At 45.4% G+C, this 144,179-nt stretch overlaps 2 protein-coding genes across 2 annotated transcripts; both read right to left on the bottom strand.

Moving 5' to 3' along the window:
• Nucleotides 1-82,385: 82,385 nt before the first annotated feature.
• LOC120989598 (lamina-associated polypeptide 2, isoforms alpha/zeta-like) lies at nt 82,386-85,014 on the bottom strand. The gene is made up of 2 exons (XM_040417803.1): nt 84,591-85,014; nt 82,386-84,513 (listed from the first exon to the last, which is right to left on the bottom strand). Exons 1-2 carry the CDS (start codon nt 84,645-84,647, stop codon nt 83,230-83,232), a joined length of 1,341 nt encoding a protein of 446 aa, XP_040273737.1. The 5' UTR covers nt 84,648-85,014; the 3' UTR covers nt 82,386-83,229.
• An 8,508-nt stretch (nt 85,015-93,522) lies between these two features.
• LSM4 (LSM4 homolog, U6 small nuclear RNA and mRNA degradation associated) lies at nt 93,523-141,196 on the bottom strand. The gene is made up of 5 exons (XM_040417801.1): nt 141,081-141,196; nt 132,224-132,265; nt 126,444-126,542; nt 109,103-109,286; nt 93,523-94,065 (listed from the first exon to the last, which is right to left on the bottom strand). The coding sequence occupies exons 1-5, from the start codon at nt 141,081-141,083 to the stop codon at nt 93,977-93,979; spliced, it is 417 nt and encodes a 138-aa protein (XP_040273735.1). The 5' UTR covers nt 141,084-141,196; the 3' UTR covers nt 93,523-93,976.
• Nucleotides 141,197-144,179: the final 2,983 nt, after the last annotated feature.

Here is a 144,179-nt window from a genome sequence, read left to right as displayed (position 1 = left end):
CCACTCCTCAAACGCCCATTTAATGGCCAGCAATTCCCGATTCCCTATATCATAGTTTCTCTCAGTGGGGGAAAATTTTCTGGAAAAGAAAGCACAAGGCCTCAGGTTAGTAAGGCTAGCGGGACCTTGTGAGAGGACCGCTCCTGCCCCGTACTCTGAGGCATCCACCTCCACAATAAAAGGTTTCTCCTGATCTGGCTGGATCAGAATGGGAGCGCTACTGAACACCTTCTTTAGGGTTTCAAATGAAGTTAAGGCCTCAGTAGACCAATCCTCCAAATCCGCCCCTTTCTTAGTGAGGTTGGTCAACGGTTTAGCAATTACCGAAATATTCTTTAGGAATTTACGGTAGTAATTGGCAAACCCTAGGAAACGTTGTAAGGCCTTTAAGGATGAAGGTCTTACCCATTCCTTAATCGCTAGTACCTTACTAGGATCCATGAAGGCGTGAGGAGTCAGAACATTACCTAGAAATAGTGTATCCTGTACCCCAAAGACACATTTCTCATGTTTAGCGGATAACTGATTCTCCCTCAAAACCTCCAACACTTGTCTAACATGAAACACATGAGATTTGAAATCAGGGGAAAATATCAAAATATTGTCAAAGTAGACAATGACAAATTTACCCAAGAACTCCCTGAGAATATTGTTCATGAAGTTTTGGAACACAGCTGGGGCATTGCTGAGTCCAAAAGGCATAACCAGATATTCAAAGTGCCCAGCCGGAGTATTGAACGCTGTCTTCCATTCGTCTCCCTCCTTGATTAGGATTATGTTATATGCCCTTTCAAGTCATATATACAAAACCAGGTCGCCCCTAGTACCTGGTTAAACAAGAATCAATGGGAGGGAGTATCTATCCTGGATAGTAATCTTATTTAATTTCCGGTAATCGATACAAGGTCTGAGACCACCATCCTTCTTCTTTACAAAGAAAAGCCCTGCCCCCATCGGAGAGACAGTGGGTCTAATGTGCCCCTTAATGAGACTTTCTTTAAAATAATCCTCCATGGCTTTGCGTTCGGGCTTAAAAAGATTATAAATACGCCCCTTAGGAAACCTGGCACCCTCTACTAACTCTGTGGCACAATCATAAGGTCTATGGGGTGGTAAAGCCTCCGGGGGCGATGATGAGAACACATCAGTATATTCCTTAATGACTGCAGGTAATGTATCAAATTCTACTCAGACCCTAACCTGCACCACAGACAAGCACGAGTCGCACTTAGGTCCCCATCTCACCAACTCCCCTCTGGTCCAATCTATAGTGGGGTTGTGTAATTGGATCCAAGGCATCCCCAGTACCACCTTGACAGGTAAGTTCTCCAGGACTAACAGGGAGCATTTCTCAGAGTGACACACCCCCACAGTTAGAGAAATCTCTGAGGTACACGACCACCCACCAGGGAAGTGGCGTCGATAGCCATGATGTAGATAGGCGTAGGTAGAACAAAAATTGGAATACCCAGTCTTATTGCATATTCACAATCAATAAAGCTGGCCGCTGAGCCAGAGTCAATAAAGGCCTTAACCGACCACTTATTTTTACCCAGAGATATCGTTATAGGGTGTACCTAGTCCTGTACCTGGAGATCCTGACCATTGGATTAACCAGTGTCCTAAGAAGATCCTCTCCGTCAAATCTCCCAAGGCAAGGCAACCGCCTTGCCTTGGGAGATTTGACGGAGAGGATCTTCTTAGGACACTGGTTAATCCAATGGTCAGGATTTTGGCAGTAAAAACACACTCCACGTCTGCGGCGCAGATCCCCTCAGGTCATGCCGACCTGCATGGGTTCTTCAGAAGGGACCTCTGCTCCGTTCCTAGGACAGACCTCAGGCTGGGCCACCACCTGAGAAGAGAACTGTCGTTCCTGTTGTCTCTCTCTAACCCGTCAGTTGAGTTGAACAACTAGGGTCATCATCTCCTCTACAGTCTCTGGAAGCTGATAACTCACTAAAAGGTCTTTCAGGTTATCCGACAGACCTGACCTGAACTGACTCTTAAGGCTGGTTCATTCCACCCTGAGGGAACACACCACCTTCTAAATTGGGTGCAATACACCTCTGCGGGTTGAATGCCCTGAACCAGTGCCTTAAGAGCGGTCTCGGCTACCAGGGCCCTGTCCGGTTCATCATACAGGGTACCCAGGGCCTGAAAATAAACCTCTAATGATGCTAAACAACTGGCGTCAGCTGGTAAAGAAAACACCCACTCCTAGGGATCCACGCGTTGACTCTCAGAGCCCGAGGACAAGGGGCGCAAACGGAAATAAAGTCTCCAGAGAAGAGCTCTGGAAGCTTAATCTGAGGCTCCATATGCGGACTGGAGGCCTGAGAGATGGAAGAGCCTTGTCCTAACTCAAAAGAACTGAGTTTTTCCCCTAGCTCCTGCACCATCTGCATCAGGTTAGAAACGTGATCTGTCAGGGTCACCAGAGGATTCAGGATACAGTGGTTAAGTAGGGCCTGTTATTCTGTAACGGTCAAGTACACACACACACAGGGGGGAGGATAGTGACCACTGCGCTCCACCCTCACCCCTGGCCCTGCCTACTTGCCTCGCAAGTCCTAATGACAGGGGACAACTGGATGGCAATCCCTAGCTTGGAAAAAATGCTGGGATGACAGACCAGACAAACAACAGAACGTGAACAGACCGAGTCAATACCAGGGGAGCAACGAAGTACAAATGGAGCAAGCAGAGAATAGTCAGGAGAAGCCGGGGTCATAAATACCAGGAGAGTCGAAAAACACCAAAAGGAGTCAGCAGAGGATCGTCAGGAGGAAGCAGGGGTCAGAATTCCAGGAGAGCAGCAAAGTACACAAGGAGCAGGCAGAGGATCGTCAGGAAATAGCAGAAGGTAAGTACGCCAGGTAATGCAAATTCACAGCAGGAACCTAAATAACAGGCAACCTGTGGCCAGCAGGCTGCCTGTTTAAATACTGAGTAACAGGAATCATGTGACATGGCCAGCATCACATAACTCGCCCTGCTGCAAAAGCTGAGCACCGAGTGTTGGCCGCGCTGAGGAGACGTGTGCGGCCGGGTCCGTCCCGCCCCCCCATCACCTAGGAGACGAGGACACTGCATGCATCCTCGCTCCTGTATAGAGGTGTGGCGCCATCTACGCTGCGGAGCGCATCGCCGGCGCCCCATGACAGAAAGGTATTTGAGAATATAGTGGTAGGTTGTGGTGGCTCACTAGCAAGTAGTTAAGGTATGGTGCTACAAGCTCATATAGAGGGAATCACCCTACCCTCTTTTAAAAGGCAAATGTAGTAATAGAAAAATGAGCGAGCACTCATACCAAATTGACATATGCAGAAAATATTTATTAAATCCCCATAAAATACAAGTTATAAAATTTATAAGAACAATGTAGCAATAATATACATTACAATCACATATATTATGGTAGATATAATCGATAAAAATATATTCGATAAAAACATACGATAATTTGAATGGTAGAAAATTCAATGTTAAAATATTCGATAGAATATTCGATACCACTCAATAGTGTCGATAAATTGAATAATATATATCACACCCAAAACTTCAAGTATATGCTGTTGTTTGGGAAAGAGGGAGTATTTTCTTCTAGAGCTCTATCCCAATTTGAGAAACTGAATGTCACTGAAAATGTTGTAGGTGTATTCACTGGGAGCGCAATATGTTCATAAAGTGTCCACAGGAATCCTGATAATGTGAAAAGTCTCTTATAGCATATCCTTTTGAGGTCGATATAAGCTTTAGATCGAAGAAAACTTTAAATCGATATTTGGCTTACCGTCTAGCGTCTGCTATCTCCCTATTGCTTCAATGGAGCTTTAAATGTTTGCCGGCTTATTCAGTCGCTCCATACAGCAAGCTGGTTTAAATTTCGCGGGAGTTCCAAAGATCGCGGGAGTTGCCACTCTGTTCCGCAATTTCCTTCGGTGCAGCTTTCGACGATAAGAATAGTTGATCCTTTACTGTAGAAATTTTCTTCTGTATGGCCATACAGTATTATCGGAGGCTTTTCAATGCAGGTACATCACTTGTTTCACCATACGCGTTTCGGGTAGATTCACTCTCCCTTCCTCAGTGGTCGAGTGTCTGCCTGCTCTGCCTCCATTTTTATCCATGCCTTAATTGCTTCCCAAATCTCGGACACCTGTTATTCATACTACTCCCAGTTGGCCAGGGAATCCTCCCACATAATCAGGGAATAATTCAATACAGCCTTTATTTTTTATTTTTTTCCTCTACTTGCGGTTTCCATGCGTTTTTCCATGCGTTTTTTGGGGACACATTTTTTGGCCCAGATGTCCCAATTGGTGTGATATATCATTGTGTGAAATATAAACTTGATATCTGATTGCTAACACTTATAAAATGACTTTTTATAATAAAATATTATTAAACAAATTTTCAAGATTAAAATATCAATATAAGAATGTAAAAGCATAAATAGTAAATGTGAGGAATCTTGAAAGTTTCATAACAATCCTAGAGTTTGATACAATTATTCGGATTTGATAGAGAAAGAAGGGTTGGTATCTCGGAGCCAAGGACACGTCGCAGCGCCGATAAACGGCCTAGCATGCGACGTGCCGTCGGCCACGAGACACCCAACCTACATAAATCCCAAAATTTCCAATTCCGAATTAAGGCCTTTCGGTTGTAGAGATCCAAATTCATAAATGCGTCTGGATTCTATCCTAGACATTTGTCTGATAAAATCCTCGCCTCTCCAGTGTTTCTCCACCTTCTCCAGTGCAGTAAACACCAGGCTCGATGGATCCTGATTATGCATCTCTTTATAATGTTTAGATAGGGAATGTTTATCATAACTAGAGTTGAGCGAACACCTGGATGTTCGGGTTCGAGAAGTTCGGCCGAACTTCCCGGAAATGTTCGGGTTCGGGATCCGAACCCGAACCGAACTTCTTCCCGAACCCGAACCCCATTGAAGTCAATGGGGACCCGAACTTTTGGGCACTAAAAAGGCTGTAAAACAGCCCAGGAAAGAGCTAGAGGGCTGCAAAAGGCAGCAACATGTAGGTAAATCCCCTGCAAACAAATGTGGATAGGGAAATGAATTAAAATTAAAAAAATAAAAATGACCCAATATCAATTGGACAGAGGTCCCATAGCAGAGAATCTGGCTTCACGTCAGCAGAGAATCAGTCTCTTCATGCCATAGCAAAGAATCTGGCTTCATGTCAGCAGAGAATCAGTCTCTTCATGCCATAGCAGAGAATCTGGCTTCATGTCACCCACCACTGGAAGAGGCCACTGTCACATATTTAGGCCCCGGCACCCAGACAAAGGAGAGCGGTCCCGTAACAGAGAATCTGGCCTTATGTCAGCGCAGAATCTGTCTTCATGTCATAGCAGAGAATCAGGCTTCACGTCACCCACCACTGGAACAGGCCACTGTCACACATTTAGGCCCAGGCACCCAGGCAGAGGAGAGAGAGGTCCCGTAACAGAGAATCTGGCCTTATGTCAGCGCAGAATCTGTCTTCATGTCATAGCAGAGAATCAGGCTTCACGTCACCCACCACTGGAACAGGCCACTGTCACACATTTAGGCCCAGGCACCCAGGCAGAGGAGAGAGGTCCCGTAACAGAGAATCTGGCCTTATGTCAGCACAGAATCTGTCTTCATGTCATAGCAGAGAATCAGGCTTCACGTCACCCACCACTGGAACAGGCCACTGTCACAAATTTAGGCCCAGGCACCCAGGCAGAGGAGAGAGGTCCCGTAACAGAGAATCTGGCCTTATGTCAGCACAGAATCTGTCTTCATGTCATAGCAGAGAATCAGGCTTCACGTCACCCACCACTGGAACAGGCCACTGTCACACATTTAGGCCCAGGCACCCAGGCAGAGGAGAGAGGTCCCGTAACAGAGAATCTGGCCTTATGTCAGCGCAGAATCTGTCTTCATGTCATAGCAGAGAATCAGGCTTCACGTCACCCACCACTGGAACAGGCCACTGTCACACATTTAGGCCCAGGCACCCAGGCAGAGGAGAGAGGTCCCGTAACAGAGAATCTAGCCTTATGTCAGCGCAGAATCTGTCTTCATGTCATAGCAGAGAATCAGGCTTCACGTCACCCACCACTGGAACAGGCCACTGTCACACATTTAGGCCCAGGCACCCAGGCAGAGGAGAGAGGTCCCGTAACAGAGAATCTGGCCTTATGTCAGCACAGAATCTGTCTTCATGTCATAGCAGAGAATCAGGCTTCACGTCACCCACCACTGGAACAGGCCACTGTCACACATTTAGGCCCAGGCACCCAGGCAGAGGAGAGAGGTCCCGTAACAGAGAATCTGGCCTTATGTCAGCACAGAATCTGTCTTCATGTCATAGCAGAGAATCAGGCTTCACGTCACCCACCACTGGAACAGGCCACTGTCACACATTTAGGCCCCGGCACCCAGACAGAGGAGAGGTTCATTCAACTTTGGGTTGCCCCGCAATATAATGGTAAAATGAAATTAAAAATAGTATTGAATGAGGAAGTGCCCTGGAGTAGAATAATATATTGTTAAGGGGAGGTAGTTAATATCTAATCTGCACAAGGGATGGACAGGTCCTGTGGGATCCATGCCTGGTTCATTTTTATGAACGTCAGCTTGTCCACATTGGCTGTAGACAGGCGGCAGCGTTTGTCTGTAATGACGCCCCCTGCCGTGCTGAATACACGTTCAGACAAAACGCTGGCCGCCGGGCAGGCCAGCACCTCCAAGGCATAAAAGGCTAGCTCTGGCCACGTGGACAATTTGGAGACCCAGAAGTTGAATGGGGCCGAACCATCAGTCAGTACGTGGAGGGGTGTGCACAGGTACTGTTCCACCATGTTAGTGAAATGTTGCCTCCTGCTAACACGTTCCGTATCAGGTGGTGGTGCACTTAGCTGTGGCGTGTTGACAAAACTTTTCCACATCTCTGCCATGCTAACCCTGTCCTCAGAGGAGCTGGCCGTGACACAGCTGCGTTGGCGACCTCTTGCTCCTCCTCTGCCTTCGCCTTGGGCTTCCACTGGTTCCCCTGTGACATTTGGGAATGCTCTCAGTAGCGCGTCTACCAACGTGCGCTTGTACTCGCGCATCTTCCTATCACGCTCCAGTGTAGGAAGTAAGGTGGGCACATTGTCTTTGTACCGGGGATCCAGCAGGGTGGCAACCCAGCAGTCCGCACACGTTAAAATGTGAGCAACTCTGCTGTCGTTGCGCAGGCACTGCAGCATGTAGTCGCTCATGTGTGCCAGGCTGCCCAGAGGTAAGGACAAGCTGTCCTCTGTGGGAGGCCTATCGTCATCATCCTGAGTTTCCCCCCAGCCACGCACCAGTGATGGGCCCGAGCTGCTTTGGGTGCCACCCCGCTGTGAACATGCTTCATCCTCATCCTCCTCCTCATCCTCGTCCTCCTCGTTCTCCATTAGTGGGCCCTGTCTGGCCACATTTGTACCTGGCCTCTGGTGTTGCAAAAATCCTCCCTCTGAGTCACTTCGAAGAGACTGGCCTGAAAGTGCTCAAAATGACCCCTCTTCCTCCTGGGCCACCTCCTCTTCCATCATCGCCCTAAGTGTTTTCTCAAGGAGACATAGAAGTGGTATTGTAACGCTGATAACAACGTCATCGTCACTGGCCATGTTGGTGGAGTACTCGAAACAACGCAACAGGGCACACAGGTCTCGCATGGAGGCCCAGTCATTGGTGGTGAAGTGTGTCTGATCCGCAGTGCGACTGACCCGTGCGTGCTGCAGCTGAAACTCCACTATGGCCTGCTGCTGCTCGCACAGTCTGTCCAGCATATGCAAGGTGGAGTTCCACCTGGTGGGTACATCGCATATGAGGCGGTGAGCGGGAAGGCCGAAGTTACGCTGTAGCGCAGACAGGCGAGCAGCGGCAGGGTGTGAACGCCGGAAGCGCGAACAGACGGCCCGCACTTTATTTATTAGACTTCTATCTGCACGGTAGCGTGTGTCTTAGGTTTTTCTGAATGACACTATCAGCACCTTCAATGTAAGATATCCTTTTTAGGATAGATTTCAAGTAGGCCTCATATACCAGAAACTAGTTATTTTGAGAATGGCAAATTTGGGAATAGTTTTTCAACCCAGAACAAAAAGTCTGCTTTTACGGTCACTACAAATAACTTGACCAGCTAAAACACTACAGATTTGGTTGAATAGAAATGTCAGGTCTATTTTTTAGGCGCTGGGTGACAGGCTCAACTTGCCCCTGATGTAGTATATGGCCAAAAAATAACCACACTGTTGATGGTTAAATGCACTTGGGTGACACAGGCTCAGCCTGCACCAGATGTAGTATATGGCCAAAATATAACCAGACTGTTGATGGTTAAATGCACTTCGGTGACACAGGCTCAGCCTGCAGCTGATGTAGTATATGGCCAAAAAATAACCAGACTGTTGATGGTTAAATGCACTTCGGTGACACAGGCTCAGCCTGCAGCTGATGTAGGATATGGCACAAAATAACCACACTATTGATGGTTAAATACACTTGGTGATAGCTTGTGCTGGCGCACCACAAGTAACATAATGGCCGCCGATCACCCCAGAAAAAAAGTGATCTAAAAACGCTCTGGGCAGCCTCAAAAAAGTGAGCAAGTCAATATTAGCACTTCAATGATCCACAGCTGCAGATCGATCACAGAATGAAGTCTTTTGGAGGAGTTAATCTGCCTAATCTCGCCCTAACGTCGCAGCTGCAACCTCTCCCTATGCTTGAATCAGCAGAGTGACGTGCAGCGCAACGTGACCCAAGCTTTATAAAGGCAAGAAATCCCACTTATTAAACCTGACAGGGCACACCTGTGAAGTGAAAACCATTTCAGGGGACTAACTCTTGAAGCTCATCAAGAGAATGCCAAGAGTGTGCAAAGCGGTAATCAAAGCAAAAGGTGGCTACTTTGAAGAACCTAGAATATGACAAATTTTCAGTTGTTTCACACTTGTTTGTTATGTATATAATTCCACATGTGTTAATTCATAGTTTTGATGTCTTCAGTGTGAATCTACAATTTTCATAGTCATGAAAATAAAGAAAACTCTTTGAATGAGAAGGTGTGTCTAAACTTTTGGTCTGTACTGTATATATAAATAAAAAATAGAGCAGCACTCCGGTATAGTGAAAAAAGAAAACTGTTTATTCACCCAGTGGTGATGCGAAGTTTCGGCTCCAACATGAAGCTTTTCTCAAGCTCCCTTAAGAAAAGCTTCATGTTGGAGCCGAAACGTTGCGTCACCACTGGGTGAATAAACAGTTTTCTTTTTTTCACTATACCGGAGTGCTGCTCTATTTTTTTATTTTTTATTATCCTGGGACGCTTTTCCTATTGGAGCTTGCACATATATATATATATACACACACACAGTCAGGTCCATAAATATTGGGACATAGACTAAATTCTAAAAATTTTGGCTCTATACACCACCACAATGGATTTGAAATGAAACAAACAAGATGTGCTTTAACTGCAGACTGTCAGCTTTAATTTGAGGGTATTTACATCCAAATCAGGTGAATGGTGTAGGAATTACAACAGTTTGCATATGTGCCTCCCAATTGTTAACCACCTCCGGACCGCTGTACGCACAGACGCGTCCTGGAGGTGGTTGATTCATTCCTTCTGGACGCGCCGGCGCGTCCTCTCGCGAGACGCGAGATTTCCTGTGAACGCGCGCACACAGGCGCGCGCGCTCACAGGAACGGAAGGTAAGAGAGTTGATCTCCAGCCTGCCAGCGGCGATCGTTCGCTGGCAGGCTGGAGATGTGTTTTTTTTAACCCCTAACAGGTATATTAGACGCTGTTTTGATAACAGCGTCTAATATACCTGCTACCTGGTCCTCTGGTGGTCCCCTTTGTTTGGATCGACCACCAGAGGACACAGGTAGCTCAGTAAAGTAGCACCAAGCACCACTACACTACACCCCCCCCCCCGGTCACTTATTAACCCCTTATTAGCCCCTGATCACCCCTGATCACCCCATATAGACTCCCTGATCACCCCCCTGTCATTGATTACCCCCCTGTCATTGATCAACCCCCTGTAAAGCTCCATTCAGACGTCCGCATGATTTTTACGGATCCACTGATAGATGGATCGGATCCGCAAAACGCATCCGGACGTCTGAATGAAGCCTTACAGGGGCGTGATCAATGACTGTGGTGATCACCCCATATAGACTCCCTGATCACCCCCCTGTCATTGATTACCCCCCTGTAAAGCTCCATTCAGATGTCCGCATGATTTTTACGGATGCACTGATAGATGGATCGGATCCGCAAAACGCATCCGGACGTCTGAATGAAGCCTTACAGGGGCGTGATCAATGACTGTGGTGATCACCCCATATAGACTCCCTGATCCCCCCCCTGACATTGATTACCCCCCTGTCATTGATTACCCCCCTGTAAAGCTCCATTCAGACGTCCTCATGATTTTTACGGATCCACTGATAGATGGATCGGATCCGCAAAACGCATCCGGACGTCTGAATGAAGCCTTACAGGGGCATGATCAATGACTGTGGTGATCACCCCATATAGACTCCCTGATCACCCCCCTGTCATTGATTACCCCCCCTGTCATTGATCACCCCCCTGTCATTGATCACACCCCTGTCATTGATCACCCCCCTGTCATTGATCACCCCTCTGTAAGGCTTCATTCAGACATTTTTTGGGCCCAAGTTAGCGGAATTATTATTTTTTTTTCTTACAAAGTCTCATATTCCACTAACTTGTGTCAAAAAATAAAATCTCACATGAACTCACCATACACCTCACGGAATCCAAATGCGTAAAATTTTTTAGACATTTATATTCCAGACTTCTTCTCACGCTTTAGGGCCCCTAGAATGCCAGGGCAGTATAAATACCCCACATGTGACCCCATTTCGGAAAGAAGACACCCCCAGGTATTCCGTGAGGGGCATATTGAGTCCATGAAAGATTGAAATTTTTGTCCCAAGTTAGCGGAACGGGAGACTTTGTGAGAAAAAAATTAAAAATATCAATTTCCGCTAACTTGTGCCAAAAAAAAAAAATTTCTATGAACTCGCCATGCCCCTCATTGAATACCTTGGGGTGTCTTCTTTCACAAATGGGGTCACATGTGGGGTATTTATACTGCCCTGGCATTCTAGGGGCCCCAAAGCGTGAGAAGAAGTCTGGTATCCAAATGTCTAAAAATGCCCTCCTAAAAGGAATTTGGGCACCTTTGCGCATCTAGGCTGCAAAAAAGTGTCACACATCTGGTATCGCCGTACTCAGGAGAAGTTGGGGAATGTGTTTTGCGGTGTCATTTTACATATACCCATGCTGGGTGAGAGAAATATCTTGGTCAAATGCCAACTTTGTATAAAAAAATGGGAAAAGTTGTCTTTTGTCAAGATATTTCTCTCACCCAGCAAGGGTATATGTAAAATGACACCCCAAAACACATTCCCCAACTTCTCCTGAATACGGCGATACCACATGTGTGACACTTTTTTGCAGCCTAGGTGGGCAAAGGGGCCCATATTCCAAAGAGCACCTTTAGGATTTCACAGGTCATTTACCTACTTACCACACATTAGGGCCCCTGGAAAATGCCAGGGCAGTATAACTACCCCACAAGTGACCCCATTTTGGAAAGAAGACACCCCAAGGTATTCCGTGAGGGACATGGCGAGTTCCTAGAATTTTTTATTTTTTGTCACAAGTTAGTGGAAAATGCTGATTTATTTATTTATTTATTTTTTCATACAAAGTCTCATATTCCACTAACTTGTGACAAAAAATAAAAACTTCCATGAACTCACTATGCCCATCAGCGAATACCTTGGGGTCTCTTCTTTCCAAAATGGGGTCACTTGTGGGGTAGTTATACTGCCCTGGCATTCTAGGGGCCCAAATGTGTGGTAAGGAGTTTGAAATCAAATTCTGTAAAATATGACCTGTGAAATCCGAAAGGTGCTCTTTGGAATATGGGCCCCTTTGCCCACCTAGGCTGCAAAAAAGTGTCACACATCTGGTATCTCTGTATTCAGGAGAAGTTGAGGAATGTGTTTTGGGGTGTCTTTTTACATATACCCATGCTGGGTGAGATAAATATCTTGGTCAAATGCCAACTTTGTATAAAAAAAATGGGAAAAGTTGTCTTTTGCCAAGATATTTCTCTCACCCAGCATGGGTATATGTAAAATTACACCCCAAAACACATTCCCCACCTTCTCCTGAGTACGGAGATACCAGATGTGTAACACTTTTTTGCAGCCTAGGTGGGCAAAGGGGCCCATACTCCAAAGAGCACCTTTCGGATTTCACAGGTCATTTTTTACAGAATTTGATTTCAAACTCCTTACCACACATTTGGGCCCCTAGAATGCCAGGGCAGTATAACCACCCCACAAGTGACCCCATTTTGGAAAGAAGAGACCCCAAGGTATTTCGTGATGGGCATAGTGAGTTCATAGAAGTTTTTATTTTTTGTCACAAGTTAGTGGAATATGAGACTTTGTAAGAAAAAAAAAAAAATCATCATTTTCCGCTAACTTGTGACAAAAAATAAAAAGTTCTATGAACTCACTATGCCCATCAGCGAATACCTTAGGGTGTGTACTTTCCGAAATGGGGTCATTTGTGGGGTGTTTGTACTGTCTGGGCATTGTAGAACCTCAGGAAACATGACAGGTGCTCAGAAAGTCAGAGCTGCTTCAAAAAGCGGAAATTCACATTTTTGTACCATAGTTTGTAAACGCTATAACTTTTACCCAAACCATTTTTTTTTTTTACCCAAACATTTTTTTTTTATCAAAGACATGTAGAACAATAAATTTAGAGCAAAATTTATATATGGATGTCGTTTTTTTTGCAAAATTTTACAACTGAAAGTGAAAAATGTCATTTTTTTGCAAAAAAATCGTTAAATTTCGATTAATAACAAAAAAAGTAAAAATGTCAGCAGCAATGAAATACCACCAAATAAAAGCTCTATTAGTGAGAAGAAAAGGAGGTAAAATTCATTTGGGTGGTAAGTTGCATGACCAAGCAATAAACGGTGAAAGTAGTGTAGGTCAGAAGTGTAAAAAGTGGCCTGGTCTTTCAGGGTGTTTAAGCACTGGGGGCTGAGGTGGTTAAGGGACCAAAAGTAATGGGACAGAATAATGATCATAAATCAAACTTTCACTTTTTAATCCTTTGCAGTCAATTACAGCCTGAAGTCTGGAACGCATAGACATCACCAGACGCTGGGTTTCATCCCTGGTGATGCTCTGCCAGGCCTCTACTGCAACTGCAGGGATAGGCTGCACCTCAATGGGGAAGGGGCACCTGTGTTGGGGGAGAAGATGGCTAGAAGGTTTGAGGAGTGTTTAAACTAGGGACTGGGGGGGGGGGGGGGGGGGGTGATTACATTATAGGATGAGAAGATAGTGCAGATAGAGACCGGGGCAAGTTAATGGGACTGGGGGAAGAATGGAAGGAGGGACTAGAACAGCTCAGAAGGAAAAGTGTACGGTAAAAAATATACATAAACCTCTTAAATGTAAGTACACTCATGCCAGAAGCCTGACTTATAAAACTGGGGAACTGGAATTAGTGATGTGTGAGGAGGACTATGACATGGTGGGAATAACTGAGACATGGCTGGATGATAGCTATGACTGGGCGATTAATGTACAGGGTTACAGTCTGTTTAGAAGGGATCGCCAAAACCGGAGAGGGGGAGGGGTCTGCCTTTATGTAAAGTCCTGTCTAAAGCCCACAGTCCGAGAAGATATAAGTGAGGGACATGAACATGTGGAGTCACTGTGGGTAGAAATACATGGAGGCAAAAACAATAATAAATTACTAATAGGAGATTATTATAAACCACCTTATATACCAGAGTCCACAGAAAATCTACTACTAAACGAGACACACGAGGCGGCAAATCATCATGAGGTGGGAAACTGAAACTTGTATATCTCATAAAGGAAACAGGTTCTTGGCAATAACCAAAGACAATTACCTTTCCCAACTGGTTCAGGACCTGACTAGAGGGATGGCCATACTGGACTTAGTATTAACCAATAGATCTGACATAACAGATGAGCAGGTTAGGGGACACCTGAGAAATAATAACCTTCCAATTATCATTCAAAAGAGTGTTTATTTAGGGAGGAACAAAAATACCAGACTTCAAAAAATCTAAATTTAGCCAACTAAGAGGCCTAACTAACTGGGACAAAGTCCTCAAAAATAAAAATACATCCACAAAATGGGATATTTTTAAAAGCATCCTAAAATCTAATTGTGAGAGGTACATACCTTTATGGGAATAAAAAGTTAAGGAACAAGAAAAAACTATGTGGATAAAAAGAACTGTAAAGAAAGCAATAAATAAAAAGAAAGCATATAAATCACTAAAACAGGAGGGTAGTGAGGAAGCACTGAAAAACTATAAGGGAAAAAAATAGAACATGTAAAAAACAAAATTAAAGCAGCCAAACTAGAGACCGAGAGATTAATTGCCAAAGAGAGCAAAACTAACCCTAAAATGTTCTTCAATTATTTAAATGGTAAAAAGTATAAATCTGAAGGTGTCGTCCCTCTACAGAATAATGAGGGGGGAGTTGCAGAGAGTGATGGGGAGAAAGCAAAGCTATTAAATATTTTTTTCTCCACTGTATTCACTGAAATAAACTGTCAGATGAAATGCAGAATGTAAAAGTAAACTCCCCATTAAAAGTGCCCTGTCTGACCCAGGAAGAATTACAGCGGCATCTTAAAAATATTAAAATAGACAAATCGCCAGGACCAGATGGCATACACTCCATTATCCTAAGAGAATTAGGTAATGTCATAGCCAGACCCTTATTTCTGATATTTAAGGACTCTATACTGACAGGGAGTGTTCCACAGGATTGGAGCATAGCAAATGTGGTGCCGATATTCAAAAAGGGTCCAAAAACAGAGCCCAGAAACTATAGACCGGTAAGTTTAGCATCTGTCGTGGGTAAACTGTTTGAAGGTTTTCTAAGAGATGCTATCTTGGAGTACCTCAATGAAAATAAGCAAATAACGCCATATCAGCATGAGGGATCAGTCATATCAAACTAATTTAATCAGTTTCTATGAGGAGGTAAGTTCTAGACTTGACAGCGGCGAATCAATGGATGTCGTATATCTGGACTTTTTTTTCAAAGCATTTGACACTGTGCCACATAAAAGGTTAGTACTGTATATAAAATGAGAATGCTTGGACTGGGAGAAAATGTCTGTATGTGGGTAAATAACTGGTTCAGTGATAGAAAACAGAGGGTGGTTATTAACGATACACATTTAGATTGGGTCAATGTCACTAGTGGGGTACCTCAGGGGTCAGTATTGGGCCCTATTCTCTTCAATATATTTATTAATAGTGATGAGCAGCAGTGGCAATATTAGAATTTGCAATATTTCATGAATATTTGGGAGAATATTTGTCATAATTCAAGAATTCGCGATCATTTTCTTGATTGCGAAAATCAGCAATGTAATATTCGCGTAATGCGCGCGCAATACAGGCATGGGTCACTGTTGCTACATTTTTCAAACTGCTAGAAGTTGGCACTGCAGAACATTACAATAGCTTTATATGCAGATAGAGTGCTCCAATATATTTGCGATTGCGCAAATCAATGATGCGCATATTTTTGCGCAATACGTGCAACTTCACATTTGAGCAGGTCTGACTACATATTACTGATTGGTGCACTACTTATTGTTGTGAAATTGTGACATTACAGAACAAGGTCTGTAGCATGTATGTACTGTATGGACAGCAGAACCTGGTCTGTAGCATGTATGTACTGTATGGACAGCAGAACCTATCAGCTACACTCTGCACCAGGCCCAGTTGCTCCCGGGGGGCCCAAGGCAGCTGCCTCTTAAGCCCCGCTGGCCAGTGGCGTAGTGCGGGGGGGCCAGAGGGGCGCTAGCAGGGCTGCACCGCCAATTAGGCAAAGTGAGGCAATGGCCCCAGGCGGCGCGGCCCTGGTGATAAGTGGGGGTGGCAGCAGGGAATAGGGAGAGGAGCGCTTCTTTAGTGGAAGTGCTCATTTCCATAGTCATCTGTATCGCCGTCCTCAGGACAGCAATACAGATAGATGTGCTGCGGCGTGGCAGGGGAGGGAGAGCCGACTCCCTTCCCCCTTCCTCTGATAGGCTGCAGGTCTAGTGCCTGCAGCCTATCAGAGGCTGGTGCAGGCGGCGCGATTATGTCATTGTAAAGGGGGAATATTAATCACCAATATTTATGCAAATATCGATAATTAATATTCATAAATAGGAGGAGTCATCTAGTAATAGCTCCGCCCATTTATGCCTTTATATAATAATAACACAATACCTTCGCTATGCTTTACACTAGTCACTATGCTAGCTGCATGCGCCTTACTATCTACCTATCGCCAATAACTACACGTTACATAGATAGTTACAAATATAACAGCATTTATTAACAATACACTACGCAATACACTAACAATACAGCACTAAATATTCAATCCTAAACTACACTACACATTTCCAATTCCACCCATCAACTAACTATACAGTTCACACATACAAGTAATATTACAACCCACCCCACCTGACTATTCACTGTCCCTATAGGGTACGACGCAATCACTGGGGGTCATCAGGGGGGGTGTAACCACAAATACAATGAGGGGCACAGGATCAGGGGTACAAACAAGGATACAATAAGGCAAGGGTTTGGGGGATCACAGGATCAGGGGTACAAACAAGGATACAATAAGGCAAGGGTTTGGGGGATCAGGGTGTCCAGTAACACGGAATCAGGGCCCAGGGTACACATCAGGGGCAAGGGTTTATCAGGGCCCAAGGTGCACATCAGGGACAAATATAGGGGTTACAGGACCAGGGGCGTGTAGGGTTCCAGAGGTAACCAGGGAAGAGATCAGGGGCTATCCTGGCAGGGAAAGGGTTAATCAGGGGTGTTGGTGGGATAGGGGTGGTACAGGGATCAGGGGTCTCAGGGCAGAGTAGGGGAACAGGGCACTGAAGGGGTTAACAGGTGACTGCTGGGGATGTTGGGGCAACATGGGACAGGCAGTGTAGGGGTTACTGCTGGAGGATGTTGGGGCAACAGGGCACTGAAGGGGTTAACAGGTGACTGCTGGGGATGTTGGGGCAACATGGGACAGGCAGTGTAGGGGTTACTGCTGGAGGTCTGCCAGGGTCTCAGCAGGGGTTAATGTGGCATAACAGGGGTTCAGGGCCTCAGGGGTTAAGGAGGAAGCAGGACAGGGGAAATCGATACTTACGGAAAATGCAAATGTGATCGCACACTGCATCCAGCACTCTGCCCTCCATGCTGGATGAGACATTGGTTTATATTTTGGCCAAAGCATAGTAAGCCACTCACCGCGTCAAGGTCGTCTCAATTGAGTGGTCCCTAACTCTTGTTCCTACCTGTTCATGGGCCATGACAGCCACATAAAATCCAGGGAATGCAGGTCAGCATGCAAGCCAAGTACACTTTGCTTGTAACCCCGTCCGGTGCCATTACAGCTTTCATCAGATCCAGGGATGCAAGTACCAACATGCATGCTGAACCCACCATATACTTCTCCTGGAGCCAGATGGCTAATGGTAGGTTCTATATAAGCAGACTCAGTTTTATACTGACTTTAAAACCAGCCTCCAGGACAGATTGACTGGTCAGGTGTGCTTGACTCAAAGGAGATCGCCACGCCTCCAATATATGCTACAAAGAAAAAAAGTGGGGGGTTAAGTCAGCACAACCTGCCTGCAGGTGCAGATCACTATGGCGAAATACATATACAAACGGAAAATGCAAATGTGATCGCACACTGCATCCAGCACTCTGCCCTCCATGCTGGATGAGACATTGGTTTATATTTTGGCCAAAGCATAGTAAGCCACTCACCGCGTCAAGGTCGTCTCAATTGAGTGGTCCCTAACTCTTGTTCCTACCTGTTCATGGGCCATGACAGCCACATAAAATCCAGGGAATGCAGGTCAGCATGCAAGCCAAGTACACTTTGCTTGTAACCCCGTCCGGTGCCATTACAGCTTTCATCGGATCCAGGGATGCAAGTACCAACATGCATGCTGAACCCACCATATACTTCTCCTGGAGCCAGATGGCTAATGGTAGGTTCTATATAAGCAGACTCAGTTTTATGCTGACTTTAAAACCAGCCTCCAGGACAGATTGACTGGTCAGGTGTGCTTGACTCAAAGGAGATCGCCACGCCTCCAATATATGCTACAAAGAAAAAAAGTGGGGGGTTGAGTCAGCACAACCTGCCTGCAGGTGCAGATCACTATGGCGAAATACATATACAAACGGAAAATGCAAATGTGATCGCACACTGCACCCAGCACTCTGCCCTCCATGCTGGATGAGACATTGGTTTATATTTTGGCCAAAGCATAGTAAGCCACTCACCGCGTCAAGGTCGTCTCAATTGAGTGGTCCCTAACTCTTGTTCCTACCTGTTGTTCTGTCCCCACATGAAGGCGAATGAAGGTGTAACTGCTAATGGCTTTGTGACTGGCCTACCTTCGTATCCAAGCAGTGGAGCAGACCGGACCGGCAGATGCTCAGGTTAGATGGATCCAGACGTAGACATGAGGATGCAATCAAACGTGGGTTTATTTGATCCAGACATACAGTGATGCAATACAGGAATGCAGTAGATGCTGTGATGTGGATGTCTTTTCTGAGGCTAACTGCTGAGGCAACTGCTGGTCAAAAACTGATGCCTTCACAAGCCGAGGTGTGTGTCTCCAGTCACAAAGGAATGCAGCACTGAAAAAGGCTACAGGAAGTGACCAGGCCAAGGCTGCTAAAACCACGCCCAGATAAAACTTTATAGACAACGAACGAGGCGTGCAGCATACAAATTCCGGCCAGCAGATGGCAGCAGAGAACAATAGACTTAAACAACATAGGTAAAACAAGAAATAATACAGTGCAGAAATTCAATATGAAAGGAACAGCACACTCCCCGTCTGAAATTCACTTAGGGGATTTCACTATGACGAATGTCCATAAAATATAAACAACCTGTAAAAAGAAAAACATGTTAGAATGCAAAACATAGATTAGTCCTATTTTCCAACTTGGAATGGAGAAGATCTGCGAAACTTGATACAGTCCTGTTCACCCAGCAGGGACGTTCTCGATGGGCAATATTAAAATGAGTTCGTTGATTGGTCTTGAGAACGTTTTAAGCTCGCCTTTCCTGAAGATCTTCAACTCCACCTTCCGGACCTTGCCATCCTTGCTAGGGAAAACCTTTGAAATTAGTCCGATAGGCCAGTCAATCCTTTCGGTTTGTTGCTCTTTCATCAATACAAGGTCTCCTTCCTTCAAGTTTGGTTTGTTGTGTTCTGTGACTTTCAGATAGGCCACTGCTGCGATGGCCTCCGTGGAGGCGTCCGAGAACATGTGGAGTTCTTTCTTTATGCTAGAGGAAAGTGAGGTTTTAATATAGCATCTCGGGATGTGGATCTCATCCAAGGCACACAAAGATCGCTTCCAGGCTTCCCATTTTTGCTCTTTCTCGGAGGGAAGTGGGGTATCCCAATCCTTGACTGTTTCAGAAAACTGTCTCAGTAGAGATTTACCTTGTATGGTGATGGGCGCTACAAATCCCAGCGGATCAAATAGGCTGTTTACCACTGATAGGACGCCTCGTTTTGTGAATGGCTTGTCTGCACAACTTATCTGAAAACCGAAGGAGTCAGCCGAGAGATCCCATCTGAGGCCCAAGCTCCTCTGCACAGGTGGACTGTCCAGTCCCAAGTTAATGTCCTTGAATCCTGGTGCATGATCGCCTGATTCGAAGGCCCTCATAACGGCCAGGCTGTTTGAAGCAATTTTGTGTAGTCTAAGTTTAGCTTGGTACAACATACTTTGAGTCCTTTTGAGCAGATCGATAGCCGCTTCTTCAGTCGGTAGTGATTTGAGTCCCTCGTCTACGTAGAAGTCCTTTTCTACAAAGTCTCTGGCGTCTTTACCGTACTCGGATTCTCCCTCTAATGCAGTTCGCCGAAGGCCGTAAGTTGCGACGGCAGGTGAAGGGCTGTTTCCAAATACGTGTACCCTCATTCGATATTCTGCCATCTCTGTGTTGGTGTCGTTATTCTTGTACCACAGAAACCTGAGGAAATTCCGGTGATCCTCTCTGACTACGAAACAGTGGAACATCTGTTCAATGTCGGCGGTGATGGCAACGAGCTCTTTTCTGAACCTCATCAGCACTCCAACTAGGTTATTCGTCAGATTAGGACCTGTGAGGAGGACATCATTAAGAGATACACCTTGATGTTTGGCACTTGAGTCAAAAACAACCCTAATTTGATTAGGTTTCCAAATGAAGGCAAGTACCAGCACTCGTCGTTCTTCCCTAAGGATGGACCTGGTTCTGCATGGTTGTTGCGGAATATTTTGTCGATAAAGGCAACGATGTGTTCTCTCATCTCAGGCCTACTGTTCATGGTACGCTGAAGAGAGTTAAATCTAGACAGAGCTTGTTCCCTATTGTTCGGGAGTCTCACCCTGGTAGCTCGGAAGGGTAATGGAGAAACCCAGTGATTGGTTTCGTCTTTAAGGAACTCATTGTCCATTATCTTGATAAATTCTCTGTCCTCTACTGACAAAGCTACTTTATCATCGTCCTTGCTTGTGTGAAAGACTAATCTTCCCAAGTCGTCAGGTGGTTGTATGAGGTCTGGAGGCTTCTCTTTCACCTCATAGTGATGAGGGCAAGGCTTAATGCAAGTTGTGCGTCCATCTCCGCGCACGTACGTTTTGAAAGAGCGGATTCTTGGTTGATCCAAGCATACATTTCCTATGACCACCCATCCCAAGTCCAGTCTCTGGGCGTATGGTGCATAGTCGGGACCATTACACTGTTGACGCACCTTGTGTACCCTTAGATTGTCTCTGCCAAGCAGGAGTAGAATCTCTGCGTTGATGTCCATAGGTGGGATAACATTGGCTAGGTGCCTTAGGTGTGGATGGTGAAATGCAGCTTCCGGGGTAGGAATTTCATCCCTATGGTTGGGTATTTGATCGCATTCGATCAGCGTCGGTAGAGGTATTTCCGTGTTTCCACTGACGGAACAAGCGATGAATCCTTGTGCCCTCCTGCCGCTAGTCTCTATGCGACCCGAGCAGGTGTTTAAGATGTAGGGTTCTGACTGTCCCTTTATACCAAAGGCTTCAAAGAATTTAGGTCCTGCTAGGGAGCGGTTGCTTTGGTCGTCAATGATGGCTATCATTTTTACTGCCTTTTCTGGTAGCCCCTCCGGGTAGACCTTGATTAGGCATATGCGGGCACAACATTTCTCACTCTGGCCCTCCCCACATACGTCCAAGCATGAGCAGGAAACAGCAGTGGTTGTGTTAGCGTTGTTCTGGGGCTCCCCGCCATGACTTTGAGCAGGACTGGTGGTGACAGCAGCCGGTGAATCCCTTGTGAGTGGAGTTGGGTGCATAGCTGAGGCATGTCTTTCACTATGACACTCCTCACACTTGATGATGGATTTACAGTCCTTAGCCATGTGCTCCAATGAAGCGCAGCACTTGAAACATACCCCAAGCTCGGTGAGGACTTTCTTGCGCTCCTGTATGGTTTTGGATCTAAATCCTCTGCATTTGTTCAGTGAGTGTGGTTTTTTATGAATGGGACATTCACGATTGAAGGCCTTGTCTCCTGATGAGGTAGTGTACTGTTTACCAGTGGGTACTGCAGATGATGGTAGGTTAGTCTTTCTAACATTCACGCTGCTCTTAAAGTCTCTGTGTTTATGTACAATACTTTCATACCTTGATGATGGTGTCACTGAGGCTGTAGTATTGAACTCCAGGAAGTCGAGGCTGGGGTCATTCCTCATCTGGGACTGTTCATCGATGAATCTACAGAGATGAATAAATGGGGGAAAAGTGACGTCATGCACTCTTTTGTACCTTGAGACTGATGCCGCCCACTTCTCTTGCAGGCTGTATGGTAACTTCACGACAATTGGGTTCACCCCATGGGCTGTATCTAGGTAGCACAGCCCGGACAGACGAGGGTCTCTTTTGGCAAGCTCCAGTTCCATGAGCAAATCACTTAAATCCTGAAGCTTGTGGACATCCTTGAGACTGATCTTTGGGACGTTCTGGAGTCTCCTGAATAGTGCCTTCTCTATTGCTTCTGCACTGCCAAAGGTGCGTTCGAGTCTCTGCCAGGCTGCAGCGAGACCTGCTTTTGCTTGTCCCACATAGACAGTTCTAAGGCTCTTGATGCGATTTGTGGAGCTTGGGCCCAGCCAGTTGATCAAGAGGTCGAGCTCCTGCTCTGCGGTTAGGTTGAGGTTGGCGATGGCGGCTTTGAAGGTTGCCTTCCAGGCTCTGTAGCTCTCCGCACGGTCATCAAATTTTGAGAGACTGGTGTTAATTAGCTCTCTGCTCACCATAAACCTGGCAAACTCAGACATATCTGATTTCTCACTGCTTGTTGCCATGACAACTTGTGATGCCCCTGGGGCGTATAGGCTGCGTGGCGTGAAAGGGTGAGATGCTTCCGGGTAGAATGATGTTGCTGCAGGGTTGAGCTGTGGTCTAGCCTCTGTAGATTCTGATGACTGCTGCTTGAGCTGTGGAGGTAGGCCAGGAAACACCTGGTAGCCATCTTGCTGTAATAACTGCCCTTGAGAGGGCGCGTCTGGGCGACTGTTATTGAATTGCTCGGGTGCTGTGGGTAGAGCTGACTTGGAGGTTTCCGTGTTGTTGGCTTGGACGGTACTGCACACTGGGGGTGTTGCAGATAACTGTTTCAGTGCGTAGTCGCTGGTGCGATCAACTGGATCGTCTATCTCCTCTGGTGGTAAGCAGACTGAATCAAGGCCTTGGCTCAATGCTTGCTCAAGTAGTCTTACTTTTGCTAATGCAATTTCCTCTTCCCTCTCTGATTCGAGGATCTTTATTCGAGCCTCTGCTTCTGCCCTCTTGGCTTCAGCCTCCGCTTCTGCCCTCTTGGCTTCAGCCTCCGCTTCTGCCCTCTTGGCTTCTACCTCCGCTTCTGCCCTCTTGGCTTCTGCCTCCGCTTCTGCCCTCTTGGCCGCCGCCGTCTGTGCTTCTGTTCTCGCAAGGACTTCTTTTTCGGTGAAGGAACGCCTCACTTTGGATAGCTCTGCATTTATGCGGGCCTCTAGTAATCTGTCGCTCAGGTTGGAGCTTCTAGAGCATGATGATCTGTAGGATCGTGAGGAATGTTTGGACGAATGTGATCTGTGTGATCTGGTTTCTTGTAAATGAGAGATGCGGAGTTCCACTTTATCTTTAGCGTCCAGCACCATGGCGTCTCTTTGTCTGTCTATTGATTCTGCCTTGCACAATTCTGACGGGGCTTCTTCTATATTAGAGTCTTTTAGAAAGGTTATATACCTTGTGGACAGTCTCTTGTATTTTTCATGGGCTGCGTTCAGCCGCCCAACGGCAACTTGTAAACTGGTGGCATCGCCTGAGGGGGACTTAAGTCCTGATATGAGGGAGGAAACTCGTTCCCATAGCTCTTCCAGGTTGTCACATAGCTCATCTTTTCTGGTGTGATAATTTTCTGTGATCTTTATAGTTGGTTTGAGAGAGCGCCTTGGTCGAGTGACTTTGTCTGCTGGAAGTGTGGGTTCTACCTCCAGCTCTTCATAATGATCAGTATCAGGTTGCATTTGCTTTGTTTCATCACTGGGGAACTGTACGAGGTCCTTTTCGGCCATTTTTATTTAAGGTGCGCTGTCTCTTTAAGAAAATGAACTTTTGAATTGGGGGCTGAAAATTGCAGTGCGGCTCGGATGAGGCACCCCAATGAGTTTCCCAAGGTGTTTTAAGTGAATAGCGGGGTTTTGGTTTGAGGGAGGCCCCGCGTGCGTGAACAGTCCTTATATCATGCGAGCAAGGGTTAATATAGGATGTAGAAAGTGGCTTGGCGAATAGTGGAGGACTTCCAGGCGAGAGTATATCTACTACGGACACGCCGTGCTTCCCCTTAGGCTTATGGGACGTGCACTGTTGCCGGGTAGATTTGCTGCGAGTGGGCCTGTTGCAGGGGAGGTTCCTGAGCGTGGCACTGGGTTCTGAGGGAACCTGTAGCCGGCATTGGACATTCAGACGGATATTGACTGGGGTATAAGGCTTTAAGGCAGTTTTTGACAGTTCTGTCCCCACATGAAGGCGAATGAAAGTGTAACTGATAATGGCTTTGTGACTGGCCTACCTTCGTATCCAAGCAGTGGAGCAGACCGGACCGGCAGATGCTCAGGTTAGATGGATCCAGACGTAGACATGAGGATGCAATCAAACGTGGGTTTATTTGATCCAGACATACAGTGATGCAATACAGGAATGCAGTAGATGCTGTGATGTGGATGTCTTTTCTGAGGCTAACTGCTGAGGCAACTGCTGGTCAAAAACTGATGCCTTCACAAGCCGAGGTGTGTGTCTCCAGTCACAAAGGAATGCAGCATGGTAATGGCTAAATACTATGCTCCGTAAGGACCTCCTGAAGTCACTGCATCACGTGGCAGTCCTAGATCACGTGGATCGGAAATAGGAGAGCCGCGCTCTTTCACATGTATCATGCTATCATGGCGCTCGCTAGGGTCAGCAGCGCGGGGAGTGAACTAAAAAACTCCTGCAGCGTTGTAGAAGTACGCGGAACCTACTGATTAAGTAACTTATTTGGTACTGAAACTGTTGGGGATGTGCTGTGAGGGATTGTACACCGAGGGGGACAGCTGCATGGATGCTGAGGGAGGGGGTATCTTGTATGGGGGGGGGGGGACAGCTGCATGGATGCTGAGGGAGGGGGTATCTTGTATGGGGGGGGACAGCTGCATGGATGCTGAGGGAGGGGGGATCTTGTATGGGGGGGCAGCTGCGTGGATGCTGAGGGAAGGGGTATCTTGTATGGGGGGGCAGCTGCGTGGATGCTGAGGGAAGGGGTATCTTGTATGGGGGGGACAGCTGCATGGATGCTGAGGGAGGGGGTATCTTGTATGGGGGTTGCTGAGGGAGGGGGTATCTTGTATGGGGGGGACAGCTGCATGGATGCTGAGGGAGGGGGTATCTTGTATGGGGGTTGCTGAGGGAGGGGGTATCTTGTATGGGGGTTGCTGAGGGAGGGGGTATCTTGTATGGGGGGACAGCTGCGTGGATGCTGAGGGAGGGGGTATCTTGTATGGGGGGGACAGCTGCATGGATGCTGAGGGAGGGGGTATCTTGTATGGGGGTTGCTGAGGGAGGGGGTATCTTGTATGGGGGTTGCTGAGGGAGGGGGTATCTTGTATGGGGGTTGCTGAGGGAGGGGGTATCTTGTATGGGGGTTGCTGAGGGAGGGGGTATCTTGTATGGGGGGGACAGCTGCGTGGATGCTGAGGGAGGGGGTATCTTGTATGGGGGGGACAGCTGCGTGGATGCTGAGGGAGGGGGTATCTTGTATGGGGGGGGACAGCTGCATGGATGCTGAGGGAGGGGGTATCTTGTATGGGGGGGACAGCTGCATGGATGCTGAGGGAGGGGGTATCTTGTATGGGGGGGCAGCTGCGTGGATGCTGAGGGAAGGGGTATCTTGTATGGGGGGGGGACAGCTGCATGGATGCTGAGGGAGGGGGTATCTTGTATGGGGGTTGCTGAGGGAGGGGGTATCTTGTATGGGGGTTGCTGAGGGAGGGGGTATCTTGTATGGGGGTTGCTGAAGGAGGGGGTATCTTGTATGGGGGTTGCTGAAGGAGGGGGTATCTTGTATGGGGGTTGCTGAGGGAGGGGGTATCTTTTATGGGGGTTGCTGAAGGAGGGGGTATCTTGTATGGGGGTTGCTGAAGGAGGGGGTATCTTGTATGGGGGTTGCTGAGGGAGGGGGTATCTTTTATCGGGGTTGCTGAGGGAGGGGGTATCTTGTATGGGGGGGGACAGCTGCATGGATGCTGAGGGAGGGGGTATCTTGTATGGGGGTTGCTGAGGGAGGGGGTATCTTGTATGGGGGTTGCTGAGGGAGGGGGTATCTTGTATGGGGGTTGCTGAAGGAGGGGGTATCTTGTATGGGGGTTGCTGAAGGAGGGGGTATCTTGTATGGGGGTTGCTGAGGGAGGGGGTATCTTGTATGGGGGTTGCTGAGGGAGGGGGTATCTTGTATGGGGGGGACAGCTGCGTGGATGCTGAGGGAGGGGGTATCTTGTATGGGGGGGACAGCTGCGTGGATGCTGAGGGAGGGGGTATCTTGTATGGGGGGACAGCTGCGTGGATGCTGAGGGAGGGGGTATCTTGTATGGGGGGACAGCTGCGTGGATGCTGAGGGAGGGGGTATCTTGTATGGGGGGCAGCTGCGTGGATGCTGAGGGAGGGGGTATCTTGTATGGGGGGGACAGCTGCGTGGATGCTGAGGGAGGGGGTATCTTGTATGGGGGGACAGCTGCGTGGATGCTGAGGGAGGGGGTATCTTGTATGGGGGGGGACAGCTGCGTGGATGCTGAGGGAGGGGGTATCTTGTATGGGGGGGCAGCTGCGTGGATGCTGAGGGAGGGGGTATCTTGTATGGGGGGATGCTGAGGGAGGGGGTATCATGTGAAGGGGGACAGCAGTGTGTGGGATTGTATGTTGTTGGTAGTGTGTGTAAAGGCTGTATTACAGAGGCAGATTTTCCCGGCGCTAAGGAAGGAATCGCCTGCTTGCTGAGGAGACCACTGCTATTACATGCAGCGATCGTTATACCATCGCTTGTCTCAATGCTGTACAGTTATTTGCCAGCGGCAGACTGTAATTAGCACGATCTGCCTTTTGCTTGCTCATCGGGTAATTACCGGCGGTATTAGGCCTCATGCACACGACTGTTTTTGTTTTTTTTGCGGTCCGCAAAAACGGGTTCCGTAGTTTTGTGATCCGTGTCCATTTTTTCTTCCGTAGGTCTTCCTTGATTTTTGGAGGATCCACGGACATGAAGGAAAAAGTCGCCTGGCCGTGCGGAGCCAAACGGATCCGTCCAGACTTACAATGCAAGTCAATGGGGACAGATCCGTTTGACGTTGACACAATCTGGTGCATTTGCAAACGGTTCCGTCCCCTATTGACTTTCAATGTAAAGTCAGGGTATATTTTAACTTGAAGCGTCCCCATCACCATGGGAACGCCTCTGTTAGAATATAACATCGGATTTGAGTTAGATTGTGATAACTCAGATCCGACAGTATATTCTAACATAGAGGCGTTCCCATGGTGATGGGGACGCTTCAAGTTAGAATATACTAAGAACTGTGTACATGACTGTCCCCTGCTGCCTGGCAGCACCCGATCTCTTACAGGGGGCTGTGATCCGCACAATTAACCCCTCAGGTGCCACACCTGAGGGGTTAATTGTGCGTATCATAGCCTCATGTAAGAGATCAGATGCTGCCAGGCAGGAGGCAGACCCCCCCCCTCCCTCCTCCTGTATTACATTCATTGGTGCCAGTGCGGCCCCACCTCCCTCCCTCCTCTTGTATTACATTCATTGGTGCCAGTGCGGCCCCACCTCCCTCCCTCCTCCTGTATTACATTCATTGGTGGCCAGTGCGGCCCCCCCTCCCTCCCCTGTATTACATTTATTGGTGGCCAGTGTGGCCCCCCTCCATCATTGGTGGCAGCGGAGAGTTCGGATCGGAGTCCCAGTTTAATCGCTGGGGCTCCGATCGGTTACCATGGCAACCAGGACACTACTGCAGCCCTGGTTGCAGTAGTGTGGGTAAGTGAAAGGTCTGTGCGGCGCATTGCTTATAGCACAGACCTGTCACTTACCAGTAGGAGGAGCGCCCGGCCGGTCACAGACAGCGCAGGTAAGTATAATGCTTCTAAAATTGCTAAGTAACCATGGCAACCAGGACTGCAGTAATGTCCTGGTTCCCATGGTAACCGATCAGAGCCCCAGCGATTAAACTGGGACTCCGATCCGAACTCTACGCTGCCACCAATGATGGGGGGGGGGGGCCCCGCACTGGCCACCAATACATGTAATACAGGGGAGGGAGGGGGACTGCACTGGCCACCAATGAATTAAAATGCGTCCGGCTCTTGAGAGAAGAGCGCAGGCAGCGGTCCGGACACCCACCCTTCCTCCCCATAAGAGAGCGCAGGCAGCCCCCAGCCCTAAGAGGAAGAGTGCAGGAGGCTCTCAGAGGAGAACCCCGACCTGCCCCCAGAAGAAAGGAGAGCGCAAGCAGCACTCAAGGCCGGGAGGAAGAAGGAGAGCGCAGTCGGCGCTCAGAAGATACCCCTGGACTGGAATAAGTAACCCCTGCTATTCCCCTGCCCAGCATTACCTACTGCCACCAAACCCTATTTACTCTTGCATTAACCCCTACTGCCCCCTCCTGCCTGGCAGCACCTGATCTTTTATAGGGGGCTGTGATACACACAATTAACCCCTCAGGTGCGGCACCTGAGGGGTTAATTGTGCGGATCACAGCGCCCTGTAAGAGAGCAGGGGGCAGTCATGTACACAGTTCTTAGTATATTCTAACTTGAAGCGTCCCCATCCCTATGGGAACGCCTCTGTTAGAATATACTGTCGGATCTGAGCTTTCAGATATAACTCAAATCCGATGGTATATTTTAACATAGAGACGTTCCCATGGTGATGGGGACGCTTCAAGTTAAAATATACCATTGGATTGGAGAAAACTCAGATTTGATGGTATAATAGGGACTCCTGACTTTACATTGAAAGTCAATGGGGGACGGATCCGTTTGCAATTGCACCATATTGTGTCAACGTCAAACGGATCCGTCCCCATTGACTTGCATTGTAAGTCAGGACGGATCCGTTTGGCTCCGCACGGCCAGGCGGACACCAAAATTACTTTTTCCTTCATGTCCGTGCATCCTCCAAAAATCAAGGAAGACCCACGGAAGAAAAAACGGACACGGAACCCATTTTTGCAGACCGCAAAAAAAAACTGTCGTGTGCATGAGGCCTAAGGCTGTGGGGAACCTAGAGCACAGGTATTAGAGGGGGGTGTAGAGCAGATGTACCACAGGGAGGAGGATCTGGAACAAAGGCACTCGAGGGAATAGATACTAGAGGGGATCCTGCTGCAGTGGTACTAGGGTGAGCAGTACCTAGTAAAGGCACAACATGTAGGACCACCCTAGAGCAGGGCAACTATAGGTAAGAGGGCCTGAGGTTAGAGGGCTATTTAGCAGAGGGAGGGGGACCTGGAGCAGAGGCACTAAAAGGAGATGGAATTGGAGTAGAAAAGCTAGAGGGAATGGGTCCTGTGGGTGCAGAGGTGCCAGAGGGAGGAGGACATGGAGCAGAGGTACTAGAGAGAAGGGGGCATGGGGTAGAGACACTAGACAAAGGGGAACCGGGAGCAGAGGTGCTAGAGAGAGAGGAGCATGCAACACTCAGTTTAAGGGAAAACCTGAAGCAGAAACACTAGAGGGAAATAGTACAAGGCTAGAGGCACTAGAGAGAACAGGACCTGGAGAAGAAGAAGAACCAAAGGCAGGAGGACTGAGCAGAAGCACCAAAAAAAGAAGGGTATCTGAGTTAAGGTTCTAGGGCAAGGGGTCCTGCTGTAGGTACACTAGACAAAGGTACTAAAAGGACACCGTCCTGGAACAGAAGCACAAAAGGGACTCTGGAGCAGAGGCAAACTACAACTCCCACCATGCCCTTCTGTAGGCTGAAAGCTGTAGGATGTCTGGGAATGATGGTAGTTGTAGTTTTACAACAGCTGAAGGGCCTTAGGTTGAGCATGCCCGATCTACATGATGAATGCTATTTGCTGAATTGAGATGACCCCTTTAACTGGGTTAGAGGTGGGCTAGGTCTGGATTTGGGGAGTACAGTTTAGGCACGTTTATAATGGTGTACTACTGGTTAGGATTCTGTGGGTGCACTGGGGTAACATGGTTTAGCACTGGCACGGTGTGCTGGAGGGACACAGAGGATGGTGGCATGCTTGAGAGTTTTTTTTTTTTTTTTTGTCTTGTCTCTTACGAAAGGTATATGTAAAGCTTGTGGGGTGCTTGTAACAGTGTGGGTGTAGTCCGGGGGACCAGTGGGGTGCTTGTAACAGTGTGGGTGTAGTCTGGGGGACCAGTGGGGTGCTGGTAACAGTGTGGGTGTAGTCTGGGGGTACATGGGGGACCAGTGGGGTGCTGGTAACAGTGTGGGTGTAGTCTGGGGGACCAGTGGGGTGCTGGTAACAGTGTGGGTGTAGTCTGGGGGTACATGGGGGACCAGTGGGGTGCTGGTAACAGTGTGGGTGTAGTCTGGGGGACCAGTGGGGTGCTGGTAACAGTGTGGGTGTAGTATGGGGGACCAGTGGGGTGCTGGTAACAGTGTGGGTGTAGTCTGGGGGGACTAGTGGGGTGCTGGTAACAGTGTGGGTGTAGTCTGGGGGTACATGGGGGACCAGAAGTGTTAGAATATTGCCACTCTGTAGAAGATTACAAATCGCTGACATGGGCAAGATTACATTGGTTATTCTGGTCCTCAGTGCATGGAACGGGCGGCACATATGTCTCAATATGGGAGCATCTCACCAGATAAAAAAAAAAGTCCTGTTTGAAAGAGTGTGACGTGCCCTACAATGCTGTTTAGTTTACTATTTTTAATCCTGCATATTTTTTTTATAGGGATAACCATAATTTGTGGTTAAATAAATAATGTTTTTAGATTAATAAAATATGTAAACATTTCAAATAATTGTCGTTTTTTTTTAACCTCCTCAGGACCGCCGTACGCAGGATTGCGTCTTTGCGGCGGCCCTGCTCTTCTGGGTGGACGCGCCGGTGCGTCCTCTCGCGAGACGCGAGATTTCCTGTGAACGCGCGCACACAGGCGCGCGCGTTCACAGGATCGGAAGGTAAGCGAGTGGATCTCCAGCCTGCCAGCGGCGATCGTTCGCTGGCAGGCTGGAGATGTGATTTTTTTAACCCCTAACAGGTATATTAGACGCTGTTTTGATAACAGCGTCTAATATACCTGCTACCTGGTCCTCTGGTGGTCCCTTTTGCTTGGATCGACCACCAGAGGACACAGGTAGCTCAGTAATAAGTAGCACCAAGCACCACTACACTACACCCCCCCCCGTCACTTATTAACCCCTTATTCACCCCTGATCACCCTATATAGACTCCCTGATCACCCCCCTGTCATTGATTACCCCCCTGTCATTGATCACCCCCCTGTAAAGCTCCATTCAGACGTCCGCATGATTTTTACGGATCCACTGATAGATGGATCGGATCCGCAAAATGCATACGGACAACTGAATGGAGCCTTACAGGGGCGTGATCAATGACTGTGGTGATCACCCCATATAGACTCCCTGATCACCTCCTGTCATTGATCACCCCCCTGTAAGGCTCCATTCAGACATTTTTTTGGCCCAAGTTAGCGGAAATTATTATTTTTTTTCTTACAAAGTCTCATATTCCACTAACTTGTGTCAAAAAATTAAATCTCACATGAACTCACCATACCCCTCACGGAATCCAAATGCGCAAAATTTTTTAGACATTTATATTCCAGACTTCTTCTCACGCTTTAGGGCCCCTAGAATGCCAGGGCAGTATAAATACCCCACATGTGACCCCATTTCGGAAAGAAGACACCCCAAGGTATTCCGTGAGGGGCATATTGAGTCCATGAAAGATTGAAATTTTTGTCCCAAGTTAGCGGAAAGGGAGACTTTGTGAGAAAAAAAAAATCTATTTCTGCTAACTTGTGCCAAAAAAAAAAAAATTTCTATGAACTCGCCATGCCCCTCATTGAATACCTTGGGGTGTCTTCTTTCCAAAATGGCGTCACATGTGGGGTATTTATACTGCCCTGGCATTCTAGGGGTCCTAAAGCGTGAGAAGAAGTCTGGGATCCAAATATCTAAAAATGCCCTCATAAAATGAATGTGGGCCCCTTTGCGCATCTAGGCTGCAAAAAAGTGTCACACATGTGGTATCGCCGTACTCAGGAGAAGTTGGGCAATGTGTTTTGGGGTGTCATTTTACATATACCCATGCTGGGTGAGATAAATATCTTGGTCAAATGCCAACTTTGTATAAAAAAATGGGAAAAGTTGTCTTTTGCCGAGATATTTCTCTCACCCAGCATGGGTATATGTAAAAAGACACCCCAAAACACATTGCCCAACTTCTCCTGAATACGGCGATACCACATGTGTGACACTTTTTTGCAGCCTAGGTGGGCAAAGGGGCCCACATTCCAAAGAGCACCTTTAGGATTTCACAGGTCATTTACCTACTTACCACACATTAGGGCCCCTGGAAAATGCCAGGGCAGTATAACTACCCTGGCATCAAATTCTGTAATAAATGGCCGGTGAAATCCGAAAGGTGCTCTTTGGAATTTGGGCTGGTCATTTTTTACAGAATTTGATTTCAAACTCCTTACCACACATTTCGGCCCCTAGAATGCCAGGGCAGTATAACTACCCCACAAGTGACCCCATTTTGGAAAGAAGACACCCCAAGGTATTCGCTGATGGGCATAGTGAGTTCATGGAAGTTTTTATTTTTTGTCACAAGTTAGTGGAATATGAGACTTTGTAAGGGAAAAAAAAAAAAAAAAAAATCATTTTCCGCTAACTTGTGACAAAAAATAAAAAGTTCTATGAACTCACTATGCCCATCAGCGAATACCTTAGGGTGTCTACTTTCCGAAATGGGGTCATTTGTGGGGTATTTGTACTGTCTGGCCATTGTAGAACCTTAGGAAACATGACAGGTGCTCAGAAAGTCAGAGCTGCTTCAAAAAGCGGAAATTCACATTTTTGTACCATAGTTTGTAAACGCTATAACTTTTACCCAAACCAGCATCTACTGCTACGGCGGGACTCCCTGCATTGTACAATGCTTCAATCATATGTCACAGAAAGGACAATTCTGATGCTCACCTACTCTAACAATGTTCCTAACTGTTTGCACGATCTTTCCTAGTCCACAGTCACTCCTTAATTCCCCTATACGGGGAAGGTACAGTGGGGTCAAAATAACTGACAGATCAGCCAAAATCAAGTAAAAACTAAGTGGAAACCAAATGAGCCAGCACAGACAAAAAGACATGGAAACAGACACAAATCAATAACCAAATTCCACCAAAATCAATACTGGGAGAGACACAGGAGACATTTACACTGTCGCTCCTGCACAGTATGCCAGGCAGGGTCGCTAAATCCTATCCCTGAAAAGGACCTCAGCAGTATGAATCCTCCATACTCCATAATAAAGGGAAAAGGTATTTTTGGGCTATGGGAAATAGTCACTTCAGTGTGAGTCGGCTAAGGGTCCATTCACATGTTCGTAAGTGTTTTACGGATCCGCAGGATGCAGCAATGTGCATTCCGTAATCTGCAGACTGTACATCGGCGACACTATAATAGAAAATGACTAATCTTGTCCGCAAGAATAGGACATGTTCTATTTTTCCCCTTTCATCCTCCATGACGGCATACCATGAGAGATGACCCGCCTCCAACCAGGTAGGGACAGGAAAAATAAATTTGACCCTCCTCCGGCTCCTCACTGTCTTCCTGTCCCTCCAGGTGGTAGACGGGTTATTCCTCACGGCACTTGCTGTGGGTCAACTTTTGTGCCGGCAGGTGGGGTGGCGATTTTACTGTCATTATTAGAGATGAGCGAACTTCTGTTTTAAGTTCGGCGTCTAAAGTTAGGCTTCCGGTTAGCGGAGGATCCCGATATGGATTCCGAATTCCATTGTGGTCCGTGGTAGCGGAATCAATAATGGCCATTATTGATTCCGCTACCACGGACCACAACGGAATTCGGAATCCATATCGGGATCCTCCGCTAACCGGAAGCCTAACTTTAGACGCCGAACTTAAAACAGAAGTTCGCTCATCTCTAGTCATTATGCCTAGGCACATGAGGGATGCAGGAAGCACCCGTTCCCTAGTTGGGCATTGGGGTGCTGGAAGTCTGTAGGTAAGGGACCCTGCTCCTTACCTCCTGCTCTGCGCGCCGGGGTGGAGGTCCATGTGCCAACCAGACACTTAGTTCCTCCTGTCTATTCAGCGCTCCTCATGGCATCCCGAATCTTCGGTGCATGACTATGATGTCACAGGAAGTCGCATGCGTTCCAGTGGTACTTCTGGTTGTATGACTAACGTAGGGGGCGGAGATCAAGGCGGAAGTCGCCCTCTGATCTGAGGTCTGCAGGTAAGGAGAAATAAAAAGGGGGACAAACATGGCAGAGGTCTGACAGTACGTTGGAATTGGGATCAGGCCAGATGGAGTCCGCCATGGGTCCTGCTGCTGTGGGTTACTTTCACTTGGGGGATGCTGTATATCTTGTACTTATGCTAACCTCTTGTGTTTCTGTCAACCCTCTCCTATATGCGTGCAGAGTGATAAGGATGGTGTGCAGAAAACAAAATCCACCCCTAAAATTAGGAAATGTGTAGTGTGTTTGGTAAAATTACCAGAAACATGTACTACAAATATGGCCAAAGATTTGGTTCCATCTATTAGGGAGGAATTAAGGGACGTAATTAGAGAGGAGATGCGCTCAGCTTTATCCAAACAGCCTGGGTCCGTCTACCTCTAAACGTAGGGAACAAAAAATTATGTATTCTAGCTCCTCAGATTCAGAGCAGGATGCAGACCAAGGAAGTTTTGACTCGAGAATTGATTAAAGCAATTAGGGCGACCATTGACCTCTCAGACGATAAAGTCCATAGGTCCGTCCAGGACGAACTGTTTAGTGGACTCGAACATAAGAAAAAACGAGTCTTCCCAGTCCATAAAAATATGTATGATATGATAAAAAGGGAATGGAAGACGCCAGATAGGAAATTATTTATTCCCAAACAATACGGCGTAGATTTCCCTTTAGTGAGGAAGATGAAGCCTTGTTAAAGGGTTTCCATCATCACAAAATTAGTTATGTAGCTGGCTGACATTAGCGATGTGCTAATGTCGGCAGTACATAACTGTGTAACTTTTATCTGCCTACATGCCGCCGTTCGCCCAGAAAACTAACTTTAAAAATATGCAAATGAGCCTCTAGGTGCTATTGGGGCGTTGCTGCAGCACCTAGAGACTCCGTCTCCTCACCGTTCGGCACGCCCATTTTGCTTTGATGGACATCTCTGCTCTGCGCTTTTAAAGTAAAATCCTGCGCCGTCTCATTTAGTAGTAGGCGCAGTGAGTGAAGGATGCTCACCTGCTGCCGGCTGTCTTCACTTCCGGTGAGCTCTGTGACGTATTCAACACAGGCGCAGTGAGGAAGCAGGCGAGCGTCCTTCACTCACTGCACCGAATACTAAACGGGGCGGCGCAGACGTGGGATTTTACTTTCAAAGAGCAGAGATGTCCATCAAAGCAAAATGGGCGTGCCGAACGGTGAGGAGACGGAGTCACTAGGTGCTGCAGCAACGCCCCAATAGCACCTAGAGGCTCATTTGCATTTTTTTTTAATTAGTTTTCTGGGCAAAAGGCAGCATGTAGGCAGATAAGTTACACAGTTATGTACTGCTGACATTAGCACATCGCTAATGTCAGCCAGCTACATAACGAATTTTGTGATGATAGAAACCCTTTAACTTCATGCCCTAAAATAGATGTCACTTTCCAAGTTGGTTAAAGGTTCTAATGCCCTTCCCTTTGAGGACATGGGGTCCTTAAAAGACCCCATGGATAAAAAGGTAGATTCACGCCTAAAGAAGACTTGGGAAGCTGCCACGGGTATTTTCAAACCCAATCTAGCCGCCACCTCTGTGTCTCGGTCCCTTAAAAAGTGGTTACAACAATTAGAATCTCTTCTTAGAGAAGGGACGTCTTATGATACGTTGAAAGACTCTTTTCCCCTCTTACTAAAGGCGGTAGATTTCTTGTCTGATTCTACGGCAGAATCAGTTAGGATGGCGGCAAGAACCACTGGGTTAACAGTAGTGGCCAGAAGGGCTCTATGGTTGAAATCCTGGACGGGGGACATTATCCCAGTCCCTCCTCATCAACAAAAGTTGGGTTACTATTCAACCATGTTTTTGGTTAAAAAAAACTAATGGAACTTTTCGGTTGATAATAAACCTAAAGAGTCTGAACAGATTTATAAAATACGAAAAGTTCAAAATGGAATCCATAAACACCACCATAAACCTGTTAAATAGACTTGAAGGATGCGTATTACCATATTCCGGTATGTGAAAGAGCTCAAAAATGTCTTCGTATTGCAGTCTTTCTGGGAACAAAGTTATATAATTTTCAGTTCCAAGTCCTCCCCTTTGGGATCACCTCAGCTCCGAGGGTGTTCACAAAGGTAATGATAGATGTAGTGGCTCACTTGAGGAGACGAAATGTCTTAATAATCCCCTAATCTTCTAATTGTGGGAGATTCAAGAGAATGTCTAGAGAAGAATCTATTTCAGACTTGCCAGACTCTGTTTCAAACAGGTGGGGTGATAAACTGGGAGAAATCAAACCCCTGCCCTTAACAGAGTTTCATTTTCCTAGGGGTTCGTCTGGAGTCCACCCATCAAAAAAACCTTTCTTCCAACCGAAAAGGTGACAGGAGTAATAGGAAAGGTCTCAAACTTCCAAAATTAGTCAGTTTGTACGATCAGAGAAGCTATGAGACTGTTGGGCACACTAACATCATGTATTCCCGCAGTCAAATGGGCCCAATTCCACACTCGGATCCTCCAGCAGTGGTTATTGGGATGTTGGGACAGAAATCAGGAATCTATATATCAGATAGTTCAAATTCCCTCTTGGGTAAACCATTCCCTACAGTGGTGGATAGATCCAGATCACCTGATGGAAGGAGTTGCCTGGTCTCCCGATCATCTACATATTGTTTCAACTGATGCAAGTCTATGGGGATGGGGAGCTTATTGCTCTCATCACTCCTGTCAAGACCAGATGTCCAGAGATCAGATGGATCTCTCTTCAAACCAGAGGGAATTCTCTGCGGTTTGGAAAGCTCTAAAAGTACTATCCCAATATATAGTGGGGAAGGACATACAAATAGGATCGGACAACACAACGGTAGTAGCCTATCTAAACTATCAAGGAGGAACAAGATGTGTGGGGCTAAGCAAAATAGTGGAAAAATATTCTCCTGGGCAGAGGTTCATCTAAAATCCCTGTCAGCGATACATTTAAAAGTGTCTTTAAACACAAAAGCAGACTTTTTAAGCAGAGTATCACTGAAGTCGACAGAGTGGAGTCTAGAGGAACAGGTTTTCCTACAGATAACCTCCTTAGGGGGGATCCCGCAGGTGGATGTGTTTGCCTCCGCAGTGAACACAAAACTAAAAAAATTATTTTCCCTAAACCCCTTCGGCGGGAACATAGGGATGGATGCCCTGTCCCAAAAATGGGACTTTCATCTGGCATATTCTTTTCCTCTGATAACCAGAGTACTAAAAAAGATACGTCAGGACAGAGCCCATGTGATATTGATAGCGCCATTATGGCCCAAAAAGTCCTGGTTCCCTCTTCTAAAACTCCTGTCAGTACAGAGCCCCTGGATGCTTCCCTGGAAGCAAGATCTATTGTCCCAGGGTCCAGTTCACCAACCCAAAGTGGAAAAATTACATCTGGCTGCCTGTAATCTGAGAGGCTAACTTTAAGAGTTTAAGGCTTATCAGATTCCATAATTAACACCATGGCAGCCAGCAGGAAGGAGATTACCTCCAGGATTTATTCCAGGGTCCGGAAAAGATTCTGCGGCTGGTGTTACCGGTCCAAATATTCATCCCAGGAGTTCTCTATTCAAACTATATTGGGATTTTTACAATCTGGATTTCAGAAAGGGTTGCACCCAAATACTTTAAGGGTCCACATATCAGCTTTATGTTCCGTGTTTGATAAAAAGATTGCAGACCATCCTTGGGTAATCCGATATCTGAGAGGAGCAGATAGATTAAGACCCTTTCTAAGACCCGCTGTTCCCCTTTGGGATCTTAATCTAGTCTTGTCTGTGTTAACTTTAGGCCCCTTTGAGCCTCTTTCAGAAGTCCCGTTAAAATAGATTACACTGAAAACATTATTCCTAGTGGCAATTACCTCAGCGCGTAGGGTAAGTGAAATTCAGGCCCTGAAAATTGTGGACCCTTTCTTTACGGTATTCCCTGACAAAGTAGTGTTCAGGTTAGACAATTACTTCCTACCTAAAGTTGTTACTAATTTCCACAGACAGGAGGAAATTATGGTTCCCTCTTTCTGTTCTAATCCAAAATCGGAAGGGGAAGTTAAATTCCACAAACTGGATGTATGGAGAGCCATCCCGGCTTATCTAGAAGCCACAAAACCCTTCAGGAGATCAGACTACCTATTTGTACAGTTCCTAGGGACTTATAAGGGTCATAAAGCCACAACAAATTCCTTGTCCAGATGGATAAAAATGCCTATATCTGAGTCCTACAATACCCTGGGTGAGACCCCACCAGGAAATCTAAAAGCCCATTCTACAAGATCAGTCTCTACATCCTAGGCGGAAAAAGCAAATGCCTCCACAGAACAAATTTGTAGGGCTGCAACATGGTCAAGTCCTCACACATTTACCAGACATTACAGAGTGGATACTACTCCTTTCCCTAAAGGATTAATCTGTTATATCTCATGGTATGCCGTCATGGAGGATGAAGGGCAAAAACCATATTACTTTCCGGTAATTTCCTTTTCATGAATCCTCTATGATGGCATGGGTTCCCCCCCAAAAAAATATAAAAAAATTAATAAAAAAAAATAATATTTGGTATATATAGGTGTGGAAAAAAAGAAGGAAAAAACTCTCTAGGCCGTCGGTTCAGAAAGACACTGAAGAGGAGCCGGAGGAGGGTCAAATTTATTCTTCCTGTCCCTACCTGGTTGGAGGCGGGTCATCTCTCATGGTATGCCATCATGGAGGATTCATGAAAAGGAAATTACTGGTAAATAATATGTTTTTTTGGCGGAAACGGAAGTGTGGATGCGGACAGCACATAGTGTGCTGTTCGCATCTTTTCCGTCCCCGTTGGAAATTAATGGGTCTGCACTAGTTCCACAAAATTGCGGACCCATTTTGCGGACATGTGAATGGAGCCTAAATCCTATCCTTGAAAAGGACCTCGGCAGTATGAATCCTTTCTAGTACATGATGGAGGGAAAAGGTCCTTTTGGAGTACAGGAAATAGTCACTTCAGTGTGAGTCGGCTAAATCCTATCCCTGAAAAGAACCTCAGCAGTATGAATCCTCCATAATAGAGGTAAAAGGTCCTTTTGGGGTACGGGAAATAGTCACTTCAGTGTGAGTCGGCTAAATCCTATCCTTGCAAAGGACCTCAGAAGTATGAATCCTCCATAATAGAGGGGGAAAGGTCCTTTTGGGGTATGGGAAATAGTCACTTCAATGCGAGTCGGCTAAATCCTAGCCTTGAAAAGGACCTCAGCAGTATGATTCCTCCCTAGTACAAAATAGATGGAAAAGGTCCTTTTGAGAATATAGGAAATTTCTAATTTGTTTTTTAAACAAATAATGTTAAAGGGGTTATCTGATATCGAAAATATCTCCGCTAATGCCCGGGCCCCTTGTATGGATTATACGTGCTCAGGGCACCCGCGTCGCTCCCGATCCCTGCATGGCCGCCGCTGCATCTCCCCGTCACACAAATCTAAATATCTGGCAACGGGGAGAGCAGGCAATAGCAGGCCGCAACTGGAACGAGCCCCCTTGGGTCTGGTCACCGTTGCGGCCTGCTATTGGCTGCTCCCCCGTCACTGGATCTTTTGATCCGAACGACATGGAGAAGCAGCAGTGGCCATACAGAAATCCGCAGCGACACGGGTGCCACTGAGCAGGTAAGTATAATCCATACAAGGAAAGTACAGAGACCACATGACTAGATGTTTCTGCAAAGCGTTTTATCATGAATATCACAAGAACAACATTTCTGAAGATACAAGTGCTCAAAAGTCACATGAGTTTTTTTTTTATTGTTTATTGTAAAGATTTTTCAGGAAAAATAATTAACATAAAAGAGGCTTATTCTACAATAGTCACCTATATAAATTTTTTGTATACTATAACACTGTAGATGTGTTACTGGTCATAGTTAATGACCAGGTCCTAATAGACAAGGGGATTTAGCCAAGTCATTGAGAAACAACTAAATCCTAACAGAGTTCAATAACCAGATCAACAAAGCAGAAGAGGTCCCTACAAATTATGGGAAATAGACAGGCTATCACTGGTGAGGACCAGGTCCTTATGGAGTATAGTACACTGCTCAAAAAAATAAAGGGAACACTTAAACAACACAATGTAACTCCAAGTCAATCACACTTCTGTGAAATCAAACTGTCCACTTAGGAAGCAACACTGTGTGATAATCAATTTCACATGCTGTTGTGCAAATGGGATAGACAACAGGTGGAAATTATAGGCAATTAGCAAGACACCCCCAATAAAGGAGTGGTTCTGCAGACCACTTCTCAGTTCCTATGCTTCCTGGCTGATGTTTTGGTCACTTTTGAATGCTGGCGGTGCTTTCACTCTAGTGGTAGCATGAGACGGAGTCTACAACCCACACAAGTGGCTCAGGTAGTGCAGCTTATCCAGGATGGCACATCAATGCAAGCTGTGTTAAGAAGGTTTGCTGTGTCTGTCAGCGTAGTGTCCAGAGCATGGAGGCGCTACCAGGAGACAGGCCAGTACATCAGGAGACGTGGAGGAGGCCGTAGGAGGGCAACAACCCAGCAGCAGGACCGCTACCTCCGCCTTTGTGCAAGGAGGAACAGCAGGAGCACTGCCAGAGCCCTGCAAAATGACCTCCAGCAGGCCACAAATGTGCATGTGTCTGCTCAAACGGTCAGAAACAGACTCCATGAGGGAGATATGAGGGCCCGACGTCCACAGGTGGGGGTTGATCTTACAGCCCAACACCGTGTAGGACATTTGGCATTTGCCAGAGAACACCAAGATTGGCAAATTCGCCACTGGCGCCCTGTGCTCTTCACAGATGAAAGCAGGTTCACACTGAGCACATGTGACAGACGTGACAGAGTCTGGAGACGCCGTGGAGAACGTTCTGCTGCCTGCAACATCCTCCAGCATGACCGGTTTGGCATTGGGTCAGTAATGGTGTGGGGTGGCATTTCTTTGGAGGGCCGCACAGCCCTCCATGTGCTCGCCAGAGGTAGCCTGACTGCCATTAGGTACAGAGATGAGATCCTCAGACCCCTTGTGAGACCATATGCTGGTGCGGTTGGCCCTGGGTTCCTCCTAATGCAAGACAATGCTAGACCTCATGTGGCTGGAGTGTGTCAGCAGTTCATGCAAGACGAAGGCATTGCTGCTATGGACTGGCCCGCCCGTTCCCCAGACCTGAATCCAATTGAGAACATCTGGGACATCATGTCTTGCTCTATCCACCAACGTCACGTTGCACCACAGACTGTCCAGGAGTTGGCAGATGCTTTAGTCCAGGTCTGGGAGGAGATCCCTCAGGAGACCGTCCGCCACCTCATCAGGAGCATGCACAGGCGTTGTAGGGAGGTCATACAGGCACGTGGAGGCCACACACACTACTGAGCCTTATTTTGACTTGTTTTAAGGACATTACATCAAAGTTGGATCAGCCTGTAGTGTGTTTTTCCACTTTAATTTTGAGTGTGACTCCAAATCCAGACCCCCATGGGTTGAAAAATTTGATTTCCATTTTTCTATTTTGTGTGATTTTGTTGTCAGCACATTCAACTATGTAAAGAACAAAGTATTTCACAAGAATATTTAATTAACTCAGATATAGGATGTGTTATTTTTGTGTTCCCTTTATTTTTTTGAGCAGTGTATTTAGCCAACTCACTGTGAACTGGCTATATACTATTTCAAAGAAAAAATGTGGGGGATTGGGTCAGCACAACCTGTATGTAGGTGCACATCACTATGGCGAAATACATATACAAACGGAAAATGCAAATGTGATCGCACTCTACATCCAGCATTCTGCCCTGCCTCCATGCTGGATTAGACATTGGTGTACATTTTGGCCAAAGTGTAATAAGCCACTCACCACATCAATGTTGCCTCATTTGAGTGGTCCCTAACACTAGTTCCCACCTGTTCATGGGCCATGACAGCCACACAAAGTCCAGGGAATGCAGGTCAGCATGCACGCCAAGCACACTCTGCTTTTAACCCCGTCCGGTGCCATTACAGCTTTCATCAGATCCAGGGATGCAAGTACCGACATGCATGCTGAGCCCACCATATACTTCTCCTGGAGCCAAATGGCCACTGGTAGGTTCTATATAAGCAGACTCAGTTTTATACTGACTTTAAAACCAGCCTCCAGGACAGACTGACTGGTCAGGTGTGCATGACTGCATGGAGATCGCCACGCCTCCAATATATACTACAAAGAAAAAATGACCCAATCACCCACATTTTTTCTTTGTAGTATATATTAGAGGCGTGGCGATCTCCTTTGAGTCATGCACACCTGACCAGTCAATCTGTCCTGGAGGCAGGTTTTAAAGTCAGTATAAAACTGAGTCTGCTTATACAGAACCTACCAGTGGCCATTTGTCTCCAGGAGAAGTATATGGTGGGCTCAGCGTGCATGTTGGTACTTGCATCCCTGGATCCGATGAAAGCTGTAATGGCACCGGACGGGGTTAAAAGCAGAGTGTGCTTGGCGTGCATGCTGACCTGCATTCCCTGGACTTTGTGTGGCTCTCATGGCCCATGAACAGGTGGGAACTAGTGTTAGGGACCACTCAAATGAGGCGACCTTGACGTGGTGAGTGGCTTATTACGCTTTGGCCAAAATGTACACCAATGTCTCATCCAGCATAGAGGCAGGGCAGAATGCTGGATGTAGAGTGCGATCACATTTTCCGTTTATATACTATTTCAGTTCAGGACCTGAACACTAGGGGGCAAAAAGGTCCTTACCCATGATAGGAAATAGCCATCTCATACTGAGTCGGCTATTTACTATCACTGGCAAGGACCAGGTCCTTACAGAGTAGTATATAGCCGGTTCACAGGGAGTTGGCTAAATACTATACTCCTTAAGGGCCTAGTCCTTAACTGTGATAGGAAATAGCCAACAGAGATCACATGGGCAGATGTTTCTGGAAAGCGGTTTACCATGAATATCATAGGACCGGACATTTCTACCAATACAAGTACTCCAAAGTCACATGACAGTTTTTTTGGTTACTTTAAAGATTTTTCAAATATAAAAATAAACATAAAAGAGGCTCATTCTACTATAGTCACCTATATAACTTCATTTTATACTATAACACTGTATCCATGTAGAAGATGTGTTACTGGACATAGTTAATGACCAGGTCCTAATAGACAAGGGGATTTCACCAAGTCATTAAAAATCAACTAAATCCTAACACAGTTCAATAACCAGATCAGGGACCAAGTCCTTACGAAGTATAGTATTTAGCCAACTCACTGTGAATTGGCTAAATACTATTTCAGTTCAGGACCTGACCACTAGGGGGCAAAAAGGTCCTTCCCGGTGATAGTAAATAGCCAGCTCACACTGAGTCGGCTATTTACTATCACTGGTAAGGACCAGGTCCTTACGGAGTATAGTATTTAGTCACAACCAATGCAGCACTGAAAAAGGCTACAGGAAGTGACCAGGCCAAGGCTGCTAAAACCACGCCCAGATAAAACTTTATAGACAACGAACGAGGCGTGCAGCATACAAATTCCGGCCAGCAGATGGCAGCAGAGAACAATAGACTTAAACAACATAGGTAAAACAAGAAATAATACAGTGCAGAAATTCAATATGAAAGGAACAGCACACCTGTTCATGGGCCATGACAGCCACATAAAATCCAGGGAATGCAGGTCAGCATGCAAGCCAAGTACACTTTGCTTGTAACCCCGTCCGGTGCCATTACAGCTTTCATCGGATCCAGGGATGCAAGTACCAACATGCATGCTGAACCCACCATATACTTCTCCTGGAGCCAGATGGCTAATGGTAGGTTCTATATCAGCAGACTCAGTTTTATGCTGACCTTAAAACCAGCCTCCAGGACAGATTGACTGGTCAGGTGTGCTTGACTCAAAGGAGATCGCCACGCCTCCAATATATGCTACAAAGAAAAAAAGTGGGGGGTTGAGTCAGCACAACCTGCCTGCAGGTGCAGATCACTATGGCGAAATACATATACAAACGGAAAATGCAAATGTGATCGCACACTGCATCCAGCACTCTGCCCTCCATGCTGGATGAGACATTGGTTTATATTTTGGCCAAAGCATAGTAAGCCACTCACCGCGTCAAGGTCGTCTCAATTGAGTGGTCCCTAACTCTTGTTCCTACCTGTTCATGGGCCATGACAGCCACATAAAATCCAGGGAATGCAGGTCAGCATGCAAGCCAAGTACACTTTGCTTGTAACCCCGTCTGGTGCCATTACAGCTTTCATCGGATCCAGGGATGCAAGTACCAACATGCATGCTGAACCCACCATATACTTCTCCTGGAGCCAGATGGCTAATGGTAGGTTCTATATAAGCAGACTCAGTTTTATACTGACTTTAAAACCAGCCTCCAGGACAGATTGACTGGTCAGGTGTGCTTGACTCAAAGGAGATCGCCACGCCTCCAATATATGCTACAAAGAAAAAAAGTGGGGGGTTGAGTCAGCACAACCTGCCTGCAGGTGCAGATCACTATGGCGAAATACATATACAAACGGAAAATGCAAATGTGATCGCACACTGCATCCAGCACTCTGCCCTCCATGCAGGATGAGACATTGGTTTATATTTTGGCCAAAGCATAGTAAGCCACTCACCGCGTCAAGGTCGTCTCAATTGAGTGGTCCCTAACTCTTGTTCCTACCTGTTCATGGGCCATGACAGCCACATAAAATCCAGGGAATGCAGGTCAGCATGCAAGCCAAGTACACTTTGCTTGTAACCCCGTCCGGTGCCATTACAGCTTTCATCGGATCCAGGGATGCAAGTACCAACATGCATGCTGAACCCACCATATACTTCTCCTGGAGCCAGATGGCTAATGGTAGGTTCTATATCAGCAGACTCAGTTTTATGCTGACCTTAAAACCAGCCTCCAGGACAGATTGACTGGTCAGGTGTGCATGACTCAAAGGAGATCGCCACGCCTCCAATATATGCTACAAAGAAAAAAAGTGGGGGGTTGAGTCAGCACAACCTGCCTGCAGGTGCAGATCACTATGGCGAAATACATATACAAACAGAAAATGCAAATGTGATCGCACACTGCATCCAGCACTCTGCCCTCCATGCTGGATGAGACATTGGTTTATATTTTGGCCAAAGCATAGTAAGCCACTCACCGCGTCAAGGTCGTCTCAATTGAGTGGTCCCTAACTCTTGTTCCTACCTGTTCATGGGCCATGACAGCCACATAAAATCCAGGGAATGCAGGTCAGCATGCAAGCCAAGTACACTTTGCTTGTAACCCCGTCTGGTGCCATTACAGCTTTCATCGGATCCAGGGATGCAAGTACCAACATGCATGCTGAACCCACCATATACTTCTCCTGGAGCCAGATGGCTAATGGTAGGTTCTATATAAGCAGATTCAGTTTTATACTGACTTTAAAACCAGCCTCTAGGACAGATTGACTGGTCAGGTGTGCTTGACTCAAAGGAGATCGCCACGCCTCCAATATATGCTACAAAGAAAAAAAGTGGGGGGTTGAGTCAGCACAACCTGCCTGCAGGTGCAGATCACTATGGCGAAATACATATACAAACGGAAAATGCAAATGTGATCGCACACTGCATCCAGCACTCTGCCCTCCATGCAGGATGAGACATTGGTTTATATTTTGGCCAAAACATAGTAAGCCACTCACCGCGTCAAGGTCGTCTCAATTGAGTGGTCCCTAACTCTTGTTCCTACCTGTTCATGGGCCATGACAGCCACATAAAATCCAGGGAATGCAGGTCAGCATGCAAGCCAAGTACACTTTGCTTGTAACCCCGTCCGGTGCCATTACAGCTTTCATCGGATCCAGGGATGCAAGTACCAACATGCATGCTGAACCCACCATATACTTCTCCTGGAGCCAGATGGCTAATGGTAGGTTCTATATAAGCAGACTCAGTTTTATACTGACTTTAAAACCAGCCTCCAGGACAGATTGACTGGTCAGGTGTGCTTGACTCAAAGGAGATCGCCACGCCTCCAATATATGCTACAAAGAAAAAAAGTGGGGGGTTGAGTCAGCACAACCTGCCTGCAGGTGCAGATCACTATGGCGAAATACATATACAAACGGAAAATGCAAATGTGATCGCACACTGCATCCAGCACTCTGCCCTCCATGCTGGATGAGACATTGGTTTATATTTTGGCCAAAGCATAGTAAGCCACTCACCGCGTCAAGGTCGTCTCAATTGAGTGGTCCCTAACTCTTGTTCCTACCTGTTCATGGGCCATGACAGCCACATAAAATCCAGGGAATGCAGGTCAGCATGCAAGCCAAGTACACTTTGCTTGTAACCCCGTCCGGTGCCATTACAGCTTTCATCGGATCCAGGGATGCAAGTACCAACATGCATGCTGAACCCACCATATACTTCTCCTGGAGCCAGATGGCTAATGGTAGGTTCTATATAAGCAGACTCAGTTTTATACTGACTTTAAAACCAGCCTCCAGGACAGATTGACTGGTCAGGTGTGCTTGACTCAAAGGAGATCGCCACGCCTCCAATATATGCTACAAAGAAAAAAAGTGGGGGGTTGAGTCAGCACAACCTGCCTGCAGGTGCAGATCACTATGGCGAAATACATATACAAATGGAAAATGCAAATGTGATCGCACACTGCATCCAGCACTCTGCCCTCCATGCTGGATGAGACATTGGTTTATATTTTGGCCAAAGCATAGTAAGCCACTCATCGCGTCAAGGTCGTCTCAATTGAGTGGTCCCTAACTCTTGTTCCTACCTGTTCATGGGCCATGACAGCCACATAAAATTGCTAAAAATGGGTGGTTTTTTTAAACCCAGAAAATTATTGAAGTATTTCAAGCTTGTCTTTCACACTGACAAATGCTGCAAAGGCACCAGATGTAAGGTATTGCCAAATATGGGTGTTTTATTAAACCCAGAAAATTATTGATGTATTTCAAGCTTGTCTTTCACACTGTCAAATGCTGCAAAGACACCAGATGTAGGGTATTGCCAAAAATGGGTGTTTTTTTAAACCCAGAAAATTATTGATGTATTTCAAGCTTGTATTTGAATGTCACAAATGCACATATGCTGTGCTGGTGCACTGAGCTTGCATAAAATTCCCGCCGCCGCCCACCTAACTAACAGATGGATAAAAGTTATTTTTCTGTGTCACTGGTCTCAGGGCAGGGTAAAAAGATTGTGCACTGCATCCACACAACTGAATCTATGTAGATCGCTGAGTTCAATTGCAGTTTCTTTCCTATCCTCTCCCTACACTAGTAACAGCAGAATGACGTGCAGCACTACGTGACTTCAGCTTATATAGAAGCAGGGTCACATGCTGCACTGGCCAATCACAGCCATGCCATTAGTAAGCATGGCTGTGATGGCTTCTAAGGGCACAGAGTTAAACGCTTGTTGATTGGCTGCTCTGCAGCCTTTCAAAAAGCGCCAAGAAATCGCCGAACACCGAACCCGAACTTTTACTGAAATGTTCAGGTTCGGGTCCGGGGTCCAAAAATCCTAAAGTTCGGTACGAACCCGAACTTTACAGTTCGGTTTCGCTCAACCCTAATGAATATATAACATTTATGACTGAAGAGGTATCTAGGGGCGTGCTTTGGGAGGCCCATAAACCAGTCGTCAGAGGCCAACTTATAGCGCTAGGAGACCTTATTAATAAGCTTAGACAAAAAAAATGATAGAATTGCAAGATAAAATAGTATTCTTGGAAAGGTCCCATAAACGCTTACTCTCCCCAGATCTACTGACACAATTACCCAGGCACGTTCGGATCTAAAAACCTTTTGAACGTCAAACTGCTAAATTATTTCTCACTCAATTTAAATACTGTGCACATGGTAATAAGCCTTCTAAACTATTAATATCGCAAATTAGGGAAAGGAAAGCTAATTCCTATATTTCAAAAATTAAAACTCCTTCTGCCCAACCATTATACACCACTGAACACATTGCCCAACAGTTTAGTGATTACTACAGTGATTTATATAACCTTCGCTCTCATGCTATACAAACGGACTTAGAACTCCGTAAAAATGTAATTGACGCCTGGCTTTCTACTCTTTCATTACCGTAAATTTTTAAAGAACAGGCCCTAAATGACTGAATTGGAAAAGGCCCTAAAGGAATCCCCGGCGAACAAAACTCCAGGTCCTGATGGCAGGCCAATTCCGTATTACAATTATTTTACACAAGTTCTTCTCCCTCCACAAGAACGTCTCTCAAGCTATTGCGACGTTCTTGTCCACAGGCATTTCACCCCCGCTCCTCAGCAGGGAACATGGCTGGATCATAGACCGATTGGCTGTTTTAGATGCAGTGGCTGCATAGCTTGCATTATGGTACAGACAGGTAAAACATTCTACAGTTCTAACTTAAAACTTTATCAGCTGCAGGACTCAAGGAGTAATTTATAAAATCACCTGTGAGTGTGGTATTGAATACATAGGGAAGGCCAGACGGGGACTTCGTAGACTACTGGGCGAGCACCTTGGTGACATCGAGAACAGAAGGGACACAGTGGTGTCCAGACATGTCCACGATTGTCACCAGGGTAACCCAAGGTGCCTAAAGGCCATGGGAATTGAAAAAGTTGGACGCCCATTCCATGGCGGGGATTCGGATTGTATTTTACTCCAGCACGAAGCTCGCTGGATTTTTACATTACGCACAGTTTCACTCATGGGCCTGAACGAGCAGCTCAATTTCAGCTGCTTTATTTAGATGGATTCTACCGTTATTTGAACCTCTGTCTCCTATCCTCCCCTTTTCCATCTCCCCATGGTGCCACCTTGTGCCATTCTCTGCTTGGCATACATATATTGATGTAACATGACTTGCAATGTTATGGCACTTCTGGTGGTTTCTATTCCTGCCCCGTATCTCCCTCCATGTGGCTCTATTGGGCCAACATATTCAACTAACCCTAATTATATCTATTTTGTCATAAATGCCTTTCACATAGGGGGCGCGACTGCATATCAGCAGCTGTGCCTATGACAGGAGCCGGGGAGAGCGTCCCAGTCGCCCGGCAACCAAGTCATTCGGATCTCGCGTGAATCGACGGGATCGGACGTGGTGATGTCACTATACTCACCGTCGTCCGCCCAGCGCTTCGCCCTTCAGTCATGCTGAAATATCCGACCGCGCATGCGCGGGCATGACACGCAGTGCGATGTGGAAGGGGCAGGGCACTAGCCAAGCATCGTTATGAGGTTGGCATTTTAAAATGGTGGCGGAACTCACCGCCGCCGTAGACAATATCAAGTCTATGCGCCATTGCTCTTTAAGGAGTAAGGGGACTCTTATCAATTGTCCTCCTCCTGTATTACTGCTATTATGTCCAATTGAAGCCTTATCTTGGCTTTGGACAACTTTTTTGGTATCAGGGTGGCACGGCTGGTATCTATTTCCATGCGCCCCGGTTACCAAATAGCCCGCAGCTCCCTTGCGTTTCCCCTGATGAGCTTTTTACTCATCATAAAGTGAAACATGCATGTAGGGATAAGGCAGGAGAGGGCTCAGTAGCTGTACAAGGAACGTATCTACTGGAGTAGTAGGACCAATGGTTACACTTTTAGGTGCCGCTGAGCACTTTATTTTTGCATCTTGAGTGTTTTTGGCTACCCAGTGTTATTACTAATCAAGGGTCTTCCTATTGAATATAAAGAACAGAAGTTTTCGGCTTTGCAATCAGAGCTCCTGAAGAAGCGTTGTGGCGAAACCCGGGTCGGGCGTCTGTGCAGGCTGATCTGAATGCTTGTTATATTTTTAATTTTGTGAGTATAATAAATGAATTTTTATAATCGCTCACCTAAAGTGCTTCACTATCCTCCGCTTTTCTCTGGCTTATGAGAAAACAGGGAGCTATGAGAAGATCAGGGAATACCAAAGAAGTTGGTGTTTTCTGAAGCCTATGGAGCTGTGGGGACACAAGTGGTGATGAATACGCACACTGTGAATGGAATCTTGTGAGTATATTATCTCCTTGCGGTTGTAAAACACAGTGGCAGTACTTCACCATATGGAGTTTCTATTTGCACCGTGCAGGCACTTGTAGATTCCGAGGAGGATTTTGTTACATCTTGTGAACCTGGTGAAAACACAGTTTTTTCCTTTAAGTCCGAGGAGAGAAGTTTGTGAAAGAGAGGAAAAGGATTGCAGAGGAAGTTGCACACAAATCCGGATTCACCGGTGTGGGTATTTCAGGGGTAGCAGCGGCTTAGGGCCCTTTCACACTTGCGTTGTCTGGATCCGGCGTGTACTCCATTTGCCGGAATTACACGCCGGATCCGGAAAAACGCAAGTGAACTGAAAGCATTTGAAGACGGATCCGTCTTCAAAATGCGTTCAGTGTTACTATGGCAGCCAGGACGCTATTAAAGTCCTGGTTGCCATAGTAGTAGTGGGCAGCGGGGGAGCAGTATACTTACAGTCCGTGCGGCTCCCGGGGGCGCTCCAGAATGACATCAGAGCGCCCCATCCGCATGGATGATGTGATCCATTCGACACGTCATCCATGAGCGTGGGGCGCCCTGACGTCACTCTGGAGCGCCCGGGGAGCCGCACGGACGATAAGTATACTGCTCCCCACTACACTTTACCATGGCTGCCAGGACTTCAGCGTCTTGGCAGCCATGGTAACCATTCAGAAAAAGCTAAACGTCGGATCCGGCAATGCGCCGAAACGACGTTTAGCTTAAGGCCGGATCCGGATTAATGCCTTTCAAAGGGCATTAATTCCGGATCTGGCCTTGCGGCAAGTGTTCAGGATTTTTGGCCGGAGCAAAAAGCGCAGCATGCTGCGGTATTTTCTCCGGCCAAAAAACGTTCCGGTCCGGAACTGAAGACATCATGATGCATCCTGAACGGATTTCTCTCCATTCAGAATGCATTAGGATAAAACTGATCAGGATTCTTCCGGCATAGAGCCCCGACGACGGAACTCTATGCCGGAAGAAAAGAACGCAAGTGTGAAAGAGCCCTTAGCTAGATGGCATCCAGACGAGCAGCAACATTTTGCATGAACTGCATCATGACATCCTGACATTCGCTCTGATGCCTCACTTTATGTAACAATTCCTGAACAACAAGCTTGGGGTGACAAGCTGGGTCCATGGCCTCAGTGTACTGACACAAACCAGCAGGTGTGAACCCACTGTGCCACGTGTCCTACCTCCTCTACGGGTGTTGTCTATGTGAACCCCTGGATCTTCACAGTACCCCTGATGGTGGGGATAGACTTCCTCGAAGGGAATACAGGTCGCTATCTCTTGAGGAGGATAGGCACACGAGGCAGCTGGTCCAGGCAGACCAGGAGGTACCTGAGAAAGGTACCATAGGTGCAGGACCGAAGGATGAGGCATAGGCGTAGTCAGACAGACAAAAGGTCAGGGCAGGCGGCACAGGTACAGGTCAGGCAATCCAGATCGGCAACAGGAGAGTCAAGACAAGCAAGGTAGGGATATAACAGGTAGCAGAGTCCAGGAATACAGATATGAGTCAGGAACACAGGAACCTTAGCAGGACACAAGGATCTTGATACTGAGGTATCTGGGAAGGGGGCTGAGCCACTTGCAGTGCCTTGCAAAAGTATTCACCCCCTTGACTTTTTTCATATTTTGTTACATTACAGCCTTAATTTCAAGTTGGTGAAGTGAAATGAGAAAAAATATATAAATAAAACTATTGTTAGAAATAGAAAACAGAAAATTGTCATGTGCATATGTATTCACCCCCTTTGTTAGGAAGCACATAAAAAGCTCTGGTGCAATCAATTACCTTCAGAAATCACATAATTAGTGAAATGATCTCCACCTGTGTGCAATCTAAGTGTGACATGATCTGTCATTACATATACACACCTTTTTTGAAAAGCCCCAGAGGCTGCAACACCTAAGCAAGAGGCATCACTAACCAAACACTGCCATTAAGACTAAGGAACTCTCCAAACAAGTAAGGGACAATGTTGTTGAGAAGTACAAGTCAGGGTTAGGTTATAAAAAAAATATCCAAATCTTTGATGATCCCCAGGAGCACCATCAAAGCTATCATAACCAAATGGAAAGAACATGGCACAACAGTAAACCTGCCAAGAGACGGCCGTCCACCAAAACTCATGGACCGGGCAAGGAGGGCATTAGAGAGGCAGCACAGAGACCTAATGTAACCCTACAGGCGCTGCAGAGTTCCACAGCAGAGACTGTCTGTACATAGGATGACAATAAGCAGTACGCTCCATAGAGTTGGGCTTTATGGCAGAGTGGCCAGAAGAAAGCCATTACTTTTAGCTAAAAACAAAAAGGCACGTTGTGAGTTTGCGAAAAGGCATGTGGGAGACTCCCAAAAAGTATGGAGGAAGGTGCTCTGGTCTGATGAGACTAAAATTAAACTTTTCGGCCATCAAAGAAAACACTATGTCTGGCGCAAACCCAACACATCACCAAAGAACACCATCCCCACAGTGAAACATGGTGGTGGCAGCATCATGCTGTGGGGATGTTTTTCAGCAGCTGGGACTGGGAAACTGGTCAGATTTGAGGGAAAGATGGATGCTGCTAAATACAGGGATATTCCTGAGCAAAACCTGTACCACTCTGTGCATGATTTGAGGCCAGGACGGAGGTTCACCTTCCAGCAGGACAATGACCCCAAACACACTGCTAAAGCAACACTGAGTGGTTTAAGGGGAAACATGTAAATGTGTTGGAATGGCCTAGTCAAAGCCCAGATCTCAATCCAATAGAAAATCTGTGGTCAGACTTAAAGATTGCTGTTCACAAGCGCAAACCATCCAACTTGGAGTTGGAGCAATTTTGCAAGAAGGAATGGGCAAAAATCCCAGTGGTAAGATGTGGCAAGCTCATAGAGACTTATCCAAAGCAACTTGGAGCTGTGATTGCCGCAAAAGGTGGCTCTACAAAGTATTGCCTTTAGGGGGGTGAATAGTTATGCACATTGACTTTTTCTGTTATTTTGTCCTATTTGTTGTTTGATTCACAATGAAATTTTTTTTTAAAAAACATCTTAAAAGTTGTGGGCATGTTCTGTAAATTAAATAATGCTAATCCTCTAACAATCCATGTTAATTCCAGGTTGTGAGGCACCAAAATACGAAAAAAGTCAAGCGGGGTGAATTCTTTTGCAAGGCACTGTATATATGCGCAGGAGGGCTAGGATTAGTCAGCGAGGTCACATGACCTAACCCATAAAGCTCAGGAAGTGATGCTCGGCAGCCCTTAAGGAAGTCCTGCAGGAAACAAGCAGCAAGCATGCTGTGGCCAGGGCTGAGAGCAAACTGTGGAGCGGATCCCAGAACAACAGCACCCACACAGACAGAGCCCAGGACTGCAGTGGTGAATGGGAAGCACCGGCCCTAGATCACCGCTGAACACGGCGCCTGGGACTGGAAGGTAAGCAGGGGAACAGCGGTGCACAGCAGCCGCTGTTATAGGACCTGTCACCACAAAATGCAATCCAATCTACAGGCAGCATGTTATAGAGCAGGAAGAGCTGAGCTGACTGATGATAGTTTTGTGGGAAAAGATTTTCTAAAACTTTATACATTTATTGTCACGACCATGGTCATGACTCTGGACCCGCATGTGGTTGCCTGCGGTTTGGTAGTTGTCAACTACATGGTGAGGGCTACTTGTTTGTTGCCTCACGTGTGGTTGCCGCTGGCAACAAGATTGTGTTTGGCGGTTTAGCATCCTGAGCGGTTGCTAGGCAGCTTGCTGCCAAGTGCATGCGGTTGCTCCTGGTTTGGTTTGTATGGTGTGCACTGTTACACCTTCCGTCACTTGTGGTTGCCCGTGGCAACGTGTAGTATTGTGTGTGGCAGTGTCTCGGCCTGCTGGCTGATTCCCAGGACATGATTGTCACGCATGTCGTTGCCGGCGGTAACTGGTGCGGTGTGATATTTATGTGGGCACTTTCCCAGTTTGTTGTGTATGAGGTTTAGTTATGTATGCACTTTCCCTTTAAGTGGTTTCACTTCCCTCCTTGGTGTTCGAAGGGTTAATTCCCTTTCCACTGTGTGGCCACTTTGGGCTTTATAGCCTCAGTTGAGACCTGATGTCTGAGGGGTACTCCAGCCTTGTTTGTAAGCTGAAGGCACCCTCCTGGTCCCTTATACCATCTGCCAGTGAGGGCCACCCTTGTGGTCATAAATGTTATATGTGATGTTAAGTTGATGTTGCTTTCCTTTCATGTTTAATGCAGCTATGGATCTGGGTTCCTGTGTGTATATGTGTCTTTGCTGTGTCCATTTATGTATGGTCTGGACATCAGATTGTGTGCACGGGATCCAGTCAGCAAGGCTGTGGCAGGTAGGTTTGAACTAGAGTTGTTCTCCTGCCATATCCATAGGTCTGTTTATGTACCCCATCTCCTTGCAGCTTGGCCACTTTAGACTTCTGTTTCTCCGCGTCCATGAGGAACAGGCTGTCTACCCAGCTCCTAGCTCAGGGATCTGCGGAGGGTTAGTAGGGATCCGAGGTTCCGGAGCATGAGCCCTCCTACCATCAAGGTCGGCTCATGCAGCTAGGAGTCAAGGTCAGATTAGGGATGCGCTAGGAGGTGACCTGCTCCCTTATGCTGTGGTCCTGGCCAAGTAACAACCTACCATCTCCTGGCATCGCACGGCTGAGGGTTTCCCCCATCCTCAGCCGTGACATTTATATCTTGGCTTTTTCAATCTTAAAGGGGTGTCTCACTACGGCAAATGGCATTTATCATGTAGAGAAAGTTAATACAAGGCACTTTCTAATGTATTGAGATTGTCCATATTGCCTCCTTTTCATTTTTCCTTCACATTTTACACTGATTGTTTTCATGGTTACAACCAAATAACAAAATAAAAAAAACTTGCCAGAATCACGAACAGTTAACACTACTATTCATCAACCATACTAACTTTGTTTTATAAACAACTTTAAATAAATTTAACCTTTTAGAACATTACATTATTTTTGTCCCTAAATCTTTTGAAAAATGATTAAAATTAGACAAACAGTATGAAACAAAATGAAAAGACAGTCACCTGTGGTACAATTATTACAATACACCATAATCATTGCACAGTAGGCTCTAAAAATAGGCAACTGGTACCCAGGATGGTCAGAGGATTGGTCAAAAAGTTGGAAGTTTTAAATAATTTGTGTGTACCAATTTAATAAAAAAGAGCCTAACCGAACGTCCAGGTTGTGAGTGTCCCAGAGATGAAGCCAGTAGCCATATTGCAGTGCACTGCCATCTCTGCTGCAATTGTATTCGTCCACTCCACCTTGCATTCAGTCACAGCATATGACTAATGCACCTCTGCTGTACTCCTATCTGCTCCATATAGCTCCTCCCCTACATCCTGTGCCTTGTGCTGTAGGGAAATTGTAAGACCCTGCTGCACGGTCCTGTGGGGTCGCGGGCAATAAGTCCATTTGGGAGCTGATATAGCTTCAGAGCATAATGGGAGGCATGGTCATAACATCAGCTGAACTAAAAAGAAGCAGGTAATTGAGACCATGACAGGCACTGCGTTCTTGGAACCTTTTTGGATTTTAGAAAAGAAAGTACACGGATTCACAAAAAAATAACGCATCAAGTTGTTATTGAATGAAACTCTATGGGCCAGATTTATCATTACTCTGACAGCTCACTCCACTTTCACATATGGCTAAAGTCAGTTTTAGCCAAGTCAGATTTATGATCGGCCCTTTAATAAATGTGGTTTGACGGTAGCAGTTTATCCATCAGTAAGCAGCTTTACAAAAGTCGCACGTCTTTACGAAAAAGTCATATGTTCTATTAAAAAGTCTTATAAGATAAGCATGGTCCTCACTGGAGTGAAATTGCGACTTTTTAAATAGTCGCAATAGAAAATCTGTCTAGAGATTCATTTACATAAGAAAACACGCCCACTTTCAGAAAACTGGCGAGCATAGTGCAAAGCAGAAAAAAGTTGCAAATTTTTGCGCAGTTTTAGTGATTGCGCAAAAATTTGCGACTTTTTTACTCCATTATTCTGACTTGAGCTAATGATAAATCTGGCCCTATATGTGTTAATGTAATGATATATGTAGGTGATTAAAATTTCAAAGCAAAATGTTAAGTTTATTGGGGAAAACTGTACAATTAAAATGAGGCTCTAGTACCCTGCTGGGCCCGTGGGCCGCATCTAGCCTGGATAAAACACGAGCTACAGATAGGCATGGAGGAAGATAGGTTCCATATGGTACCCTGTGGGACATTTACTCACAGTTGTTTCAGCTGGTGCGGCACACTCATAGGTTGTCGAAGCTGGCATCATAAATGCCAGATTGGTGATAAATCTGGCAACTGAACAGGCCAAGGAAGCACTGCAGCCTGGAGAAGACATACTAGCTGGAAGCCCTGCCACGAGAGACAACACATGTGGCCACAGGATATCCAGAACATATCACTGAGTGGTTAGTGTCCCTCATTCTAGGGGTGACTGACTCATATGCAACGGCTACCCAGATCATAATACCAGCAGTTGAAGCTTTGTGTTGCCCCACAGCAGAGGCAGGACTGAATCAATCACCATGAGGCCTCCATACTCAATGCCGACCTCTGTGGAATCCCAAAAAGAACCTGGATTTATTGGTAAAGTCAATATGGTTCGTGTGCGTAGCAATCCAGATTTCACAACAATGTTCACAACACCACTGCAAATTAAGGCCATGGTTCCTGCCTGGCAGTGAAAGCACATGTAATGGGCACTGTGGCACCATATTTCCTTCTGCTAAGTACCTGAAGGTGCCACCTGTGACTGGATGGTGGACAACGATACTGTGATAACTGCTTGTGCTTTTCGTCAGATCAAACAGTCCTCTCTAAGGCTAGGTCTACACAACGACATTTTGTCGCACGAAAATTTTTATAATGGTAGTCTACGGTGTCGCACTGCGACATGGTACGACTGCGACACGACAGTCGCAAAAAACCCATTCAAGATGGATTTTTTTGTGACTGTAGCATCGCAGTCGCAGCATGTCGCAGTGCAACACCATAGACTACCATTATAAAAATTGTCGCACGACATTAATGTCGCGCAACACATGTTGCAGTGTAGTTGTGCCCTATGTGTCGCGGGACTGTCGTCGTGTAGACCTAGCCTAATGGTGCGTGGTCCAGACCCTATTCACCATGTGTGCATGCCCTCACTTAACTACTCCCAACATCTCCTAACAGCTAGGTCAGAAAAGCCTAGATGGTGGCCAATTTGTTGAAAGGACTATCCTGCTTCTCTGGGCAAATTGTATTCAAGCGTGACAGAGGCATGTTTAGCAAACAATGATCTCTCTTCAAGAGGTACACTACCCAAAAATAGCCTCAGAGCCGTTTTATAGGGCAGTGGGGAAAGCACTTTAAAGCAAGATCCTGTGTCTAATCAGAACACAACTGTAACATTTACATAATCTGCCTGAAGCATAACTGCATGCAGAGAGGCCACAATCTGACAATTCTATAAAGGTTGCGTTATTATATTTTTTTCATTGAGTGTACAATAGAAAGTTTACTACATCAGTGGGTGTAAATCATTGCAAAGAAGTTTAGTCCTAATCAACTCACTTAACTCCACAAGGACACAGCCAAATTTCACCTTAATGGCGGAGCCAAATTTTTCAAATCTGACATGCCACTTTGTGGTAATAACTTTGGAATGTTTTTACTTATCCAACTGATTATTTTCCATGATAGTGGTACATTTGGTTTGATATATTTACCTTTAGTCTAATTTTAAATTTAGTTAGTCTAAGTCTAAATTTAGGCAAAAGTTAGAAAAAAATTTAATTTTCTGAATTTCAATTTCTATGCATTTGAGACAGATAGTGATTCCGCACAAAATTGTTATTAACATTCACCATAGGTCTAGTTTATGTTGGCATCATTTTGTCATCTTATGTTTTAAAAATGTTAAAAGGCTTAGAATTTTAAAAAACTATTTTTCACATTTTCAAGAACATTTCCAAAATGTTTTTTTTTTTAAATGTCCCACTTCAGCAAATGGCATTTATCATGTAAAATAAGTTAAAGGGGTTTTCTGAGATTTTTATACTGATGACTTATCCTCAGTATCTGATCGGTGAGAATCCAACAACCAGGATCCCCGACGATCAACTGTTTGAGAAGGCAACGGCGCTCCTGTGAGGTCCATGACCTTTTCTCAGCTCACCAAGCACAGTGCCGTACATTGTATAGCAGCTGTGCTTGGTATTGCATTCAGCCCCATTCACTTCAATGAGGCTGAGCAGCTCCTAGGCCACATGACCGATGAACATGACATCGCTGGCCTAGGAAAAACTGAGAGAAGGCCGTGTGCTACTGCAAGCGCTGCTGCCTTTTCAAACAGCTGATCAGCAAGGGTCCAGGGAGTGGGACCCCCATAACAACTTGTATACAGTATGTGGCAAGCACTGGTTATTCCACAAGGGTATTTCAGAGATATGTGAATCAGGTCACTGATTTAGCTTTGTTCCAGACTTTCCAGCAGTGGTTTCTGAAACTTAAGGGGTGTGTCTATTTTGATGGAATGATTATTGGGTTCTACATCACGTTTGGAGAGTCCTTGAAGAACCTGTACAGTGGAAACACTATTAGTGACCATTTTGTAAACTACTCACCAAGTTATTTATGAAGGGTTGGAGTGCGCATTTTCCCACAAGTGCTTGGCAGAAATAAATGAGCAGGGCATGGCGCTAAATGTAAACTACAAGCTTTCCCACAGATATGGAAATTCAGTGCGCATTATGCTAAGCGCCGCTTTTGCCATATGAGACACCACACCCCTAGTAGTCTAAGACTACTTTCACACTCGTATTTGGATGCGGATCCGTCATGGATCTGCACAGACGGATCCGTTCCAATACAACCGTCTGCATCCGTTTGTATTATCTTTAACATAGCCAAGACTGAAAGTCAATGGAAGACGGATCCATTTTCTATTGTGCCAGATAAAACATATCCGTCCCATTGACTTACATTGTGTGCCAGGACAGATCCGTTTGGCTCCACTTCGTCAGGCAGCGTTTTGGTGTCCGCCTCCAGAGCAGAATGGTGACTGAACGGAGGCAAACTGATGCATTCTGAGCTGATCCTTTTCCATTCAGAATGCATTAGGGCAAAACTGATCCGTTTTGGACCGCTTGTGAGAGCCCTGAACGGATCTCAGAAACGGAAAGCCAAAATGCGAGTGTGAAAGTAGCCTTAAAGGAAATGTGTCACCAAAAATGTTATCTGTTAAAACCAGATAGTGACACACTCCCTTTTTTCTAATCTGTTTTATTTTTTTGATTGTAGATTTTTTTTATTTTATTTCCTGAACATTACTATGGGAGTGGCCATCTTGCCTGAGCGGTTCTTATAGCAATTTAATTAACCCCTTAAGGACCGGGCTCATTTTCACCTTAAGGACCAGGCCATTTTTTGCAAATCTGACCAGTGTCACTTTAAGTGCTGATAACTTTAAAACGCTTTGACTTATCCAGGCCGTTCTGAGATTGTTTTTTCGTCACATATTGTACTTCATGACACTGGTAAAATGAAGTCCAAAAAATTATTTTTTTTGCACCAAAAAATACCTAATTTACCAAAAATTTGGAAAAATTTGCAAATTTCAAAGTTTCAGTTTCCTCTACTTTTGTAATACATAGTAATACCCCCAAAAATTGTGATGACTTTACATTCCCCATATGTCTACTTCATGTTTGAATTGTTTTGGGAATGATATTTTATTTTTTGGGGATGTTACAAGGCTTAGAAGTTTAGAAGCAAATCTTGAAATTTTTCAGAAATTTACAAAAACTCAATTTTTAGGGACCAGTTCAGGTCTGAAGTCACTTTGCGAGGCTTACATAATAGAAACCACCCAAAAATGACCCCATCTAAGAAACTACACCCCTCAAGGTATTCAAAACTGATTTTGCATACATTGTTAACCCTTTAGGTGTTGCACAAGAGTTATTGGCAAATGGGGAGGAAATTTGAGAATTTCATTTTTTTGTCTAATTTTTAATTTTAACCCATTTTTTCCACTAACAAAGCAAGGGTTAACAGCCAAACAAGATTGTATCTTTATTACCCTGACTCTGCCGTTTACAGAAACACCCAATATGTGGCCGTAAACTACTGTACGGCCACACAGCGGGGCGTAGAGTGAAAGGTGCGCCGTATGGTTTTTGGAAGGCTGGTTTTTATGGACTGGTTTTTTGACACCATGTCCCATTTGAAGCCCCCTGATGCACCCCTAGAGGAGAAACTCCATAAAAGTGACCCCATCTAAGAAACTACACCCCTCAAGCTATTCAAAACTGATTTTACAAACTTTGTTAACCCTTTAGGTGTTGCACAAGATTTAATGGAAAATAGAGACACAATTTCAAAATTTTACATTTTTGGCAGATTTTCCATTTTAATATTTTTTTTCCAGTTACAAAGCAAGGGTTAACAGCCAAACAAAACTCATTATTTATGGCCCTTATTCTGTAGATCACAGAAACACCCCATATGTGGTCGTAAACCGCTGTACGGGCACACGGCAGGGCGCAGAAGGAAAGGAATGCCATACGGTTTTTGGAAGGCAGATTTTGCTGGACTGGTTTTTTGACACCATGTCCCATTTGAAGCCCCCCTGATGCACCCCTAGAGTAGAAACTCCAAAAAAGTGACTCCATTTTAGAAACTACGGGATAGGGTGGCAGTTTTGTTGGTACTAGTTTAGGGTACATATGATTTTTGGTTGCACTATATTACACTTTTTGTGCAGCAAGGTAACAAGAAATAGCTTTTTTGGCATTTTTTTTTTTTTGTTATTTATAACATTCATCTGACAGGTTTTATCATGTGGTAATTTTATAGAGCAGGTTGTCACGGACGCGGCGATACCTAATATGTATACTATTTTTTTTATTTATGTAAGTTTTATACAATAACTTCATTTTTAAAACCAAAAAAATGTTTTAGTGTCTCCATAGTCTAAGAGCCATAGTTTTTTCAGTTTTAGGGCGATTATCTTGAGTAGGGTCTCATTTTTTGCGGGATGAGATGACGGTTTGATTGGCACTATTTTGGGGTGCATATGACTTTTTGATCGCTCGCTATTACACTTTTTGTGACGTAAGATGGCAAAAAATGGCTTTTTTTACACCGTTTTTGTTTTTATTTTTTTACGGTGGTCACCTGAGGGGTTAGGTCATGTGATATTTTTATAGAGTCGGTCGATACGGACGCGGCGATACCTAATATGTATGCTTTTTTTTTTTATTTATGTAAGTTTTACACAATGATTTCATTTTTGAAACAAAAAAAATCATGTTTTAGTGTTTCCATAGTCTAAGAGCCATAGTTTTTTCAGTTTTTGGGCGATTATCTTGGGTAGGGTCTCATTTTTTGCGGGATGAGATGATGGTTTGATTGGTACTATTTTGGCGTACATGCAACTTTTTTGATCACTTTTATTACCTTTTTTGGGAAGTAAGGTGGGCAAAATAGTTTTTATTTTTTTATTTTTATGGCGTTCACCGTGCGGGGAAAGTAACATGACAGTTTTATAGATCAGGTCGTTACGGACGCGGCGATACCTAATATGTGTAGTGTATTTTATTTTTTTAATTTTTATTCAGTGATAAATGTTTTTTTTATTTATCTTAACTTTTTTCACTTTTTTTTACATTTTTGTGACCCAGACCCACTTGGTTCTTGAAGATCCAGTGGGTCTGATGTCTGTATAATACAGTACAGTACAATATATATTGTTCTGTACTGTATTTTACTTACACTGAACAGATCTATGCTTTTAGCACAGATCTGTTCAGCACCATGGACAGCAGGACGCCTGAGCAGGCGTCCTGTTGCCATGGGAACCTTCCCCGTCTGCTCAGAACTTTGCAGACGGGGAAGGGTAAGCACGAGCTGAGGGGGGCTCTCTGGGGGCTGTCGGGGGGCTCTCTCCCTCTCCATCGGGGGGCTGCAAAGGCACAGCAGCCCCCCGATGGAGAGGGAGGGAGCTCCCTGACCGATGACAGTTAACTTTTTCCATACAGCGGTCCGTACGGACCGCGGTATGGAAAGGGTTAAACGGCTGACATCTGCACAGATGTCAGCCGTTTATACCAGGGTGCCAGCAATGTGCTGGCACCCTGGTATAACCCACTAGAAGCCAATGATCGTTCATGGGGAGGCGGGCGGGGGATCGCGATCCCGCCTGCCGCACCGCCCGCCTCCCGCAACGCCCCCACCGCCTGCGACACCCCCCCCCCCCCCCGCACCACCCGCCGGCATAAAATCGTGCAGAGGGGGTGAAAAATATAGATTTTAGCCAATCTAAAGTTTCTGATCCCCGCGGTCAGGGCCCGCGGGGATCAGAAACTGCAAAAAGCGCAGCAAACCGCAGGTCTGAATTGACCTGCGGTTTGCTGCGATCGCCGATACGGGGGGGTCAAATGACCCCCCCCCCCCCCCTGCATTGTTACGGGATGCCGGCTGAATGATTTCAGCCGAAATCCCGTTCCGATTAACCCCTGGGGCGCCGGAATACAGATTTTAAGTCAGGACGTACCGGTACGTCCTTGGTCCTTAACCACCTCCGGACCGCTGTACGCACAGACGCGTCCTGGAGGTGGTTGATTCATTCCGCCTGGACGCATATACGCGTCATCTCGCGAGACGCGAGATTTCCTGTGAACGCGCGCACACAGGCGCGCGCGCTCACAGGAACGGTAGGTAAGAGAGTTGATCTCCAGCCTGCCAGCGGCGATCGTTCGCTGGCAGGCTGGAGATGTGTTTTTTTTAACCCCTAACAGGTATATTAGACGCTGTTTTGATAACAGCGTCTAATATACCTGCTACCTGGTCCTCTGGTGGTCCCCTTTGTTTGGATCGACCACCAGAGGACACAGGTAGCTCAGTAAAGTAGCACCAAGCACCACTACACTACACTACACCCCCCCCCCCCGTCACTTATTAACCCCTTATTAGCCCCTGATCACCCCATATAGACTCCCTGATCACCCCCCTGTCATTGATCACCCCCCTGTCATTGATCACCCCCCTGTCATTGATCACCCCCCTGTAAAGCTCCATTCAGACGTCCGCATGATTTTTACGGATCCACTGATAGATGGATCGGATCCGCAAAACGCATCCGGACGTCTGAATGAAGCCTTACAGGGGCATGATCAATGACTGTGGTGATCACCCCATATAGACTCCCTGATCACCCCCCTGTCATTGATTACACCCCTGTCATTGATTACACCCCCTGTAAAGCTCCATTCAGATGTCTGCATGATTTTTGCGGATGCACTGATAGATGGATCGGATCCGCAAAACGCATCCGGACGTCTGAATGAAGCCTTACAGGGGCGTGATCAATGACTGTGGTGATCACCCCATATAGACTCCCTGATCGCCCCCTGTCATTGATTACCCCCCCTGTCATTGATTACCCCCCTGTAAAGCTCCATTCAGACGTCCGCATGATTTTTACGGATCCACTGATAGATGGATCGGATCCGCAAAACGCATACGGACGTCTGAATGAAGCCTTACAGGGACATGATCAATGACTGGTGATCACCCCATATAGACTCTCTGATCACCCCCCTGTAAAGCTCCATTCAGATGTCTGCATGATTTTTACGGATGCACTGATAGATGGATCGGATCCGCAAAACGCATCCGGACGTCTGAATGAAGCCTTACAGGGGCGTGATCAATGACTGTGGTGATCACCCCATATAGACTCCCTGATCACCCCCCTGTCATTGATTACACCCCTGTCATTGATCACCCCCCTGTCATTGATCACCCCCCCTGTCATTGATCACCCCCCTGTAAGGCTCCAGACATTTTTTTGGCCCAAGTTAGCGGAATTATTATTTTTTTTTTCTTACAAAGTCTCATATTCCACTAACTTGTGTCAAAAAATAAAATCTCACATGAACTCCCCATACCCCTCACGGAATCCAAATGCGTAAAATTTTTTAGACATTTATATTCCAGACTTTTTCTCACGCTTTAGGGCCCCTAGAATGCCAGGGCAGTATAAATACCCCACATGTGACCCCATTTCGGAAAGAAGACACCCCCAGGTATTCCGTGAGGGACATATTGAGTCCATGAAAGATTGAAATTTTTGTCCCAAGTTAGCGGAACGGGAGACTTTGTGAGAAAAAAATAAAAAATATCAATTTCCGCTAACTTGTGCCAAAAAAAAAAAATTTCTATGAACTCGCCATGCCCCTCATTGAATACCTTGGGGTGTCTTCTTTCCAAAATGGGGTCACATGTGGGGTATTTATACTGCCCTGGCATTCTAGGGGCCCCAAAGCGTGAGAAGAAGTCTGGTATCCAAATGTCTAAAAATGCCCTCCTAAAAGGAATTTGGGCACCTTTGCGCATCTAGGCTGCAAAAAAGTGTCACACATCTGGTATCGCCGTACTCAGGAGAAGTTGGGGAATGTGTTTTGGGGTGTCATTTTACACATACCCATGCTGGGTGAGAGAAATATCTTGGTCAAATGCCAACTTTGTATAAAAAAATGGGAAAAGTTGTCTTTTGTCAAGATATTTCTCTCACCCAGCAAGGGTATATGTAAAATGACACCCCAAAACACATTCCCCAACTTCTCCTGAATACGGCGATACCACATGTGTGACACTTTTTTGCAGCCTAGGTGGGCAAAGGGGCCCATATTCCAAAGAGCACCTTTAGGATTTCACAGGTCATTTACCTACTTACCACACATTAGGGCCCCTGGAAAATGCCAGGGCAGTATAACTACCCCACAAGTGACCCCATTTTGGAAAGAAGACACCCAAAGGTATTCCGTGAGGGGCATGGCGAGTTCCTAGAATTTTTTATTTTTTGTCACAAGTTAGTGGAAAATGCTGATTTTTTTTTTTTTTTTTTTTTCATACAAAGTCTCATATTCCACTAACTTGTGACAAAAAATAAAAACTTCCATGAACTCACTATGCCCATCAGCGAATACCTTGGGGTCTCTTCTTTCCAAAATGGGGTCTCTTGTGGGGTAGTTATACTGCCCTGGCATTCTAGGGGCCCAAATGTGTGGTAAGGAGTTTGAAATCAAATTCTGTAAAAAATGACCTGTGAAATCCAAAAGGTGCTCTTTGGAATATGGGCCCCTTTGCCCACCTAGGCTGCAAAAAAGTGTCACACATCTGGTATCTCAGTACTCAGGAGAAGTTGGGGAATGTGTTTTGGGGTGTCATTTTACATATACCCATGCTGGGTGAGAGAAATATCTTGGCAAAAGACAACTTTTCCCATTTTTTTATACAAAGTTGGCATTTGACCAAGATATTTATCTCACCCAGCATGGGTATATGTAAAAAGACACCCCAAAACACATTCCTCAACTTCTCCTGAATACAGAGATACCAGATGTGTGACACTTTTTTGCAGCCTAGGTGGGCAAAGGGGCCCATATTCCAAAGAGCACCTTTTGGATTTCACAGGTCATTTTTTACAGAATTTGATTTCAAACTCCTTACCACACATTTGGGCCCCTAGAATGCCAGGGCAGTATAACTACCCCACAAGTGACCCCATTTTGGAAAGAAGAGACCCCAAGGTATTCGCTGATGGGCATAGTGAGTTCATGGAAGTTTTTATTTTTTGTCACAAGTTAGTGGAATATGAGACTTTGTATGAAAAAAAAAAAAAAAAAAAAATCATCATTTTCCACTAACTTGTGACAAAAAATTAAAAATTCTAGGAACTTGCCATGCCCCTCACGGAATACCTTGGGGTGTCTTCTTTCCAAAATGGGGTCACTTGTGGGGTAGTTATACTGCCCTGGCATTCTAGGGGCCCAAATGTGTGGTAAGGAGTTTGAAATCAAATTCTGTAAAAAATGACCTGTGAAATCCGAAAGGTGCTCTTTGGAATATGGGCCCCTTTGCCCACCTAGGCTGCAAAAAAGTGTCACACATCTGGTATCTCCGTACTCAGGAGAAGTTGGGGAATGTGTTTTGGGGTGTCATTTTACATATACCCATGCTGGGTGAGAGAAATATCTTGGCAAAAGACAACTTTTCCCATTTTTTTATACAAAGTTGGCATTTGACCAAGATATTTCTCTCACCCAGCATGGGTATATATAAAATGACACCCCAAAACACATTCCCTACCTTCTTCTGAGTACGGAGATACCAGATGTGTGACACTTTTTTGCAGCCTAGGTGGGCAAAGGGGCCCATATTCCAAAGAGCACCTTTCGGATTTCACTCGTCATTTTTTACAGAATTTGATTTCAAACTCCTTACCACACATTTGGGCCCCTAGAATGCCAGGGCAGTATAACCACCCCATAAGTGACCCCATTTTGGAAAGAAGAGACCCCAAGGTATTTCGTGATGGGCATAGTGAGTTCATAGAAGTTTTTATTTTTTGTCACAAGTTAGTGGAATATGAGACTTTGTAAGAAAAAAAAAAAAAAAAATCATCATTTTCCGCTAACTTGTGACAAAAAATAAAAAGTTCTATGAACTCACTATGCCCATCAGCGAATACCTTAGGGTGTGTACTTTCCGAAATGGGGTCATTTGTGGGGTGTTTGTACTGTCTGGGCATTGTAGAACCTCAGGAAACATGACAGGTGCTCAGAAAGTCAGAGCTGCTTCAAAAAGCGGAAATTCACATTTTTGTACCATAGTTTGTAAACGCTATAACTTTTACCCAAACCATTTTTTTTTTTACCCAAACATTTTTTTTTTTATCAAAGACATGTAGAACAATAAATTTAGAGCAAAATTTATATATGGATGTCGTTTTTTTTGCAAAATTTTACAACTGAAAGTGAAAAATGTCATTTTTTTGCAAAAAAATCGTTAAATTTCGATTAATAACAAAAAAAGTAAAAATGTCAGCAGCAATGAAATACCACCAAATGAAAGCTCTATTAGTGAGAAGAAAAGGAGGTAAAATTCATTTGGGTGGTAAGTTGCATGACCGAGCAATAAACGGTGAAAGTAGTGTAGGTCAGAAGTGTAAAAAGTGGCCTGGTCTTTCAGGGTGTTTAAGCACTGGGGGCTGAGGTGGTTAAGGACTCGGGAAATAGGGCGTACCGGTACGTCCTATGTCCTTAAGGGGTTAAAGGGCTTCTGTCAGCCCACTAAACAGTTTTTTTTTTTTTTTGTTTACTAATAATCCCTACACTGCGATTTATGCATACATAAGTTAAATAATCATTTCTGTTCAGTAGAATTTGCTAAAAAGCGATTTTTAAAATATGCAAATTACCTTGCTACCAGCAAGTAGGGCGGCTACTTGCTGGTAGCAGCCGCATCCTCCGACCCTAATGACGCCCCCTCTGCATTGTGATTGACAGGGCCAGGGAACGGAATCATTCTCTGCTGGCCCTGCCTGTTAGCATTCAAAATCTGGCGCCTGCGCTGCGGCCGTACGCATCTTCAATCTGCGCAGGCGCACTGAGAGGCGGCCGCTCTCTCCTCAATGCGCCTGCGCCGGGTGTAGATGTGACGTCATCGGCGCAGGCGCATTGAGGATGGAGCGGCCGAGCGAGTGGCCATCTCTCAGTGCGCCTGCGCAGATTGAAGATAGGTATGGCCACGGCGCCAGATTTTGAATGCTAACAGGCAGGGCCAGCAGAGAACGATTCCGTTCCCTGGCCCTGTCAATCACAATGCGGAGGGGGCGTCATTAGGATCGGAGGATGCGGCTGCTACCAGCAAGTAGCCGCCCTACTTGCTGGTAGCAAGGTAATTTGCATATTTTAAAAATCGCTTTTTAGCAAATTCTACTGAACAGAAATGATTATTTAACTTATGTATGGATAAATCGCAGTGTAGGGATTATTAGTAAAAAAAAAAAAAACGGTTTAGTGGGCTGACAGAAGCCCTTTAATGCTTTGTAAATGCTGCTATGGCAGCCCCACAGGCGATAGACACAATGGACAGGAGGGGACCCTATTGACCTATATGGGAGAGTTTTGTAGACATGCTCTGTTACCTGTGCTGAGGTCATAGTACAAGGAAGGAATAGATGAAGCTACTTTCACACTCGCGTTTTGGGCGGATCCGGCATGGATCTGCAAAAACGGATCCGTTACAATAATACAACTGCATGCATCCATCATGACCGGATCTGTTTGTATTATCTGTAACATAGCCAAGATGGATCCATCATGAACTCCATTTAAAGTCAATGGGAGACAGATCCGTTTTCTATGGTGCCAGATTGTGTCAGAGAAAACGGATCCGTCCCCATTGACTTACATTGACCACCTTTTGGCTTTTGCAGTGCAGATTTGGATGGATTGGTTTACAGGTGCCATGTTGCTTTCGCACAGCCTCTGGAGACCAGTATGGCTAATTTCTGAGACCATTACATTTCCCATTTTCCGGTCATTGGAACTGTGCGAGGGCTCATTTTTGCGTAATAAGTTACCATTGGTACTATTTTGGGGTACATATGGCTTTTTACTCACTTTGTTAGCTTTTTGAGAAAGAGGATTAAGAAATAGCAAATCTGCCATTGCTTTTTGGGTACACCGTGCAGGGAAAAACATGTTAATTTTATTGTGCTGGTAAATTTTTCTTGAAATGGTGGTAAAATAAAACAAAAACATACTCACCTCATCAGCTTGATAGCGGAGAGGCCATCAAGGCCATCTTGATTGAAGAAAATGCACTATTTATCACGCGCGGTGATGGCGTCTCTGCGCCGCCTCAGTGTGATGACGTTGTGACGTCATCACGCTCGTGAATTGCAATGTTTTCTTTAATCAAGATTAGGGATGAGCAAATCGACTTCAGATGAAACATCCAAAGTCGATTCGCATAAAACTTGTATTAGCTCCGATGAGCCGAAGTTATTGCTTCGCAAAGTCTCGCAAGAACTTCATAAATTAATTTGTACTGTAAAAAAAACATTTCCCGAACAGTATTAGAAAAAAGTTTTATGCGAATCGACTTCGGATGCTTCATCCGGAGTCAATTCGCTAATCCCTAATCAAGATGGCCGCAAAGAATGAGGTACTGTATTTTTCGCCCTATAAGACGCACTTTTTCCCCCCCCAAAAGTGTGAGGAAAATGGCAGTGCGTCTTATGGGGCGAAGGCTGCCATTTTTACACTGATACACCGCTGACCGCAAGCTGCACAGCGCGGCCGGCGTGTGTATCAGCGAGGGGGGAGCAGGGGCTGGGGGCGGGCCTTTAGTTTTGTAATCGCAGTGGGGCCCGGTGCAGTCACTGTATTCTATTGCACCGGGCCCCGCTCACTGTACTAATGCTATCTACTGTAACTGCAGGCATGCAATGGTTAACTATAGATATGTTCGATCCAGCGCTGAGCAGCCTGTACTTACTATCATAGCAGGCTGGAGGCAGGGCGGGCTGGCACTGGCAGCGCAACTTCCTACGTCACATGCCTGCTCCGCCCACTTTATGAATGAAGCAGGCGGCGCAGGCACGTGACGTAGGAAGTTATGCTGCCAGTGCCCGCCCGCCCTGACTTCTGCCTCCAGGCTGCAATGATCGTAAGTATAGGCTGCTCAGCGCCGGATCGAACATATCTATAGTTAACCACTGCATCGAAAAATAGCCGGGATATCCATCATTGGGATCCAATTGCAACTTGGTCCCTACTGCTGAGTATTCCTGATATTCTCTGGACAACCATCTATATACATTGTATACCCACCTCATATATCGTTATCCTACGTGTATAATAAATTACTCAATACTATAGGAACCATACGCACGAGTGTGTTGGATGAATCCTTCCTAATGGTGTGCACAACCACTATAGATTTTTTTTTAACCATCGCATGCCTGCAGTTACAGTAGATACCATTAGTACAGTGAGCGGGGCCCGGTGCAATGGAATACAATGACTGCACTGGGCCCCCGCTGCCATTTAAAAACTAGTGTAGATGCCAGCCCCCACCCCCTGTATTGGGGGACATTCACAGTGGCTGATACTGTTATGGGAAGGGGGGGGGGGATCTGTGGATGTCAAATAGCATAAGATGCTATTTATCTGTCATCCACAGATCCCCCCCATAGCAGTGTCATGCCATCCAGAAGCCCCCATAACAGTGCCATCCACAGACAACCCCATAACAGTGCCATCCACAGACAACCCCATAACAGTGCCATCCACAGACAACCCCATAACAGTGTCAGCCACAGACAACCCCATAACAGTGTCAGCCACAGACCCCCATAACAGTGTCAGCCACAGACCCCCATAACAATGCCATCCACAGACCCCCATAACAGTGTCATTCACAGGCTACAATTAGTTCAAAGCCCACCAAAAGCACACCTTTTGGTTCAAAATATTTTTTTTCTTATTTTCCTCAAAAACCTAGGTGCGTCTTATGGGCCAGTGCATCTTATAGGGCGAAAAATACGGTACGTTAATAACTAATCAAATTTCTTGTCCAAGTTCGGCGAAGCAGCTGAATCGAATTTTTGAAAACTTCACTCATCACTGAGAGGCATATTTTTGCAGGATGAAGTGACATTTTCATTGTACCATTTTGGGGTACATACAACTTTTTGATTGCTCGATATGTTTTTTTTGGGAGGCAAGGTGACAAAAAAATTCCCCCCCCCTGGAATAGTTTTAATGGTGTTTATTTTTTACAATGATAAATGGCTTGATGAGGGAAGGTAGCTTTTTTTACATTTGAAACGTATTTTTTTTTTTTTTTTCATTTTACACTTTGTGTTCCTGAAAGGTCATTTAAAACCTTTGGAGGACATTTAACTTTACATTTCTTCCCGATTTCTCCTAAAACTCAGGCTGATATAGTAGCCTTAGTTACAGGGGGAATACAGCCCCCAGAGGTTGTACAGCACTATACAGCTTTACTGCAGAGCTGATCTGTGTCTGATAATACCCAGCAGTTCATGCAGACTCTCGATCTATGAATAGCCATTTTCAATCAAAGCTAAGTCCCGACCACCCAGACATTTATAGTCTATGGTCGAGAACAGGATAATAGGCCTTCGATGTCCATAGCCACCCACTATTTCACTGCAATAACCACAAGGAGGGGGGGGGGGTGCATGGTGAGGTCTGTAACTGTCATAAGTCCCTTAGATGTCACGGTCACAATTAACATTTAAGGGGTTAAAAGTCAAGGGTCAGAGTTCTTTTCAATCACTGCCACTGCAGCGGGATCAGTGGTGGAAGGCTTTAAGGCAGAAGGGCTTTTTTTTTTTTTTTTTAAAGCAACATGTAGCACTGTATAAATCAGGGGTTTCAACAATGAAATGTTGTCCTGACAATTTCTAACAAGATAGGGAAAAAACAAAGTACAGCCTGCAACAGGTATCTTTCTATTTACCCCCTCACTCTCCAGCAATCCCTGGGGTATGATACAGAAGTTTTTATTCATGCGATCACCCCTACAGTACAGATATCTAATCTTCAATTTATCACCCTTTTCCACAAAGCACCACTGTTTTATGCTAAATTGTATGAAGGTGTCCATGAGTGTAAAGTGCTGAGTAATATTTTCACAGTGTGCTAGGTATTTACCATAACAGTATATATGGATATAGAGCATTATGATTTTATTTGATAATTTACTAGCAAAGGACCGGGCTTTGCATGGGTATATTTCATTTAATGTTTGTGTGTCGTTAAAAGATAGACAGTATCCACTATGTGGACATCTACAGTACCCTGCCCCTTTAACAGTAACATCCACAGCGGCCTCCCTTTTAACAGTGACCTCCACAGCAGCCACCCCTTTAGTAGTGACCTCCACAATACCCCATCTCGTTAAGGGTGCATTCACACGTCAGTATTTTTACCTTTCCAGATAAACGTTCCTGTTTTTTGCGGATCCCTTTTTCAGTACAACCTTCCGTTTTTTTAATAAAGTGCTTCCGAATCCGTTTCGGGTTTCCGTTTTTTTTTTCAAAACAAAAAAAGGAGGAATAGATGTTGCTAGAGTACCAAAAAAAAAAAAGTGGTGAAAACAGAGGACATCTTCTAGAACAGGTGCCATTTTATTGTGCTTTTGGTGTAGTAGGAGCTGTGTAAGAAATCTCTGCCTTGCTAGCTTAGTTTTCTACAGTTATCTCACCGATCGTCATGTCTGAAGACTTGAATAATGTACTCCTTCATTGGCTTATTTCTCGGCGATTCGGACGGCAATCAGCTATGTTGGACGAAGAGCCGGGGACAAAGAGGAGACGACACTGGGTACATCCGATTATTGCTCAGAGACTTCAGAAAGGTCAATTCCACACATTATTTAATGACCTGCGACAGGACCCCTATAAGTTCAAATCTTACTGCATTATGTCCATGGAGGCTTTTTACCATCTTCTGGTCTCTCTCCACCCTGACCTCAGTTTCCAGGACCCAAGTATGCGGCGCTGTATATCTCCAGAGTAAAGGTTGATAGTCACCTTGAGGTAAGTGTATTTTTCATATTATAAATATTATATCTATTAATAATTTCTGAAAATGATTGTTAGCAAACTCATTTTTCTTTTTTTTTCTTTCAGATTCCTTGCTACTGGGAACTCATTCGCTTCTCTGCACTTTGAGTTTCTACTAGGAATCTCTGGGATTGTCTGTCATACCTGTAAAGTTATATGGCAGCGTCTCAGAGAAGCGGTGATGCCCACCCCCAAGGCGGAAGATTGGCTACGGATCGCCGAGGGATTTTACCAATCAGCGCAGTTTCCTAACTGCATTGGGGCACTGGACGGTAAGCATATCCGTGTGAAGAAGCTGCCTCACTCAGGGTCCCGGTACTTCAATTACAAGCAATATTTTTCTGTAGTGCTGATGGCCCTTGCAGACAGTAACTACAGGTTTGTAATTGTGGATATCGGGGCCTATGGGAGCACTTCAGACGCCCGCATCTTTAGTGCTTCCAGAATGGGTGAACGGCTTCAGACAAACCAGCTTGCCCTGCCAGAGCCCTGTAGACTACCTGGATCTGCAGGTCCGCCGGCTCCATTTGTGATTATGGCAGACGAAGGATTCGCATTGTCACCCCACATGATGCGGCCCTTCCCTAGACGCGATCTGGATGACAGGAAGCGCATCTTCAACTATCGCTTGACTCGCGCCCGTCGGTATGTGGAGTGCGCTTTTGGAATACTGTCCACTAAGTGGAGAGTATTCTTGTCATCTATACAGATAAATCCGTAGAATGCCACCCTGGTGATACAGGCTTGTGTACTACTACACAACTTCACCAGGATCCATGATGCCTCCACAGATGCAGAAGATTTCAATTACTTACCGGTAATTGGTTTTTCCTCTAGCCCCCACAGCGGCACGACAGGAGGATACCCCGCCTCCGCAGGGACAGGAAACAACGTGGAGATCTTTAAATACTCCCCTCCCCTTACCTGCTCCAGTAAATAACCGAGAAACTCTGGAATGGATGCAACAAAATTTATCTTTATGTGTTATTGAGAATTAGACAAGGATACTCTCCAAGAAAGACAAAACAACTTTTTCCTTCTTTCATCCTTTTTTTTTTTTTAAATAAAAGTTCTAATAATCATAGGGAGGGAAATTCAGGGGGGGACAACCGCAGATAACACTCTGCGAGAAAATGATAATTCCCTGTTCTTCAACACATCTAACTGATAATGTCTAAAGAAAGTAGAAGGTGACGACCAGGTGGCTGCCTGGCAAATTTGTTCTAACGGAACCTCCGCTGATTCAGCCCAAGAGGCTGCTACAGATCGAGTTGAATGGGCTTTTAAGCCTGCCGGGGGAGGAACCTCCCTTAAGTCATAACAAGTCAAGATTGTCGATCTAATCCATCGACTAACGGATGCTTTGCTTGCCGCGTTTCCCCTATTTGGGCCTGCAAACTGAACAGTCTGTCCGTCTTCCCGAGATCTTCTGTAGCCTTTAGGTAGGTAAGAACGGCTCTTCTTACATCCAGGTTATGGAAGCGTCTTTGCTCCTGACTGCCTGATGGGGATCCAAAGGAAGGGAGGGACACTTCCTGAAGACAGTGAAACTTAGAGACCACCTTGGGTAAAAAAGAGGGAGAATGTCTCAGCACTATCCTATCATCCTTGATGGACAGGTACGGGGGCCTGCATGAGAAAGCCTGTATCTCCCCCACCCTCCTAGCCGAGGTGATGGCTACTAAGAAAACTGTTTTAAAAGGTAAGCATCTTTAGAGATATTTCAGATAAGAGCTCAAAAGGGCTGTCTGATAAGGCTGCTAAGACTAGATTTAAGTCCCAAGGAGGGACAGTGGACCTCACTATTGGCTGCTTTCTCCGAGCTCCTTTCACGAATCTCCTAACAAGTTCTAAGTCTGCTAATTTTATATCAAGTAAGGCACTCAAGGCTGATATATGGACCTTTATAGTGCTTACTCTTAGCCCCTTCTGAAGACCTGACTGGAGGAACTCTAGGACCTTAGTGATTATAAGGGGACCTCTGGTATCCCCCCCTGTAAATCTTCTGAAAGACTGCCAGAACCTGTCATAGATCTTAGAAGTCACCTTTTTGCGACTAAAAAGAATTGTGGAAATTACCGCGTCCGAGAGGCCCTTTCCTTTTAATATTTCCCGCTCAGTCTCCATGCTGTCAACTGAAGTTGTGTTGTCTTGGGATGCCATACTGGGCCCTGGTGAAGGAGATCCGGGATGTTTGGTAGATGCCACACGTCCCCTGCTGACATTCTCACTAGGAGAGGGAACCATGACCTCTTGGGCCAGTAAGGAGCAATCAGGATCAGATTGTGGTTCTCCTGTAGTACCTTTTGCAGCACCTTGGGGATTAACGCAAAGGGAGGGAAGGCGTACAAGTTTACTCTTGGCCACGGGTGGGAGAGAGAGTCCACTATAAGAGGGTGATCTGAATAAGCCAGAGAGCCGAACTTCTCTACTTGTCTGTTTTGACGAGTGGCGAACAGATCTATTTCTGGAAGGAACCATGTTTGTGCTATCTGATGGAATATCCTTGGATTTAAGGACCATTCCCCTTCTTTCAAGACATCTCTGCTGAGAAAATCCGCCACTGTATTGTCTTCTCCCCTTATGTGAACTGCCGATATTGATAGATTGTTCCTTTCTGCCCACTGGAAAATCTCTTTTGAGACCCTCGCCAAGGATGGGCTTCTTGTGCCCCCCCTATCTGTTCAGATAGGCCACCGCTGTGGTGTTGTCTGAGAGTATTCTCATTTCTTTCCCGTGGACTTCTGAGTGAAGGGCCTTCAAAGGCCTCCCATACTGCCCTTAACTCCATCAGGTTGGAAGAGGCTAGGATTTGATTTCCTTGCCAGCTCCCTTGTATTACGGACCTGTCTGAAAAGGCCCCCCAACCGTTCTTGCTGGCGTCTGTAGTGATAGTGACTACATCTGTTTGCTGCCACGGGACGCCTGTGTTTAGGTTTTGGTTGATCAACCACCAATTTACGGAGTCTCTTACATATTGAGGGACTCTTACTCTCCGTTCTAGAGAAGCTATGCTCTTGTCCCATTCTCTGAGCATGAAAGCCTGGAGGGTTCTTGAGTGAGCCTGAGCCCACTTTGCTGCTGGGATAGCTGAGGACATTAGACCCAAGATTCTCATTATTGACCTGATTGTCGCTCTTGATTTGCTGCGGAACAGCGTAAATTCCTGTTTGATAGTCTGGACTTTTTCCTGTGGGAGGAAGGTCCTCATGAGGCCTGAATCCAGCAGCATTCCTAAAAAGATCTTCCTTTTTTCGGGCTGGAGGTCTGACTTTTCTATGTTTATTAGCCACCCCAGATCTGTTAGGCTTTGCTTCACTATTTCTATCTGTTCTAATAGGAGACTTTCCGATGCAGCCGCTATAAGGAAGTCGTCTAAGTACGGCACAACTAATATGCCCCTTAGATGAAGATCCGCTATCACCTCTGCTATCACTTTGGAGAAGACTCTTGGTGCTGACGTAATGCCGAAAGGAAGGACCTGGAATTGATAGTGGAGTACCACCGAACCCTGTTGTACTGAAAATCTTAGGAATTTCTGATGCTCTCTGCAGACTGGAATGTGGTAGTACGCGTCGGTAAGGTCCAGGGTTGCCATAAAGGTGTTTCTCTGTAATAGACTTATGGTGGATTTTATGCTCTCCATTTTGAACCGTTTGTAGAGTAGATGTTGGTTCAGTCCCTTTAAGTTTATAATGGCTCTGTATGAGCCGTTCGGTTTTTTGACTAAAAATAAGGGGGAATAATAACCTGTTCCCTGTTCTGCTAGGGGAACTGACACTATAGCTTCTTTTTGTAACCGGATTTTTACCTGATCTAGTATTAGAGCTTGGACTGGACCGGCTTTTTTGGTGATGTGGAACACCTCCTGGGGAAGAGTGGAAAACTCCAACTTTAGGCCTGATGAGACTACGTTCAAAACCCATGGGGAATCTGAGATATTCTCCCAGGCCGGAAGGAAGTACTTCAGCCTTCCTCCTACTCTGCATCTGGCGTCATTGCTTTGATGACCTTTGGGAGGAGTCAGAGGGGTTGAATAAAAAACCTCGACCTCTTCCCGAAAGCCACCGGGGGGAAAAATCCTCTCTTATGATCTTGTCTGCCCCTAGATGTGGGAAAAAAACGTCTGACGAAAATTCTTTTGTTCCGAGGGAAACCCCTTCTTTCTGTCTGTGGCTTTTTCAAGGATGTCGTCCAGAACTGATCCGAACACCCTATCACCTTCGCAGGGGATGCCGCAGAGTTTGTTTTTGGATGCCGCATCACCTGACCAGGACCTAAGCCACACCGCCCTTCTGGTAGAGGTTGAGAGGGCCGCAGACCTGGCTGCTAACTTAATAGAGTCGACCGAAGCATCGGCCAAAAAATTTGCTGCCTGTTTAAGAACTGGAAGAGAAGCTAAAATATCCTCTCTAGGGGTTCCTGATACTAGGTGCTCCTCCAGCTGGCTTAACCAGATAGACATAGATCTGGCTGTATACGTTGCGGCTACGCTAGGTCTAAGGATGGACATGGAAGCCTCCCAAGATTTTTTTAGTAGGGCCTCACTTCTCTTATCCATTGGGTCCTTTAAGAGACCTAAATCCTCAAAGGGTAAGGCTGACTTTTTCGTAATTTTTGCTACGGGGGCATCCACCTTAGGACATTTGTCCCAAGAGGACGTATCTTCCTCAGCAAAGGGATATTTTCTTTTTAGGACCCTAGATACGCTAGGTCTCTTTTCCACATCGGTCCACTCCTTACTAATTAACTTTATAATATTAGAGTGGAAGGGGGAACACCCTCTTCCTTTTTTCTCCTAAGCCCTTAAACATTAAATCCTGTATAGTTTTGGACTGTTTAGACTCCTCTAGGTTTAGCGTTGCCCTAATGGTCTTCAATAATACTTCGGTCTCCTCAATGGAACAAAGAGGTTTCCCGGACTCATCTTCAGAGGAAAGAGGTTCAGACTGAGAGCTCCCCTTCATCAAAGTCCTCTTCCTGATATTCCGACTCTAAAGTCGCGGGTATCTCCGTCATAGAAGTAGACGGCTTCTGGGACGTAGCAGCTAGTCTTTGATCCACAGCGCTGGTTACTTCATCCTTAATAATATTCCTAATATTATCCAATAAGGAAGGGGACTCTTCTGCCACAATCTTTTCCAAACACTTAGCACAAAGGGCTTTTTTATATCCTGACGGTAAGGCCTTTTTACAAATGGAACACTTTTTGACACGCTGGGCCTCTGACTTCTGAACTTCCCTGACCTATATTAGATATAAGTCAGAAAATTTGTTTAATAAAATAAGGGGGGCTGCCTAGTCTGTAGAAAGGGAGAGGTACAGTCCCTTATCCAGTGCAGAAGGTCAGAAAACCTAAACCCCACAGTGAAAACAGCAATATAGTACATTTATCATTTTCCTCCAGAGGAGGGTAGCTTGCCGGGCTGCCGGTCTTAGAAGGATCCGAGGGTCTGCGCATCGCGTCCTCTCCTGATGCAGACATGCTGTTCTCAGGACGCCGCCGATTCCCGCCGCTTTTTTGAATCTGAGCAGGGAAGTGACGTCAAACTCCGGCGCCTGTGAGCTCCGCTCACGTGACCCGCGATCCTGTGACTTCCTTCTCGCGATACCATCGAGGAAGCGCTGCCCGGGGCTGCCTCCACCGGAGGACTTGTGCCTGGGAGACAGGGAGAACCGCACTGCAGTCCCGCGATCCTGCTCCTCTAACGACCTGCCGGCGATCCTGCTGATGGGTGAAAGAAATCCGATCAGCGAAAAGAAACTCCACGTCTTGCTCCCAGAGGGACAGGGAACAACTGGAGCAGGTAAGGGGAGGGGAGTATTTAAAGATCTCCACGTTGTTTCCTGTCCCTGGGGAGGCGGGGTATCCTCCTGTCGTGCCGCTGTGGGGGTGTTAGGAAATTGGGCCTAAATAGGACTTCTCCTGTCAGTTTAGACCTGAGCCGGCCTGGACGACCTGGAACAGCTGGACTAGCTGTTCGGGAACTCTATGCAGACTACTTCTGCAGCCCTGAAGGGGCATTGTCGTGGCAGTTGGATGCCATCCGTGGAAGACGTGGATTTCAAATTTTTTTAATCTTAGTTTAGTTAGATCCCCTGTTAGTTTAGATTAGGGACTCGCAAGAGATTGAGGACACTTGACGTGGGCTCGCGGGCTGAGGTATTTTGTAAAAACCTAATTTTTGGTGAAAATACTAGGGATCGACAGATATTGATTTTTTAGGGCCGATACCGATAATTTGTGAACTTTCAGGCCGATAGCCGATAATTTATACCGATATTCTGGGAATTTTCATTTTTGAAATCTGCTGAAAATTAATATGTTTATTGGTAACGTGTATTTATTTTTTTGTAAATCTTTCTTTTTCATTTATACTTAAATATATATATATTTTTTTTTTTACTAACTTTTAGCCCCCTTAGGGACTAGAACCCTTGTCCCATTCACCCTAATAGATCTCTATCAGGGTGAATAGGATCTCACACTGTCCCTGCTGCTCTGTGCTTTGTTCACACAGCAGCATGGAGCTGAACATGGCAGCCAGGGCTTCAGTAGCATCCTGGCTGCCATGGTAACCGATCGGAGCCCCAGGATTACACAGCTGGGGCTCCGATCGGAGGAGCAGGGGATCCTGTGGCCACTGCCACCAATGATTAATACTGGGAGGTGGGGGCGCACTGCGCCACCAACGTTTTTAATACTGGGATGGGGGTGGGGGGTGCACTGCGCCACCAATGATTAATACTGGGGGGCGCACTGCGCCACCAATGAAGAGAAATCTCTCATTTATTCATATACAGGAGGCGGGAGCTGGCTGCAGAATCACATAGCCGGCTCCCGACCTCTATGAGCGGTAGCTGCGATCCGCAGCACCTAAGGGGTTAACTACCGCGGATGGCAGCTACCGCTCATAGAGGTCAGGAGACGGCTAAGCTACCGCTCATAGAGGTCAGGAGACGGCTATGTGATTCTGCAGCCAGCTCCCGCCTCCTGTATATGAATTAATGAAAGACTTATCTTCATTGGTGGAGCGGTGGCCACAGCCCCTCCCCTTCTTTTGTCCTTTCTCCTCTAATTGGCGGCAGCAGCAGCAGCAGCACAGGGGGAGGGACACACTGCTTCCTTCTCCCCTGTGCTGCTGAGGGAACGCTGAGAGCAGCGGGTTCTGTGTTCCCAATACGTTATCGGTATATCGGCAAAATAGATGCCGATAACTGTCAAAATCCTGAATATCGGCCGATAATATCGGTAAAACCGATAATCGGTCGATCCCTAGAAAAGAGTATTACACTCACCGGTAATCCGGTTTCCTGGAAGTCTCCATGACACCAAGTCCTGAGATTGACTTCCTTCTGATTGGACAGGAAAAACACAGAGAGGTTAAAACCCCCACCCCCTCCTCACATCACCAGTGTATTTTAACGAAGAACCCCAGGATGAAAGGATAATAGCTAATAGCAGAAAAAAAGGGTGGGATATATGTGGTGTCATGGAGACTTCCAGGAAACCGGATTACCGGTGAGTGTAATACTCTTTTCCCCAGTCGTCTCCATGACACCAAGTCCTGAGACAATATCAAAGATACAATTAGGGGGGGACAACTGCCGACAGGACCTTACGTCCAAATCTTAGGTCGTCATTAGCAGCTACATCTAGTCTGTAGTGCTTAGTGAAAGTATGAACTCTTTTCCATGTTGCTGCCCTGCAAATCTGTTGTAAGGAGGCTGAGGCTTTTTCCGCCCAGGAGGCAGCCATGCCTCTCGTAGAATGTGCTTTTAGGGAAGCAGGGACGTCTTTTCCCTGAGCTTTATATGCTTCGGAGATTGCCATCTTAATCCATCTGGAGATGGAACTTTTTGCCGCTTTCTTCCCTTTGTTAGGACCTGAAAATTGGACAAACAGATTTTTGTCTTTTCTCCAAAGGCTGGTAGCTTCCAGGTACTTTAAGACCGCTCTCCGGACATCTAATGTGTGGTAAGTGATTTCTTGATCGTTTTTCGGATCGTCACAGAACGAGGGGAGAACAATGTCCTGAGACCTATGGAAGGTCGAGACTACCTTGGGGAGGAAAGTCGGATCTAATTTGAAAATTAATTTGTCCTCAAATATTGCAAGGAATGGTTCTTGGATGGACAAGGCCTGCAGCTCACAGACCCTTCTGGCTGAGGTTATTGCCACCAGAAAAATCGTTTTAATGGTAAGCCATCTGATGTGGATAGAGTCCAGAGGTTCGAATGGATCGGAGGTTAGACCCCCTAGTACTGTATTAAGGTTCCATGGTGGCACCATGTTTCTAATTGTAGGTCTGATCCTATCTGCCGCCTTAAGGAATCTGGATATCCAGGGATGTTCCGTTAGCTTGGTATTATATAGTGCTCCTAAAGCCGATACCTGGACCCTAAGGGTATTGGGGGATAGACCTAAATCTAGCCCTTCTTGAAGAAAATCCAGGATTAGTGAGATGTTGGCTCTAAACTGGTTGAAGGAGGTCCCAGACCAATCAGCAAATTTCTTCCATATTTTTTGGTACTTGTCGTTGGTACTCTGTTTCCTGCTAAGGAGTAAGGTGTTCACTACTTTTTTTGATAGACCAAAGTTTAATAAGTTGGATTCTTCAGAATCCAGGCTGTTAACTTTAGTATTTTCAGGTCTGGGTGAGAAATAGGTCCCTGACTTAGAAGGTCCGGCCTTTGAGGTAGAAGGAGAGGAGCTTCCACGCTGAGGGCTTTCAAGAGGGAGAACCAACTTCTCTTGGGCCAGAAGGGGGTTATCAGGATTAGTGTACACTTTTCTTTTAGGAACTTCTGTAACACTCTGGGGATAAGCGGAAATGGGGGGAAGGCGTAGACTAAGTTTGTTGTCCAACTCTGGTTGAGGGCGTCTACTGCCCGAGGATGATCCCTGGGGTTGAGGGAGAAGAACTGGTTTAGCTGATGATTTCTCCTGGATGCAAACAGGTCTATCGTCGGCCTGCCCCATTTCTTTGTGATTAAATGGAAGGCTTCTGGAGCTAACATCCATTCCCCTGGGTCTAGTCTGTGCCGGCTTAGGTAATCGGCCTGAATGTTTAAAACTCCCTTCAAATGAACCGCTGAAAGAGATTGAATGTTGCCTTCTGCCCAGGAAAAGATTTTGTTTGCCAGGTTCTGTAGCGGGCGATGCCTTGTGCCTCCCTGGTGTTGGATAAAGGCCACGGCTGTAGCGTTGTCCGAGTAGACTAGGACGTGACGACCCTTTGCCAGCTGACTTGTGTGTTTCAGTGCTTCCCACACTGCCCTCAGCTCCTTGAAATTTGAGGATTGCTGGCTCACGTAATTCCCCCATGTTCCCTGGTAGGAGTTCCCCTGGACGACCGCTCCCCACCCGTGGAGGCTGGCATCTGTTGTGATGACTAGAGGGAGATCTTGTGCCCAGAAAATCCCGTTTTCTAGGTTCGAATTGCTGAGCCACCAAGTTAGTGATTTTTTGGTCTCTGCATCTAAGAATATTTTCCTCTCTAGGGTTAATTGCGATCTGTTCCATTTGTCTAAGATGAATTTCTGGAGTGGTCTTAGATGGAACTGTGCCCAGGCAACTGCTGGAATGCAAGCGGACAGACTCCCTAGTACCTTCATGGCCTGTCTTATTGAACGGAATTTCTCCTTCTTGAACTTCCTCAAAGCTGTCTGAAGTTTTACTATCTTTTGAGGTGGTAGAAAGGATCTTTGGGAGACTGTGTCTAGAGTAATGCCCAGAAAAACTTTCCGTTTGGATGGGATTAAATCCGATTTTTTCCAATTGATGAGCCAACCTAGGCTCTGTAGATGATCCAGGACTAACCCGAGATGGATTCCCATGGTCTCTATGTTGTCCGCCACTACCAGTAGGTCGTCCAGATAGGGGATCACACAAATTGCCTTTTCTCTCAAGGTTGTCAAGGCTTCCGCCATTATTTTGGTAAAAACCCTTGGGGCAGAAGAGATCCCGAAGGGGAGACACCTGAACTGGAAATGCTGAATGTTTCCCTCCAATTCTATTGCGAACCTTAGGAATTCCCTTGATGACCTGTGAATTGGGACGTGATAATAGGCGTCGCTTAAATCTATTGTGGCCATCACTGCATCCTTTTTTAAGAGTTTCACTGCTGACTTCAGGGTCTCCATTTTGAATTTTTGATATCTTACGTATTTGTTTAGATGTTTCAGATTTATAATTACCCTGGATTTCCCGTTTGGTTTCTTTATAATGAAGAGGCGGGAATAGAATCCCAGTCCTGTCTGATTTTTCGGGACGGGCTCTATGGCGTCCAAGGTTAATAGGTTTTTTATGTCGTTTTTTAAGGTCGCAGTTTGAGATGGGGGAAGGGTAGTGATCACATATTTCTGTGGAGGGGAAGAGAGAAGATCTATCAGATAACCCTCTTGTATAATACTTAAGATCCACCGGCTGTTTGTTACATGCTCCCAAGATCTTAGAAAGGAGCCGAGTCTTCCCCCCACTGGTATGGCGTCATTGTTTGTTGTTGGATGAGGAGGCTTCGGCCCGATTTGGGTTGAAGAGGAAGCTTCTCCCCCTGCCTCCCTTCGCATAGCTCCACCTCCCAGTCTTCCCTTTATCTTTTTTATTTTCGGGTTGAAAAAATCGGTCACGAAAGGGCTGCCTTTTTTGTTTATATCTTTCCTCTGGAAACCCTCTTTTTTTATTTGTCGCGTTGTCTAGGATTTTATCTAGATCTTCTCCGAAAACGTACTGACCGTGGAAGGGGAGTGCGATTAATTTATTTTTAGATGTGATATCTCCTGACCACGCTTTAAGCCATAGTGCCCTTCTCGCTGTATTTGAGAGAACAGCTGTACGGGCGGACAGTTTAACTGATTCAGCAGCCGCGTCTGCTAGAAAGGAGGTTGCCATCTTTAATAGAGGCAAGCTCTCTAGAATTTGATCCCGTGGTGTCTTATTGACCAGATGTATCTCTAGCTGGTCTAGCCAAAGGTTCAGTGTTCTGGCCACACATGTGGAGGCAACGCCCGGTTTGAGAAGGGCCGCCGTAGTCTCCCAGGTCTTTCGCAAGAGACTCTCCGCTTTCCTGTCTAGAGGATCTTTCAATTGTGCTGAGTCTTCAAACGGTAGGGCCGTATGTTTTGCTACCTTGGCCACTGGCGCGTCTACTTTGGGAATGGTCTCCCAATCCGTACAGTCCTCTTGGCTAAAGGGGTAGCGCCTCTTAATTCCTCTTGGGATAAAGGATCCTTTATCCGGTTTTTCCCATTCAGACCTAATTAATTTTTGGACACTATCAGGGACTGGAAAAACGGCCTTCTTCCTTTCACCTAGACCCCCAAAAATTTCTTGCTGGGTAGACCTAGGGGTTTTAGGCATCTCCATCTGAATGGTGGCCCTGATGGCCCTGATAAGTTCATCAATATCTTCAGGATTGAACAGGAAGCGCTTATATTCGCCCTCTTCATCTGAAGATGCCGGGTGTTTTTGGACAGATTCGGAGTCTGAGACCGCCAGCCCCTCAGAGTCGGAATCCAGGATAAGTGATTTAACACTACGGGCGTCCTGAGTGGGGGGAACTTTGGGAGGAGTAGGTTCTCTGGTAGTTAAGGCTAGCTGAACCTCTTCTTTTACCACTTTTCTAATGTCTTCAATTAGACTAGAAGACTCAGACTTGATGACACTGGCAGTACATTCTTTACACAGGGGCTTGGATCCAGTGTTAGACAATCTTTTGCAGCAAATACCACATTTTCTAGTTTTTTTGGCTGCAGAAGCCGAATCCTTTTCTCCCTGAAATGGTAAGGGAGGAAAGGATGAGCAGACTGAACCCACCATACAAGGCATGTACCTGAGAACAGGTTACTCACTGTCCCAGGGTTTGATGCAGGCTCGGTTCCAGAGCCCGGCGTGAGGGGGGTGCTCATCTTGACTCCCGACCGCTTCAGAGATGCTTCACCAAAATATGTGAGCCGCGCTATGCAGGGCGCCGTTACACAGGTCCTGAGCGTTTTTATAGTGTCTCCATGCTTCTCATGCTGCAGGACCTGTGGCGCATGTTGATGACGTCAGCGCGCTTAGCTCCGCCCCCGGCGTCTGACGTCATCCGCCTGCCGGCCGGAAGGGACACATCACAGTGCCGATCCGCCGTGTTCCTCCTTCCCTCTGCATCAAGCCCTCCGGGACCGCCGCAGAGGGAATCTTCGCAGGGGCACTACCTATGTGCCCGAGCCCAGGCCTAACCAAACGGAGGAGGGAGAGCTGCACTGCAGATCCGACCTCGGCCCAGATGAAAAAAAAAAAAAAAAACTCCAGGTGAGCCCAAACGAGCTCCGTGCACCTCTCCTGCTTCCTATCCTGATGGGACAGGAAAAACACTGGTGATGTGAGGAGGGGGTGGGGGTTTTAACCTCTCTGTGTTTTTCCTGTCCAATCAGAAGGAAGTCAATCTCAGGACTTGGTGTCATGGAGACGACTGGGGAAAATACCTTCTAATACCTCATTTTTAATTACGTCTCAATTTAAATATAAATTTTGAATTTTATGTTCAAATTACTTGTTGTCCAGGTTCAGAGCTGAACTCTAATATGTCCCATATATAATAATTTTTTAATGGGATATGTCTGGGTTCATCTCTGAATTTGAACAACACATGACGTAATCAGACCCGCAATCCACAAAGATTTAACTTCTATGCAGACTAGGCAAGTATAGAACATCAGCATTTAAAGGGGACAGCACATGATTTTTTTTTGTTTGTAGTAAGCTACATTCTGTACATGCATTCTAGTGATTTAAAGGGAGTCTGTCACCTCCATATGGCCATATACAGTGCTTACATGGCTCTGTAGCACACCTATACAGGATTGTAACGGTACCTTTGTTCTTTCTTTAGACCTGCACAAGCAGGAAAAACAAAGTTTAATTCATATGCAAATGAGCACTCGCAAGTGCCCAGGGGCGGCGTCCAGTGTGTAGGTGCCCAGGCTGCTCTGCCTTCTTTTCACTTCACTCCTCCCCAGCCTCTGCCTTTGCCCGCCCTCCAAGTCTCTTGCCTCATTGATAGGGCAAAGGCAGAGACTGGGGAGGAGTAAAGTGAAAAGAAGGCAGAGCAGCCTGGCACCTACACACTGAACGCCGCCCCTGGGCACTTGCGAGCCCTCATTTGCATATGAATTAAACTTCGTTTTTCCTGCTTGTGCAAGTCTAAAGAAAAGAACAAAGGTACCGTTACAATCCTGTATAGGTGTGCTACAGAGCCATGTAAGCGCTGTATATGGCCATATGGAGGTGACAGACTCCCTTTAAACAATGCAAGCCATCATGTACTGTCTAATTTAAAGCAGAAATTTCACCGATAATTCAAAAAAAAAAAAAATTCATTCATTTTATGTTATTGACCTACACTAATAGTAGTTCATTAATATAAAATGTATTCCTAAATAAAAAAAAATATCTGCATGTTCCGTTGATGGAACAGCCGGCCAATTCCGTGCTGAATCTATACAACTGTTCTGCTAGTTTTCTGCTCCAGCCCCATTCATTGTATAATGTAATTGTGCACAAGTGAATAGGGCCAGTGCAGAAATATAACACCACATTGATCTACCTTAATGGATCGTAAAGGCTGATCCCCCGCAGGAACACGGATCCTGCTCACGCCATTGTGAAAGTTCTATATATTTTTTCTTTAAAAAAGACGTTCAATATCATTGAAAAAATTTTTTAATTAACATTTAACGGTAACATTATTTAAATGTAATAAAATAATCTGGATATATAAAGTATTTTTTAATAAGCCAATTTTTTATATATCAAATAATTCCCTGGTAAAAGGGCCCGGTGTATGTATAACAGGAGGTTCTGGCCTATTTAACCTGTAAACAGGCGTTTCTATATTGAGATGCTGATCTTGTAAAAGCTCCATTCGATGCACAATGTCAAATGGTTCACTGTGTCTATATAGATCCATTAATAAGCACAGTGATGAGAGACAACGTGTTTGCCGTTCCTCAGGCACACAACCGAGACTTGATGCCAGACTTCTTATGGTTCGTTCTTCTAAACTGTCCGACCGATTCCGATTTAGAAATTGTAGAACCCGAGCATCAATCAAGTTCCTAACCTCTAAATCAGAATCGGCCGCGTGTCTGCGCCGTCGTCTGCCTGAAGAAGGGCGAACTGGTTGCTCTTGAACCGGAGTAGCATCCACATTTGCCGGAATTTCAGGAGAAGTTGTAATAATTGGTTCACCAGTAATTTCCAGAATTTCTTCTCTGGATGAAATATTCCCTGTTGCGTCCGGATTTGGAGTTGAATCCGATGACAGATTATCAACAGTTCTATAAATGTAAAAAAAAAAAATAAAATTCTATAGAAATATACATAAAAATAAATTCAAATAACATGCTAAAATTGAACAGTAGTAGAACCGCTAGTTGACTGGACAGTGCATAGCGCGTGCACAATGAAATAATCTAAACAAACTTAAGAAACCTGAAAAAAAAAAATATGCCAAACTTTAAATTTTAAAAATAAGTAAAAAACGAGAAGCTCTATTTTTAAAAATGTTCAGCCTCTCTGCAGCAGTGATCTTCCTATAGGGCAGTCATGTCCAACCTGCAGCCCTACAGTAAGACTACAACTCCCAGCTTTCATAGATAGCTTACAGCTACTAGGGCATGCTTGGAGTTGTAGTTTTGCTGCAGTTGGAGTGGCGCAGGTTGGACATGACTGCTTTTTTAAATATACAGGTAGTCAGGCTGCTGACCCCCCTGCTATTGTGTGGCCCTGTTCACATATCAGTTTTTTGATCACTTATTTCTATATTGAGCCAAAACCAGTTGTGGGTCAAAAACTCAGAACAGGTGCAGTTATTCTTATTATTCCTAATCTGAGTAGCCTCCACTCCAGGTTTTGGCTCACAAAAAAAGTGGAAAATAAATGATCAATTTAATGACGGCTTGTCTGAAGCGCTATGTCCGTCTAGGTCGTCGGCCATGCATGACCAGTGCAAAACTGGGTACACGAACACAGCGCTATCACACAGATTTTTTTTTACATTGGATATATGTTTAAAATTAAAAACTCTTACCTCCTTAAATCCATAATTGGTTTCAAAAATTCAAGCTGACGAGTATATAAAAATATGGCTTTTTCTTTAAGAACCCATCGCCACTACGAGCCTTTAGATTCTGTTCGCGGCAATATTGGTCCCGGCACGAGTACCACCGTTTTTTTTAAGTCTTTTACTGTTTTGAAAAAAAACAAACTAAATAAATTTATTAATAAATTTTATAAGAGACTAGCACAATCCTTGCAGCTGCCACAATCAATTAAAAACCACAATGCTACAATGCATCCATGAGCCATCTGAATAAAGAACAAAATCCATATGACCCTATCAGCACCTACACCACATATGTGCAACCTGTGGCTATCCTGATGGTAAGAAACTACTACTCCCATAATTGCCTGATACCCTACAGCTATCAGTCTACATGAGGCCATGCTGGGAGTAGTAGTTTTCCAACTGCTGGATAGCTGCATGTTGGCCAGCAATACCCAATCCTATCACACACATCATTCTATATAAATCCTGAAAAGTAACTATATTAACATTAAATATTATACCAAAAATAATAGATGTATCCAATATGAAGGAGTTATTGGATTTGCAAATATTTTAAACTACGGTTGCTATGCAACCTCAGGTTTTAATGCATTGCACAAAAGGAAAAAACAATGTATGCAAAGCAATAAAGACTAGGCCTTGTACAATAAAATCTAAACCAGGGATGCTCAACCTGTGTTCCTCCAGCTTTTGCAAAACTACTACTCCCATCATTGCCAGATACCCCACAGCCATCAGCCTACAGAAGGCCATGCTGGGAGTAGTAGTTTTACAACAACTAGAGGTCCGCAGGTTGAACATCTCTGATCTACAAATCGCTGTGATTGTCCATGTCCAGAAGCAGCATAGAAAATGTTCTAATTAGCACCCAAATATCACTGACACTCAAATGTAGACTTTCTATGCTGTTCCAGGACAGAGGACACAAAAAACTGACCTAATATCGAATTTGTACACAAAAATTACACATTACATATTATAATATATAATACTCACAAATTTTATCACGTTTGGCAATATTAGCCGACTCCCAGGCCGAGGTCATCAATTCTGTTGCGATCTCCTCCCAACAGCGGTCCTTCAATGCACGGTCCTGATATTGGTCCTTTCTTGTATCCCACAAGGATGGCCGCTCCTGGATCATGATGATCAAACGTTCCACCTCATATGCCATTTTTTGCACAAACTTTTCACTGAGGCGACACTCAGCACAGCAGACAGGATACAGCTTTCCCTGGTGCTGAAAGCACATGGCACAGGGGGCTGGCCTTTTTTTTTTTATTTCCTGTCAACGGATCCGAAAATCTGGATGACATGAGGATGCTTTTAGCATGTCTTCCGCATTTTTGACGGATCCATTGACTAGAATGGGATGACGGAACGGAAAATCAGACAAATAGTAGGACAGGGTATATTTTTTTCCTGGATCCGAATAACGGAACCCACGGAACGGAATCTGAGAGCACCATGAGTGCGGTCTGAATATTTGCGGAATCCATTGAAAATGAATGGATCCGCATAACGTTCGGAACAGATGCGGAATACAAAAACGGACGTGTGAATGGACCCTAACAGTGATTTCCACTATAACCAGCCCCTTTAACAGTGAACACCACAGAGCTCCGTTCCCTTAAAATGTGACCTCCACAACACTCTGCCCCCTTAACAGTGACCTCTACAGCACCACGCCCCTTAACACTGACCTCTAAAACGGACCATCCCCTTAAGGCCTCTTTCACACTGGCGTGTGCGGCCCGCAATGCACAAGCACAGTCCGTGGGGCAGCCGCAGCGGATCGCGGACCCATTCACTTGAATGGGTCCGCGATCCGGCCGTTGCGCAAAAACATAGAATATGTCCTATCTTTTTGCGGAACGGAAGTACGGGACGAAACCCCACGGGAGCACTCCGTAGTGCTTCCGTAGGGTTCAGTTCCGTATCTCCGGATTTGCGGACCCATTCAAGTAAATGGGTCCGCATCCGCGATTCGGAATGCCCACAGAATGGCGCCCGTGTATTGCGGCCAGCATTTTGCGGGCCGCAATACGGCAACGGGCCGCACACGCCAGTGTGAAAGAGGCCTAACTGTGACCTCCACAGCAGCCTGCCCCTAGGGTGGCCAGAGGTCTGGTTTTAGGCCAGCTTTCAGACTCCCTGTCCTCAGTCTGGCGCAGGGCCTGGACGGACACAGGCATGTTCTTTTGAACAGTTCATGCTCAGACAGCAGCACTGTGCTGTCTGCACCTGAGCTGCAGTGAGAAAGTCAATCACCCTCCCACCCCTGCAGCTGACAGAAGTTGATTATTACCTTCATTTTTTCAATCTCCGTTGGCTGTTGAGTGTGCATGGCCTAACCAAGTCAGGGGCATGGTATAATTAGGAATTTTGTCAAACCCCTTGGAGTTTCATAGTGGTGTTTCTTGCCAAGAGGTAGCGACCAGATCACTATATTGGGTTAAACGGTTAAAACCAGGGTACTGCCAGGATAACGCCCTTTGGGATAGCCCAAACCCGAAGCAGTTATTTGGCACAGTGGGTCCATCAAGTTACACTTTGCATTTAAAAAGAAAAATGAACCAGCTTTGATAAAATGTTTAATCAAGGCCATTTACATTTTCTTCTCTACGGCTTTCCTATACAGAAGTAAACGAGTATCACTGCAAGACCAGTGCACATGTACTGCACACACTAAAGACTGATGGCTCACTATTATATGCAGAGGCAGGCTCCTGAGCCTGCCTCTAGTCTCCCTGCTGCAAATATATCACCTGTATATATAACTATGACTAAGTGATGAATAATGTTCCCTCCTTGATAACACGGGCAGCTCTGCTCCCATTAACAGTCCTTCATCTCCTCTATCTCTCTGGTGCATCCACTAATTAGGAATAGCACTAATCGCTGAAAGCCAGTCTCTGCTCTGACAGTCAGTGCAGAAGTCCAGGAGAACATAGGAACATAAAATATTTGTGTACGTGTATTCAGCCTTTTTTTTTTTTATAACCAGCCAATAAAAATTACAAGGAGTACCAAGATCACCAAATAGACATGTTTGTACTTTTCATGGAATTTATTATAGCACTCTGGTCATATTACAAAAAATGTTAAGTGCATTTTACCTCTTTATTTAGGTATTCCACATTACAAAAATAACAATTTTAACCAAATACACATGATTTTGAATTAAACCATGTATACCAAAATAATATGTTATTCTAGTGCGTGAAGCATAACAAGTATCTGAATATGTTCAGTATTTAACATCTTACAAAAAAAACTGAAAACAATCACTGCTGTACTTGGCAACCAGGAACATACAAGCCTTTTGCATATGCTCCTTTAAAGGAGAAAAAAAACAAACGATTAGCTCAATGTGTTGCCATGACTACTCCAAAATATTTGAGCACATAGCCAATGCAATTGAGGAATTGTGACCTCTATTTGTTTAGAACATTCCTAACTAGACACAAGTGTAGAAATGTGCTTTGCATGTTCCTGGTGGGGGGAATCTATTCAGTGAACTTGAACTCTCCAGAGAGATGGATTTATGAACTTAGAGAAAAAACAGAACAATTCAAAGTTTTACTTTTGGTACAAACTGCTGGTGCCAATCAGAGAAATTAGACCTGGTTTCTTTTTTTTTTACAGGATATTGAATTACCCCATGAGGTAATCCGGTAAATTAACTATTTAAGAACCAGCAGTTCTTTGTTAATGCTCACACTTGCATTTAAAGAAGTACCAGTAGTTTGTTTTGTTATTTGACATATATTGCTACCTCACCACCAGGATTCTAGCAGTGTAGTTTGATACACTGGTACTGTTTCCTCAATACATTTTGAACTTTTTCATTATTGGAGCCTGGTCATGTGCCCTTAAAACTGACGAACTGCCCAGAACTTGCTCTAATGTGTAAGCAGGAACTTCTGGTGAACTACAGGATGCCATCACCAATCAAATCCCTCCTGGCAGCTCTCAGGCCCCGCCTCACCCTCCATGTTCCTCTGTATATACGTGTATTCTGTTAAAGATATGTCTCCCTTATCTAGGACCTGGAGTGCAGAAATATAGTAGGTGAGTGTATACAGTAATTAGCTGCAGTTATGTAAACCTCTTGACTCACATTGCCTGTACTATCTGTGTGTGCTGACTCTCCAAGTGTAGTTATAAGAGATGTAGCTTCACACTGACCTCCCTACCTTCTGCATGTGAGAACTGACAGAGGAAAGATGGCAAGGCAGACAGACTCAAGTTGTACCAGTTACGAAAACAAGGAGACCCTGCAGTGTAAGGAACAGCAGTTCCGTGTCACTGATCTGTCATGGCTGCCATTACACAGACCAGTGCAGTTTGGCGAGACTCCACCTCCTCTGCCTCTGAAAAGCCAGGTATGATGGGAAATGTAGGATTCATTAAACACATCTGAGGGTTGAAGGAATCAAGATGTCAGACAACCTACAAATTACACATCAAATAAAACAGGTATACGCAACATAGACAAGAGCCTCTAACTTATTCTTTAAAGGGTTTCTGTCAGCAGGAAAATGGTTATTAACCTGGCTGACATTAGTGATGTACTAATGTCAGCTGAACATAACTATATTAGTGCCATCTCACTGCGTGTCGCCGTTATTGAGAAAAAATTACTTTTAGAATATGCAAATGAGCCTCTACGAGCGGGGGGGGCATTGCTCCTGCTCCTAGAGGCTCAGTTCTCCCACCTCTGGCCACGCCCTGCTACACTTGATTGACAGGGCCAGGCAGCACTGGTCTCCTCTTGCCAGCCCTGTCTGCCATGGAAATCTTGCGCCTGCACCGTGCCGTTTAGTATTCGGCGCAGTGAGTGAAGGACGCTCGCCGGCTGACTGCTTCACTCACTGCGCCGAATACTAAACGGGACGGCCCAGGCACGAGATTTCCACAGCAGACAGGGCCGGCACGCATTGAGATGGCAATAATATAGTTATGTTCAGCTGACATTAGTAGATCACTAATGTCAGCCAGGTTAATAACCATTTTCCTGCTGACAGAAACCCTTTAATAATAGCCTATCCGGCACTTATATAGGCAAAGGAAAAAAAAATCCCATAGTGCTTCTTTAAAAGAACCTCAGATCTACAATAAACCACACATTTTAGCACTTAGACATTACCACTGCTCAGCATATTTTTTTTTATTTGGGGGGGGGGGGGGGTGCAGGTGGTGAAACAACTCCTTTAAGGGGGTCATCCAGAAACTGATAAAGATGTCTTAGAATAGGTCATTACTATCATATAGGTGCGGGTCCCGGCACCCTCCAAGCAGCTGTTTCAGGGACTACCACGCACACTGGAGCTCTGATGAGGCCATGTGACAAATGTACAGTGGTGTCATATTTCCTAAGAGGCTGCAGCGCTCATGGGAGCACCTGGTCTCTTCTAACAGCTTATTGGTGGTGGGAGTCCCGGGTGTCGGATCCCCACCAAACCGATACTAATGACCTATACAGAGGATAGGTCATCTACATAAATTCCCGAATAACCTCTTTAAGTTTAGGGCTCTACAGTGTCCAGGAGTACTTTGATTTTCTTTAAAATTTCACGATTACCCCAAAACAACAGTGACTTGTTTCTATGTAATGCCCTAGCCTCCATTCAAAGACCAACAAGAACATTTGGCAAGCATAAAGCAAGTTCTGTTGTCATATACAGGTCATAAGTATCTGAAACAAAAAAATAAATTAAAAAATTTACACAGTTGTTACAAGTGATATGTTCCCCACTATTTCAGATTCTCTGCTAGATCCTAGAAGATGGTTTAAACCTGCTTTATGAAACATCATTTACTAAATCCAATATTATCCTCCAAGATGCATACATTCTGTAGAAGTGAAACACAGGTAGGTCATTCAGTTTAAGTTTAGAGTGTTCATTGCTACCAAAGGGGGTACATATTACTAAAGAACTATCAAAACGATTATTAGCTGTTGGAAAAAAGCCGAAATTCTAATAGGACCCAGGGTTTCTTTTGAATATGCTAGTAAATACTCATTAAATACTTTGACAAAATAAGGCTTGTCCAAACAGATGTTACCAAGTGAATCTTTGGGGGGGGGGGGGGGGGAGCCCAATGTTCATTAAAGGTTCACTGTTTTCCTGCTTGTCGTCCCGGTTTTTTATCTTGACCCCCTCGACCTCCACCTGGCATTCCTCTACCTCTGCCTCCAAAGACACCTATAGTAAAAAGATAAATTATGATCAGTAAGTGGGGGGTCTTCAGTTCAGACTGTGCACAGAAGATGACAAATCAAATAAGTTAGGGACACAACACTTATAAAACATTACATAGAATATTTACATGGAGAATCATTTCCTCAGTATAGCTGGGGCAAACCAACAGTAAAAACTTAATATTGCCATCTAGTGGATTTGCAAAAAACAAAAGATGACCAGGAAGATCCTGAAGACTTACATTTTTTGAAATTCATGGAAAGTACACTTTACAGTTATTTCTAATGGTTACAATTATATTGAAATAACCCAAAAGAAGCTGCAACTGGACGCCCCAAGTGACTGTATTCATGAGACCCAAGTAGCAGAGGGAGAGCAGCACTAAGTTTTCTTAGCACGTAGCTATTGAAAGCAATAACTTTTTTCCATTGTGTAAATTGTCGTTTGTCAGTGATTTTTGTTCAAAGTGCAACTAAACAATTTTTTTTATATATATATATCCATCCCTTTCCTGAGTTTATAGCCATCTTTGTAAGAGCACATTTTGTGGGGTTATCTATTATTTTTTATTTGGATCATCTATTACATTAGTCCAAAATTTTAGTTTTTTTTTTTTTTGGGGGGGGGGGGGGGGGCGGAACGGAAAGAGTAAAAAACAGCAATATGCTAACAATTCCATTATGCTGTTTACCATATTGGGATAAATTGCAGGGTTATCCATTTATTATATTACTTATAGGACTCAGGTATTGCAGGCCTGGGAACTTTCAAAAGGCCCCAGGCAGCCGTAGAAACAGAACAGCTCCTGTAATCTTGTTTTGAAATCTCATCTCCTGATATATGAACCCTCAGATGCCAGACAATTTTTCTCAGAACACACACACGGTTGGCATACGTCACCAGTTGGCTAGGGCAACAATTTAGCCGAGTAGGCGCCATGTTTAGTATCTGAATGAATAATCATGTACATATAAATAATTTTTGTTAAGGGGTTGTATGTAGCAGGCTCACAAGCTGAGCTTGCTCTACACACAGCGGGAGGTTGCTGTATAATACAGCAGACACCTACTGGCAGTGACTGTGTTTAAAGAAGGCTGAGATCCAGGTCATTTATCACCTCTGATGCCACTGTCAATAGTAAATGTGGCATCTGAGAGGTTAGACAAAGGAAGGCGTCTACTTCTCCTACAACTTGAGCTCCCGCAGTGGAATTGGGGTGATCCATTCAATTGTTAGGGCAGCTGAGGCCTCGTGAAGGCTCCAAGGCCTTCCAGATGAAGATGCTTGTTAGGTCATGCCTGATGTAAGGCTTAACAAGAAGGCTGATGCAATCTCAGACAGCAACAGTATTCAGGTACAAGACATCAGAGGATCGCATATTCACCTGCCCTAAAGAGATTAAACATGAAAAGGGTTAAAGATACTGTCAGTCACGCATATAACAGGTGAATGTAGCAGCATCTCATGTCTGTCAACGTAGGTGAAGCAGCTCATACATCCTTCAACTCCTCAACGTGTTGTATTTTTTTGTTTTTTTTAACGTTAATAAAGTTAGACAGACAGGCAACCATGCTTTGAATCAGTGTCATTCGTGTGCTGTCCGTTTCTGTGTGTCCGATCTGCAAATTACAGACCATATCCTATTCTTTACTTTATTGCAGGCAAGAATAGTAATTTCTTGTAATAGGAGTGAGAAAAATGCAGATTGCACACAGCTGGTATCTGGATCTGTGGTTTACAGACTGCAATACGGACACGATCATGAGGCCTTAGGCCCGCTTCAGACGAGCAAGTGCCACACTCGCAAAGCGAGTATGCAGCAACTCCCTTTCTGACGGGGTCACATAGCATATTGTTTATGATGCTATGTAAACCTTACAGTTCTGGAATGTATTGGATAACACTGGCATAATGCCATCAGTGTTATTCAATACATTCCAGAACTGTAAGGGTTACAGTCAGTGCTGGGAGGTCAGGACTGGAGCTGCTGCTGCATACTCAATCTGCGAGTCTGGAGCATGGAACTCGCTCATCTGAAAGGCGCCTTAGTCTTTTAAGGTTATACCATGGATGAGTCCTGTGTGTTGCCCAAACCCTGTCACCGACTAAAAGCAACAGGTCATATGACTGAATAGGACTAAACATTGAGTCAGTTAGCCCATGAATACATTATAAAGGGCTGATTCATGGGATCAACTGCACTGATATATAAAAGGTACGGTATGCAAAATTTAAAATCCATTTATATATTAAAAAAAAAAAAAATAATTGTACCATTTCTTTTTCTATAAACAAATAAATGGGGGAAAATACCCCTTTAAATGAGTTGTGTAATCATTAAAAGTTTTACCCCAGGATACAGAAATAACTGATTGCTGGTGGTGTGACCGCTGTATACGCATGCATGTCATTAACGTTAAGGGGTTTCATGGAGCGAGCTCACTCCATTCATGGTGGCAGGAGGCTGAATAATACTGCAAGCACCCGCCAGCAGTGATGCCGATTCTGGCCATTTAACTCCTCAGAAATAGCGACTGTGGTATCTGTAGTTTTAAACAGAGGGAGGGGTCTCCCTATCAGAGCCCATGTGGCGATATCGTGGGCTCTAATCTGTTGAAATGACAGCCTGGAACCTTAAAAAGGTTCCCAGACCTGTCATGGTTAGCTGCAAAACTATATCTGAATCCCATAGACTGCAATAGTACTCAATTGCAGCCTATGGGAAAAGTGATCAGAAGACTCCATGTTTAAGTCTCCTAAGGGGACTCAAAATTACTGTGTAAAAGTATAAATAGCACTACCTTTTCCAAATTTAACAAAAATAAATAAAATAGGCATTGCTGTTAGAAATTGTCAAAAACTACAAAAATATAAAAATATTTTCCCTGCATAGTGAATGCCATAACCCAAAAAAAAAAAAAGCATCAAATTTGCAGTGTTGGTCACCTTGTCCCTCCCAAAAAAGAAAACCATCTTGCCTGAGCTGTTCTTTACAGTAGTCACAAAGCATTAAGAAAATTGCCTTATGGCAGCCACATGGGTCATAGACACAATAGACAGGAGGGACTTCATTTACTTCTATGGGAGAGTTTTCTAGACATGCTCTGTGACCTGTACAGAGGTCGTTGTAAAAGGAAGAATAGATAAGCTTTGTCAATCACCTATTGTGAATGGTGGGCCCTGTCTTCTCTACACACAGATGATATCATTACAGGCAGGATTAGAATTACAGAAAAGCAGGTAGGTAACTGCAGTAAAGTGATCTGTACAGACCAAGAAATGGCATATGTTAGAGTGCGTGGGCAGTGCCAAAACTGCAGGATTGTGTTTTTTTTTTTAAATTAAATATAAAACATTATTTTACTTTTTTTTGTCCCACTAGAGGACTTGTACCAGCGCTGTCTTTTATAATGCATTGTAATATCCAGTATTCCAAAGTGCAGGTAGGAGTCGTCAGAATCCAGACCCTTTGTGTTTTACATGTGGCCCCTAGGTTGCCAGGTCCCAAAAATGTAGCTAGAGTTCAGAGCATCACAGGAGTAGGTTTGAAAAATCCATTTCCTGTTTTTCTGTATTACTGGTTTGGCCCTGCTGTTGATCGTGTGGGTACAGTGACAATGCCACATGATCAGAGCAATGTAATACTAAACCACGTCCTCCGAGGACTCCTGCCTTTAGTCTTCAAAGGGCTAAACAAAACCTAACTAAAATGTCTTTCAGTCAAATCAGGGATATGTATTAAATATGAAAGGGGAAGCTATTTAAATTCTAAAACACAATTCCAAAATGGAGATTGCACAACAGAAAATCTGGTTTATTCCATCATTCACTGACAAACCTATGAACTGACATTGTGAATATTAGTGCCAATAGAGTCTGACAAGAGATATTCCAAATTGTTATTTCATGGGGAATAGTATACCATTATAGGGTTAAAATGGCCCAGCTAGAGCTGTGACCTGAACCCAATCGAACATCTCTGGAGAGACCTGAAAATGGCTGCAAGCCAACGGTCCTTATCCAACCTGACAGAGCCCGAGAGGATCTGCAGAGAAGAATGGCAGGAAATCTGAAAATCCAGGGGTGCAAACCTGTGGCATCACTGATAAAGGGGCTTCAACTAAGTACAGAGTAATGCCTCATTCACACATCAGTGTTCGGTCAGTGATTTCCATCAGTGATATTGAGACAAAACCAGGTGCGGCTCTAAACACAGAACAGGTGCAGATCTTTCCCTTATAACTCATGTCTGTGGAGGCTCCAATCCAGGTTTTGGCTCACAATCACTGATGGAAATCACTGACTGAACACTGACAGTGTGAATGAGGCATAAAGGGTCTGAATACTTAGGTCCATGCAAGATTTAAGTTTTTCCTTTTCAATAAGTTAGCAAAGATTTTGAACATTGTTTTCTCATTAACTTTTTTTTGTTTTAGAACAATGCTGCACCATAAGAAATGTGAAAATAATGCAATAAAACAGAAAAAGGGGAGCGTAAATGGGAGAATTGGTTGGATGATGGGACAAGGAGAGTGGAAGAATGGGAAGAAAAGATGTAGATGGGGAGAAAGAGTGGGGATTGGAAGGAGGGAAGACTAGGAATGGGTGGAAAAAGAGAAGGGGGGGGGTTTAGCGGGAAGGAATGAAGAGGTAAAAGGGGCGCCAACGCCAAGGGATTCCAAAAGCTTAAACCATAGGAAGAAGCAAAGTTGTGAGGCAAAGTTCAAATGGCCTGAATAGCAGGCCGTGGCGAGTAATAGATACAAGAAAAGAAAAAAAGGCCAGTGGAGCGCCAAGTGGTGAAAGGAAATGTGAGGAATGTTTGATCTATATATCAAATCACGACTTCTAGGGCCCTCCTAAATGTATTTAAAAGAGGGGCCATATGTTGTGCAGCCCAGTGTAATTAAGGGATAAATAGCATTTAAACGTTTTAGGGCTGAAAGTAAATTAACATAAATGAAATAAATTCGTACAGTCGTATGTTTTTACTCACTTCACCAGGGGGGTGGCGCAAGACAAACTCAAAACACTTGACGCCAGACCACCCCCTCGCCGAGATCGCCTGTGGAGTGTTAAATCCCCTTGTTGTCCTCTGAATAGATGACCCGGTGGACTCCAGATGTTGCACAAGGTATCCTTTATTGGGTAAGCTCAACGCGTTTAGGGGGGATATAAAAACCCCTTGCTCAGGAGCATATTGCCATATAAAACAGATAATAACAGCATTTTATAGGTAAGCACACAAGGGAGGGTGCATCACGTGGTGGACCGCTTCCTCCCGATCATGTGACCCGGAAGTGCGTTCCACCTGTGGAACGCACATCCACCGATCCAGGTCCATTTTTCTTATTCTTGTATTACACATTAGGCTAAAGTATATACATGAATCTTGATACATGGATCCAAGATAGTGGTCCTATTCCGTTGTTCACTAGGCCCCCACCTTCTCCGGCGGCTTCAGAGCCTATAACTGCGTATCGGAAGGGAACTTCCGGTCACGTGACCTCGGGGAACGGCTGTGCGCTCCACCAGTGGAACACACAATGTCTGAGGTGCAGCATTAAATTTCATTAAGGGAGGTTGTGGGCTCGAGATGAATAAGACCCATATGGTGGATGTGCAGAGTATTAGCACTATGCTTAAATCAAGGGGGGAGAGGGATAAAACAAATGTGAATATAGGTGTAAAAGGGCCTAGAACTTCCATGTTCCACCATGGAACGCAAGGAGGATCTTCTTTAACCACCTCAGCCCCCAGTGCTTAAACACCCTGAAAGACCAGGCCACTTTTTACACTTCTGACCTACACTACTTTCACCGTTTATTGCTCGGTCATGCAACTTACCACCCAAATGAATTTTACCTCCTTTTCTTCTCACTAATAGAGCTTTCATTTGGTGGTATTTCATTGCTGCTGACATTTTTACTTTTTTTGTTATTAATTGAAATTTAACGATTTTTTTGCAAAAAAATGACATTTTTCACTTTCAGTTGTAAAATTTTGCAAAAAAAACTACATCCATATATAAATTTTGCTCTAAATTTATTGTTCTACATGTCTTTGATAAAAAAAAAAATGTTTGGGTAAAAAAAAAAAATGCTTTGGGTAAAAGTTATAGCGTTTACAAACTATGGTACAAAAATGTGAATTTCCGCTTTTTGAAGCAGCTCTGACTTTCTGAGCACCTGTCATGTTTCCTGAGGTTCTACAATGCCCAGACAGTACAAACACCCCACAAATGACCCCATTTCGGAAAGTACACACCCTAAGGTATTCGCTGATGGGCATAGTGAGTTCATAGAACTTTTTATTTTTTGTCACAAGTTAGCGGAAAATGATTTTTTTTTTTTTTTTTTTTTTTTTCTTACAAAGTCTCATATTCCACTAACTTGTGACAAAAAATAAAAAAAACTTCTATGAACTCACTATGCCCATCACGAAATACCTTGGGGTCTCTTCTTTCCAAAATGGGGTCACTTGTGGGGTAGTTATACTGCCCTGGCATTCTAGGGGCCCAAATGTGTGGTAAGGAGTTTGAAATCAAATTCTGTAAAAAATGACGAGTGAAATCCGAAAGGTGCTCTTTGGAATATGGGCCCCTTTGCCCACCTAGGCTGCAAAAAAGTGTCACACATCTGGTATCTCTGTATTCAGGAGAAGTTGAGGAATGTGTTTTGGGGTGTCTTTTTACATATACCCATGCTGGGTGAGAGAAATATCTTGGTCAAATGCCAACTTTGTATAAAAAAATGGGAAAAGTTGTCTTTTGCCAAGATATTTCTCTCACCCAGCATGGGTATATGTAAAATGACACCCCAAAACACATTCCCCAACTTCTCCTGAGTACGGAGATACCAGATGTGTGACACTTTTTTGCAGCCTAGGTGGGCAAAGGGGCCCATATTCCAAAGAGCACCTTTCGGATTTCACTCGTCATTTTTTACAGAATTTGATTTCAAACTCCTTACCACACATTTGGGCCCCTAGAATGCCAGGGCAGTATAACTACCCCACAAGTGACCCCATTTTGGAAAGAAGAGACCCCAAGGTATTCGCTGATGGGCATAGTGAGTTCATGGAAGTTTTTATTTTTTGTCACAAGTTAGTGGAATATGAGACTTTGTATGAAAAAAAAAAAAAAAAAATCAGCATTTTCCACTAACTTGTGACAAAAAATAAAAATTTCTAGGAACTCGCCATGCCCCTCACGGAATACCTTGGGGTGTCTTCTTTCCAAAATGGGGTCACTTGTGGGGTAGTTATACTGCCCTGGCATTTTCCAGGGGCCCTAATGTGTGGTAAGTAGGTAAATGACCTGTGAAATCCGAAAGGTGCTCTTTGGAATATGGGCCCCTTTGCCCACCTAGGCTGCAAAAAAGTGTCACACATGTGGTATCGCCGTATTCAGGAGAAGTTGGGGAATGTGTTTTGGGGTGTCATTTTACATATACCCATGCTGGGTGAGAGAAATATCTTGACAAAAGACAACTTTTCCCATTTTTTTATACAAAGTTGGCATTTGACCAAGATATTTCTCTCACCCAGCATGGGTATATGTAAAATTACACCCCAAAACACATTCCCCAACTTCTCCTGAGTACGGCGATACCAGATGTGTGACACTTTTTTGCAGCCTAGATGCGCAAAGGTGCCCAAAGTCCTTTTAGGAGGGCATTTTTAGACATTTGGATACCAGACTTCTTCTCACGCTTTGGGGCCCTTAGAATGCCAGGGCAGTATAAATACCCCACATGTGACCCCATTTTGGAAAGAAGACACCCCAAGGTATTCAATGAGGGGCATGGCGAGTTCATAGAAATTTTTTTTTTTTGGCACAAGTTAGCGGAAATTGATATTTTTAATTTTTTTCTCACAAAGTCTCCCGTTCCGCTAACTTGGGACAAAAATTTCAATCTTTCATGACTCAATATGCCCCTCACGGAATACTTGGGGGTGTCTTCTTTCCGAAATGGGGTCACATGTGGGGTATTTATACTGCCCTGGCATTCTAGGGGCCCTAAAGCGTGAGAAGAAGTCTGGAATATAAATGTCTAAAAAAATTTACGCATTTGGATTCCGTGAGGGGTATGGCGAGTTCATGTGAGATTTTATTTTTTGACACAAGTTAGTGGAATATGAGACTTTGTAAGAAAAAAAAAAATAATAATTCCGCTAACTTGGGCCAAAAAAATGTCTGAATGGAGCCTTACAGGGGGGTGATCAATGACAGGGGGGGTGATCAATGACAGGGGGGGTGATCAATGACAGGGGGGGTGATCAATGACAGGGGGGGTGATCAATGACAGGGGGGTTATCAGGGAGTCTATATGTGGTGATAACCACAGTCATTGATCACGCCCCTGTAAGGCTTCATTCAGACGTCCGTATGCGTTTTGCGGATCCGATCCATCTATCAGTGCATCCGTAAAAATCATGCGGACATCTGAATGGAGCTTTACAGGGGGGTAATCAATGACAGGGGGGTGATCAGGGAGTCTATATGGGGTGATAACCACAGTCATTGATCACGCCCCTGTAAGGCTTCATTCAGACGTCCGGATGCGTTTTGCGGATCCGATCCATCTATCAGCGCATCCGTAAAAATCATGCGGACATCTGAATGGAGCTTTACAGGGGGGTAATCAATGACAGGGGGGTGATCAGGGAGTCTATATGGGGTGATAACCACAGTCATTGATCATGCCCCTGTAAGGCTTCATTCAGACGTCCGGATGCGTTTTGCGGATCCGATCCATCTATCAGTGGATCCGTAAAAATCATGCGGACGTCTGAATGGAGCTTTACAGGGGGGTAATCAATGACAGGGGTGTAATCAATGACAGGGGGGTGATCAGGGAGTCTATATGGGGTGATAACCACAGTCATTGATCATGCCCCTGTAAGGTTTCATTCAGACGTCCGGATGCGTTTTGCGGATCCGATCCATTTATCAGTGCATCCGTAAAAATCATGCAGACATCTGAATGGAGCTTTACAGGGGGGTAATCAATGACAGGGGGGTGATCAGGGAGTCTATATGGGGTGATCACCACAGTCATTGATCATGCCCCTGTAAGGCTTCATTCAGACGTCCGGATGCGTTTTGCGGATCCGATCCATCTATCAGTGGATCCGTAAAAATCATGCGGACGTCTTATGGAGCTTTACAGGGGGTTGATCAATGACAGGGGGGTAATCAATGACAGGGGGGTGATCAGGGAGTCTATATGGGGTGATCAGGGGCTAATAAGGGGTTAATAAGTGACGGGGGGGGGGGGGGGGGTGTAGTGTAGTGTAGTGGTGCTTGGTGGGACTTTACTGAGCTACCTGTGTCCTCTGGTGGTCGATCCAAACAAAGGGGACCACCAGAGGACCAGGTAGCAGGTATATTAGACGCTGTTATCAAAACAGCGTCTAATATACCTGTTAGGGGTTAAAAAAAAAAACACATCTCCAGCCTGCCAGCGAACGATCGCCGCTGGCAGGCTGGAGATCCACTCTCTTACCTTCCGTTCCTGTGAGCGCGCGCGCCTGTGTGCGCGCGTTCACAGGAAATCTCGCGTCTCACGAGATGACGCATATATGCGTGACTGTGCGCAGGGCTGCCACCTCCGGAACGCGATCCTGCGTTAGGCGGTCCGGAGGTGGTTAAAAGCACAACTAGGTCACACAGGGAGATGACCCAATAAAATTAATTGAATCGATTGGGTAAAATATAAAGAATATGGGTACATAAAGAATTATGGGTACGTAAAAAAAAGGGGGGGGCAGTTGTGATTTGATTTATAGATCAAACATTCCTCACATTTCCTTTCACCACTTGGTTCTCCACTGGTCTTTTCTTTTCTTGTATCAAATGTGAAAGTGAAAGAGTCTGATGACTAGGGATTAGGGATGTTTGGCTTGTGGATGAAATTTCAGGATGAACCTTTACAGGTGAACTTAATGTGACCATCTCTAAACTTTTGAATGCACATGTCCAACAGTTCAATGTTTCAGTACTTTTTGCACAACTTGCTGTTCTCTAACAAGGAGCTTAATGGCAAAATTCACAACAGGTGTTTGATCCATGAATCACCCAATACATTTACTGGTTCAATTAGAATTGGTATTTAAACAGTCCTCCTCATCATGATGTTCACATTTTGACATCACAAGACCAAGGCAACACCTAACAATTCATCAACAGTACCTCACCATTGCAAGGCTTCAAGCAGGATGCTCTCAGATGGAAGAGGCCACTGAGCTTAGAGTGTCATCAACATGTTGCAACAGATACAGAGAGACTGGAAGGGTCACAGAAAGGAATAGAAGTGGCCATCCTTTGGCCACATCGCACACTGACCGCTTCATTGTGAACAATGCCCTGTGGAACTGGATGATTAATGCCACACAACTCCAGGCACATTTAAGGGAGGTGAAAGGATTCCCAAGTGTCACGTCAGACCATTGGAAACCGTTTATGTCTGCATGCTAGATGACCTGCTAGGGTACCTGACCACAGGAGTCATTGTCTTGCATGAGCCAGGGAGCATCTACACTGGACGAGGGACCAGTGGGCATCAATGCTGTTCACTGATGAAAGTTGATTCACACTGACCAGAAATTATGGCCATCGACGACATTTGAGACGTCAAGGAGGGCGCTATGCATCAGCCACTGTTGGTGGTGCTACAGTGTGGGCAGGTATTTCCAGTCAATACAGAACTGCCCTACACTTTGTGAATGGTATAGTGACAAGCCCATACTACTTGTATAACATCATTAAGGAACAGCTGCTGGAGCAGTGCTCCAGACTAAAAAAAATACCTAGTAGCCATTGGCTCCTGAACTGAAAAATTTAGGAGCCAAATCAAATTTTTAGTCGCCAAATCGAAACTGAATCAAAATTTTGCTATCGTGACAACGCTACGCTGATCAGATCGGCGTAGGGTTGTTTTGAAACCCAAATTTTGATTCGCTTTCGTCACCATAAAAAAGTATTGCGATACTCAATACCGCGCAAAAAAAAAAAAAAAAAAATTTACCAAAAAAAGCCGCGTGCATTTAGCATTTTATGAAACGTTCGGCCCATAATAGAACAGTCCTATGCTATTTTTTGGGGCGACAAGGTGACTAAAAAATGGCGAATGCTCACCGCATAGGAGATACTTTTTAATGATTTAATAGTTTGGACTTTTCGGACGCAGCCCTATGTAATATGTTTATTTAATGTTTATATATTTTATATGTAAAATTGGGAAAGGGGGGGGATTTAAACTTAATATTTTAGGGTACTTTCACACTAGCGTTTTTCTTTTCCGGCATAGAGTTCCGTCACAGGGGCTCTATACCGGAAAAGAACTGATCGGGCATATCCCCATGTATTCTGAATGGAGAGTAATCCGTTCAGGATGCATCAGGACGTCTTCAGTTCAGTCATTTTGACTGATCAGGCAAAAGATAAAACCACAGCATGCTACGGTTTTATCTCCGGCGAAAAAAAACTGAAGACTTGCCTGAATGCCGGATCCGGCATTTTTCCCCATAGGAATGTATTAGTGCCAGATCCAGCATTCAGAATACCGGAATGCACCCGCACTAAATCCGGACCCATTCACTTCTATGGGGCTGTGCACATGAGCGGTGATTTTCACACATCACTTGTGCGTTGCGTGAGAATCGCAGCATGCTCTATATTCTGCGTTTTTCACGCAACGCAGGCCCCATAGAAGTTAATGGGGCTGCGTGAAAATCGCAAGCAAGTGCGGATGCGGTGCGATTTTCACGCACGGTTGCTAGGAGATGATTGGGATGGAGACCCGATGACTATTATTTTCCCTTATAACATGGTTATAAGGGGAAATAATAGCATTCTGAATACAGACTGCTAAGAAGAAGGTCAATATAATAAACATTGCTGGCGCAGTGCGCCCCCCCAACACCCCAATATAATAAACATTGCTGGCGCAGTGCGCCCCCCCAACACCCCAATATAATAAACATTGGTGGCGCAGTGTGCCCCCCCAACACTCCAGTATAATAAACATTGGTGGCGCAGTGCGCCCCCCAACATGCCAGTATAATAAACATTGGTGGCGCAGTGCGCCCCCCCATCACCCCAATATAATAAACATTGGTGGCGCAGTGCGCCCCCCCAACACCCCAATATAATAAACATTGGTGGCGCAGTGTGCCCCCCCAACACTCCAGTATAATAAACATTGGTGGCGCAGTGCGCCCCCCAGCATGCCAGTATAATAAACATTGGTGGCGCAGTGCGCCCCCCCATCACCCCAATATAATAAACATTGGTGGCGCAGTGCGCCCCCCCATCACCCCAATATAATAAACATTGGTGGCGCAGTGCGCCCCCCCCATATAATAAACATTGGTGGCGCAGTGCGCCCCCCCCCCCCCATATAATAAACATTGGTGGCGCGGTGTGCCCCCCCATCCCCCCAATATAATAAACATTGGTGGCGCAGTGTGCCCCCCCCCCCAATATAATAAACATTGGTGGCGCAGTGGGAAGTGCCAATAAGGGTTAAAAAATAAAAAAATAATTTACTCACCTCCTCCAGTTGATCCGTAGCTGCCGGTCTCCTGTACTTACTTCTTTCTTCAGGACCTGTGGTGACATCACTGTGCTCATCACATGATCCATCACCATGGTAATGGGCCATGTGATGAGCTCAGTGACGTCACCACAGGTCCTGAAGAAAGAAGTAAGTACAGGTGACCGGCAGCTACGGATCAACTGGAGGAGGTGAATAAATTTTCTTTTATTATTTTTAACCCTCATTGGCACTTCCCACTGAGCCACCAATGTTTATTATACTGGGGGGGGGGGCGCACTGTGCCACCAACGTTTCTTATACTGGGGAAGGGGGGGGCGCACTGTGCCACCAACGTTTCTTATACTGGGGGGGGGGCGCACTGTGCCACCAACGTTTCTTATACTGGGGGGGGGGGGGGCGCACTGTGCCCCCAACGTTTCTTATACTAGGGGGGGGGGGGCGCACTGTGCCACCAACGTTTCTTATACAAATACAGGAGGCGGGTGCTGGAATCAAATAGCCGGCACCCGACCTTTGTGACAGGGGGCTGCGATCAGCTACAATTAACCCCTCAGGTACCGCACCTGAAGGGTTAACTCAACTGCAGCTGATCGCAGCTCCCTGTCATAGAGGTCGGGTGTCGGCTATTTGATTCCGGCACCCGCCTCCTGTATTGTATTACAGGTCGGTTATCTTCATTGGTGGCGCAGTGGCCACAGCCCCTCCCCTCCTCCTCCCGTCTCCTCTTATTGGTGGAGGCGGCGGCAGCAGCAGCACAGGGGGGAGGGAGAGACTCCTCCTGCGCTGCTGAGAACATCAGCTCCTGTGCCCGCCGCTGTATTGAGCAGAGCTGCGGCGGCGGGTCTAGTCGCAAATGGCGACAAGACTAAAAAGTCTTGTCGCCATTTGTAAATTCTAAGTCGCATTGGCGACCATTTTGGTCGCCATCTGGAGCCCTGTGGAGATTGGGGTACCTCAAATTTAGTGGCCTGCACTTTCTCCAGACCTGAATCCATTGAAAACCTATGGAATTAGCTGAGTCACTGTGTAGAGGCTTGTAAACTATATACCCCAGAACCTCAATGACCTAAGGGCCGTCCTTCAAGAAGAGTGGGATGCCATGCCTCAGCAGACAATAAGTTTACTTGTGAACAGCATGAGACATCGTTGTCAGGCTGTAATTGACGCTCAAGGCCACATGACAAGACACTGACATTTTTGTGGGGGTATACCCACCACTGTTGGCTTTTGTTTCAATAAATTGTTTGAGATGAGGAAATCACCATTGCATGCTTCTACTTAAAGGGAACCTGTCACCTGGATAGAGCTGACGACATTGGTTGCTAGATGGCCGCTAGCACATCTGCAATACCCAGTCCCCATAGCTCTGTGCTTTTATAGTGTAAAAAAAAACGATTTGATACATATGCAAATTAACCTGAGATGAGTCAGAGCTTAAAAATATGACTCTTCTCTGGTCACACAAGATATGCATTTTTGTACTTCCCGCCTTTTATGCAAATTAACATGAGTCATAATACTTATTGAATTCGTCTGCAAATGAAATTAAAAGTATAATTTATATGTTTAGGTTAACACAATGAACATTTAGAAACGCTCAGTGAGGGTAGCATAGTAGAGGTGACAGGTTCCCTTTAAATGCCCTACTTTTATGATGATATATCATCACTGTAGTGTGAACTTTTTATGTTTTCCATAAATTTCATCCGAAAGCCCAATATCCCTAACTTTTTGTTGGTAGTGTATATATTCTGTATAAGCACGACTGCACATGCCCATAGTTTTGGTCCACATGTGATCGCACCCATTCATCACAATATGACCGCAAAAGATAGACAGAACATGAGCACAAGTCTGTTCCACAGACCCGCAAGAAAAAATAGATAAAAAGTCCTATTCTTGTCCGTTTTGCTGGACAAGGACAGCAAATTTCTGAAGGAGAAAAAAAAGTTTCTAGGCCGATATCCGTGTTTTGCAGATCCCATGTGCAGAAGCCCTAATTATATCATTATAAACTACATTGCGTGACATGGGGGACAACAACCTGTACTCCTGACTACATGCTGTCTAGTAATGAGCCAAGAGAGTTATCTGGTTACTGTTGAGAAAATGGCTGTTGGGTTTTATGCCAAGTGCACTGCCATTACAAAGCTTTCAGAAGTCAGCGGCTAGTTAATTACTAGCAGGTCCTGACAACATGATGACCACAGTTGTCAGTGGGGAGGCCAGTAGTGGCAGTCTGCTTGTACAATCTACACAGGGGGCAAGTATGAAGCTAGAGCAGGCTTGCCATCTCACCTGCCGTAATGGCTGACTGCAATGCGAGATCAGGAGAAGTGCATTTACTAGAATTAGTCTCCAGCTGAAAAGTCCATTCTACACAACTGTGTAATGCAGGTCCAGAGATAGACAAGAAGCAAACAGGTAATAGTTTGTGTGCAGGCAATTTAGGTTTTGGAAAGCGAGATATAAGTTACCTCTCCCAGCTCCACCAGCTCCTCTGCCTTTCATCTGCTTTTGCTGCTGCATTCCTCCACGACCTCTGCCCTTTGACATCACTTCCTCCTTCACCATGTCAATAATTTCATCTGGGATTCGCAGGTATTTAATTGTGCTGCCACGGATGTAGCATTCAGGCATTCTCCAGAATTTGTCACCATCCTGTTAAAAGATGTCAGATCATTTTAAAATCTTATTCTCTTGTGTAGAATATCTCCAGAGATGCACAATCCATCCAGCTTCAACCTGTTAGCTGCGGCACCCCCAACATCCACAACAAATCACGCCCCCATTAGCAAATGATATATCCAGTATATCTAAGCCTATCATGTGTAATGCTGGAGTTCCTCCCATAGTATCACACTTCATAGAGTTAGATACACTGTCTGAGCAGCACAATAACACACATTACAAGCTGAGATACACTGGGTACATAGCAGTCTCAAATATCATGAGATTAGATACATTTGCATGGATCACACCAAGCCCATTTGTGAGGCTGTGCTGCTGCTCCCATCTACTGTATCTGATAATGGATACTGTGCTTAGCTTAGTGGACACAAGTCTTTCCCATGTCATACTGAGCAGCTGTTTCCAATTCTAGCAGATGTGATACAATGTGCAGTATCTCACAAAAGTTGGTCCACCCCTCACATTTTAGTAAATATTTTATTATATATTTTCATGGGACAACACTGAAGATATGACCCTTTGATACAATGTAAAGTAGTCAGTGTACAGCTTGTATAACAGTGTAAATTTGGTGTCATAGGGCTCGTTCGTGTCACAAAGTATCAGGTGTGAATAAGGGGCAGGTGTGTTAAATTTGATGTCATCGCTCTCACACTCTCTCATACAGGTCACTGGAAGTTTAACATGGCACATCATGGCGAAGAACTCTCCGAGGATCTGGAAAAAAGAATTGTTGCTCTACATAAAGATGGCTTAGGACGGTTATAAGAATATTGCTAACACCCTGAAACTGAGCTGCAGCACGGTGGCCAAGACCATACAAGACAGGTTCCACTCAGAACAGGCCTCACCATGGTCGACCAAAGAAGATGAGTGCACGTGCTGAGTGTCATATCCAGAGGTTGGGGGTAGGGGTAGTCAGCCTGTCAGACCACACGCTGCACACTGCTAGGGCTGCAGTAAACGATTATTTTAGAAATAGAGTAGAGTATTCTACTGATTATTTTTTACGATTAATCAAGTAATCTAATAAGAAAAAAGGAATTAATAGACTGGTTTCCTTTATAAAAACTCATCAAACCCACTGCCATCAGTTTCCAACACCCTTTTCCCCTGTACGATCAGCCCAAGTGCATCAGTTACCCCCAGTGCCATCAGCTGCCACCCCAGTGCCATCAGGCTGCCACCAATCTCCCCCCCAGTGCCACCAGCTGCCCCCCAGTGCCACCAGCTTGCACCCCCAACTGCCCCTCAGTGCCACCTCTTAGCAATCTTCCCAGCGACAGTACTTACCTTTCCTGTAGGGGCACCGCTCCCCAGCTTCTCCATCTTATTCTTTGCGCGCTGCACTGTCGTCCTGATGTCACACAGCGTCGGGTCATAGTGTGCGCCTACGTGCACTATGAACTGACAATGTGTTAGGAAAAAAGTGCAGCGTGGTGTGGGCCGGGGGGGGGGGGGGGGGTGACCACGGAGCGGTAAGTAATAACAAGCGCTTCACTCCCGCTCCGTGGTTACATGACACAAACAAATCCTCGATGTAAAAAATTTGCATTGAGGATTTTTTTTTTTACAAATTACTCGATTCAGTCGAGTAATCGTTTTAGCCCTACACACTACATCAAATTGGTCTGCATGTCATTCCAAAAGGAAGCCTTTTCTAAAGATAAAGCACAAGAAAGCCTAGTTTGCTGAAGACAAGCAGACTAAGGATATGGATTACTGGAACCATGTCCTATGGTCTGATGAGACCAAGATAAGCTTATATGGTTCAGATGGTGTCAAGCGTGTGTCACGACAACCAGGTAAGGAGTACAAAGACAATTATGTCTTGCCAACAGTTAATAGCTCCTAGATGGGACAAGCCCAGGCACTTAGCTCTCAGACTATGGAGACAGTAAAACATGATTTTCTTTGTTTAAAAAATGATAGTGTAAAACTTAAATAAAAAAAAGTATACATATTAGGCATCACCGCGTCTGTAAGAACCTGCTGTATTAAAATATCACATGACCTAACCCCTATGGTGAACACCGTAAAAAAAAAATAATAATAATTGTGTCATCACCTTACATCACAAAAAGTGTAATACCAAGCGACCAAAAAGTCATATGCACCCCAAAAATAGTACAAATCAGTCATCTCATACGGAAAAAAAATGAGTCCCTACTTAAGACCGTCCAAAAAAAAAACTATGGCGGGCGGAGCTAGCCGTGCAGGAGATGGACGCCTGATTGTTGAGCTCCTGAAGCAGCACTCATATTCAGCGGCTGAGAAGTTATTTACCTGCCTTCAAATGGGCAAGACTACGAAAGATAAGCCCAGAGAGACAACCAAGATACCCCTCGCAAGCTTGGGAGACAATCGGAACTGGATAAATTCCTGAAAAAGAAGATGTCTCCGCTCAGTGCCAGATCTAAGATGGCGCTATCGCACAAACAGACCCGGAGGACTCTGATGGGGAGAGCTCCTGTGCTCCGTCTGAAATCCATAACGAGCGTGACTCGTCTCCCATTACCAGGTCCTTTATCAGAGACTCACTGTCTGCTGCACTTGAGCCGGTGATGCAAGAACTCAGCGCTATCAGTTACACTTTATTTTATTATATATTATGCCCACATTAGGGTCTTTTCTTATACCGAATCCCCTCCCCCCTTCTTTCTGCCTTTCCTTAACCCTGATAGGGTATAAGACTTAAAATGCACATCTACTGTTATACTTATGGGTTGCTACTATGAGATATTATAGCATAGATTACGGATGTCTTCCTTTCACTAATACGTCTTTCACCCATTCAAGTAACCACAGCACTTTTTCAGCCCTAGAGATATATTTTTTGAAGGCACTACCAGCCTAGATTTGCATAAGAGTCAGTAGGGCCGGGATACCATGTGCATATGAGTGCTGCTTGGGGGACGTAAAGTGGCTAGGTGGAACCCACAGATTTTCTACCCCTTCCCCATCCCCTTCTCATATCTTATCACTTATAATGGAACAACTTGCAGGGTTGCACATGTTTGTTTTGTTAATAGTTTCTCCTGGAGGAATGTGCGTAACTACCCCTTTTTCTGCACCCTGGGACAGCTACTACTATGCAGCTTTCTATCTAAATGGGTATGGATCCTTTAAATATATTGTCTATTAATGTCAATAGCCTGAATGTGCCGCAAAAAAGGAACCGGGTTCTCCAAATGTTGCGGAGGGAGAAAGTGGACATCCTCTTCTTGCAAGAGACCTACTTTAGACAGAGTACCCACACTTTTTACTAAGCATTTCAAGACCTGTATTCACAGCACCCACTTGTCAGCTTCTAGGGGGGTCTCCATAGGGATTTAAACTGATCTACCTTTCCAAGTCCACTCACAATCTGTTGACCCTAGTGGGCGCTTTGTGTTCATAAAGGGAGCACTCTATGAAAACAAGGATACCCTGGCCAACATATACGCACCCAATGTCAACCAAGTCAATTGGCTAGTTGAAACCTTACAAAACCTTCACTCCTTCAGAGAAGGAATGCTAATTCTAGGTGGTGACTTTAATTTGGTGTTGGACCACCCATTAGACTCCACCTCTATCCTTCCCAGACATCCAGCCCCCCAGATCAAAAGGCTGAGAAGTGCTTTGGCTGCACACCAAGTTTCTGATGTCTGGAGGGTATTAAAACGCAAAAGGGAAAGATTTCACATTTTACACTGCCGTACACGGTACCTACCAACGACTAGATCACATGTTTGTCTCCAATCACCTTTTGGAGAGAGTGGAGTCTGCGAGTATTGGTCTAATCACCGTTTCAGATCACGCACCGACCTCGATGAGAATACACCTACAAGGAACCCCCCAGGTCTTGGAGACCAAATGAGACCCTACTAGAAAACGACCTACATAGATCTCAACTCGGGGAGAATAAACTGAACATGTTTTTTTAATTGAATACCAACTCACAAACAAGCACGCCCATAATGTGGGAGGCTCACAAGGCCTACATTAGAGGTAAACTTATTGCCTTGGGTACGTGGGTTCGCAAACAAAGGACGAAGGCGATAGATTCCATAATAGCCCAAATTTCCAATTTGGAAAACCTCAATAAGAGAGCTCCCTCCAAGCAGACATATGATGATATAGTTAAATTGCGCACTCAACTAACAGACCTGTTAAACATTAGGACAGCGAAAATGTTTAGGATGGTGAAATTTCAGGCATATGTTCATGGTAATAGGGGCTCAAAATTGCTCACCAGCTTGATTAAGGGACAGAGGGTAAAAGCCCATATCGCATGTATCCAATCTGATAAGGGCGATTACCTTTCGACAACTCCAGCAATAGCCGAAGAATGTGCCTCCTTTTACTCTTCTCTATATAATTTACAGACGGACAACCCTTCAGATCTTCAACAGAAAATAGACTCCTTCCTAGCGACAGTATCTGTCCCTCAACTCTCGGTCTCGGAGAGGGCAGATTTATTAACCCCCCATATCAGAGGAGGAGGTGCGAGAATGTCTTTCTAACACCCCTTCCGGTAAAAGTCCAGGACCTGACGGACTTCCCATTTCATACTATAAAAAATTTCATAAGACTATACTCCCCCAGCTTACCAACTTATGTAATTCATTATTGACAGGCGCCCCCCTCCCACCACAATCCCTGATGACGCACATAGTAGTCCTTCCAAAGGAGGGGAAGGACCCAGTAAAATGTAGCAGCTATAGACCCATATCCCTCTTGAACGCTGACGTGAAATTATGGGCTAAGATTCTTAGCCAGCGGATAGCTAAATATCTCCCTCAACTTATTCAAGAGGAACAGGTGGGGTTTGTGAGGGGCAGAAAGGGTAGACATAATGTTAGCAGAGTGTTTCATGCTATCCACCATGGCAGGACGAGAAAGATTCCCTTGATGCTTGTGGGGACGGATGCGGAAAAGGTCTTTGATAGGGTGAACTGGGTTTTCATGAAAAATGCTGTTTTGCACTTTGGCTTCCCTTCCGCGTTAGTCTCCGCAATATTTTCTTTATATAGGAGCCCCTCAGCTTGGGTCATGACGAATGGCTTCCTCTCTGCCCCTTTCAACATTTCTAATGGGACGCGGCAGGGGTGCCCCCTCTCCCCAACATTGTTTGTTTTGGCATTGGAGACAATTCCTTAAGATCAGAGCCTCTGACAGTATACGCGGATTGACAGTTGGACATTCCACCCATTCCTTAGCGGTCTTTGCTGATGACCTCTTATTATTAATCACTAATCCAGAAGAAGCGTTACCGGAGGTCATGCAGTTGTTAGAGGAATATGGTAGGGTCTCCAATTTCAAGATAAATTTAGAAAAATCAGAAATACTCAATGTCTCGATACCAAAAAATAGAATAAAGATCTTAGCCCCCCTTTCGTTGGCCGAACAACGCCATCAAGTTTCTGGGGATCCAGGTTCCCCCAGATCCCTCGCAGTTTTATAATCTGAACTACCCCCCTCTTCTCACCAAAATTAAAAAACTTTCTGAAATCCATTAAAATCCCTTACCTATCCTGGCTAGGAAGGAAGAATTTGCTTACGACTTACGCCCTTCCCCAGATTTTGTATACGTTGAGAAGCCTACCCATACATATTCCCGACAAACTGTTCATGGATTTCCGCTCTCTCTTTAGCAATTTTTTGTGGTCGAACAAAAAACTAAGCCTCTTCTACCCCCTCCTTATTCGGAAAAAAGCAAGAGGTGGCCTCTCCCTTCCCGATCTTAGGACATACCACCACGCCATCCAATTAGAAAGATGGACTGCCCTAGCCGATCCCTCTAAAAACAAATTGTATGTTGATATAGAGCGCGGACTGTTAGGTAAAAACAAAGCTTACCTCTTGTGGGTGGCATCTCCAGAAAAGAGTAGGTCTCACCACCTTAGCGATCTCACACGCACTATGCTCTCCTATTGTAGGAAAACAGCAGGACTCTCTATGCACCATAATATACTCTCTCCATTAGCACCACTTTCCATCCTTCCCTACTTTCTAAGAGAAGGGGCAAGAGATTGCCATCAGTGTTGGCACACTTTCACCGATATTAGATTATCTGCCTTGCAACAGACAACAGATCTCGATTCCTTTATTGAAAATGTTAAAACACAAATATCAGGACCCCTACTAAACTCATTAGTAGACAAGGATATAGAAATCCTCTAGACCACCCCCGAAAATCCTCTTATTTGTACTCTCAGATCCCTGGGAGCGGGAACTGCGAATAAACATATCGGACTCAGACCAAAACTATTTTAACACACTCCCATGGCTCCCATAGAAGCATACGCCTATATGAAAATAATTTTAAAAATTCTCACGCGTTGGTACCGGACGCCTGACTTTTTATATAGGGCAAACTTGCTTTCGGACGATGCATGCTGGAGATGTCGTGAGGGAAAGGGTTTGATGTCACATATCTGGTGGTTCTGCCCGTCTTTAAAATGTTTCTGGAAAGAAGTGGAGGGCCACATTAACAGAATTTGCAAGACTAGTGTATTACTCACCCCAGAGCTTATACTGTTATGGAGACCTCAGACAGATTTGACACAATCTGCCGATAACTTACCTACACACCTCATAGCAGCAGCAAAGATCTTGATCCCGGCGAGATGGAAGGAGTCAGAACCTCCAACTATTGGGGACTGGTTAGATGAAATACACCAAATCTGCCTCATCGAAGAGCTGGTGGGGTGGAATTCGGGCAGGAGGGCTGCCTTTCTCAAAACCTGGCAACCTTGGTTGGATTTCCATGCTAAGAGAAATGGGATAAGCCCTGGGTGAGACCTTCTAATTTCCTGGTCCTTACCTCTCTCCCCTCCCTACCCCAATTATAGGGAGATAATATATTTGTCTAGCTCTCTCCATTGACAGACACCACTAGGAGCTGATATAAGGCCCTTTGATTGTGTGGATTCCGTCATCCCTGGGAAATCGCGGACGTTCGTTCTCCAATGATCCAGTATTAGTCATATTTGAGTATACTTTATGTAAGGGGTTTCATGCTCATTCTTTGCAATGCCCTGTTTGTTTTAACAACCTAAGCATAAAGCTTGTAGCCGTTCCTCTCCAGGATGTTATTTCTATTTTCATTGTCATATTTGTACTTTGATTGCTCTGTGACTTTGTACATGTTTTGCATTATATCAGATGTAAGTCCCTGTCACGCATAAAGCGTTTTATTGATTTGATCTGTTCTTTACAAATAAAGAATTATACAAAAAAAAAAAAGTGCCTTCAGAATATGGAGACAAAAAAAAAAACATTTTTTTCAAAAATGCTTTATAATGTAAAACAAACAACCAAAAAAAGTAGTCATCCTTGGTACTATCGCGTCCATAACAACCTGCTCTATAAAATGAGATTTTTGTAAAACTTACCAGTAAAATCTCTTTCTCACTCTTCGTTGGGGGCTTCATTGGGTGACACAGGAACCGTGGTATAGCCATGTCCTCTAGGAGGCGTTGAAACTAGATAAAGCCGTTAGCTCCTCCCCTGGCAGCTATACCCCCTCCAGCCTGGAGAGAGAGCTTCAGTTTGTGCACAAGCAGTAGGAGAAGCAAGCGAACCAAAGAAAAAACATGGAACACCAAACATGCCAAAAGACCCAACAGGGTTCAAACCAGCAACTGCCACAACTGTGGTCAAACAACAATACTGGGTGCGGTGTCCCCCAATGAAGAGCGAGACAGATTTTACTGGCAAGTTTTACAAAAATCTAATTTTCTCGCCCATATTCATTGGGGGACACAGGAACCATGGGACTTTCAAAAGCAGTCCACAGGGAGGGGGGGGAAAAAAAACACAGATCCATGGAAGCAAGCGTCCCTGCAGGCATCTAAGAAACTGCCGCCTGCAAGACCATGCTGCCCAAGGCATCATCCGCCAATGCATAAGTATGCACCCGGTAACATTTTGTGAATGTGTGTAAGGAGGACCAAGTAGTCGCCTTACACAACTGTGCAGCCGAAGCGCGATTCCTCCAAGCCCGGGCGCGGTGCAGCCTGAATCAAACGTGCGATTGCCCCCTTGGAGGCTGCCAATCCCTTGCGAGGACCCTCCGGAATGACAAAAAGGGAGTCCGTACGGCGGAAGGGACCGGAGGCTTCTAAATAGATCTTTAGAGCTCTGACAACGTTCAAATGGTGTAACTCCTTTTCCTTAGGGTGTGAAGGAGATGGACACAGTGAGGGAAGGACAATTTCCTTTTTAAGATAGAAGTCAGTGACCACCTTCGGAAGAAAGGAAGGGACGGGCCGGAGAACCACTTTGTCCCTATGAATACCAGGAAGGGTTCTCTGCAAGAGAGCGCCGCCAACTCGGACACCCGTCTGATGGAAGTGATAGCGACAAGAAAAACTACCTTCCAGGACAGGAGTCTGAGAGAAATCTCCCGCAAGGGCTCAAAGGGGGAAGCCTGGAGCGCTGAGAGGACTAAATTCAGATCCAAAAGGCGGTAAAGGAGGACGGTACGGAGGAACCGTATGTGCCACTCCCTGAAGAAAAGTCCTTACAGGCCCCAGGGGGCGCTGGAAAAAGGATAGAAAGCGCCGACACCTGACCCTTCAAAGAACTAGGGGCCAGACCAAGGTCCAACCCTGATTGAAGAAAGGACAGGACCGTGGGTAGCGAAAAAGTGGTGGAATATTTCGGCTTTCACTGAAACCCAGGAAGGACCTCCAGGTCCTGTAATAGATCCTGGACGACGCAGGCTTCCTGGCCTGAATCATAGTGCGGATGACATCCGCCGAAAACCCTCTGCGTGTCAGAATGGCGGTTTCAATGGCCACGCCCTTAAATGCAGATGGAAGCCCGGTCCCTGTGAAAGAAGGTAGTCTCTGAGAGGTAGTGACCAAGGGACGTCTCCTAGAAGGAGAACGAGGTCGGTGTACCACGTGCTACGGGGCCAATCCGGGGCGACGAGGATTGTCAGAATGCCCTCGATCCTGATTTTCCATAGAACCCTGAGTAGGAGGAGGAAAACATGTAAAGGAGGGAGAACCCCTTCCAAGGGGAGATCGGGGCTTTCGCGCCGCAAGCTTCCGGATCCCTTGCTTGGGAGAGGAAGGTGGGAAGTTTCCGATTGAGCCTTGAGGCCATCAAGTCCACGTCGGGGCGACCCCAACATAGAAAGATCACCTCGAATACCTCCGGGTGGAGGGACCACTCGCCCGGATCTATTGTCGTCCTGCTGAGGAACTCCGCAGTCCAGTTCTCCACACCCTGGATGTAGATTGCAGAAATTGCCTGTACATGGGCCTCCGCCCACAGTAAGATCTTGGCAGATTCCTGCATCACCGCGAGGCTGCACGTTCCCCCCTGGTGGTTGATGTACACCACCGCCATGGCGTTATCCGACTGGACTCTGACGGGGCAACCTGAGGGATAGAAGAATCGCCCTGAGCTCCAGAACATTGATCGGGAGCTTGGACTCCAACCGAGACCATGTGCCTTGGACTGTCCTGGGAGGGAACACTCCTCCCCAACCCAGCAGACCGACGTCGGTGGTAACAATAGTCCAGGATATCGGAAGGAAAGACCTTCCCGGGACTGGAACAGACAGCCACCAACAAAGGGACGACCTCACCTGTGAACAGTCGGATGGGATAGTCCAGGCTCTCGGACGATTTGTCCCAGGAGAACAGGATCGCCTCTCTGGAACTGGGCAAAGGGAATCGCCTCGAAACAGGTGACCATCTTCCCCAACGTCCTCATGCAGAGGCGAATGGACAGAAGCCTGCAATCAAGAAGAACCCTCACCGAATGTTGCAAGGCCTGTCGCTTGTCCGGAGGAAGGCGAATCTGTGCCGCTTCCGTGTCCAGAAGCATAGCCAGAAAGACCAGTTGTCTGGAGGGAGTCAGATGACTTCTGCAGATTTACCAGCCACCCGAAACGTGCAAGGGCTTCCAGCGTGATCCGTACGCTGCTCGACGCCTGAGCGAAAGAGGGAGCCTTGATGAGGCTGTCATCCAGATAAGGCATAAGTAAGATGCCTCTGCAACGGAGGAGGGCGAGAAGAGGAGCCAGAATTTTTGTGAAGACCCGAGTCGCAGTTGCCAGTCTGAACGGGAGGGAGACAAAAACTGGTAATGATAGTCTATCGCAAACCTCAGGAAGCGCTGGTGACTCTGCGCGATAAGGATGTGGAGGTATGCATCCTGGATATCTACAGCCTAAAGGAATTCCCCCTTCTCCAGAGAAGCAATTACGGAAGAAAGGGATTCCATCCGAAACCGTTGGAGATGGAGGAACTTGTTCAGCAGTTTGAGGTCCAGGATTGGGCGCACAGAGCCCTCCTTTTTGGGGACCACAAACCCCTCTGAGGGAACAGGAGAGATGACTCCCTGATGCAGGAGGGACTGAATGGCCTGGGAGAAGGCGGCCGCCCGCTCAGGGTCCCGTGGAAGACTGGATTGAAAAAACCTGTCTGGGGGAAGAGACAGGAACTGGATCACGTATCCCGAGGATACAATCTCGAGTGCCCAAGTGTCGGAGACGTGGGCCTGCCAGACGTCCTGTAAGAGAAGGAGGCGACCCCCCACCCTGTTGGGCGGGGGCGCACCTTCAGGCTGAGGACTGCTTAGCCGCAGAAGGTCGAGCGGCCTGAGGCGCCAGGAGGGCTGTGCCCGAAAGGACGTTTCTTTGTGTCGATCTTGGGAAGTAAACCCGCCCCCCCTGCGGAAGAGCTAGTCGCGGGGCGGGAACAAGCGAATCGACGAAAGGGCCTACAACGTGAGAAACCTGACCTAACATGAGAGGCCCGCTTGGCTCTAGGCCGTGGGAGATGGGTGCTCTTGCCTCCCGTGGCCTCAGAAATAATTTCGTCCAGCCGAGAACCAAAGAGACGGGCGCCGGCGAATGGAAGTCCGACTAAAGAACGCTTGGAAGTCGCGTCCGCTGCCCACACCTTCAGCCAAAGCTCGCGGCGTAAGGTGACTGCAAGAGCTGAAGAGCGTGCGATGAGGGCGCCAGCGTCCAAGGACGCCTCGCAGAGGAACTTCCCCGCCTGGGTGATCAGCTAAGCCAAGGATCGGAGATCCTGAGCAGGGACCTCGGACACCAAGTCCTGGTCAAGCTGGCTGGCCCACTCAGAGATCGCCTTAGCCACCCATGCGGAGGCGAACACGGGCTGCAAAAAGGGACTTCGTCAAGGATTCCATCGGACGATCTTCAGCGGACTGGAGGGAGGATTTATCGGCTATAGGAATAGCCATATTTTTGGCAAGCCGTGCCACTGGTGGTTCGACCTTAGGAGGGGATGCCCACGTGGACACACAATCAGCTGGGAAAGTATATAGGACATCCAGCTTTTTAGGGGTGCAAAAACGCATTTCTGGATGATCCCAAGCCTTAGAAACCACCGCCGAAAAATCATTATGGCGAGGAAAAAGGATACCCCCTGCATCTCCAAATCAGAATTCTCTACCTCTCCTTCAGATGGCACGTCCCCAGGAGAAGACAAACCTGAGTGACATCGTACACGGGGTGGAGAGGGAGATGCGGGTCAGAGGCCGGGAGCAGGCATAACTTATCTGTCCAGCCGCCATCTTCACCCTTCCTCTTCTCCAGCAGGGTCACCCCTTCAGCTACTGGCACCATAGTGGCAGGACTCTGCAAGAGGGTCTTGGATGGGTGACCCTTCTGCTGGCGGGATGCAGGGGAGCGAGGCTGCCCTGGTCCACCTTGTCTTCTTGTGGGGGAGGAGGCAGCGTGGCAGATCAACGCTGGCCTGCTCCCCCGGGATAACAGGGAGGCTAGGCGACCACTGTTTCCCACCTGAAAAAGGAAAAAATAAAATAAAAGTAAAATAAAAAATATTCAGGGAGGTCTTGCCTCCTATTGACACTAGAAAAAACTGAAGCTCTCTCTCCAGGCTGGAGGGGGTATAGCTGCCAGGGGAGGAGCTAACAGCTTTATCTAGTGTTAACGCCTCCTAGAGGACATAGCTATACCACGGTTCCTGTGTCCTCCAATGAATATGGGCGAGAAAAATACCACATGATCTAACCTGTCAGATGAACATTGTAAATGACAAAAAATGAAAACTGTGCAAAAACAAAAAAATTTTGTCACCTTACCTCACAAAAAGTGCAATATAGAGCAACCAAAAGTTATATGTACCCTAAAATAGTACTAGGGATCGACAGATATTGATTTTTTAGGGCCGATACCGATAATTTGTGAACTTTCAGGCCGATAGCTGATAATTTATACCGATATTCTGTGAAATTTCATATTTTTATTTTTTTTAAATCCTACACAAATCTGCTGAAAAGGAATATTTTTATTGTTAATGTGTAGTTATTTTTTTTTGTAAATCTTTTTCATTTATACTTAATATTTTTATTTATTTTTTTACTAACTTTTAGCCCCCTTAGGGACTAGAACCCTTGTCCTATTCACCCTGATAGATCTCTATCAGGGTGAATAGGATCTCACACTGTCCCTGCTGCTCTGTGCTTTGTGCACACAGCAGCATGGAGCTTACCATGGCAGCCAGTGCTTCAATAGCGTCCTGGCTGCCATGGTAACCGATTGGAGCCCCAGGCTTACACTGCTGGGGCTCCAATCGGAGGAGGAGGGGAGAGGGGACCCTGTGGCCACTGCCACCAATGATTAAAACTGGGGGGGCTTGGGCGGGGGGGGCGTACTGCGCCACCAATGTTTTTAATACTGGGGTGGGGATGGGGGGTGCACTGCGCCACCAATGATTAATACTCGGGGGGCTTGGGGTGGCACACTGCGCCACCAATGAACATAAATCTCATTTATTCATATACAGGAGGCGGGAGCTGGCTGCAGAATCACATAGCTGGCTCCCGACCTCTATAAGCGGTAGCTGCGATCCGCGGCACCTGAGGGGTTAAATACTGCGGATCGCAGCTACTGCTCATAGAGGTCGGGAGTCGGATATTTGATTCTGCAGCCAGCTCCCACCTCCTGTTCAATTTGAATAAATGAGTGAGTTAACATCATTGGTGGCGCAGTGGCCACAGCCCCTCCCCTCCTCTTGTCTTCTCTCCTCTCATTGGCGGCAGCAGCATCACAGGGGCAGGGAGACACTGCTTCCTTCTCCCCTGTGCTGCTGAGGGAACACAGAGCGCTGAGAGCAGTGCGATCTGTGTTCCCCATACGTTATCGGAATATCGGCAAAATAGATGCAGATACCTGTAACGGTCAAAATCCTGAATATCGGCCGATAATATCGGTAAAACCGATAATCGGTCGATCCCTATATAGTACCAACAAAATTGCCACCTTATCCCATAGTTTCCAAAATGGGGTCACTTTTTTGGAGTTTCTACTCTAGGGGTGGATCAGGGGGTCTTCAAATGTGATATGGTAACTTATCCCAGTGAAATCTGCCCTCCAGAAACCACATGGCGCTTCTTTCCTTCTGCGCCCTGCCGTGTGCCCGTACAGCAGTTTACGATCACAAATGGGGCGTTTCTGTAAACTACAGAATCAGGGTAATAAATATTGAGTTTTTTTGGCTGTTAACAGGAAAATTATATATATATATATATATATATATATATATATATATATATATATATATATATATATATTAAAATAGAAAATCTGCCAAAAAATTCTGAAATTTCATCTACATTTTCCTTTATTTCTTGTGGAACACCTAAAGGGTTAACAGTTTGTAAAATCAGTTTTGAATACCTTGAGGACATTGGGTTAACAACGTTTCATCCTAATCACTAAAGGGGAGTCTACGTTTAATAGTTTTTGGAATGAAAATCTTCCTATCTAGAACTTTCCATTCGTGCTTGATTAGGGCATGCAGGTTTTTATTAACAAGAAAAACTTTCCTTTTCCTTTGTTCTAATCCACTAAACATTTCGCCCTGAATGGATCTATGGATTTTTTCATCTGAGATATTCATAGTGGTTCTGACTGCTTTAATTAGTTCTCTGGTGTCTGATGAAAAAAGGTAACGCTTAAACTCGGATCCAAATGAATCGTCAGAATCCGCAGATTCTGCCTCCGAATCAGAGTCCAAATCCGATGACGAAGGGTCAGAAATCACTTTAGACACCATTTTCTTCCGCGAACATGAGGGAGAGGGCTCAGCGACTGAAAATCCCTCAGGAGCAGACCGCATTTCCTGCTTTATCACTTCCCTTAGTTCATCCTTAAGGGAAGGAACAGTATTTTTAGCAATTTAACTAGGGCATCTAGAGCATAACTTGCTTAAGGAAGATGCTGATAATCTAGAAGAACATACTGAACACTTACTAACTTTAGCAGTTGTCTTAGCTTTGTGAGCACTGTCTCCAACACTCTACATAGACGCAGGAAGAGACAGGGAATTTTTTTTTAGATATGCTATTAAACCAAGCTTGCTTTAAATAGGCACAGCATATTCCTATAAGGCAGGCATCCTCAAACTGCGGCCCTCCAGCTGTTGTAAAACTACAACTCCCACAATGCCCTGCTGTAGGCTGATACCTGTAGGCTGTTCGGGCATGCTGGGAGTTTTAGTTTTGCAACAGCTGGAGGGCCGCAGTTTGAGGATGCCTGCTCTAAGGGAACTCACAACAGAAGGGTCCAGAGGGGTCTCCATGGCTTCAGCTCCCAAGTCAGTCATTGTAACGTCTCATGGGAGCAAAACTGTGGCAGAATATATACCCCCTTTTTACTCACAGACCTCAGATCAGCTGGGCTTCCCTCCGTTATCATCACGCCCTCACTTCACTTTAGCCCCGCCCCCCGACACACACACGGCGCGGCCGAACGCCAGGGAACGCTGTCAGCCGAAAACCACATGGCCCTGCGCTCTTCACATGGATCCATGCTACAGCAAACGTAATGGATAGCAAGGAGGGTTTTCATTTGCTACCGGAGGGACTCCCTGAGTGTCCGTCGCTGCACGGCCTACCTGCCGCGCGCCAGCAGGAAGGAGAGGACAGACGATGAGCACAGAAGCGCTGCTTTGGCTCCTGCAGCACCAGGTACCCTAGATAGGGGTTGGGGCTACCTTTTGCCTCCGTGCATGTGGGCAGATTCAATCTTTTTTCTTCACCTTTCCCACCCAGTACTGCCCCGAGTGATCTCATAGCAAATGCCATGAGAGATGGCCTCTCACCACCTGGAGGGACAGGAAGACACTGAAGGTGAATTGCAGCAGGGCCTACTTTTAAGCTTCCTGTCCCTACCTAGTTGGAGGATAGTCATCTCTCATGGTATGCTGTTGTGGAGGATGAAATGGAAAAAAAACATGGATTCACAACATATACACAATACAGACCCGGCTAGTGGCACCTCCAAGATACCCCGACAAGTGTTTTGCATCTTGGAGGTGCCACTAGCCGGGTCTGTATTGTGTATATGTTGTGAATCATGTTTTTTTTTTTTTTTTTTTATCTAAGTGGGGGACCCACATTGTTTGATTTTGTATTTCTTTATACTTGTTTTTCCATCCCACCTTTTCCACTACTTGCAATGCTATAACTTGATGTCCCGACGTGTTTTGTGCACTCTTCATGTAGTTGTCTTTGCCAATTTCTGCATTTGTTTTATTGACTTAATAAAGATATATTTTTGGATATACATTTTTGTATATATGCTGAGTGTCTGGGCTTGTCCCATCTAAGAGATATTAATTTTTGACACTTCGTGCAGTATTATGAGTCCACCACAAGTGACACAACCCTGATGTTACACAGCTAATTCTATCTACCCAGCACAATTAATCAGCTAATTAATCAGTCATTTGCAGAATATTGTGGAACGATTATTCCAACAATTCTCGTTATTTAGCTACTGATTACCAGAGACTATGGATTAACCAAAACTTCATTTAAATTTGGAATATATCTACACCAATAAGCTATACTTCCATACCTACATACACCTACTTGGAATCGGCCTAGTCTGAAGTACCATTTGATATGATATGCTGATCTGGACCATGGATATGAATTAACAAATAGACTATGTGTATGGAACATTTCAATAATCAGTCAGATCACTACTGAATTTCAGATACTATACTATTAATCAGTCTTGCCTTTCTAGCGACCAGTGTTGTTTGAAATGACATATGAACTGAAATGATACAAGAATCCATATTGATTTGCTGATAACATTGAAAAACCGTATTAATTGATATAATGGAATAACATTAGACCTATAAATTGATACATCGCATGATTATTGATTCCATGAATTGATGCATTGAATCGATAGAGGATATATTAATACCGCTGACTAATAATTATGCATAATATATCTTTACCATAATGGAGTACTAGTTCACAATGGGATCATGTTTATATATGGATTTCAACTGATTAACATTTTATAGTATATGTATTTTTACTATTTTTATATATTTCTTTTTTTCCTTTTTTAATTAATCTATATTATTTGCCTAGTGTTGTTTAATTAATGAATAGTGCTGCATGCAAAACCAGTAAAAGGAGCGCCTACCACCTTTTTTTCTCATTTTTATAACCTTCTACGTACTGGGACTGAGTGACCCAGTAGGCAGTGAACCCCCTATATCCATCACGTCATAGTGTGAGCCCCTCAATACTATTTGATTTATATTAATGGCTGTGTGCTGAGTTATTTTGATGGGGAGGGCAGTGGGGTCAGCAGGAACAGAGGAGAAATCTTATCAAATGCTCCATGCTCATCTGAAGGGGGAGGAATGACAGAAATATACAGTGCAGCCTTCCATTATTTAATAAAGAAATAAAAAAAATAAAAAAAAATAAAAAAAGCACAAAGCAGGGGGCACTGAAAAATAAAAGAAAAACCCTTACTTACCTTTTAAATGTCCTGTCACTCCACTGCTAGTCCCAGGACCTCTGAACACTGCTGGTCCCGTCATTATGATGTCATATCCATCTTTCACGAGACCACTGAGGCCAGTGATTGCCTGCAGCAGTCACATGAACACTGCAGATCCAGCAGGGACCAGAGAGGTGGCACATTTAAAAAGAGAATAAGGTTTTTTGTGTATTTTCTATGTCCTCTGTGTCTAGTTGTTAAAAATCTTGGGAAACTTCTTAGGTACCATCTCAAAAAATACTTATATAAGAAAATGGTTGGGGAACAAGACAAAGGTGATGTGAATTATCAGTAATTACAGGAACAGGCCATACCCTAGACGTGCAAATGACTTCTCGAAGATTGATGTTCATCCAGTTGTCACAGCTGACCAAGTGCCCGTTGTAGGTTTCACCATTCTTTAATTCAACCAGCTATTTCAAAGAAAATGGAGAAGATAAATTATTGAAACAGAAATATAGGATGTGTCAGCAGAACCATTTGGCCCATCTAGTCTGCCCAATATACTGAATACTATTGCCCTATCTTATATGAAGGATGGCCTTGTGCCTATCCCATGCATGCTTAAACCCCTTCACTGTATTTGCAGCTACCACTTCTGCAGGAAGGCTATTCCATGCATCCACTACTCTCTCAGTAAAGTAATACTTCCTTATATTACTTTTAAACCTTTGCCCCTCTAATTTAAAACTATGTCCTCTTGTAGCAGTTTTTCTTCTTTTAAATATTCTCTCCTCTTTTACCGTGTTGGAGTTCATCGACAACAGGATGGAGCAACTAAAAGGGGTTTCTGAGAATTTGATACTGATAACCTATCCTCGGGATAGGTTCTCAATAACTGAAAGGTGGGGGTAATCCTGGCATCCGTGCCAATTAGCTGTTGAAGGGTACTTTCACACTTGCGGCAGAGGATTCCGGCAAGCAGTTCCATCGCTGGACCTGCCTGCCGGATCTGGCAATCCGGACACAAACTGATGGCATTTGTCTGATGGATCCGGATGCGGATCAGTCTGACAAATGCATTGAAATACCGGATCCATCTCTCCGGTGTCATCCGGAAAAACGGATCCGGTATTAATTTTTTTTGCCGGAGAGAAAACTGCAGCATGCTGCGGTATTTTCTCTGTCCAAAAAACGTAAGAGGGACTGAACTGATGCATCCTGAACGGACTGCTCTCCATTCAGAATGCATTAGGATAAAACTGATCAGCTTGTTTCCGGTATTGAGCTCCTGTGACGGAACTCAAACACCAGAAAAGAAAAACGCTAGTGTGAAAGTAGCCTTAGGAGACAACAGCGTTCTACTGGTCCCTGCAGGCTCTTCCAGGGCCAGCGATGTCACACACCTACATGCAGCTCATTCAAATGAATGGGACTGAGCTGCAATACCAAGCACAGTCCCTATAAAACGTACTACTGTGCCAAGCTGTCAAGAGGCCGCAGTGCCATCAAAAAGCTGATCGGGAGGGGTGCCAGGAGTCAGAACCTGCTGATCTGAGACTGACCACCTATCCTGATGGTGGGTCATCAATATTAAACTCCCAGGAAACCCTTTTAAATATAAAAGAGAGTCTCTTACAGAGATGACCACAGTGACTAGGCATTTACAAAATCTCATTCTCACTATGTAGCACGGAGGCAGGCTGCCTGTACGGATACTCTTTCTGCATTATGCGTCTTCCCATTTCTAAAAGCCTACTTATGGTGCATATATGCCATGAGCAAAATAACCTAATGCATGCATGGACTTCATATATCTGATTTCACATGGTCAGAATTTTGTACAGTGCAACCTACAGTGGTAAACCATATTCAACCTATTCAACTTGAATGGGTCCGTGATCCGTCCGCACCACAAAAAAAACAAAACAGGTTCTATTTTTTTGTGGTGCGGAGGCACAGAGAGAAACCCCACGGAATCACTCTGTAGTGCTTCCGCGGGGTTCTGTAACTGCACCTTCCGGATTGTAGTCCTATTCAAGTAACCTACTGTTTACGGGCCGCAATATGGGCCCGGCAATATGAGCCCTTAGTGTGTGATAAGCGATTGCTAGCCAAAACCAGGAGTGGAACCTAGCCTGTTCTGGCTTACAAATACTGATGCACACGACTGTATGTGTTTTGCGGTCAGCAAACTGTGGATCTGCAAAAAAAATAAAAAAGACATCCATATCACATCCGTTTTTTGGGCGGATCTACTGTAACAATGCCTATACTTGTCCTATTCTTGTCGGTTTTGCGGACATGTTCTATTTTTTGGCGGGGCTATGGAACAGACATACGGATGTGCTGTCCACATTTTTTGCAGACCCATTGAAATGAATAGGTCCGCATCCTATCCGCAAAAAAACAAAACGGAACGGACACAGAAACAAAATATGTTCGTGTGCATGAGGCCTAAGGCTGCATCCCCACGACCATGTGCAATCCAGGAAACACCCATCCACCACACTGACGGCGGAACCTCCTTTTCAACTTTCTTTACAGAAATCTTCACGGATGAATCACCAACCATCTCACAGATTTCATCACGGACACAGCCGTGTGAATGAGGCCTAGCTTTTCTTTTCTGAACACAGCCATATGAGGGCTTGATTTGTCAAATGAGTTGTATTTTTTAGATGGTACAATTCCAGGTACATTTAATGTACAACAAATTTTTTGGGGACTGTGAAAAAACAGCAATTTCCCCATTGTCTTGTTTTTATGATGTGTACGGTGTAAGAAACTATTCTGTGGGTCATAGCTTATTTTATTTTTGTTACTTTTATTCAATAAAAGCTATTTTTGTAAATTTGTCACAACATTTAAAGACTTAACATTTTCTCTTCACCCACGTGGCTAGGGTGTGGACTTGTTTTTAAAAGGACAATTTTTATTGCATTTTTGGGAGGCAAAATGTACAAGAACACAGTAATGTTTTCCTGTTTTTTGCAATGTTCACTGTATAAGATAAATAATGTGATCATTTTATCATGTGGGTCATCACAAATGTGGCAATGCCAATTATTAATTAATCCCTTTCATTTTTTTAATGGAAAGGCATTTGAGTGCAAAAAAGGGAATTTTACTCGGGTTTTTAAAAAATATTTCTCAAAACACTTTTCTTCTAAGGGCTTTTCTTCACACCTGCGTTCTTTTCTTCCGGCATAGAGTTCCGTCGTCGGGGCTCTATGCCGGAAGAATCCTGATCAGGATTATCCCCATGCATTCTGAATGGAGTGAAATCCGTTCAGGATGCATCAGGATGTCTTCAGTTCCGGAACGGAACGTTTTTTGGCCGGAGAAAATACCGCAGCATGCTGCGCTTTTTGCTCCGGCCAAAAATTCGGAACACTTGCCGCAAGGCCGGATCCGGAATTAATGCCCATTGAAAGGCATTGATTCGGATCCGGCCTTAAGCTAAATGTCGTTTCGGCGCATTGCCGGAGCCGACATTTAGCTTTTTCTGAATGGTTACCATGGCTGCCGGGACTCTAAAGTCCTGGCAGCCATGGTAAAGTGTAGCGGGGAGCGGGGGAGCAGTATACTTACCGTCCGTGCGGCTCCCGGGGCGCTCCAGAGTGACGTCAGGGCGCCCCAAGCGCATGGATCATGTGATCGCATTGGACACGTCATCCATGCGCATGGGGCGCTCTGACGTCATTCTGGAGCGCCCCGGGAGCCGCACGGACTGTAAGTATACCGCTCCCCCACTCCCCACTACTACTATGGCAGCCAGGACTTTAATAGCGTCCTGGGTGCCATAGTAACACTGAAAGCATTTTGAAGACGGTTCCGTCTTCAAATGCTTTCAGTACACTTGCGTTTTTCCGGATCCGGAGTGTAATTCCGGCAAGTGGAGTACATGCCGGATCCGGACAACGCAAGTGTGAAAGAGCCCTTAGGGTACTTTCACACTAGAGTTTTTCTTTTCCGGCGCTAAATTCCGTCCTAGGGGCTCAAATCCGGAAAAGAACTGATCAGTTTTATCCTAATGCATTCTGAATGGAGAGTAATCCGTTCAGGATGCATCAGGATGTCTTCAGTTCAGTCTTTTTGACTGATCAGGCTTTTCAGAAAAACGTAGCATGTTGTATTTTTACCTCCGGCCAAAAATGACTGAACAATGGATCCAGTCTTTTTCCCATTGACTTGCATTAACGCCGGATCCGGCGCTGTGTGTTCAGTCAAACCGGATCCGGCTTTTGCATGTTAAACCCGAAAAATGTGAAAAAAAACTTAAAGTGCATAAATGGCGGATCCGTTTTTTCCAATGCACTTTTTCATTGTGATCAAAATCCTGATCAGGATTCAAATGTAATCCATTTTCACACGTTTTTCCGGATCCGGCGGGCAGTTCCGGTGTCGGAATTGAACGCCGGATTCAAACAACGCTAGTGTGAAAGTAGCCTAAGTCACAGTAGGAGACTTGAAAATGCAATCCTCTGATTGCTCGTATAATACCCCGCAATAATTGTGTTGCAGCGTATTATGTCGGTTACTGTAAATCTAACCTTTTAGGGAGCGATGTCCTAACAGGCATCCATACATTGCAGGTCTGGATGGCACAATTAGGCCACTGGCTGCCCAGGGAAACCCCCTTCTCAGCACCCTACAACTGCATACCTTGGGGGTTGCAAGTTGGTGCCACGAGAGCAGCCCCCTTCCTCTTTCTAACCACTTAAATGCTCAGTATGCATGTTACTGCAGCATCTAAGAGATGGAGAGTCCAGAATCGGGGTTCTATAGTACAGCGAGCACCCACAAGTTACAAAGTGGGCACAGCTCCCGAGTCCTTGCAATCACTGTGCCATAGTAGTATCCAGAGTACCAGGAAACACAATCTTTATGTTCTCCATTATCTCCATATAGAGATCATGGCTAAAAATGATCCAATGATAAAATCCCACATTCTGAGGGACATTGTTAACAGTCAGCTTTGTAGAAATGTGCATTGCTGTAACTTGGGCCAAACTGATAAAACGCCACATGATGCTTGATAAATTTGGTAAATCTATAACCCCTTAGTAACCAACCATATGCCTTTTTATGGCAGTCACTAGAAACATAGAATGTGTCGGCAGATAAGAACCATTTGGCCCATCTAGTCTGCCCAATATACTAAATACTATGAATAGCCCCTGGCCCTATCTTATATGAAGGATGGCCTTATGCCTATCCCATGCATGCTTAAACTCCTCCACTGTATTTGCAGCTGCCACTTCTGCAGGAAGGCTATTCCATGCATCCACTACTCTCTCAGTAAAGTAATACTTCCTGATATTACTTTTAAACCTTTGCCCCTCTAATTTAAAACTGTCCTCTTGTAGCAGTTTTTCTTCTTTTAAATATTCTCTTCTCTTTTACCTTGTTGATTCCCTTTATGTATTTAAAAGTTTCTATCATATCCCCTCTGTCTCGTCTTTCTTCCAAGCTATACAAGGGGCCTTAGGCTGGGCCGTCACTTTTACTGCGGCCTAGTCCAAGTGCAGCATGGTCTCCTGTGCAGCGGAGACTCAGCTCTCACATGAGAGCTAGTCTCCTGTGCAAATGACCCGGACCAACAGAGGTGCCAATCCGGGCCCTGAGATGATGCAGTCAATAGTGACCACAGCATCTAAGGGGTTTATAGAGAGGAAGTGCCATCCGTCTCCCATCGGCACCCCATAAATGAGATAGCAGGATGCAAATGTCTTTGCATGGCAGCCTGGGGTGCAATGAAAGAAGCCTGGAGTCTAATGACACTGTGAAAAAGTCTCAGGGTGGGTTCATATATTTTTTAAACCTTTTTTGCTGAAAAGTATACCAGCTCCAGATGTTAGCTAAAAGGCTGTGGGGATAATGAAATGCAGTATGTGTCAATGTTTTTTAATGCTGCATGTTGACAACAATGGTAATTTTTCAGGGAAGAAAACAGAAAAAACACAATTTACATATGTGTTAACTCAAAAACAGGCCATGAAAAAACAGATAAGATATGTTTTTTATGAGGATTTTTTAAGCAGCCAAAACTACCAGACCAAATTCATGTGTGAAGGGGCCTCAAAGACTTGATGTTTCCCCAGAAAGTGGCTGCTTGTACAAAACAATGCAAATCTGAATGAAAACTTACCATAGGGTGGTTCTGGGCAGTCTTCAGTAAAGATAAAGGGAGCTGCAGAAATAAAGGGGAGAAGATGTCAGAAAATCTGAGGGAAGTAAAGCTTTTTCACTAAAATTACTTTTAGAGAAATCTAAGCGTCTGTTCTCTATCACGTATGTTGTGCTTTACTCCCTATATCAGCCATTCCCAACCTCTTGTAATGGGGCCCAAGAGGTAGCCAACATTTAGTAAGAATCACCCAGGCCTTATAGAAAGTCATGTCCCATTCAATCCTCATCTTTAGGGCTTATCCGTTTTGTGGTCCACAAATCGTGGATCTGCAAAACATTAATCCTGGCCCAGTGCATGCCGTTATTTCTTTCAAACTACTGTAGAAAGGTCCTATCCTTGTCCGAAAAACTGACAATAGGACATGCTACTTTTTTTTTTTTGCAGGACTGCAGAATGGACATACGGATGCGGCAGCACACAATGTGCTGTCCACATCTTTTACGGCCCCATTGAAATTGACGCACACAAATGCAGATCGAATGTACGGTTGTGTGCAGGAGGCCTTCTGCTGAATTCAGTGTAGTTCCTGGACTATGGTAGAGGCAAACAGGAAAATATGTTTTGGTAGGACAGGACTGTGCAATTACTGCCCATTTTTCTCTCCTATTGTTACAATATTCCTGAATATGAAAATGGCGCCACCACTACTCAGAACCTGTGATGGAAAGGACACTGTGTAAATTGTGGCATAATGAAAAGGGCAGTAACAAGCCTCTCATAGATATAGTAATGTACACAGGTGCCAGTCAGTAGCAAAAGATAGCAAAAACGCAAACGCCTCATGCTTAGTTATAAATGACTGCATCTAGCGTTTGCCCGTCACCGCAGTGGTCACCCATTCCCTGTACAGTGGAATCAACAATCCACATGCCCAGCAAGTTCTCCACCATTGGGCTTCAAATACACATTGTGCTCTCTCTTCTGAACCCTTCAGTGTGCCCACACAGCAGTTTATGACCACATGTAGGGTGTTTGCTGTGTTCAGAATTAAATGGCTAACATTGTGGGGAGCTTTTTCTCCTGTTATGCCTTGTAAAAATGAAAAATCTGGAACTAAATTTTATTAGGAAAAAAAAAAACATAATTCTTCATTTCCACAGCCAAATAATTATATAAAACCCTGCGGGGTCAAAGCACTCACTTCATCCCCTCAAACTCCTTGAGGGGTGCAGGTTTTAAAATGGGGTCACTTTTTGGGGGTTTCCACTGTAGGGTTATCTCAGGGTCTCGTCAAAGGCCTATGAAAACCATTCCAGCATTATCTGTCCACCAAAAACCATATTGCGCTCCTTCACTTCTGAGCCCTGCAGTGTGCCCATACAGCACATTACAACCACATATGGAGTGTTTCTGTAAACTGCTGAATCAGGGTTATAAATAGAGGTTTGTTTTGCTGTTAAACCTTGCTGCGTTGCTGAAAAAAATGCATTAAAATGTAAAGTCTGCAAAAAAGTGACCTTTTTAAATTTCACCTCTTAATACTTGTGGAATATGTAAAGGGTTATCAAAGTTTATAAAATCAGTTTTGAATAAACTGAGGGGTGTAGATTCTAAAATGGTGCTATTTATGGGTGGTTTCTATTATGCAAGCCCCTAAAAGTCATTTCATAACTGAATCAATCTGTAAAAATGTTAGTTTTGGAAATTCTCTTGAAAATTTTAAAAATTGTTTTTGACGTCCTAAAAAAAAAAAAAAAAAAATTACACTGACAAAATTATGCCAATATAAAGTAGACATATGGGGAAGGTTAGTGATACCTCATAAAATACATATTAAAGGGGTTGTCTCATCATAGACAATGGGGGCATATCGCTAGGATATGCCCCCCATTGTCTTATAGGTGCGGGTCCCACACCTGTATCGGGAACAGAGCCCCGCAAGGTGGTGGCTGGAGGACTCCGGTCTGGTCACCATCAAGCGCGCTCCCCATAGAAGTGAATGGGAGTGTACCGCGCATGACCGGCCACGGCTACACACACTTCTATGTGCCCGACAGAAATAGCCAAGCCAGTGCTCGGCTATTTTCGGTGGCCACAAAGAAAATGAATGGAGGGCGGCTGCGCATGCGCAGTGCGTTCTCCACCACTTTTGGGGCTCCATTCTCGATATAGGTGCAGGACCCGCACCTATAAGATAATGGGGGCATATCCTAACGATATGCCCCCATTGTCTGTGACTTCCATTGGTTGACCTTGATGGATTTATGTCTTTTTTCAACCGTATTAACTATACTATATTAACTATGTGTCTTAGGTCTCATGCACACCTACGTATTTTCTTTCCGTGTCTGTTTTGTTTTTTTGCGGACTGTATGCGGAACCATTCATTTCAATGGGGCCACAAAAAAAAGCGGAAGTTACTGCATGTGCAGTCCGTTTCCGTATGTCAGTTCCACAGATAAATAGAACATGTGCTATTATTGTCCGCATTACGGACAAGGATAGTACTGTTCTATTAGGGGCCAGCTGTTCCGTAAAAGACAGAATACACATGGACGTCACCCGTATTTTTTGCAGATCTGAGTTTTGCGGCCGCAAAATACATATGGTCAGGGGCATGAGGCCTTAAAAGGGTTTCTGTCACCAGATTTAACCCTATTAAGGTAGTGCTAATGTCAGCTAAACCTAACTAGCCTATTCTTACTCAGGGCTCCAGATGGTGACCAAAATGGTCGCCAATGCGACTTAAAATTTGCAGATGGTGACAAGACTTTTTAGTCTTGTCGCCATTTGCGACTGTACCGCCGCGCTCCTGCGCAGCCTAAGTTCTCTTCAGTAGCACAGTGGAGAAGAAAGGAGTCCCTCCCTCTCCACTGTGACGCGGCCGCCACTACCACCAATGAGGATATAGCAGGGAGGAGGAGGGGAGGAGCTGTCGCCACTACGCCAATGAATGTAAAACATAAGTGTCGGCAGCGGTATCACAGACCCGGCACCCGGCCTCAATAACAGGGCATGCGATATGCGGCAATTAACCCCTCAGGTGCCACATCTGAAGGGTTAATTGCCACAGATCGCATGCCCTGTTATTGAGGCCGGGTGCCGGGTCTGTGATACCGCTGCAGACAATTGTATAAAGGAGTTAAAGAGGACCTTTCATGGGTCCAAAGAATATGAACTTAATAGCAGGCTGCATTGAGCGGCGCCCAGGAATCTAAGTGCACTTACTATTATTCCTGGGCGCCGCTCCGTTCACCCGCTGTGGCCCCCGGTTTTTTCCCTCAACATTCGGTGCAAGTAGGAGGAGACGCCAGTGTCTCTCCGTCTCCATGACAGCAGCGCTGTCTAATCAGAGCTCAGAGCGAGGGAGGTTTTTTTTCTCCCTGGCTCTGAGCTCTGTGCTGTGATTGGACATCGCTGCTGTCAGGGAGAAGGAGAGACACTGAATGCTCTGAATGTTGAAAAAAAACCGGGGGCCACAGCGGACGAACGGAGCGGCGCCCAGGAATAATAGCAAGTGCACTTAGATCCCTGGGCGCCACTCTATGCAGCCTGCTACTAAGTTCATATTCTTTGGACCTATGAAAGGTCCTCTTTAATTACATTCATTGGTGGTGCAGTGCAGTGCGCCCCCCCCCCCCCCATTGTTATATGGTGGCCACAGGGTCCCATCCCCTCCAGTGGTGGTAGTAGCAGATTACACTGCTGGGGCTCAGATCGTTACCATGGCAGCCAGGACGCTACTGAAGCCCTGGCTGCCATGGTCAGCTCCCTGCTGCTGTGTGCACAAAGCACAGGGCAGCAGGGAGATGTGTGAGATCCTATTCACCCTGAAAGAGATCTATCAGGGTGAATAGCACAAGGGATGAAAAGATCCAGGTTCTAGTCCCTAAGGGAAGAAATGGTTATTAAATAAAAAGTAAAAAAAAAACACCAAAATACTAAAAGTTTAAAAAACTTCCCAGTTTTACAATTTTTTTTTACAAACAATAAAGAATAAACATATTACATATCGCCACGTCCCAAAAAGTGTGAGCTATTAAAATATTTAAAAATATTTCTGCTCGGTGAAGGCCGTAACAGAAAAAAAAAACCTCTAAACCACGCAATTCGCCATTTTTAGTCACCTTGTCCCAGAAGATGTCCCTGGATGTGAGAGGTATGTGGTGCTGTTTTCTCCTATATGTAGTGCTGGCTCACTACTGTGACCTGCGTCTCATTTTCTCAAAGTCCTTTTTTAAAATTATATGCATTTTAACCGCCTACGGACCGCCTAACGCAGGATCGCGTTCCGGAGGCGGCAGCCCTGCGCAGAGTCACGCATATATGCGTCATCTCGCGAGACGCGAGATTTCCTGTGAACGCGCGCACACAGGCGCGCGCGTTCACAGGATCGGAAGGTAAGCAAATGGATCTCCAGCCTGCCAGCGGCGATCGTTCGCTGGCAGGCTGGAGATGCGATTTTTTTTAACCCCTAACAGGTATATTAGACGCTGTTTTGATAACAGCGTCTAATATACCTGCTACCTGGTCCTCTGGTGGTCCCTTTTGTTTGGATCGACCACCAGAGGACACAGGCAGCTCAGTAATATGTAGCACCAAACAACACTACACTACAGCCCCCCCCCCTGTCACTTATTAACCCCTTATTAACCCCCTGATCACCCCATATAGACTCCCTGATCACCCCCCCTGTCATTGATCACCCCCTTGTAAGGCTCCATTCAGACGTCCGTATGATTTTTACGGATCCACGGATACATGGATCGGATCTGCAAAACACATACGGAAATCTGAATGGAGCCTTAAAGGGGGGTGATCACCCCATATAGACTCCCTGATCACCCCCCTGTCATTGATCACCCCCCTGTCATTGATCACCCCCCTGTAAGGGTCCATTCAGACATTTTTTTGGCCCAAGTTAGGCTACTTTCACACCTGCGTTCAGGTATCCGCTCGTGAGCTCCGTTTGAAGGGGCTCACGAGCGGTCCTGAACGCAGCCGTCCGGCCCCAATGCATTCTCAGTGGAGGCGGATCCACTGAGAATGCATTCGCCTGCCAGCGCTCAGCCTCCGCTCCGCTCAGTGAGCGGACACCTGAACGCTGCTTGCAGCGTTCGGGTGTCCGCCTGGCCGTGCGGAGGCGAGCGGATCCGTCCAGACTTATAATGGAAGTCAATGGGGACGGATCCGCTTGAAGATGACACTATATGGCTCAATCTTCAAGCGGATCCGTCCCCCATTGACTTTCAATGTAAAGTCTGAACGGATCCGCTCAGGCTACTTTCACACTTAGAAATTTTTCCAAGTTATAATGCAGACGGATCCTTTCTGAACGGATGCAAACGTCTGCATTATAGGAGCGGATCCGTCTGATGAAACATCAGACGGACCCGCTCCGAACGCTAGTGTGAAAGTAGCCTTAGCGGAAATTTTTTTTTTTTCCCTTACAAAGTCTCATATTCCACTAACTTGTGTCAAAAAATAAAATCTCACATGAACTCACCATACCCCTCACGGAATCCAAATGCGTAAAATTTTTTTGACATTTATATTCCAGACTTCTTCTCACGCTTTAGGGCCCCTAGAATGCCAGGGCAGTATAAATACCCCACATGTGACCCCATTTCGGAAAGAAGACACCCCAAGGTATTCCGTGAGGGGCATATTGAGTCCATGAAAGATTGAAATTTTTGTCCCAAGTTAGCGGAAAGGGAGACTGAGAAAAAAAAAAAAAAAAATCTATTTCCGCTAACTTGTGCCAAAAAAAAAAAAATTTCGATGAACTCGCCATGCCCCTCATTGAATACCTTGGGGTGTCTTCTTTCCAAAATGGGGTCACATGTGGGGTATTTATACTGCCCTGGCATTTTAGGGGCCCTAAAGCGTGAGAAGTCTGGGATCCAAATGTCTAAAAATGCCCTCATAAAAGGAATGTGGGCCCCTTTGCGCATCTAGGCTGCAAAAAAGTGTCACACATCTGGTATCGCCGTACTCAGGAGAAGTTGGGCAATGTGTTTTGGGGTGTCATTTTACATATACCCATGCTGGGTGAGATAAATATCTTGGTCAAATGCCAACTTTGTATAAAAAATAGGAAAAGTTGTCTTTTGCCGAGATATTTCTCTCACCCAGCATGAGTATATGTAAAAAGACACCTCAAAACACATTGCCCAACTTCTCCTGAATACGGCGATACCACATGTGTGACACTTTTTTGCAGCCTAGGTGGGAAAAGGGGCCCACATTCCAAAGAGCACTTTTAGGATTTCACAGGTCATTTACCTACTTACCACACATTAGGGCCCCTAAAATGCCAGGGCAGTATAACTACCCCACAAGTGACCCCATTTTGGAAAGAAGACACCCCAAGGTATTTCGTGATGGGCATAGTGAGTTCATGGAAGTTTTTATTTTTTGTCACAAGTTAGTGGAATATGAGACTTTGTAAGAAAAAAAAAAAAAAAAAAATCATCATTTTCCGCTAACTTGTGACAAAAAATAAAAAGTTCTATGAACTCACTATGCCAATCAGCGAATACCTTAGGGTGTCTACTTTCCGAAATGGGGTCATTTGTGGGGTTTTTCTACTGTCTGGGCATTGTAGAACCTCAGGAAACATGACAGGTGCTCAGAAAGTCAGAGCTGCTTCAAAAAGCGGAAATTCACATTTTTGTACCATAGTTTGTAAATGCTATAACTTTTACCCAAACTATTTTTTTTTTTTACCCAAACATTTTTTTTTTATCAAAGACATGTAGAACAATAAATTTAGAGAAAAATTTATATATGGATGTCGTTTTTTTTGCAAAAATTATATAATATGCTAATTAGGGGGAGCAGCGCTCGCATCTGTCTGCCAGCCCTGTGCTCTGGTGAAATCTCGCGCCGCTCAGCATTCGGCGCAGGCACGGTGAGGGAAAGACGCTCACAGGCGCAAGATTTCACCAGAGCACAGGGCTGGCAGACAGATGCGAGCGCTGCCTAGCCCTGTCAATCAGGACTTGGAGGGAGGCGACAAAGGTGGGAGAACGGAGCCTCTAGGAGCAGGAACAACGCCCCCCCCCGCTCCTAGAGGCTAATTAGCATATTATAAAAGTTAGATTTCTGGAGTAACGGGGGCATAGATAGGAATAGGCTAGTTAGGTTTAGCTGACATTAGCACATCGCTAAGAGGACCTTTCACCGATTATTACTCTATGAACTAAGTATACAGACATGTAGAGCGGCGCCCCGGGGATCTCCCTGCACTTACTATTATCCCTGGGCGCCGCTCCGTTCTCCCGCTATGCCCTCCGGTATCTCCGTTCCCTAAGTTATGGTAGGCGGAGTCTGCCCTTGTTCTTCTGCCAATCGCATTGCAGAGCTCACAGCCTGGGAGAAAATAACCTCCCAGGCTGTGAGCTCTGCGCTGCGATTGGCCAGCGCTAGAGCAGAACAAGGGCAGACTCCGCCTACCATAACTTAGTGACTGGAATCTCCGCCTACTATAACTTAGTGAGTGGAGATACCGGAGGGCATAACGGGAGAACGGAGCGGCGCCCGGGGATAATAGTAAGTGCAGTGAGATCCCCGGGCGCCGCTCTACATGTCTGTATAGTTAGTTCATAGGGTAAGAATCGGTGAAAGGTCCTCTTTAATGGGGTAAATCTGGTGACAGAATCCCTTTAAAGGAAGAAATTAAAAATGTCCAAACCTTCTGTAAATTTAGTTTTTTTCTATAAATAAAAGGAAAAATATATCAACTTTAAGGTACTTTCACACTTGCAGCAGAGGATTCCGGCAGGCTGTTCCGTCGCCGGAACGGCCTGCCAGATCCGTCAATCCGGACGCAAACTGATGGCATTTGTCAGACGAATCCGGATGCGGATCCGTCTGACAAATGCATTGAAATACCGGATCCGTCTCTTCGGTGTCATCCGGAAAAACAGATCCGGTATTAAAAAAAAAAAATTGGCATTTTTAAAAGGTCTGCGCATGCGGATCCGACACTAATACACTTCAATGCAAATTAATGCCGGATCCGGCATTCCGGCATGTGTTCAGTATTTTGGGCCGGAGAGAAAACGGCAGCATGCTGCGGTATTTTCTCCATCCAAAAACCGTACAGTGACTGAACTGAAGACATCCTGAATGGACTGCTCTCCCTCCAGAATGCATTCGGATAAAACTGATCAGTTTTTTTCCGGTATTGAGCCCCGAGGACGGAACCCAGCGCCGTAAAACTAAAACACTAGTGTGAAAGTACCCTAACTGTCCCATGTAGCTTTATTGTGGGGGGGGGGGGGGAGGGGGGGGGAAGCAGAATTATTACATTTTCACCTGTTTTCTGACATTAAAATGTCACAAATTTTGCAGCACCCTAATTTTGATCAAGTACTTAACACCACAATTGAAGTTTCGGTGAAAAGCAGATGCCAGACTTATCAACGGCAATGTTTGAAAATGGCGAACAGAAAGGCGCAATCTGACTAGTAGAGGACCGAGTACAAAATGGAGTAAGAGATCAAGACAAATGTGTTGTGACATTGGATAATTTGGTGCAAATTATGCCACAAGGACTGAAGGGAAACTGACTTCCAGAAGTCCCCTCATGAGAATATTTTGAGCAGGGCTATGAAAGGGTTATTTCTCCACAGGAGCCTACATGTGTCAGGCTGGTCCACATTACCCCCCTTTGCAGAAGGAAGGGGCATGGAGGCCTGCCTATGCAGCAATGTGTATAGCCTAGCAATCGGTAACTACACTTGTGAGGAGAAACCACATCCCGCCATATCCGCAGGAGCGGTGCACGGAAAACCCTGCACTCTGCATAATACATGCGAATGCTTCCAACCCGCTTTGGACTCCCTGAAAGCGAGCATCATGGCCTCACCATTTTCCCTACGACCCACGTTCCCTGGCGGCGACTTCCGTTCAGTTGCTCAAAGGACTGCTCTACTACAATATACTCACAGCGCCAATAGAGACGCACGTCACTCCACAGGGAGCACGTCGTCACAGTTTATGTGCAGCTACACTGGCGACCATTTTTCCGGAGTCAAATAGTATGCGAAGCTTTCAGCGAGTTAGCCAAAATGGCCGCTTTACTGAGGACATTTTGCAACGCAATCTCAGATTTCGCATAGTTATACATGGAGATTTGATATTACGTTTATAAATAGGCAGGGCTGATAATTAGCTTCTTTTGTTTCTAATGGTAGGGACCAGTACTGATGTCGTTTTATATAGGAGCATGACATTTCCCATTCTTTCATTGTATCTCTGCCCTCTACTGCTGAAAATGAGATATATGGCTAAACCGGTCACAAGAAACAGCTTATGAAAGGACCCCCTCTCCTTGCTTTCTCTGACTAGAGGCACTGGGATGGAAACAGTTCCTCATTCAGTCAGATACCAATTTTCATGAGCTTTTGGTTCAAAATAGCCCAGGTTCACACAGTGCAGTATTTGATGTCAATATTTGTTACAGGATTCTGTCACCTGGATTTTGGGTATAGAGCTGCGGACATCCGCTGCTAGATTGCCGCTAGCACGTCCGCAATATACATTCCCCATAGCTCTCTGTGCTTTTATTTTGCTAAAAAAACTATTTTATATATATGTAAATGAGGCCAGTAAGGAGCCCAAGGGGCTGCTACTAATGTTTCAGGAGCCCAGCCACTCCCACTGTGAAGGAGCCCAGCACCGCCGGCATCCTCCGAATCTCCTCCTTGCTCCCCGACGTCACAAAGTTAGAGCGCCGTAATCTTGCGCATGCGCGAGTACGCCACATGTCAGTGCCGGCATAGTGTTTAGGGAACGAACTGCGCATGCGCTAGCTGCGAGATTACGGCGCTCTAACTTTGTGACGTCGGGGAGCAAGGAGGAGATTCGGAGGATGCAGGCGGTGCTGGGCTCCTTCACAGTGGGAGTGGCTGGGCTCCTAAAACATTAGTAGCAGCCCCTTGGGCTCCTTACTTGCCTCATTTACATATATATAAAATAGTTTTTTGACACAATAAAAGCACGTCCGCAGCTCTATAGGCAAAATCCAGGTGACTGACGTTCGTGAATGTGGCCTCAGGCCTGGAAACCATTCAGTTCATATAAGAGTAAGTTATCTCCTTTCTGGCGGCCAATAATTTTATTAACCCTTTAGAGTCTGGCTGTTTTGTCTTTTAGAACACAAAAAGCCTTTACATTTATGCACACAAACTTTTTTTTTTTCCATGTCCATTCTGGGGTTTTTGCAGCCCATATGCGGAACCATTCATTTCAATGGGGCCGCTAAAAAATGGAAATGACGTGTGCGTTGTGTCCGTAGGTCCACATAGCCATTCCGCAAAAATATAGAACACGTCCTATTATTGTCCGCATTACAGACAAGGATAGGACTGTTCTTTTATGGGCTGGACCTTCCGTTCCGCAAAATGCGGAATGCACATGGCCAGTATCCGCAATTTGCGGACAGCAAAACAGCCAATGGTCATGTGCATGAGATCTTATATTTCAATGTGGCAGTATAAGAGTATATTAGGCGTTGGTTGAAAAAAAATGGAAAAGCCCACGTGTATTTTTACCATGGCATATTTGCATGCCTCCCGAGTGTCCCTCTTTTGGGGAGATAGTCTGTCTTTTTGAAGTCCCTCTTTGCTCCTTAAAGGGTTTCTATCACTTTGTTTCACCTATTTAGCTTTCAGACACTAGCGATCCGCTAGTGTCTGCTTTATCTAACCATCCTAATATAAGAGCTTATTGTCCTGCCGTTTAGCTAAAAAAATAACTTATATAGATATGCAAATGAGCCTCTAGGTGCTATGGGGGCGTCATTAGCACCTAGAGGCTCCGTCTACCTTAACAAACTGCCGCCGCCCAGCGCGTCCCTCCAGCCCGCCCATCTCCAGCTGAAGCGATCCTCTCCGTGCGCGTCTCTGTTCTGCGCATGCGCAGTGAATGTCTGATCGCTTCCCTGCTCAGACATCTCCACTGCGCCTGTTCCTCGGAGCACTATGACGTCATCGGCGCAGGCGCAGTGGAGATGTCTGAGCAGGGAAGCGATCAGACATTCACTGCGCATGCGCCGAATACGAGGAGCATCGCATTCCGGAGGAGATGGGCGGGCTGGAGGGACGCGCTGGGCGGCGGCAGTTTGTTAAGGTAGACGGAGCCTCTAGGTGCTAATGACGCCCCCATAGCACCTAGAGGCTCATTTGCATATCTATATAAGTTATTTTTTTAGCTAAACGGCAGGACAATAAGCTCTTATATTAGGATGGTTAGATAAAGCAGACACTAGCGGATCGCTAGTGTCTGAAAGCTAAATAGGTGAAACGAAGTGATAGAAACCCTTTAAAGGGACACTGACAGGCCCAATAAGCATATTTAGCTATATATAGTATATGACTGCACAAGTCTTCTAATGTGCATTAAAAACATTTAAGTATACCCCCTGTCCACCTTATAAATACAGTAAACTCATGTTTCATAACCTGATAGAATCGTCTTCTTTCTGCCCAAGGGGTGGCGTTTCAGCTTCACTTGCGCCCAGCCAGCCGCCCCCAACCGCCGTTTTGAAGCGCTGCCCAGCTCATCAATATTCACTTCGCTGGGCGGCTTCTGCTGTCCCCGACGTTACGAGATCCGGCGCATGCCCAATACAAAGCTATGGGCATCAGACTCCATTTCATCTTCAGCGCATGCGCTCGGCACCCTCACTGGCTGGGATCACATCGCTCTGAAGCGCTGCTCTGAAGAGTGCCCGGCACAGAACGCAGAGGTTGAAGCGGCCTCAAAGAAGCAGAGGGGACGCAGGCGCGATGTGATCCCGGTGAGTGAGGGTGCCGGGCGCATGCGCTGAAGATGAAAGTGAGTCCGATGCCCATAGCTTTATATTGGGCATGCGCCGGATCTCGTAAAGTCGGGGACAGCAGAAGCCGCCCAGCAAAGTGAATATTGATGAGCTGGGCGGCGCTTCAAAACGGCGGTTGGGGGC

The sequence above is a fragment of the Bufo bufo genome, chromosome 2 (assembly GCF_905171765.1).
Source record: "Bufo bufo chromosome 2, aBufBuf1.1, whole genome shotgun sequence".
Taxonomy (NCBI): Eukaryota; Metazoa; Chordata; class Amphibia; order Anura; family Bufonidae; genus Bufo; species Bufo bufo.
The sequence above is the reverse complement of the archived record's forward strand: the minus strand, read 5'-3'. Positions and strand labels throughout refer to the sequence as shown.

What these genes read in the sequence shown, in the direction of transcription:
- LOC120989598 (XM_040417803.1), bottom strand. Translation starts at nt 84,647, where the DNA reads ATGAGCACCCCCCTCACGCCGGGCTCTGGAACCGAGCCTGCATCAAAC. An exon ending in CTGCATCAAACCCTGGGACA is followed by an intron (nt 84,514 to 84,590) that starts GTGAGTAACCTG and finishes TTACCATTTCAG; the next exon opens with GGAGAAAAGGATTCGGCTTC.
- LSM4 (XM_040417801.1), bottom strand. An exon ending in AAGTCATTTGCACGTCTAGG is followed by an intron (nt 109,287 to 126,443) that starts GTATGGCCTGTT and finishes ATCTTTTAACAG; the next exon opens with GATGGTGACAAATTCTGGAG. An exon ending in AGCTGGTGGAGCTGGGAGAG is followed by an intron (nt 94,066 to 109,102) that starts GTAACTTATATC and finishes TTTTTACTATAG; the next exon opens with GTGTCTTTGGAGGCAGAGGT.